Genomic DNA, 138983 nt, shown 5'->3' with positions numbered 1-138983 from the left:
CCTTAATCTTGCAGAAGGAAGACATTGGGTTTCATGAAAAGGCTTGAGATTCTCCTCCTGAAGAGTTTTCATACACATGAGCAAAAATCTCTGCTGTCAGTTTCCTTTTCCCGTTTGTTTCCCACTCCTAGCCTTCTATGGATCAAGGCTAGAAAGTAATTTATTTTCCAGCTTTGAATACCTTAGAGGAATTAAAAATGTGGTGAGAACCATTGTGTACTCTCATGCCTCCCAAAATGGTGGGCTTATGGCAACTGCATCAAAACTTCTCAAGATTAAAACAAAAATTAATGAATTAAAAAAATTAAAGTTCAGATTCTCTCAGATTCTCCAGAAGAACCAAAATTTGACCGTCCTTCAAGAATCAGTAAACAAAGTATCTAAGATAATCCTATATTACTTAGAACATGCACATTTCATCCGCCTATTCCATTAATATTTTATTGAAATTCCCTATAAACCACACACTCTACTAGGTGCTAAAATATGTACTGGTGCAAAACACAGCCAAGGGCTTGGTCCTTGGGAAGTTTAAAGTCTATGAAGAGAGTTCACAATGAACAAATAAGTACAAATGAGAAGCACATTGTAGATGAAGGTTGTTAGGAAAGTGTATACACAGGGGGATTAATATAATCTGTATGTAGAGCTGGGGGTTGCCTGAAGAAGTGAGACTTCAAGGAAAGACAGGAGGACGGAGGAAGAAGTAAGGACTGTAAATAAAATATAGAGATTATAATTAACACTAGATATGTCAGGAAGCAAAGCTAAAGTTAAGATGATCTTTTATCATTTATACAATAAACAAAACCTCTTTTATTAGACTTTGGGCATGAAGTAGTCCATTAAAACATATTTTAATTGAAGTATGACAACTATAAAGATCAGGTTCAACCCTGTATTTCTAAGACCTAACTCAGGTAAAAGAGGGAAAATGCAGTCGACTGATGATAATATGGTATTGATATATTTCTACAACTACCAACTTCTAATTTACTAATATCCTGTATAATGTCAGAATAGTTACAATTATGACAATTTTAAGGATGCTTAATTATGAACTTTGCTCTACCTAAATAGGTTAAGCTTAATTACTTGGCTTTCTAGTATTTCTTTTTTCTTTTTAATAGGTGTTTGTTTATTTTGAAAGAGAGAGAGAAAGAGCGTGGGGGAGGGAGAGAGAGAAAGGGAGACAGAAAAACTAAGCAAGTTCCACACTGCCAGCACAGTACCAACACTGGGCTTTGTCTCATGAACCATGAGATCATGACAAGGGGCTTACCCAACTCAGCCAGCCAGGTGCCCTGGCATTCTAGTATTTCTTATTTTTATTTTTATTTTTATTTCATAATATATATGTGTATACACACACACACACACACACACACACACACACACACACATATATACAGAAAGAGAGAGAGAGAGAGCAAGCAGGGTAGAGGGGCGAAGGGAGAGAAAGAGAGAATCTCTAGCAGGCTCCATGCTCAGCAACAAGCCAGATGCAGGGCTGGATCCCACAACCCTGGGATCATGACCTGAGCCAACATCAAGTGACACGCTCAACCTACTGAGCCACCCAGGCACTCTTCTAGTATTTCTTAATCTGGAAATTAATAAAATGAAAACTAATAAATGGAAAAATTGATAATCTTTTGAGTGGGAAAAAAACTAAAGTACCTGCATAAGCATTAAAGAAAAAAAAAACTGGAATTTATTCTGATCTTTTCAATTGGATCTTTATTGAAATTGGAGAGCTAGCTTTTTATTTATGTTGAATTTAACCCTTTTAAGATTGTACATTTACGTAGCAATTCCTTCTGCAATGAAACCTAACATTTTTAAAATGTATTTCAAACTCTCATCAACATCCAATTTTTATTTATGGTAGTTTATTATTAACATTAAAAGAATCTTATTCAAATAATACAGGGATTTTTTAAAGTAAGCAAATCACAAACACATCTAAATAAATTGTTACAAAGTATTTATACCCATAGAATCACAAGTCAGGTCATGAAATAGAACATTACCAGAACCCCAGGAGAATCTCACAAACCACTCCTCATTACTACCACGTCATCCTGCCCAAAGGTAAGCAATCATCCTGACTTCTATAACATAGATTACTCCTGCCAGTTTTTGAACAGCATATACACTGAAGCATGCAGTATGATAATTGATAAAAAATGAAAATATGACAGATCAAAGCTTGTAGCATTCAGCTAAACTATGCCTAAAGGAAAATCTGTAGCCTTAAAATGCCTTTTTTGAGTTTATTTTTTTTGAGGGAGAGAGAGTGAAAGAGCAAGGGAGAGGAAGTGGGGAGAGGCAGAGAGAGAGAGAGAAGGAGAGAGAGAATCCCAAGCAAGCTCCACAGTCAGTGAAGAGCCGGAGGTGGGGCTCAATCCCACAAACTGTGAGATCATGACCTGAGACCAAATCAAGAGACAGACGCTTAACAGGCTTGAGCTACCCAGGCGCCCAAAAACGCATTTTTAAAAGAGCTAAAAAATCAATGATCTAAGTCTCTGGTTCGACAAGTTGGAAAAATAAGAGCAAATTAAACACACACATGCAAAAATAGAAAAACAAATAATAAAGATAACAGAAATTAGTACAACAGAAAATTAACATACAATAGAAAAAAATCAATAAGGCCAAATTTTTATTTGTACAAAACTCTAATAAAATTGATTAAACTTTGATGAGGATGATTAAAAAAAAATCATTAGTAACCAACATTAGGAATAAAACCAAATAAGGACATCACTACAAATCCTGTAGACATTAAAACCATAAACTAATGTTATGAACTAATTTGTACCACTCTGTTTTCTCATTTATAAATTATGAAAAACAAAATTTTCTGATATGTAAATGAGAATAATCAAAATAGTTATTTTTAATTACTTGATGGATTGAAATATTATAATTGGATTTTTTCTCTTTGACACTAAGGGATAGAATTAAGAATGGTGAAAGGAAACATTACGGAAATATATTTAAGCTCACTCTAAGAATGTAAAGAAATTGATACACTTCATCAAAGAAAGCATGCACATCCAGGTTGAAAAGCCAGAGACAGACAATCAGGTTCAAAACATTTTTGCATTTATGAATCTTTGAGAATATAATGAAAGCTTTAGACCTTCTTTCCAGGTGAAGACACATATGGATTCATACATAGAATTTAACACCAGTAAGCCTCTTCATTGACTCATTAGTTTGGAAGATCTGTGGTAGAAGATTACTGGGTGAAGAAATGAAGTTTTAAGACACATTTCTGCTCTATAAGAATTCACATATTCTAAATAAATGGATACATAGTGTCTAAATGCTCCTCTACATTGTTGAAAAGTCATGTGATAGGAATAATAAGACTATCTTATATCAGCACCTGGCCCATTTAAATTTATTTCCGAATATTCCCAAAGAATAACTGGAATATTTTTTACTAGAAACTACTTATATTCATCTCTTGGTGATCTATCTAATAGCAATACTGTCCAAGATTAAGTAAGCCTTGATTTCTCTGGAATCTCCATGTACAAGGGTAAGACGGAATAAATATAGTTGGTATACACAAACATGTTCCCTTGACCTTTAAAGAAACAATTTAAAAAACCTTCTCAATGTTTATTTTTGAGAGAGAGAGAGGGAGAGAGAGAGAGCATGAGCGGGGGCAGGGGGCAAAGAGAGAGAGGGGGACAGAGAATTGGAAGCAGGCTCTGCGCTGTGAGCACAAAGACTGACATGGGGCTTGAGTCCACGAACTGTGAGATCATGACTTGAGGTGTCTCTAAAGAGACACTTTTAAAACTAGTTTGAAATTATTGTGTCCATTTTAAAAACCTAAAATACAAAGAATAAATTAGCTACAATCTTCTGTATTTTTGGTCATCGTAAAGAAAGGCATAATGTATTTCTACCGTGAAAGCTGCCACAAAGCCAAAATCAAGGTGTATTTACAGAAGATACAATTAAGAAGAAAAAAGTAGGCACTAACTACAGTGATTGACTTATTCATGACTAGGTTAAAAATCTCTAACAGGAATGTTTCCTCCGTGAATATTCCAAGAAAATGGAGGTACACTTTTAAACGATGCGTGTAAGATTCTGTTTACAATAACAAGATGCTGCAAAACTTTGTTCCAAAGATTAGAAATTTCAATTGCAGCATACATGATCTTTTCATCCCTTTGCTGATCTCAGTGTGCAAAGAGTAGAACCCTAAATACACATATCATTTGTTTTCATACATTTAAAGTGTCTGACCTTTACACCACATGAGTTTACAGTTTAATTATATGATGGTACTTGCAGGACTACAAAATAAAATTACTCACTAGTAAAACACACATGCAATATAATGTTGCACACTGTGAAGTATAACCAATATTACACAGTATGACTCCTCAAGCATTTGAGAAACCATTCAACAGAATTATAGCTTTTGTGAGCAGAGATTTTTTTAAGAGCAAATAAGGTCAAAATTTCATTAAGGGGCATGAAACACACCCTGGCATTATTAGTATAGAATACAAATCCTTTAGTGACAGCTCTTAGCAGTTAAAGCAAGCATTTGCATAACATTTTACTTAAAATAAATCAAAATAATAATAGAATTATTTGAGCTTTGCCAAATGATTTCATTACAAATAAGATATCTTGGTGAGGGGCACCTGGGTGGCTCAATCAGTTAAGCATCCAACTTAACCGCTCAGGTCCTGATCTCATGGCTCGTGAGTTCAAGCTCCATGTCAGGCTCTGTGCTGACAGCTCAGAGCCTGGAGCCTGGAGCCTTCTCCAGATTCTGTGTCTCCCTCTCTCTCTGCCCCTCCCCCACTCACCCTCTGTCTCTCCCTCTCTCTCAAGGATAAACATTTAAAAAAGATATCTTGGTGAAAGAGGGATGCTGTGGAAAAGGTCTCAAATTTGTACTTTAATAAAGATTTCACAGTACTTTGGAAATGAGCATACTAGAGAATGAAGGAAATGCATATTTGTTTTGGCTTTTTAATGTGAGAAAGCAAAATTTCCCAGTACCCAGGGCTGAATTAAACCTCTTACATGTTTCTTATGAATCCCTGCATGATCAAATATTCCAAAACTGAATAGCTTGAAACAACAAGCAGGTATTACTTTTCATGTTTCTGGAGTTGACTGAGCTCTTTTTCTGCTCCATACAGTACGCACTAAGGTCACTTTAAGGCTGCCTGTATCCCCAACAGGCAGGGCTGGAAGGTCTGAAAGGCTCTCTCACAATACCTGGGTCTTGGAGTTGACTGCTGCTTAGAGGCCTGTTATCCTCATTGTTGCTAGCTCCCTGTGAGATTGTACCCTGGAGAGCCCCTCCACATGGCCTCCCTTTGTCTGAAAAGCTAGGATCAGCTCACAGCATGGCTACTGAATTCCTCCAGAAACAATTGTGAGAGTAGGCCTCAGTAGGGAGTAGGAAGTACTCTCAAATTTCTGTTTGTATCACTTCTGCTGATGTCTCATTGACCAAAACTCTGATATGCCAAAGCCCAGCATTATTGTGTGAAAGCACTATAAAAGACACAAATCCGGGGGCAGGGGAGCAAATTCACTGCCCTTTCTCAGTATAATACTGCCACACACTTCTTATGTGCACATAAAGTCTCTGAGATCAAATTTCTTATCGCTCTGTGATAAGAAGAAAATATTCTGTTTTCCACATATATCTCAAACAAAAACAATTCCATAAATAAGAAATATTGCAGGTGAAGAGTAAAGAAACCATGTAAAGAAACCATTTAATGGTTTCATTTTTAAAGAAACCACTGTCACTTTTTAATAAATTCAGAAGAGTATATCTAAATTCAACTGGTAAAGTGGATTTTCAAAAGTAACAAAAGCAATTACTATATGTGCATTATGTAGGATCATTTTTCCAGACACTTAGAATTCCATCTTTTCTAAGAGTAGTTCTTAAACAAAAGGAAGGCCTAGATGTACATACATGAAAAACCTCATTCACTCAAAAAGGCTTCTTACTGTTGACTATGAGAATTGCAAATAATAATGATATATATAAAAAATAAAAAGTAAACTAAGCATAGTGACTGAAAACATTTGCATCAACCATCAATTTGTCTAAATGCATTGATAAGCTTAAAAGAGCATTAAATATAATGAGACCAAAAATTAAGAGAAGGAAGAATCCAAGATGCATTACTGAGCACTTTATTTGACTTTTCTCAAAATCATTTGATGAATGAGGTGGACTTCAGCTTTGATTTTTAAGGCCGCAAGGGACATTGAGCACGGTATACAAAGCCTGTGGGTCTACAACCTCATTATAGGAGTGAATTTAAAGATAAACCAAGAATACTACAAACAAAGTTGCTTGTCTCAAATTTTCACACAGAACAGAAAGGGGAAAATATCTTCCTCAAGAATTCTTAACCCCAAAATCTCAAAGAAGCTTTGAAATGAAAACGCATACTATGTGGGGAGTGCAAAAAAACTTCATGTGAATAAATTAATTTAGTAATTAGACTAAATTAGTAAGCTAGACTGGTGTCCCAGGTTCCTGGAAGAAGCAAACCTAATACATTCTAGAGGAACCATTCCTCTTAGAGTTTTGAGAAAATGTGAATTTATCTGTGAAAATCTTAAAAAAAAAAAAGCTAACAAATACTGATTTGAGGCTTTCTGGAAAGAGAAACCTACAAATATGAGCAGGGCAGAGAGGACACAGTCCTCTGTCAAAATATGTCTAGTAATCAACCAAAAAGGACCCCCAAATCCCCCAGAAACCTGAATATAGGAGGAGGAAACAAAAAAATGGAAACAGAGGTCCAAAATTTGACCCAGTTGAAAATCCAAAATATACTAAAAAGATTGATACAACAAAATGATAAAAGGTTGCTTGCTGCTTGGCATTTTGTTTCTACAATATAGTTTCTGAATTAACTTTAACATCTGCTGAAATTACCAATTAGCAAAACATCATGGCCTTAATCATTATGGGGGCTGTAATTATACTTATTCCTGGAGATCCCACTAAATTTAAACAAGGCATCTCTGTCATGTCAGGGGAGTTTCTAAACATAAAATAGAGGATAAATAGGAATGCCTTACCTTAGCCATAGGAACCATTGCCTTGTTTAAATTCCCTGTAGTCATAGTGCCCAATGTTCTAAAGTATCCCATAGTGGTCATGGCTGCTCTAACCCAATGAGCAATAAATTAAAATTAAATTAAGTCTTTGGCACTCACAATTGGCTCGATAAAATGAGACCCTATGGATCTTCTGCCCAGATAACAAGTTTGTACGGTCCAGTATAAATTAAAATGAGTCTTCTAGATCGAAACCTATTGTATAAGACCTATTAGAGAAGGGGTGATTGTCTCCACTGCTTCTCTAATTAACAGCCCAATTTGGCCTGCTTTTAAACCTAGAAAGAATGAATGGCACTTAATAGTGGATTACATAATGTTAATGTTATCATTCCACCAGTTAAGCAGCACCCCATACACTATGTTATTAAAATTACTTACTCTACTCAATTAGCAAGTGGTAAATACTTTGTAGTCATAGATTTGGCTAATATGGTCTGTGTCTATTTCAATAGCCTCTCAGATGCAGTTGCTTTCATCTTCTAGGAGACACAAGGATACATGCTTTCCTGGCTACCCACAGGCTATTTCAGCATCCCCAGGATCATACAAAATCTTTGCAGGTACCATCCTAAAGGCATCTAACTTTCTTCAGGAGTACAGGTATGCCATGACACTGATGACATCCTTCTCCAAGGTGATTCATTTCTTACACTCATTCAGGACATATAAATACTCATAAACAGGTTCATGAACAGGAAACAGTTGTTGTCCCATACTTAGTACAAGGCCCCACCACTTCAGGTAAATTCCTGAAAATTGTTCCATCTCTTATTCTGTCAAAAAACAGCTATTGACTACCTCAGTACCCCTGATGTTTTGTTCGTTTGTGTCTGTGACACTAGGCTCTGTTTACTTGGTCTGCCCGGAGGAGACTGGGATAGACAGGACCAGTGCTTGTGTTGGAGGATTTTCCTGGACATCAAGCATTTCTCTACACAGACTAGAGGAAACATTGGATGTTTCATCCCCTTGGATGAACCCTCCTTCACCCACACTCCTCACAGCGGTGCTGTGCCTGCAAACCAGCAGGGTTAGGAGGGAAACCCTAAGCACAGTGGGGAGCCTTGTGAACCAGGGCTTCAATATCCAGTTCTGCGTTGCTGGTTGGAAAGTGGTGGCTATACCTTTGCACAGACACACTGTCTGGTCCAACCAGGAACTTCTTAAAGTTCCAGAGGACATTGTTTCTTCCCACTGGAGATCAGGTGATGCAGTCAGGGTCAGTCAGGAGCCCCGTGTTCACTGGCCTCAGCGGGGCCTTCTGAAGGAAGGGAAAGATCTGGTGCATCTGTGCACATTTGTCTGGCAGTTATCAGAGACCCTGAAGTTGGGTTCAAACTCACCTGCCTGATGAGACGTACTTGAGAAAATTCAGGATCCCTTTGTTCTTGGTGTTTTCCTGATGCCTGACTGGTTGTATGGGAGCCAAGCAAAATGAGGGCCCAGACCAGAGTGCTACTGCAACTCTTTCATGGCTGTAGTCCCAGACTGTTGTTCCTCAGAGTGAGACCACATTCTCAATGAGCAGCATCTTGCCTCACAGTGAGCCCAGACATATGGGGAACATGTGCAGCTGCAGTGGCAGGGTGTCCTGAGCTGAGCAGACAATAGTGAAGGGAAGTAAAGAAGGAATAGCTTCTAACTAGGATAACCAAAACAAGTCCAAGTCTTTTCTTTGGGTTCTGGAGACAACATACTCCCAGTTTACAAATATTACTTAATACTATGTTACACATAGTCCACTATGAATGGTAACTTCTACAACAAAAGTTTCTAGAATCTGTCCAAACTGCAATACAATAGGCACATCCATTAGTGTACCCTAAAGCCTTCTGCACTCTAGGAGCTTTGCAACCTCCTTTCAATCCTCCTGTAGTCCCTGGTCTACCCATGATGGCCATAAGGTGCACATGGGCTTCCAGTGCAAGAAATTGCCCTCTGTGGCCTCATTGTATATCCATTAAAGTGGCAATTGCTGGCTACACACTGAGTTTTCCTGAAAACAGAGGCTTTACAGGACATGAACCTATGACTTTCCATATGTGGATGATGCTTTGGATGGTGGAAGCAGTGCTCCCACGAGCTCAGCATGATCATTAAAGTCTCCTTCTTATGAGATGGAACCAAATCTGGACTCTTGCTTGTGTCACCTGTGGGGGGCTGGTGGGGAGGGGTATTGTCTTGTTCTTATTCCCTTGTCAAATGCCACAGTGATGGCAGAGGTCATCCCTCTTCTGCTATCCTTAGCTTCCTGACAAGCCCCTTGGTATCCTTTGGATAGCATCTAAGGGAGTTTATATAACGTTCGTAGAGCCACTGTTACACAAGATGGAGTTCTATGGAGAGTTACTGCCTCTTATCCTTTAACTGCATGTTCCAGACTGAGAATGGAACTCAGGAATTAGCAAAACTGGCTAAACTTATTCAGCAATCTTAACATGGGATGCCTTGGCCAACAGTGATCCTCATCAGTACATTTTTACTGACTCCTGGGTCTGGTTAAGTCTAATGGAAGCAACAATTCCTTATTCAAGATTTTCCATTTGGAATAAAGAAATCTGGGTATCTCTTTCTTCACAGATATTCAAAATATAAATTAAGGTTACACATATCTCTGCACATGCTAAAGCCACAGTACAAGGCTTCTCTCAGATAAGGCTTCACTCCTTATCTCCTGTGGAGTTCCAGACAATATTGATAGTGACCAAGGCACGTATTTCTTTTCTCAAAATATATGATGCGGGGCTCTTCAACAAAGAATTCAATAGAACTTTCAACATTCTTACTAGTTTCAGGCTACAGGCCTCATAAAGCACTGTAATGTCTTACTTAAATGAGATCAAATTCAATTAAATGAAACATGGCACATTTTAGTCATCAGTCAAATATCAAGGATAAATTGTAACAAAGAGTCTGACTCCATTTTTGATGCTTCACTGCTCACATCTTTCAAGCCCCTTTCTCTTTTCTCTTTTCTCCTTTTTCCTGCCTGTATCAGGCAGTCTGATAAGAAAGTACGTTTGTTTCTTCCTTTGGAACTGGCAAAAAATTCAAATCACATGAACCCTGGCCAGTACACAAAAACCCTTACCCCAGTCCAAAACTGCAAATAAAAGCCTACTTGGTTTCCCTCACCTGAACTCTCAAGACATTTGGGAACCAGCTTAGGAGCTTTGTCCTACTCTTTCCTCAAAACCTCATTAAATGAGTAACAAACTTTTACACACCCTCTTGACTTATGTGCAGTGTCACCAATATTGACATTTATTTTTTTTTTACTTTCTATAATTTATTATTTTTTTAAATTTACATCCAAGTTAGTTAGCACATGGTGCAATAATAATTTCAGGAGTAGATTCCTTAGTGCCCCTTACCCATTTACCCATCCCCCCTCCTACAATCTCTCCAGCAGCCCTCTGTTTGTTCTTTATATTTAAGAGTCTCTTATGTTTTGTCCCCCTCCCTGTTTTTATATTATTTTTGTTTCCCTTCCTTATGTTCATCTGTATTGTATCTTAAATCATCATATGAGTGAAGTGATATATTTGTCTTTCTCTAATTTCATTTAGCATAATACCCTCTAGTTCCAACCACAGAACTGCAAATGGCAAGATTTCATTCTTTTTGATTGCCGAATAATACTCCATTTTATGCATATACCACATCTTCTTTATCCATTCATCCATTGTTGGACATTTGGGCTCTTTCCATACTTCAGCTATTGTTGATAGTGCTGCTATAAACATGGGGGTGCATGTACTGCTTCGACACAGCATACCTGTATCCCATGGATAAATGCCTACTAGTGTAATTGCTGGGTCGTAGGATAGTTCTATTTTTAGTTTTTTGAGGAACCTCCATACTGGTTTCCAGAGTGGCTGCACCAGCTTGCATTCCCACCAACAGTGCAAAAGAGATCCTCTTTCTCCACATCCTCGCCAACATGTTTTTGCCTGAGTTGTTAATGTTAGCCATTCTGACAGGTGTCAGGTGGTATCTCATTGTGGTTTTGATTTGTGTTTGCCTGATGATGAGTGATGTTGAGCATTTTTTCATGTGTCGGTGGCCATCTGGATGTCTTCTTTGGAGAAGTGTCTATTCATGTCTTTTGCCCATTTCTTCACTGGATTATTTATTTTTTGGGTGTTGAATTTGGTAAGTTCTCTATAGATTTTGGATACCAACCCTTCATCTTATATGTCATTTGCAAATATCTTCTTCCATTTTGTCGGTTGCCTTTTAGTTTTGCAGATTGTTTCCTTTGCTGAGCAGAAGCTTTTTCTTTTGATGAGGTCTTAGTAGTTCATTTTTGCTTTTGTTTCCCTTGCCTCCAGAGAAGTGTTGAGTAAGAAGTTGCTGTGGGCAAGATAAAAGAGGTTTTGCCTGCTTTCTCCTCTAGGATTTTGATGGCTTCCTGTCTTACATTTAGGTCTTTCATCCATTTTGAGTTTATTTTTGTGTATGGTATAAGAAAGTGATCCAGGTTCATTTTTCTGTATGTCACTGTCCAGCTTTCCCAGCACCATTTGCTGAAGAGACTGTCTTTATTCCATTGGATATTTTTTCCTGCTTTGTCAAAGATTAGTTGGCCTTATGTTTGTGGGTCCATTTCTGGGTTCTCTATTCTGTTCCATTGATCTGTCTGTTCTTGTGCCAGTACCATACTGTCCTGATACTACAGCTTTGTAGTATAGCTTGAAGTCTGGAATTGTGATGCCTCTGCTTGGTTTTCCTTTTTAAGATTGTTTGGCTATTCAGTGTCTTTTCTGGTTCCATACAAATTTTAGGATTGTTTGTTCTAACTCTGTGAAATGTTGGTGTTATTTTGATAGGTATTGCATTGAATATGTAGATTGTTTTGGGTAGTATCAACATTTTAACAATATTTGCTCTTCCTATCCAGGAAAATGGAATCTTTTCCCATTTTTTGTGTCCTCTTCAATTTCTTTCATAAGCTTTCTAAGTTTTCAGTGTATAGATTTTTCACCTCTTTGCTTAGATTTATTCCTATGTTATGGTTTTTGGTGCAATTGTAAATGGTATCATTCCTTGATTTCTCTTTCTGTTGCTTCATGATTGGTGTATAGGAATGCAACCGATTTCTGTGCATTGATTTTATATCCTGAAACTGTGCTGAATTCATGGATAAGTTCTAGCAGTTTTTTTGGTGGAATGTTTTGGGTTTTTCATGTAAAGTAATATGTCATCTGTGAAGAGTGAAAGTTTGGCCCCCTTCTGGCCAATTTGGATGCCTTTTATTTCTTTGTGTTATCTGATTGCTAAGGCTAAGACTTCCAATACTATGTTCAATAACAGTGGCAAGAGTGGACATCCCTGTCTTGTTCCTGACCTTAGGGGAAAACTCTCAGTTTTTCCCCATTGAGTATGATATTAGCATTGGGTCTTTCATATATAACTTTCATGATTTTGAGGTATGATCCTTTTATCCCTACTTACTTGAGGGTTTTTACCAAGAAAGAATGCTGTATTTTGTCAAATGCTTTCTCTGCATCTATTGAGAGGATCATGTGGTTCTTGTCCTTTATTTTATTGATGTGATGTATCACATTGATTGTTTTGCAGATACTGAACCAGCCCTGCATCCCAGGTATAAATCCCGCTTGGTCATGGTGAATAATTTTTTAATGTATTGCTGGATCTGGTTGACTTGTATCTTGTTGAGGATTTTTGCATCCATGTTCATCAGGGAAATTGGTCTATAGTTCTCCTTTTTACTGGGGTCTTTGACTGGTTTTGGAATCAACTCTTCATAGAAAGAGTTTGGAAGTTTTCCTTCCATTTCTATTTTTTGAAACAGCTTCAAGAGAATAGGTGTTAATTCTTCTTTAAATGTTTGGTAGAATTTCTTTGGGAAGCCATCTGGCCCTGGACTCTTGTTTTCTGGGAAATTTTTGATTACTAATTCTATTTCTTTATTGGTTGTGAGTCTGTTCAAATTTTCTATTTTTTCTGTTTCAGTTTTGGTAGTTTATATGTTTCTAGGAATTTTTCCATTTCTTCCAGATTGCCCCCTTTATTGGCATATAATTGCTTGTAATGTTCTCTTATTATTGTTTGCATTTCTGCTGTGTTGATTGTGATCTCTCCTCTTTCATTCTTGATTTCATTTATTTGGGTACTTACCTTTTTCTTTTTGATCAAACTGGCTAGGTGTTTATCAATTTTGTTAATTCTTTCAAAGAATCAGCTTCTAGTTTCATTGATCTGTTCTACTGTTTTTGTTGTTGTTATTGTTGTTGTTTTGATAGCATTGATTTCTGCTCTAATCTTTATTATTTCCTGTCTTTTTCCGGCTCTATAAGGTGTAAGGTTAGGTTGTGTATCTGTGACCTTTCTTCCTTCTTTAGGAAGGCCTGGATTGCTATATACTTCCCTCTTATGATGGCCTTTGCTGCGTCCCAGAGGTTTTGGACTGTGCTATTATCATTTTCATTGGCTCGCATGTACTTTTTAATTTCCTCTTTAATTTCTTGGTTAGTCCATTCATTGTTTAGTAGGATGGTCTTTAGTATCCAAGTATTTGTTATCTTTCCACATTTTTTCTTGTGGTTGATTTTGAATTTCATAGCATTGTGGTCTGAAAATATGCACTGTATGATCTCAGTCTTTTTGTACTTGTGAGGGCTGATTTGTGTCCCAGTATGTGATCTATTCTGGACAACATTCCATGTGCACTGGAGAAGAATGTGTATTCTGCTGCTTTAGGATGAAATGTTCTGAATATATCTGTTAAGTCCATCTGGTCCAGGGTGTCATTCAAAGCCATTGTTTCCTTGTTGATTTTCTGTTAGATGATCTGTCCATTGTTGTAAGTGGGGTGTTGAAGTTCCCTACTATTATGGTATTATTATCAATGAGTTTCTTTATGTTTGTGATTAATTGATTTATATATTTGGGGGTCCCACATTTGTAGCATAAATGTTTAGAATTGTTAGATCTTTTTTGTGGATAGACCCCTTAGTTATGATATAATGCCCTTCTTCATCGCTTGTTAAAGTCTTTATTTTAAAGTTTAGATTGTCTGATATAAGTATGGCTGCTCCAGCTTTCTTTTGGTGCCATTATCTTGATAGATGGTTCTCCATCCCCTTACTTTTCAATCTGAAGGTGTCTTTAGGTCTAAAGTGGGTCTCTTGTAAACGGTATATAGATGGATCCTGTTTTCTTATCCATTCTGTTACCCTATGTCTTTTGATCGGAACATTTAGTCCATTGACATTTAGAGTAAGTACTGGAAGACACGAATTTATTGCCATTATGTTGTCTGTAGAGTTGGACTTTCTGGTGGTGATCTCTGGTCCTTTCTACTCTTTGTTGTTTGTGGTCTTTTTTTTTTTTTTTTTTTTGTCTTTTCTCCCCTCAGAGAGCCCCCTTAAAATTTCTTGTAGGGCTCGTTTAGTGGTCATGAACTCCTTTAATTTTGTTTGTCTGGGAAACTTTTTATCTTGCCTTCCATTTTGAATGACAGCCTTGCTGGATAGAGTTGTTGGCTGCATATTTTTCCAATTCAGCACATTGAATTGCCATTCCTTTCTGGCCTGCCAAATTTCTGTGGATAGGTCTGCTGTAAACTTGATCTGCCTTTCCTTGTAGGTGAAGGACTTTTTTTCCCTTGCTGCTTTCATGATTCTCTCTTTGCCTGAGTATTTTGTGAATTTGACTATGATATGCCTTGTTAATGGTCGGTTTTTGTTGAATCTAATGGGAGTCCTCTATGCTTCCTGGATTTTGATGTCTGTCTTTCCCCAGGTTAGCAAAGTTTTCCACTATGATTTGCTCACATAACCCTTCTACCCCTATTTCTCTCTCTTCATCTACTGGGACCCCTATGATTCTGATGTTGTTTCTTTTTATGAGTCACTGATTTCTCTAATTCTTAAATCATGCTCTTTTGCCTTAGTGTCCCTCTTTTTTTCTGCTTCATTATTCTCTATAAGTTTGTCCTCTACATTGCTGATTCACGGCTCTACCTCATCCATCCTTGCCACTGTGGCATCCATTCGAGATTGTAGCTCAGATATAGCATTTTTTATTTCATCCTGACTAGGTTTTACTCCACAGAAAGGGATTCTAATCTGTTTTCACCGCCAGCTAGTATTTTTATTATTGTGATTCTAAATTCTGGTTCAGACATCTTGCTTGTATCTGTGTTAATTAAGTCCCTGGCTGTCATTTCTTCCTGTTCTTTCTTTTTGGGTGAATTCCTTGTGTCATTATTTTGAAGAAAGAAAAGGAATTAATAAGGTAAAAAAATTAAATTTAAAAAATTAAAGACAACACAAAAAATCAAATAAAAGATGCTAGATTTTAGGTGTGTTCTGGTCTGGTGGTTGAAAGGAGCTTGATAGATTAGACAAAAAAGGGAAAGATAAGAAAAGAAAAAAAGGACAATGTTTGAAAATTTGAAATTAAATCAAATTATGGGTGGGAACATCTGTCACATCTCTAATAAGTGACTTGAAATATCATCTAATTTTTGAAAAATCAAATAAAAATTAATTTTAAAATAAGTTAAATTTATTAAAAATAAGTGTTCTATGGACCTGGTACTATTTAAAATAAAAAGAAATATTTATTCTCCAATTTTGGTAAGTTAATTCGATATGTAAAAATTTCTAAACTAACAAAAGAAATTGAGATGAGAAAAAGATCTATTTGTTATAAGGCAAGAAAGGGGAAAAAGATGATAAAAGGAACAATGAAAAGCATACTATACTATGTTAGATATTAAATTATGACTTATTAGGAAAAAATGCAAATTGACTAAATGTTCCCATAAAAATATAAGAATTTTCAAGCTGTATTTTAAAATTCTGCTCTATACTGTCTACAAGTACATTCCAAATATAGGAATACATGCCTGCTCAACATAAAAGGATAAAATAAAAACAAAGGAAATGCCAAATTTAAAAAGCTGATGCAGCAATTAATATCAGATAAGGTAGACCTTAAGACAAAAATTAGTAAAAAGAGAACATTACATGGTAAAAAACTTAAATATTATGCACCCAATAACATAACCTAATAAATGTAAAGCAGAATATTACAAGAAAAACCCTCAATTAAAATGGGAGATATCATTTCAATAAATGATTGCCCAAGCAGCAAAAGTTGAGTGTCCTAGATGCTCTAGAATTTTGACAAGAACTGGCATAATCAGTCTTTTTAAATTTACTCTAAAATATACATAGTGATATAACATCTCATTGTGGTATTTCCTTGTATTTCCCTTTTATATACAGGCATACATCAGAGATATTGCAGGTTCAGTTCCAAAGCACCACAATAAAGTGAATATCACAATAAAACAATAAATCAATAAATGCTTTCATTTCCTAGTACATATAAAAGTTATGTTTACACTATGCTGTCATCTATTAAATGTGCAATAGTATCTTCTCTAAAAAAAAACAATGTATAAATCTTAATTTAAAAATACTTTATTGCTGGGATGCCTGGGTGGGTTGGTTGGTTAAGCGTCCAACTTAGGCTCAGGTTATGATCTCAGGACTCATGAGTTTGAGCCCCATGTTGGTCTCTGTGTTAGCATCATAGTGCCTGGTGCCTGCTTCAGATTCTGTGTCTCCCTCTCTCTTTGCCCCTCCACCACTCACACTGTGTCTCTCCCTGTCTCTCAAAAATAAACATTAAAAAAATGTTTTTAAATATTTTATTGCTAACAAATGCAAAACAGCATCTGATCTTTCAGCAAGGTTTAACTACTGATCACAGATAACCATAACAAATATAATAATATTGAATAAGTTTGAAGTATGGTGAGAATTACTGAACTGCAACACAGAGGCACAAATTGAGCAAATGTCATTGGAAAAGTGGAGCCAATACACTTACTTGATGTAGGGTTGCCACAACCTTCAATTTATAATAATGCAATATCTGTAAAGTGCAATAAAGTAAAGCAAAATAAAACAAAATATTCCTGTCCTCAAAAAATTAGAAATAGAACTACCCTATGACCCAGCAATTGCACTATTAGGTATTTATCCAAAAGATACAAAAGTGCTGATTCAAAGGGGCACATGCACCCCGATGTTTATAGCAGTGCTATCAACTATCACATTGTGAAATAGCCAAATTGTGAAAGAGCACAAATGTCCACCGACTGATGAATGGTTAAAGAAGATGAATGGTTAAAGATACACACACACACACACACACACACACACACACACACACAATGGATTATTACTCAGCCATAAAAAAAAAATGAAATATTGCCATTTGCAACAACACGGATGGAACTAGCAAGTGTTACGCTAAGTGAAATAAGTCAGTCAGAGAAAGACAAATATCATATGATTTCACTCATGTATGGAATTTAAGAAACAAAACAAATGAACATAGGGAAAGGGAGAAAAAATAAGATAAAAACAGAGATGGGGCCAAATAATAAGAGACTCTTAAAGAAAAGAACAAACTGAGGGTTGTTGGAGGGGATGGAAGTGGGGGGATGGGCTAAATCGGTGATGGGCATTAAGGAGGGCACTTGTTGGGCATTATATGTAAGTGGTGAATCACTGGGTTCTATTCCAGAAACCAATACTCCACTCTATGTTAACTAACTTGAATTTAAAAAAATAAGTAAAAATAAATAAAATAAGTATGCATTCAGTAAAAAACAGAAGACAAAAAAAGTATACCTGCTTGTCCTTTGATGAAGTGCCTGTTCAAATCTTTTGCCCACATTTGGCTTTTTTTTTCCTTATGAAGGAGTTTTGAGAGATTATCATAAATTCTAGATGCAGTCCTTCAGGAAATGCATGATTTGTAAATATTTCCTCCCAGTCTATGGCTTTTTTTTTTCGTTCTTAGCAGTGACTTTCAAATTTTCAGATTTCAATTTGGATAAAGCCCAATTTATTAATTTGTTCTTTTATAGATTATGATTTACATTTTTGTTGTCATTCCTAAGAAATCTTGGCCTAAGGCAAAGACAAAAATGTTTTCTCCTATGTTTTCTCTAGAAGTGTTATAAATTTAGTCTTAATGCTATAAACTTGCCCTTAAGTACAGTTTAATGACATCTCACCAAGTAAGATATATTGTTTTTACTTTTATTCAGATCAAAATAATTTCTAATTTCTATTTTTATTTCTTCATTGATCCATTGCTTATTTAGATGTGTGTTTTTCAATTTCAAATACTTGGGAATTTTCCAGAAATCTTTCTATTGAATATTTTAAATTTAATTTCATTGTTGTCAGAAAGCATATTTTGAGTGACTTGAATATGTTAAAAACTTATTGACCCTTGTTTTGTGGTCCAGATTGTGATGTGACTTAATAAGTGTTCTTTGTACAGTTGAAAAGGGTCTGTAGTCTGCTCATGTAGAATGTAATAGTCTAAAGATAAAAATTAGGTCAGTTTAGTTGATAGCTTTGTTCAAATCTTCTCTGTCCTTACTGATTTTCTATCAACTTGCTATATCAATTATTGAGAGAGAAGCACTGATATCTTCAACCACTGCTTTCAACTTGCCTATTTCTTCATTCACCTCTATCAATTTCTGCTTCATGTATTTTGAAGTTCTGTTACATGCATAAGCATTTAGGACTATTACACCTATATTGAAAAATATAAAATAAATGGTAAATATGCCTCTTCATAAATGGGGAGATTCAATATTACACAGATGTTAATTCTCTACATATTGACCCAAGGAATCATTGCTATTCTAATCAGAATTGTATTATGCTTATTTTATGGGATTTTAACTAGCTATTTTGTATATGAAAGACAAATAGCTAAGAATAGTTCAGACACTTTGAAAGTAAAGATAAAAGGATATTCCTCTTTCCATATGCTAAGAATTATGAATTTATTGTAATTAAAATATTGTAGTACTGTTTAGGAATAGAAAATTACCAACAGAACAAAATAAAGAACCAAGAAATCAAGTCATAATTATATACACTTGAGTGAGACGGAATTGTCCCTCTATCAGAGGGAAAGAATGGTTTACTCATTTAATAGTGCTGTGGCAAATCTGCATCAATGAAAAAAAAAATAGGTTGTTTTCCTACCCTACACCATAATGAAAATCAATTTCATATAATTAAAGCCCTAAATAGTAAAAGTAAAAATAAAATTTTGGGAAAACAATATATAAAATCCTTTGGGTAGAGGTGGACCTCTTAAATAAGACATCAAGTTCAATTTGAAAGGAAAGGAATTGATAGATTTAACTAAATTAAAATAAAAACTTCTATTTAAGAAAGTATAAACAGAATGAAAATTAAAACTATTAATATGAGCTGCTAATTGAAAACTCTAACTGACAAAAAATTTTTATACAGAATATGTCATTTTTAAATCATGGAGGGAAAAAAAAAGGAAGGGCATAAAGAAAAAAGACTTGAAGAACATGAAGCAGAAGAAACCTGAACATTCAATAAACATAAACCATGCTCAATCTTATTAAGAATTAGGGAACTAGAAATTAAATCTCCAATGAATTCACATTTCATACCAGAAATATTGGCCAAAGTTAAAAAGTACAACCACTTTAGAAAATAATTTAACATCATTTTATAAAGGCAATATTCCTAAACTGTGATACAGCAATTTCACTTTGTTTTATATCTTAAACAAACTTATACACATATGCCCCAGGCAACTGTTCAAGAATATAATAGCAACATTGTAGTAGCAGAAAATTGTAAACAAACAAAATATCCACTGAAGTAAAATGAATAAATAATTGTTAGGATATTCATATGTTACAAGATTATGTAGCAATTAAAATAATAAGTAAAAAATAATAAATTGCAGCTACATGCAAAAACATAGATAAGTTTTAGAAACACAAGACTGACCAGAAAAAAAAGTCAATTAAAAGCAAATATACAAAGTATGACTAAGTAATAAAAGACATTCAAAAGTAAACATTGTATATTGTATAGGGGTAAAAGTAGAGAATAAAACTAAAGGAAAGGAAGGGTATTGCAAATGCAAAATTCAGAACAGTGGTAGAGGAAAAAGATTAAGATTTGAGAGAACATACAGGAGACTGCCAAGTAAATGGCAAAATAATTTTTCTGGAAACTATTTGATGGGTACATATGTATTGTCTTTTATACATATGTTTTATAAGTATTATTTTATAGACTCAAAATTTAATTTAAATAATTAAAAACACAGAGTTCTTGGGGCAGTCAGGTGGCTCAGTCGGTTAAGCACTCGACTTTGGCTCAGGTCATGATCTCACAGTTCGGTGAGTCTAAGCCCCGCATCGGACTCTGTGCTGACAGCTCAGAGCCTGGAACCTGTTTTAGACTCGGTCTCCCTCTCTCTCTGCACCTCCCTCACTTGCATTCTGTCTCTCCTTCTCAAAAATAAATAACAAAAAATATTTTTAAAAAATCAGTGTTCTTGAAATAAGGGTCCCTGGCTGGCTCAGTTTAGAGCATGTGACTCTTGATCTCGGGGTTGTGGGTTTGAGCCCCACATTGTGTGTAGAGATTACTTGAAAATCAAATCTTAGAAAAAAAATGCCTCAGAGTTCTTGAAATAAAAACAATTGTCATAAAAAGTTTTTTGGCTTGAGGCTTTTAAAAAGAACATGAGAATAGAAGAAAGAAAAGGGTAAACAACCAACAATTTCCTTTGTGAGACCATGGAGTACTGACCCCCTACCTAGCCAAGTAATTATGAAAAGCACTGTCATTTCGATCACTAGGAGCTATTATTGCATCATTTATTTGTGTCTTTGGACAAAACTGTTTTAATTAGCAGTCATCGTTTGAACAAATTGCTTTGTTATTCTATAAGATTTTGCTAGAACATCTCAGGCATAAATGCATACCATGTATAAATATATATCAGGTTTTCTTCTCTGTATTTATACTTCAGGCCTTCAAACAGCTACCACTGCAACATATATGATGCTTTGTGTATGTGTGTGTGTGGACTGTACATTCTCAAGTAAATTAGGCTAATAAGTTACATTCATGGTTAATTATTTTTATTTTTGGTGAAAGAAAACAGAAACGTAGTGCATATTTATTGTATATCAATGGTGAAATTGTATAATAGGACTTTTGCAACATGGTTTCTTATCTATTCGTATGATTAAAAATGAGAACGATTCAGGAAGGGAAGGTCTCCAAAAGTTTCTAAAGATGAAATATTACTGGGCAGACCATCACTGAGGTGAGTGAATAATGCCTGCATAGAAAAAAAGAAAATCCATAATTTATTATGAATATAAACAGAAATATTAAAGACATTAGAGAACCAAACACAATGTTTTAAAAAGTGAATGTATGACCTATGCTCTATGGGAAGAAATCAACTTAATTATGGCTTGTTACAATAGTTCCTTTTTTTGAATGAAGTCCAGCTCTAATTAAAATCTTCTCATTGGATCAGATGGAGTTGCAGATGAGATTAGTTGAAACTGTCTATTGTTCTTATTCATTTTAATGTACTGCATTTCAACAGTCAGGAGATATACAAAAGAAATGCATTTCACTAGCTCTTCAAAGGGGTCTGTTATGATTCTAAATTTAATTAAATTAGATTAGTTGCACATCATTTATATTACTAAAAATCGCCAGCAATTTCTAAGAGATTCCTTCCCCCTCCTGTCCCACCATTGCCCTCATCCATCACACCCAAATTCAAAATGACAATAGCTTTGTTGAACCTTTGTGATTCCTTTTAGTAAACAACAGAATATTTTTAATAAAATAGTCTTACTTTCCTTTCAGCTGTCCAGCAAATATAAATAGGACTCAATCAACAAATCACTTAATATCCATGCTAACAGAGTAGAGAATTCACCAGTTTAAAAATGTCCATTTGCAGTTATGAATTGCAGTGATGAATAATCCTGCATTTCTCTCTAGCTTTTGGGTTTTAAAAAAAATGCACACATTATACTTTGTACATTTCTCTGACTTGCTTCCTATGAATACAGTTGGACAAAATAGATCTAGAAATAATACATTGTACATATATTTCTGTGACTAATGTTTATCCAGCTGCTTCAGAGGCTATTTAAATATTATCTTTCAGCCATAGGACAACACTGTCTGAGGGACCCAATGTGCATCTCTGTGCACATGTTGGCTGAAAAATGCAACATCAGTATTGTTTTTAAGCTGCTAAATTACGGAGCATCTTGTTATGTGGTACTAGGGAACTAAATTCTGATTTTGGTACTTGGTACAATAGAGAGTGGACTTTGAGAAGAATTTTAGTAAATATGTAAAGTGTCTGAAGAATAATTTGTGGAGGTGTGATGACTTTTCTCCCACTCCATGGTTTGTCTTCTCATTCTCTTAAGAATGTCTTTTGCAAAGCACAATTCCAGATTATCAATTATTTCATGACTTCGGTGTTGTGCTAAAAAGTCATCACCATGCCCAAGGTTATCTAGATTTTCTCTTACACTATCTTCTAGGAGTTCTTTAGTTTCATATTTCACATTCAGGTCTATGATCAATTTTGAGTTAATTTTCGTGAAAGGTGTCTGAATTCATTTTCTGTATGTGATGTTGAGTTATTCCAGCACCATTTGTTGAAGAGAATATCTGGTCTCCAATTTGCTGTCGTGTTCCTTTGTCAAAAGCCAGTTGACTATATTTATGTCGGTCAATTGCTTGGCTCTCTATTCTGTTCCATCGATACCTTGTCTATTCTTTCACAAATACCATACTGTCTTTATTAATATAGTTTTATGGTAAATCTTTGTGATAGTGTGATTTATAATAAGAAGTGTATATTTGGTCCTCATCCCCATTCCTGACCCAGAGCTTCTAAAATCTTTAGCATTTCCTAAGTGATAAGAGCAGTAAGGTAGGGAGAACCTGGGTGGCTCAGTCAGTTAAGTGTCTGATTTCAGCCCAGGTCATGATTTCATGGTTCATGGGTTGGATCCCCACGTTGGGCTCTCTGCTGACAGCTTAGAGCCTGGAATCTGCTTTGGATTCGTGTCTCCCTCTCTCTGCCCCTCTCGCACTCATGCTCTGTTTCTCTCAAAAATAAATAAACATTAAAAAAAATTTTAATGAGCAGTAAGGTGAAAGGAATGTTATTCGTAAGAAGTCTCTTTCAACCATACCTGAGTTTACGTTAATGAGATGACTTTTGGAAAGCCCATAAGGATAAGGAGCCGGTTCCCAAGGAACAATACCTGTGATTAGAAGTTTGGGACTTCCAGCCCCAACTCCCAGCTTAGAAAGTGGGAGAGAAGAGGCTGGAGATTGAATTAATCACCAATGGCCAGTGATTTACAGGAATATCTCATTTTATTGGGCTTTGTTTTGTCTCATTGTACAGATACTGCATTTTCCATAAATTAAAGATTTGTGGCAAGTCTATCAGCATCCTCTTTCCAACATTATTTGCTCATTTCATGTCTCTGCGTTACATTTTGGTAATTCTCACAATAGTCCAATTTTTTTCGTTAACATTATATTTGTTATGGTGATTTATGATCAGTGATTATGACTTGCTGAAAGCCCTGGTGATGGTTAACATTTTGTTAGCAAGAAACAATTTTTAAATTATGTACATCTTTAAGACATAAGGCTGCTGCACACTTGATAGACTACAGTATAGTGTAGGGATAACTTTTGTGTGTACTGGGAAACCAAAAAATTCATTTGACTCACTTTATTGAAGTATTCGCTTTACTCAGTGGTCTGTAACCAAACCCTCAATGTCTCTGAGGTGTGCTTGAAAGCAGTGAGGCCTATGTATAAAGCCTCTATAAAAATCCCTGAACCACAGGGTTCAGAGAGCTTCCAAGTTCATGAACATGTGGAGGTACTGAAAGGATAGCATGCCTGACGAGGGCATGGAAGCTTCATGCCCCTGCCCACATCCTGCCCTGTGCATCTTTTCTAGCCACGGTTCCTGAGTTGTATCCTTTTGCAATAAACCAATAATTAGTAAGTAAGCTGTTTCCTGAGTTCCATGAGCCATTCTAGCATATTATCAAACCTGAAAAGGGGGTCATGGGAACCTCCAATTTATAGCTGGTCAATCAGAAGCACAGGTGATAACCTGGATTTGTAATGGGCATCTGAAGTTGAGGGAGGGGGCTGTCTTATGGGACTGAGCACTTAAACAGTGGGATATGATGCTTATTCCAGGTGGACAATGTTAGATTTGAATTGAATTGTAGGACATTCAGTTTGTGTCAGCAAAGAATTGAGATACCCACACATGTGGTATCAGAAGTGCTGATGAGTCGTGAATAGGTAGAAACAGTTTTTCCTTACAGTCATAGAGTTGGATAGTGTCAGTTGTCCAATTTTGCTCTTCCCCTTAAATATTGTGTTGGCTACCTGGATCTTTTGCCTCTCCATATAACATTTAAAATCTACTTGTAGATATCCATGAAAACACCTGCTGGAATTTTGATTGAGATTGTGTTGAGTCTCTACATCAAGTCAGAAAGAGCTAACATCTTTATAATATTGAGTCTTCCTATCCATGAACATCATACATTTCACTTATTTAAGTTCTTCATTGATTTCTTTGATCATGTTTTGTAGTTTTCTGTATATAGATCTTGTACATATTTTGTTAGACTTATACCTATTTCATTTTTGGTGGTGCGAATAGAAATGATATTGCATTTTTAACATTTATTTATTTGTTTTGAGAGAGAGAGAGAGAGAAAGAGAGAGAGAGAGAATCCCAAGCAGGTTCCATGCTGTCAGCACAGAGCCCAACACTGGGCTCGAACCCACAAACCATGAGATCATGGTTAGACACTCAACCAACTGAGCCATGTGGGCACCCCAATGATACTGTATTTTTAATTTCAAGTTCCATTTGTTCATTTTTAGTATATTGGAAAGTAATTGACCTTTGTATGTTACCTTTGTATCCTTCAATCTTGCTATAAATGCTTATTAGTTTTAGTAGTCCTCTAAATCCCGAGTATAATAAACACAAAGAGGTATACACCTAGACATATCATATTTAAACTGCTGAAAAACAAAGACAAAGAAAATATTATATACAAGGGAGCAGCAACATAATTAAAAGCTCATTCTTCCTCAGAAACAAAGGAGACTGGAAGACAGTGGTGTAATTTAAAGTGCTGGGGAAAAAACAGTTAATCAAGAATTCTAGATCAAAACTATTCTAGGCAAAACTGTCGCTACAAATGTAACTAAAATAATGACCATTCCCATATAAACAAAACTGAGAGAATTCATTACTGACAAATTTGATCTAAACCAAAACAAAACAAAGCAAAACTAAAGAAGTCCTTCAGACTGAAAGGAAATTTCAACAGATAATAACTTAAATCAAAAACAAGGAATAATGGGGTGCCTGGGTGGCTCAGTCAGTTAAGCATCTGACTCTTGGTTTCAGCTCAGGTCATGATTTCAGATCAGGTTATGATCTTGCGGTTTGTGAGTCCACGTCCATGTGGGGCTCTGCTCTGACGGTGCGGAGGCTGCTTGGGATTCCCCCTCTCCCTCTCTCTCTGCCCTACCCCCACTCATGCTCTCTCACTCTCTCTCTAATTAAATAAACCTTTTCTTTAAAAAAAGAAACAATAAAAAGCAGGGAAAACCTTAAGTATGTGAGTACATATAAAATAAAGGAAAGAGAAGGAGGGAGACACATGCACACACACACAGTGGGGTCGGGGGGAAAGTGAGGGGTGAGAAACAGAGAGACAGAGACTGAATTTCTCTTTGGTTCTCTTAGTTTCTCAAAGAAATAAATTTTTTTCTGTTCTTTCCCTAGAATTTTAATCCTCTTAAAATGACATTAAAACTAAAAATGTTTGATTGACTTTGACTGCAGTGCCTTATGGAGACTGTCCATGGGTTTCCACATCCTAGACTCCTAAAACTTTCCTGATTGTTGCCTCACTATTTCTTTTAATTCTACGAGCTGCCCAATATTCATCCAAGATATTCTTTTCATGCCTAGGTTAGTCCAAAATTTTGTTTTGTTGCAATTAAAGGCAGTTAGATAATATTTCCTTCTCAAGAAATAACAGTAGTTAGTTTTTCACCATTTATTCATTAACTCATTATATTTATTAAACAGCCACTGTGGTAGTTTCTGGGGTTACATTAGTTTAAAAGATAGATATGTTTCTGACCTCATAGAGCTAACAATTATCCAGATGATCAGAAATTAAACAAATCCTATTTATTTTCAATTAAAAAACATGATACACTCTACCAAAGAAAAATATTATGAGAATAAAAATGGGGTATTTAATTTCATATGGATAGTCAAAGAAGACCTCCCTGATTTTTTAAAAATTGAGATGCAATACAGAATTTTCCAGAGATACAGATTATGGGATATTTAACTAGCTTGTCTTTTAATTGGTTGTATCTGTAAATCATTTTCAAATCCCAGAGACACTCCATGAAGAAACACAGCACACTTTTTTTTCTTCATCTATTGTCTACTCATCAAATGAAAAAACTGTTTATACAAAGCTGATCTCTCTTCAATCCCTAGAGATAGGCTGGGAGCATATTTATATTATGGAAACACTTGATGTTATTGATCTGTGGGTAGTAGCCTAGTTGGAATCTCTCTTTATAAAAGTTTTCTCCTTCTATATCTTACTAATTGTCAGGGAAAAAAATGACATGACTACAGATCTTTAACATGCCATCCATTTAAAAACAAACTGCATGCCTGCAAGCCACAAAAGAAGGTCAAATGAAGAGCCTCAGTGTCAAATTGCCAACATTCTCTACTACTTGAATATTTAGGCCATTATTTTTAATTGCATCTCTAGATACAAAGAGGGTCAGCATGCCATATTTTCAAAGGGATGCTTAAAACTTAAAAGGAAGTACTGTGTGAACCATGAACAATTTACCAAGCCCAAACTTCAAGCATCATATAGCTTTATATAAAACATGTAGTATTTTTAGTTGCAAATACTGTAACATTTGCAAACTAGCAAAATATTACTGATTTTCATACCAGTGTAATACTTTCAGTAGGTGCAGTAGAGATGGACTCTATTGTAAATTGTTTGCAAAATGTTTATTATCTCAGAGACATATGTGATATAAAATACATCAAAGGAAGAATTATATTTATTATGAGAAAAAATATATTTTGTAAATGTAAAGCTTTGTAGCTGCAAAAAATGGCAACTATCCAAGTATAAATATCGGTGCCTTTCACACAAAAATATTGTAGCTGTTTTGGTTTAAAATATTACCCTTTAAAAACATTAAGCAATTGTGCAAATAGATTACAGGTAGGATTTTTTAATCATAACCATGATTAAAGCAAAGCCAGTTCTTATCAAACATTGATGTAATCACCAAAACTTCTATTTAACATTATACTGAAGTCTGGGATATATAAAGATGGAAGAATAATATTTATCTTTATTTATGCTTATATGTGATATGTGATATATATTTTATAATATAAATATATTTATCATAATTCATTTGCATTTAAGAATAATAATTTACAGAAGAACTAAGACAGCCTTTATTTACAGACATGTTAGTGATATATGTAGGAAGCCCAAGAGTGTCTGTAGGTAAATCATTAGAATTAATAAAAAGTTCAGAAAACTCCTAGATACGAGATCAATATACATAAATCAATTGCATTCCATAGATTATGAACAAAACTTTTAAAATATCATTTTAAAAGATATTATTCCAACAACAACAGCATTTTAAAGGTATTTAGGAATAGGGGTGCCTGGGTGGCTGAGTTGGTTAAGCTTTTGACTCTTGGTTTCAGCTCAGGTCATGATCTCATGCTTCATGAGTTCAAGCCCCACATTGGGCTCTGTGCTGACAGTGTGAAGAGTGCTTGGGATTCTGTCTCTCCCTCTCTCTCTGCCCCTCCCATGTTCTCTTTCCCTCAAAATAAATAAATAAACTTAAAAAAATAAATAAAAGTATTTAGGAATAAATATGTGCATGAATTTAAAGGAGAAAATTACAAAACTATTGAAAGCATTAAAGAAAGACTAAATATTTGTAGTGCTACATCATGTTTATATACCAAATGGCTCAATATCATGAAGATATCAAATTAATATATAAACTTAAAACAATTACAATGAAAATCCCAAAGTGATTCTAAAATTTGTATGTAATAGCAAAAGGTCAAACTACTCCTAATGAAAATGAATAAGACGGTGGCTTATTTTACCATAGATATTAAGACTTATCATAAAGCCACAGTAATTACAACTGTGAGGTAGTAACACAGAAATCAACAAATAGTAATGAAACAAAATAAATATTCCAGAACAAAATATATAATGAAATTTAATGTATTACAAAATCAGTGTGGCAAATCAATGGGGGATAAAATGGAGTATTCAACACACGGGGCTGGGGTTATCCACATGGAAAAAATTAGACTTGAATTGCCACTCCATAGAATACACAAAATAAATTCTATGAGTTTAGGATCAGCAGATGAAGAAAATACAACCAAAAATGGACTTTTTACTAGATTCCACAGTGACCGAAAGCCAAGTCCCTAAATATACTCCTATTCTATGTCATCCCTAGTGGTTCTGTTTCCCTGATTGTACCAATCTTTGTAACAAGTCAACTTGGCTAAACTGAACTGTGTTTCCTGGAATTACTTTCTCTGCAGTTTAGTGGTTAAGTTTGGTCACCAGAGAAACTTGCTTGAGATTTGAGAGGAGGAAGAGAGTAGGAGCCATATTTACTCTCAGAAAGTCAAGGTAGGCCAGGCCCTACCATGGCTACTACACATTTTTGCAATTTGGTGGCTGACCTTGTTGGCATAGGCAGTAACAGAATTCCACATATTCTTGAGCTCCAATAAGATATCTTCCTTAAGATTTTCCATATCCTGGATCAGGTGCCATTGTAGCTGTGACAACAGTGGCAGCCAGGTGCAGGGCCTCCTCAGCTGCAAGTTGGTGGCTTGAAAATGGGGAGAGGCTAATGATGCCCAATGAGAAAAAAGGCAGGCTACGGCTTGTTCTGCATAGTTCTGGTTATGCCACCTCTCCAAAGTTCACATCTGTCACTCCTTCCCTACTGGGTACTCTGGGAGGATCAGTAGCAAATGCAGGATCAGTAGGATCAGTACCAAATGTAGAAAACAACAACACAAACAAGACTTTTTACCAGATTTCACAGTGACAGAAGGTCAAGTCTCTAAATAAATTCCTATTCTACATCATTCCTAGTGGTTCTTCTTTCCTGATTGTACCAATACACCACCTCAATGTGAGAGGCAAAATTCTAAAATTTTAGGGGGTGATAAGGGAGATATTTTTGTGACTTCAAAAGAGAAACTTTTAAAAACCTAGACACAATATCATAAAAAATGACAAATTTGATAACACAATCATTTAAAAATTTTTGTTAGTCAGAAAAGATCATTTAAAAATAAAAAGGCAAGTCCCAGACTTGGGACAAAATATTTGCAACACATTTAACTGAGAAAGGATTAGTATCCAGAATATATATATACATATATATACATATGTGTGTGTGTGTGTGTGTATATATATATATATATATATATATATATATATGTATATATATTCTGGATAATGTATATATATATGTGTGTGCCACACATATATATATACATTATCCAGAATATATATACATATATATACACTCTTATGCATCAATCCAATAAAAAATAGGAAAAGGATACAAATGAGGAATTTCCCAAAGGTTTATCTCAAATGGCCAATAAGCCTATTAAAAGATGATTTATCTCAGTGATAGGAAAACGCCAATTAAAAGTATAATAAAATACTTTTCACAACTGTTGTATTGGTAAAAACTAAGAATTCTAACAATATTGAGAGCTGGCAAAGATGTGGATAAAAGCTAACACCTGCATATTGTTGGTAAGAATACAAATCCATAAGACCATCTTGAAGAAAACTTTGGCAATAACTAATAAAGGTGAAGATGTAACTACCCTAATCCAGCAACTTTATTCCTAGATATACACCCTGAATAAACTCTTGCTTGTAAACATAAGTGGACAAATATTTAAAAAAAACAAAAGTGAATTCTCAGCAGGACTATTTATAAAGGCAAAACTAAATTTTCCATTAAAAGGAGTTAGATAGATGTATTGTGATAAATTTACATAATGCTATGCAAGAGTGCAACTGAATGAACCAAAGTTACATAAATCAATAAGGAGGAATCTCATGAACACACTATGAGGTGGATAAAGCTATAGAAGAATACTTAAAGAATGATGTCATCCATATATAAATAAATCCATATAAAACAATAATGAGCTACATGAGGAGACAAGATGGTGGAACAGCATGGAAGTTTTTTGTGTGTTTCACGTCCATGAAATACAGCCAGACCAACACTAAACCATCCTACACAGATAAAAAACTGACTGGAGGATTAACACAATAATCTGCACAACCTAAAGCACAGAATTCAGCAGGTACACGGTGCAGAGAGGTGAATTTGGGGAGCGAGAAGCCACTGAGGGTAGGGAACTGGTGGGGGGGAGAATACAGGAAAAGCACCCCTCCCCAAAAGCAGCTGGAGAGAAAGTGGAAAATTGGAAACAGCCACAGGGACTAAACAAAAAAGGGAGAAAGGAGAAAGGAGAAAGGAGAAAGGAGAAAGGAGAAAGGAGAGGGTTTAAATTCCATTAAGGCTGTAAACAAGGGGAGCGAAGTCTGCAACTCCACAGCTCCATACCTGGTGGTGCCCTGGTGGGAAGGGCGAATCCCCAGGAACAGAGTGGGATCTGGGATGTTCTTGGGCCACACGGGGTAAAGCGGTTCCACTGCTGGAAGGACATTTGGTAGAGACTGTTGAAGCCACCTGGTCCCAGCAGACCCCAGAAAACGGCCACATTCACTGGTGCTGGAACAAGGTCGTTAAGGGTGAAGCCTGATGCCAGATGTGTGTTGTGATTTTCCATAATCCCTGAAACGCTGCTGTTACACTGTCTCGCGAACTTTTTCTGGGGCGGGCTGGCACCTGGCCACAGTCTCAGGGCACTGGCAGCAGCAGGGTCCAGCAAGAGTTCCTGGGTGCAGCCGAGATTCAGCCATTGCTCATTCGGCCATTGCTTGGTGAGACCCTCCTGCAGAGGGGCAGAGCGGGTCAAAGCCGCAGTCCTTCAGAAGTAAGGGGCTGGGAAAAGCAGCCGCATCTGAGACAAAACTCAGGAGAGAGGTACTGTCTGGGGCGTGGTCACAGAGAGTGAAAAAGCAGGGAGTGGATGAAAGCTGAAGACAGAGGATGGGTGCATGATTGCTGATCGGGAGAACAGACTGGGTAGCTGGGGGGGCGCCATTTTCACCATTCCCACGCATGCACATGCGCACCTAGGAGCCCCGCAAAACTTCACCCCAGTAGGCTAGCAGCACCATCTAGTGGAGAGCGGAGCCGTCACACGGAGCCCTGCCCAACTGGGCCAACTTTGCTGTTGAAGAACACAAGTCTCACCGCCTATTTAGCTTATGGACCATAAAACACTACCTAGACTGACATAGGGGAAAATGAAGTAATTCCAGTCCTACTTGAATCTGTTAGTAGGTTCATCTATTCATATTTCTTTCCTTCTTTTCTTTTTCTTTTTCTCTTTTATGCTTCTTTTCTTTTTCTTGAATATAGAGAGAAAAAATTCATTTTTATTTTCAATTTTTATTAACAATATTTTTCTTTAACTTTTATTACTATATTTTTTTACTTTTGTTTAAATTTTTTCAAATTCTATTTTGCTTCCATCATTTTATTTTAGTCTACTTCAGTGTATTCACCTTTTCAAATTTTCAAACAATTTCCTTTTTATTTCATTATATTTTTTCTCTTTTTTGTTTCTTTTCTTTTTCTTGAATGCAGAAAGAGAAAAACTTCATTTTTATTTGCAATTTCTACTAAAATATTTTTATTTAAATTTTTTACTATATTTTTGCTTTTATGTAAATTTTTTCAAATTCTATTTTACTTCCATCATTTTATTTTAGTTTACTACAGGGTATTCACTTTTTCAAATTTTCAAACGATTTCCTTTGTTTTCTTTTCTTTTTTTCTCTTTTTCTTTTCTTTTTTCTTGAATATAGAAAAAGAAAAAGTTCATATTTATTTTTAATTTTTATTAAAAATATTTTTCTTTAATTTTTTTCTACTATATTCTTTACTTTTGTGTATATTTTTTCAAATTCCATTTTACCCTGTCATCTCATTTTAATCTACTTCAGTGTATTCATTTTTTCAAATTCTCAGATTATTTGCTTCCCCCCCCTTTTTTTCTCTAATCTGTCAAACCACTTTCAACACCCAACCAAAACACACCTAGGATCTAGCATCATCTATTCGATTTGTATGTGTGTATGTGTGTGTGTGTGTGTGTGTGTTTAATTCTTAATTTAAAAATTTTAATTTTAACTTTTTTTAATTTCAATTTTTCTACCTCATTAATTGCTTTTCTCCCTTCAAAATGACAAAACAAAGGAATTCACCCCAAAAGAAAGAGCATAAAGAAACGACAGCCAGGGATTTAACCAACACAGATACAAGCAAGATGTCTGAACCAGAATTTAGAATCACAATAATAAGAATACTAGCTGGAGTCGAAAATAGATTAGAATCCCTTTCTGCAGAGATAAAAGAAGTAAAAAGTAGCCAGAATGAAATTTAAAATGTTATAACTCAGCTGCAATCACGGATGGATGCAGTGGCGGCAAGGATGGATGAGGCAGAACAGAGAACAAGCGATAGAGAGGACAAACTTATAGAGAATAATGAAGCAGGATAAAAGAGGGAGATTAAGGCAAAACAGCACGATTTAAGAACTAGAGAAATCAGTGGCTCATTAAAAAGAACAACATCAGAATCACAGGGGTCCCAAAGGAGGAAGAGAGAGAAACAGGGGTAGAAGGGTTATGTGAGCAAATCATAGCGGAAAACTTTCCTAACCTGGGGAAAGACACAGACATCAAAATCCAGGAAGCACAGAGGACCCCCATTAGATTCAATAAAAACCGACCATCAACAACATATATCATAGTCAAATTCACAAAATACTCAGGCAAGGAGAGAATCATGAAAGCAGCAAAGGGAAAAAAAGTCCCTAAGCTACAAGGGAAGACAGATCAGGTTTGCCGCAGACCTATCCACAGAAACTTGGCAGGTCAGAAAGGAGGGGCAGGATATACTCAGTGTGCTGAATCAGAAAAATATGCAGCCAAGATTTCTTTATCCAGCACACTGTCATTCAAATAGAAGGAGAGATAAAAAGTTTCCCAGACAAACACAAATTAAAGGAGTCTGTGACCACTAAACCAGCCCTGCAAGAAATCTTAAGGGGGACTTTCTGAGGGGAGAAAAGATGAAAAAAAAAAAAATATATATATATATACACCAAAAGCAACAAAGATTAGAAAGGACCAGAGAACACCACCAGAAACGCCAACTCTACAAGCATCATAATGGCAATAAATTCATATCTTTTAGTACTCACTCTAAACGTCAATGGACTCAATGCTCCAATCAAAAGACATAGGGAAACAGAATGGATAAGAAAACAAGATCCATCTATCTGCTGTTTACAAGAGACCCACTTTAGACCTAAAGACACCTTGAGATTGAAAATAAGGGTATGGAGAACCATCTATCTTGCTAATGGTCAAGAAAAGAAAGCCGGAGTAGCCATACTTATATCAGACAATTTAGACTTTAAAATAAAGACTGTATCAAGAGATGCAGAAGGGCATTATATCATAATCAAGGGGTCTATCCACCAAGAAGAACTAACAATTGTAAATATTTATGTGCCAAATGTGGAAGCACAAAATATATAAATCAATTAATCACAAACATAAAGAAACTCATCAATAGTAATGCCATAATAGTAGGAGACTTCAACACCCCACTCACAGCAATGGACAGATCACCTAATCAAATCATCAACAAGGAAACAATGGCTTTGAATGACACACTGAGCCAGATGGACTTAACAGATATATTCAGAACATTTCATCCTAAAGCAGCAGAATATATGTTTTTCTCCAGTGCACATGGAACGTTCTCCAGAATAGACCATATACTGGGACACAAATCAGCCCTAAATAAGTACAAAAAGATTGAGACCATACTGTGCATATTTTCAGACCACAACATTATGAAACTCGAAATCAACCACAAGAAAAAATTTGGAAAGGTAACAATGTATAGGATAGACAATGTAAGAGAAATCAAGGAATCAGTCCCATTTACAGTTGCACAAAAAAACATAAAATACCTAGGAATAAGTCTAAGCAAAGAGGTGAAAAATCTCTGCACTGAAAACTTAGCTTATGAAAGAAATTGAAGAAGACACAAAAAAATGGAAAAAAGATTCCATGCTCCTGGATAAGAACAACAAATATTGTTAAAATGTCGATACTACCCAAAACAACCTACATATTCAATGCAATCCCTATCAAAGTAACACCAACATTCTTCTCAGAACTAGAAAAAATAATCCTAAAATTTTTATGGAACCAGAAAAAAACCCGAATAACCAAAGCGATCTTGAAAAAGAAAACCAAAGCAGGAGGGATCACAATCCCAGACTTCAAGCTATACTACAAAGCTGTAATCATCAAGACATTATGGTATTGGCACAACAACAGACACTCAGATCAATGGAACAGAATAGAGAACCCAGAAATGGACCCACAAATGTATGGCCAACTAATCTTTGACAAAGCAGGAAAGAATATCCAATGGAATAAAGACAGTCTCTTCAGCAAGTGGTGCTGGGAAAACTGGAAGCGACATGCAGAAGAATGAACCTGGACCACTTTCTTACACCATACACAAAGATAAACTCAAAATGGATGAAAGACCTAAATGTAAGACAGGAAGCCATCAAAATCCTCCAGGGGAAAGCAGGCAAAAACCTCTTTGATCTTGCCCGCAACAATTTCTTACTCAACTCAACTCCCTTCTGGTGGCAAGGGAAACAAAAGCAAAAATGAACTACTGGGACCTCATCAAAATAAAAAAAAATTCTACACAGTGAAGGAAACAATCAGCAAAACTAAAACGCAACTGACAGAATGGGAGAAGATATTTGCAAATGACGTATCAGATAAAGGGTTAGTATCCAAAATCTACAAAGAACTTATCAAACTCAACACCCAAAAAACAAATTATCCAGTGAAGAAATGGGCAAAAGACATGAATAGACACTTCTCCAAAGAAGACATTCAGATGGCCAACCAACACATGAAAAAATGCTCAACATCACTCAGCATCAGGGAAATACAAATCAAAACCACAATGAGATACCAGCTGACACCTGTCAGAATGGCTAACATGAACAACTCAGGCAACAACAGATGTTGGCAAGGATGCGGAGAAAGAGGATCTCTTTTGCATTGTTGGTGGGAACGCAAGCTGGTGCAGCCACTCTGGAAACCAGTATGGAGGTTCCTCAAAAAACTAAAAATGGAACTACCCTATGACCCAGCAATTGCACTACTAGGCATTTACCCACAGGATACGGGTGTGCTGTTTCAAAGGGACACATGCACCCCCATATTTATAGCAGCACTATCAACAATAGCCAAAGTATGGAAAGAGCCCAAATGTCCATCGATGGATGAATGGATAAAGAAAATGTGGTACATATATACAATGGAGTATTACTCAGCAAACAAAAAGAATGAAATCTTGCCATTTGCAACTATGTGGATAGAACTGAAGGGTATTCTGCTAGGTGAAATTAGTCAGAGAAAGGCAAAAATCATAAGAGACAAAACAGATGAACATAAGGGAAGTGAAACAAAAATAATATAAAAACAGGGAGGGGGACAAAACAGAAGAGACTCATAAATATGGAGAACAAACTGAGGGTTATGGGAGGGGTTGTGGGAAGGGGGATGGGCTAAACGGGTAAGGGGCACTAAGCAATCTACTCCTGAAATCATTTTTGCACTATATGCTAACTAATTTGGATGTAAATTTTAAAAAAATAATAATATATTTACAATGTATTTAAGGAGATATAAGGTTAAAAAATGTAAATGCATCGGAATGATAAACACCTTATTCAGGATAGTGATCATCTTGGTGGGGGAAGAGGTAGGTCATAAAGAAGATGGAGAATCTGATCAGGAAAGACTAGACAGCAAGTTTCAAATCTGTAGGAGCACTGCAGAAGCTGAAGATAGAGTCCCTAGGCAGAAGATCCATAAAAGACTCTCACCATAAAAGACACACATCATAGGAATGGCCAACTAATAAAGCCACTGCTTCTGCCACAACCAAGGACCAGCCAAATCAAAAAGCTACACCCATGGCTGCCAGCTCCAGAACCTCACTGCCAGAAACACATGTAAAATACACTTGTGGGTATTTCCAGTACTGCATCAGGGAATACACCACAGATCTTCACTCCAGAACCATGAAGCCTTGCCACAATCTGCTCCAGCAAATGGGTAATCTGATGCCTACCTCTTTCCCCACATAATTCAATTCTAAATCAAAGTTTCACATAGATGCTTTCAGTTGGTGTAGACTAAATCCATACATCTGTTCCCCGGCTAAAAGAAAAACTACAAAATATAGGGCTTATTCTTTTCTTCTTTAGAAAAATGAGGATGATAGTGAGGAACACTTAGGAAGAGTGGGTATTGAAAATGTGTAAGCAGACTACAATAACAAATTCCATTAAAGTGAGAGGCAGGGAAATTTCAACTTTGCACCTGTATCCTACACTGTTTGCATGTTTTGTTTCTTGTGGTTTGTTTGTTTGCTTGTTTTCTTTTGTTTTTACCATGAGCATATGTTTTTGGGTTTTTTTGTTTTTGTTTTTGTTTAAATAATGTCACAGAAATGACAGGTTGCCTTTCAATATGTAGCTGAACATCTTCCCCATTAACGGAAAGAGAACCCAAGCAATAAAATATGTGCAGAACTTCTATGTGCAAATTCCAAAAAGTCTCCTTAAAGAAAAAAAATTGGGGGCTCTTCTTGTCTTTTTCTTCTTATTTCCTGGAATGTAAATATAATAACTGACTTGATCAGCCACTTTAAATCATAATCAACGTGTTAACGATGTTAAAACAGCAAAAAAGAACCTAGATCTCTACTGAAAATGGAAGCTAAGCTTTTGTTATGTAAACACATGTACGTGAGAGAAAAATAAAGGTCTGTCTTATTTAAGCCATTTTTTGGGCTCAGATTGGGGGTGGGAGGTCAGGTCTTCATTACTTGAAGGCTAACCCTATCCTAACCAATATGGAAAGTAGTATCATTATTTTTAAATCTCCTTAAAAACTAACCTTGAAGACAACTAAATAGACAAATATCTGAAGTCTTGGGATTATGAGTCTTGCCCTTTTATAAATCCATACAGCAAAATGCCATGGGAATTTGCTTAATCTTTTGGATAACTTGATCAGAATATGAGCCTCACATCTCTCCAAATAGTGAGTGACGTTATCTTCTTTCTAACCTATCAAGTTTTTCAATACTTTTCTTACAAATTCTATTCCAAAATTGAATCCATAATTTAAAAGACCCTGTCTAATGTTAACTATGGTGCACAGATCAGCTTTAACTCTTAATTTTACTTCCCTCTTAATACAGTTACAAGTTAATTTTCATAATTATAGTTTAGCTCTCGTTATATTTGATTAATTAAATATTCAGTACCTAATTAGTTAATTAAAAATTATTGCAAACCTTCCCTATACTAGGTACTAGGTTAGGTGCTGCAGATACAATGATGAATATGATAGTCCAGTCTACCAAAGGAGCTCAAGGTTTAATGGGGAGGAAATGGGCAGAGAAACCTTTACCATTCATTGTAATAAGTACTACAACACACTATTATTAATGGCACTAAAGTCCTAATTGGAAGGTTATATCCTAGTAAAAGCTGATTAAGCTGTAGTCCTCTCATTCTTACTTCTAGCTCCTTTAAAAAATTCTTGTAGTTATGCCTATCTCACCATATTATAACTATATAGTCTGGTATCGTTTTTGATGAAAAATTTATAGTCAGTATTTTAAAAATATCAAACTTATGAGTTCCATTTATACCTTTGAAGGACAGCAACTTTTCCCTAAATTTTTAATCACCTGAAAACTTTTCCCTAATACTCAGGTAAAATAATGTAAAAGCATACATTGGTAAGTTTCAAACATTACCCATTTTCTACTCATTGACTGCATTTAAAGCATGTTCTCTAGATTGGCTAAAACTAATTGCCTTCTCTTTACAATCACCTCATCAATAGTGAACTCACATTTTACAAGAATGCTTTCTAAGCCATTAATCTTTAGTTTGTGAGTAAAAATATGATATGAGGTAGGATCAAATCTTCCTGAAAACTAGATATTTTACATGTATTGTTTCTTCTTTATTTACGATAATTATCACTTCAAAATAACTCTGCATCTGAAAATTAATGGTCTGAGTATTAGGTTATAGTATGGGGGGTGAAGGTATCTTATTTTTTTAAGTAATCTCTACACCCAACATGGGGCTCGAACTCATGACCCCAAGATCAAGAGTCACATGCTCTACCGACTGAGGCACCCAGGTGCCCCAAGCTTAACCTACTGGTTTAATGCAGTATACAGTTAATGATCACATAACAATGGGAATTCATTATGAGAATTAGCACAGTATTGAGGAAGCTGAGGCATTTCAGTAAGACTTAGTGTGTAAGCACAGTCATGCTTGACCATAAGCACAGCCATATATCTCTTATTCAATAAGCCAGTAAGCTGCATTATATTTTTAAAGGCCAGATACTTGGGGGCAAAACAAATGGCTAGCATGAAAGGTCTAAGCCAGCAGATAAAATCACATAATGAAAAAAGTTTAAGGAAAGAAGTGGAACGTGAATTGTGTGGCTATCAATAAAAGCATAATATTGACATACTACTTCTTTGGGAGGCAGTGGGGAGATTTCAGGAGGAGTGGTAGGCTGAGACAGCCTGGATCTCATGAGACACAAAGCAGCTGCATGCTAAATGCATCAGAGTTGATGAAGTATACCCTCTGGTAACCTAACAAACAATGAATTACAATCATCTAACGGAGGTTAAAAATAAGGAATCAAACCAAGGTCTCCTTCTTTCCCATTGAGCCTAATGCTGGCGGCATTCTGCAAAAAGAAAGGACTACACTGTTTAACTTTAAATTCTCAAAAATATTCTATTACAGTAGGTCTTACATATTTGTATGACTTTAAATATCATTAAAACAAATATATATAATTGATATATATATACATATGTGTGTGTATATATACATTGTGTGTGTGTGTGTGTGTGTATGTTTAAAACAGTCACCAGATGTGTTAAGAGTTTAAACACCAAGCAGTGTTATCCAACAAAAAAAATATAAGATACTGTCAGTAATTCTCTTCCTGCTAAATACACTCAGAAGATTTTGGATGGGGCATTTCTGTTACTAGTCAACAGAGCTTAGAAAACTAACCTGAACATTTACTACATATATTATTTAAGTAGTTGGGTCTACTTACAACATGCATTCATTCATCATGCATCCATTGAGTTACTGTGTCACATACTACGTTATGTTCTGTGGAGGAGCAAAGTTGTGATATACGAGTCCTATGCTAATACACAAAGACCATAGTGTAGAATATGATAAATGCCTTTAGACAAATAGAGTGAAAGTGCTGTGGTGATCCCAATGATGAGGAAGAAAGAATAACATTTATTCATTCACTCAGCAAATATTTTAAGGACTCTTCTAGGCATTAGGGATAGATTGGTAAACAAGATAGACAGTGACCAAGCCCTTCTGTGCTTTTACAAATGTTAACACACTTTGTCTTCGTGAGAACTCAGAGAGGCAAGTATCCTTCTAAGAGGGTGACTGGTTTAGTGTTTGGAGCATAAATAATGGTCTCCCAGTAGTGTTGAAAGCACATGGCTTAGAATAGCAAGGAAATTCAGTCTCTTTACTCCCATCCTCCCTAGAACAAAGCCCAAAGTGCTAACACATATCAAAGGACCAGTCCTATTTGTTTTCACTTTTTGGCTGGGGATAGAATTTAAAAGCTCCAGATCAAGGAGGGAGTTATCTAAGGTTGATAACAGATGTTCTTGCACAGGACTATTCTTGCACAACACTGCAGCCTCACGATGGCTGAGGCAACCAGGAATGGGTTAAACAATGGTTTATATTGAAAACAAGAACCAAACGAAAAGCAGTAAAACAACCTCCCAGACAGATCCCGAATATCTGAATACTGCTATACAATGAAATGTTTCAGTTCTGAATGCTAACACGGTGGTACTGGAATTATCAAAATTGACTCAATTATGTGCACCATACTTGATTTTTTAAGGCAGAAAAGACTATTAGATTTTAGGAATATTTTCAGCAAGCAGAATTCAATCAAAATTTATTTTCTGGCTAGCCCAGAGAAGTAAGTTAATTACAATATCTAATTCCATGATCATTCTGAGTAAACCCAGTCGCACTTTATAAATTTAAGAGTGTTAATATTGTTAATAATATTATATTTTCCCCAATCCCTCTAATCCCTTCAGATTTAGAATGATGTCTTCCTTACAACATCTCTTTAGGGACACAAATATTAATGATTAATATTTGGTATTATCTCTGATTACCACAGTATGTTATTCTCATTTTAAAGATGAAAAAACTAAGGATCCACGAGTGACAATATCTGAAGCCACAATTCAAATACAGCTAATAAAAAATCCTTTTGTATACTAATAGTTCTCAACTAAAGCTATGTCTCAGAAACATTTATGGACTTTTCCAAATACAAATACTTGGTACCATGCTGAGGACTGTGAATCAGTTTCTGTAATGGAATCTCCAATTTTATTTTCTAAAATGTCTACTGGTAAATCCGATCTAGTTTAATAGAATAAAACCTGGCAAATAGCAAATCGAAAGTAAGTTGTTTCTGTATCTGAATAAAATGGGAGCTAAAAAATAATGGGGAGAGTTAAAGAGGAACATTTGTTTTACTGAGCCTGAAAGAAATAGAGAGGAGAATAGTGCTCATGGTCTGCATAACTGGGCTTTAGAGTGTGATGAACACAACTTTCTCTGATGCCAGTCCTTCCAAGGTGAATGTGATAAGATTACTTGTCCCTTCTAAGGAAGAGCAAGAGGACCAGAAGGAAATGCCATCATCATAATTCCAACTTCTTATTTCTTCCATTGATAGATTAAGGGCCAAGGCCTACGTCAATGCATCAGTAGCCCTCATGCTGCCACACCCTGTGCCTATGTCCTGGCTAGACAGACATAGCAGATTGATTGTTGCAGCCAAGTATATATGTACCCTAATAATTCTTCCTGAATCCTACCAATCAGACTTGGCACAGAAGAAGAAATTTATTTGAACTTCTAGATCATTCATTCATTCATCCATTTACTCATTTATTAAGCAAACACTGAATGCCCACTATTGTGGGCATGCTTTTAACCACTAAACTCACTCTGACTCCTTTGAGGGCAAGTTTATAAACAACTGTCTAAAACCTTGAGACAATCCTACAGAGAAGCTTCTCATATTCATGAAGTAGGAATAATATTGTTTTGTCAGTAAATGAGAATAAGGAAGGGAGGGAGACAAACAGGGAGGGAAGAAAATGAATATAAGGAAGTTGAGGTCAGAAGCTCATTACAAAGACCACTGGAAGTGCACTCTTCCACACCCCTCCATTCATATTTCAGCCTTATCAGTTGCAACCATATTAAGAAATTATCAACATGTTCCCACTACTGATCTGAAAAATCTGATTCTAACAAGAGATTTGGTATCTTCTCCAACCCACTCCCTATTCAGGCTTCTTCCACTCATCAGCTATGCCATCCCCAGGTGGGTCTCAGGACCCTTTTATTGGTTAGTTCATTTGTTGGTTTGCTTGGTTGATTGGGAAATTTAGCTCTTCTCTCAGTTAAGTTAGACTGAAATCAGTATTTGGTGGTCTCCAGTGGTCCAAGAAGGCCACAGTTAAAGTGAACTCTGCCATAGTTGATGTCAGCAGAAATTAACATATTTAACTAGACCCTGTCTATGTCTGTCAGTAAAGTTGTTTGCTTGTCTTTAGTCAGATAAGAGTTCTGAGCAAAGGTTCCAGGAAGAAGAGCGGTAAGAATAGTGTAAAGGGTAGTAAGAAGAAAGGAAGATCGGTATGTTCCCTTTTAGTGCTGTGCACCCTGCATAGCAAAGCAAATAATAATCAAACTTAAGACAAGGACTTAAAAAGCTGCCTTTAGATTTGTTGTCAGTGGTGAGAATTAAACTAATTTTCTTTTGTCAAAAGTGAAAATATGTTTATGCCAAAAAATTTCACCATGAAAAGAGATAAAAGGAAGTTGTATCCTTGTATTATTATGAGAGAAAACATGTTTTCACTCAACTCTTTGCATAACACAAAATTAAAATGGGGGGGGTTGCTTGCTTAGAGTGTTGAACATAGTGCCTAGAACATTGTGGATGCTCAGTAAATATTTGCAGAATAAATGAATAAAAGAAACATCGTAAGAAATTATAGCAGAGAATTTTCAAGAATTCATTTATTGTAACTTCAAACAAACCGAAAGAAAAAAAAATGTGATCTTTGGGAAAAAAACACTTATCTGAAACATGAAATCTTTGCAAATAGTATATTTATTTCAGTTCTTTAATGAAACTAATTTGTAATGTGAGTGGCAGAAAGGATGAAACTTTTCCACCCTGGATATAAATGAGAAAACATCTTTACTTAATTCCATTTGTTTATCTCAGAAGGTCTTCTGCCTTTACTTACTAAATAGTCCCTTTTTTTTCAAAACACCATAGAGAAACTCACTGAGCCTTAATCAACTATTTGAAGAGTAGCTATTCTCTTCTATTCTGGCTCTATAATTACCAATTATATATTTTTTTTTCTCAAGAAGAAACACTTCTGGACTTATTTTGATTGATTTTATCAGGCAGCTCTCTTGCATCTTTAAGTAGCATCTTTTATAAAAGAGCTTCAGTTTTGCCTAGTTTATGCTAAGAATAACATTTGTAGTTTTACTTATTAATAGATTCAAATGTCTCATTCGTGTTGGAAAACAAAGCCATAATTTAAAAAATGAGGAAAATATTAATTAATTCTGCTTTTGTGCAGTTTGAAAACCAGATCAGTTAAACCACATTTCCAAGAAAACTGAATGTTATTCAGGGACTATTAGAGCCAAGCTCGTCTCTGCTGGCTTACTTTAGTTTTCCACATTATAAACAACAAATATTTGCAGGTTCTTCCTCAGTAAATCCTGTTTTCCTCCTTATCATGTGCATGATAAAACAAGAAAAATATGGCATTGATTTATTTCCTCAATTTTAAGGAAAGATGAAAAATCTACCCTGTGAAGGGAGGCAGAATGTGATTCTTCAGTGCTATACTCAGTTGTGGCATTTTTGTGGAGTAACTAGAGTTCCTGGAGCCCACCCAAGAAAGGGGCAGTGGGGCAGGGCAGCGGGTGTGGAGTGGACACAAGCATGAAGCAAGACTTCCAAGTATTCCCCCCAAGTGTGGCATATCTAAGGCAGGTTTGGAGAGGTAGCTGGTACTTCTCTTCAGCTACAAATACATTTGAATCAAAGAATAATCTTGGATAGACAGTATGCCCATCAGTTGCACAGCCCTTCCTAAATGATGCTGGATAGTTGGAGCACTGATGACCATGTCAAGGTAGTTCCTACCTAGACACTACAGCCTTTACTAGGTGGCCACTTGGGTTCCTCAACTGTTATAAAACTTCTTAAACCTGGTATCTTAGAAATGGTTGAATCACAGATCTAAAGCAGGAGTTTCTCAACCATGAGGATACATGATAAAATCTTGTGGGAAATGGTTTTCCAAACTACACATACCTGCGTGGTGCCAGGTCTACTCGCTCCAGATTCTGAGGCAGCTCCCTTGGGCACAGATAAGAGCCAAATACAGAGAATGAACAAGGGGAGACAGTGGGGAGGTAACTGAGTGACACTGATTTTACTCCCTCTCTGTTAATAATTATATTTGCTTGTTAGCATTAGACTTCCCTTTGGTCCATGTCCTCTGAGAGCAGACTCTTAGCATCTTGTCTCTGTGGTACACTATGTTAGGTCACATGGCTACCGAGTTAGTATCCTCACATGTAATACTTGATGTTCTGAGTGGCTTTCCCCAGCTATAGGACCACAGGTTAACAGTTTCACAGGCCACATCTTCTTTTGGTCTTTCTGAATTGAACACCTGATCTCACAGTGGTGACCTCATCCTTACTATTTCCTCTTTCCAATGTGATATGTCTCCAGGATGGCATCAATCGCCACAAAACTCCATGAAATACCCATTCCTAGAGCTCCCCCGTTTCCCCCTATATTTTTTGCCACACATTCTCTGCATCCTCTTCATCCCACTGCCGCTAATTGTTCCTTACATATGGTATTTTCCAGGCTTCTATTCTTAACCACTTTCAATATTAATTCTTCATCTGCCACATCTCTTAAGTGTTCCTAATCCAAGTTACTCAACTTCCTGCTGTTTTTCCCACCCACTTTACCAGACAATCAAACAACATACTCCAACATATGAAAACTTTCCAGATCAAACTCATTCTTCTTATTTTTCCTTATTCCAGTCCTTTTACCTGCATCCCTCACTAAATTGTCATATCATTGTCTACCTAAAGAGTCACAGAAGTACCATTAGATCCTGTCTTATTCACTCCTCAGGTTTAATGCCACAGGGTCCTATTAATATTACCACCTACATCTCCCTCACTCTTCACTGTCAAGTCTCTGTCATAGATTAGCATCTTCTCCTGGATGAAACCATTGAGCTCCTCCACCCTTTGCCTCTCTGTCTCTGGATGACATCTGTCTCTCTGGCTGGGTGTATTTATTACTTCTCTAGTCCAGGTCTTTTTGATGAGGTTTTCTGGCATAACTGCTTGGGTAATAATCCTATCAGTCTTATCACCTAGCACCCTCCCTCCCACGGAGCCTTATGCTCCCCTAGGGAGAAGTGGTGTGAACAGAGTACGGCCTCATGCTCCATCAGAATGACTGCTCCTTTGCCACATTTAGCCCTGCTATTGAACCTACCCCTCAGCTTACACTTATGAGTTGTTTCTGCCAAGGATCCTGGTGATTTTCCTGCATTCATACTCTTGGAGAGTGCTCCCCCTTCTCTGAGCCATCCTTTCTCCCTCTCACCCGCTTACTGGGTCTGTCAGCTGTATCTGTAATAAACTCTTAATTGTGGATGAGTTTATGGGCTTTCTTATGAGGCTCCTGAGACCTAGACAAATCAGGGAATGTGGCTGGACATCTGTTTGTGTCCCTGAGCATGCTATCACAGTTAAGGAGACAGCCTGCCCAGAGTGGTTGGAGGACTTCCAGGAGGGTGTTTCCTAATTCCACTTGCTGGCACACCAGGGAGATACCTCCAGTCCAGACCAGACACACACTGTTACACACAATTGCTTTAAAGCTCCAGGACAACAAAAAGGAAGTTGATTGAGAAATCTGATTTCACAAGTCATATTTGACTCATCTGTAGTTTGTGGCCCCCCTCTGCTTTTTCTAGACTGCTTCTCCATGTCAGAGAACTTCTCCCAGCCCTGCCTAACACCCCAGGATTCTGCAGTGGCCCCCAAGCACAGTAAGCCTCATTAAAATTCAGGCCCAAGACTAAGAAAAACCCAGAGAGAAATAGAAATTCCTTCTCCAATTGTTCTGAGGAATGCCTTTCCTAAATGAGGAACACCTGAAACACTCACTCTCTTGAGGGGATAAAGGGCCCACGGAGGTGTAAACTAATCCAAAGGACAAACAGTATTAGAATCCAGAACAACACAAGAAAAGCCTAACATCTGTCCAAGACATTAACACACCCGTAACAGAAACACAGTTTCTTTTCCAAAAGTGCCCACTGGCTGTTGGATAAAGTCCAAACTCCTGAGCGAGGCAGAAAAGACCTTCCCCAACTGGCAATAACCAGATGTTCTAGTCTCATATTCTGCCTCCCCACCTGACCCTCTCCAACCTTCACTCACCCGCCACTTCATCATGCTACCCCACCACCCTTCCCCAAGCAGGCCATGCTCCCTGACTCGCTGCCCCGCCTTCCATACTTGAAGAGGCCTGTCATGTTCTCTCTGCAATAGGAAAATACACATCGTTTCTTCTTTCCAACTTCTCTCAGCAAGCTTTTCTCTTTGTTTTCTGGACTTCCACGACTTCTTCAAGGAGTTTCGAGTAGTCTCTATTAAACTATGTTTTAATTTTTTTCTATGCACTACTAGTTCTCCCTGGTATAGAGCTAATATCAATAAGTGCTTTATGAATTAATGGTTGAATCTTTCTGGGGTTTTCCCCACCAGATTCCAATGTTCCCTTTGATGTTGACTCTCAGGCCCAGAAAGTTACTGATTCTTCTGTCCTGATTGTTTGAGACTTGATGAACAGCCTGGCAAAAGTGTGTTCATCCTCACCCACGGCAGACATCACACATCAATTACAACATGCATTTCCCTGAACCAAGGGTTGTAGTCTGGGTTCTCTGCAATCAGACACTGACACAGATGGAGTGTGGGTACAGGACAGTGATCAGGGACCAACACTGTGGAAGGTGGGGGGGGGGGGAGGAGGAAACAGGATCAGGCAGAGGGAAAAATGGAATGTGATGCAGGCCTGATAAACCCTCAGACAAAGCTCTTGCAATCTCTGGAGCATACACCCATCAGAGTTGTTCTGCTGTGGGCCAAAAATGGCTGGATCTTCACATCTTCACCATGATTAATCACTGGATGCAGGCCACCTTGGCAGGGGCATGACCTTGATTGAAATGATTCTCTGGGCACCTGAGTGGCTCTGCTGGTTAAGCGTCCAACTTTGGCTCAGGTCATGATCTCGAGGTTCGTGAGTCCGGGCCCTGAGTCCTCGGGCTCTGTGCTGACAGCTCAGAGCCTAGAGCCTGCCTCGCATTCTGTGTCTCCCTCTCTCTCTCTGCCCCTCCCCTGCTTGCACTCTGTCTCGCCTGTGCGGGCGCGTTCTCTCTCTCAAAAATAAATAATAAACATTAAAAAAATAATTAAAAAAATAGAAATGATTCTCTGCAGCTGAGGCGGACCCTGAAGCACTTAAATGATGGAGGACATCTGCTGACTGCTCTCCCAACAGCTGGGGCAAAAAGTCCTTCCTTGAAGAGTGATCTGAATGGCACATGTCAAGCCTACCAAACCCAGCAGTGGCAGTGGTCCTCTCTGCATGGCACTCTGAATAGATCAGTTGGTGAGCACTGGCAGGTAAGATGAAATTATTATGCTGTTCCCCACACATGCTCAAAATTTTAGACCCCAATCTCTGAGGTATTTCCTGTTTGAACTTTCAAAAACGTATCCCTTTTCCAGAGTTTCTGAACTAGGGACAAAATGTCTGTATTTAAAATTCAAAAGCGCTATTAACATTGAAACAGCTAATATGCCAACAAAACAGCACTTTCAGCGGCTTTAAAATTTTTAATTAAGTCTTTTCCATCAGGCAGAGACTGAGACAGCTCCTTCTTTGCTCTTTCCAGGAGATTTCAGGAGAAATTAGCCCTCATTTTCTAATGTGGTTCTAGTCTTCCTTTGCTCACTCTGTCCCTCTCCCTCCTCCCTGAGCTGATTTCCCCTCCCCCCGACCCCTCCCCTATCTTGCCCTCTCTCAGGCCTTAAGGCCTCCTTCCCTCTTCCTCTGATTTCTCCTCTTTCTTTTCTTCTCTCTTCCTCTGAACTTTTGGTCAAAATTAATTAAACTTGACCCTTGTAGGGTTGATGTCCTTATCCATATCTTTGTCCTAGAAAACATTCTGCAAAAATAGTTCCAGACTATGATTACAGGGAAATTACAGGAAATTACAGGGAAAATTTGGAGAAAAATGAAATAATGAAAGGAAAGCCTGATTTTGCCCTTCATTTTACTTGGATTTCAGACTAGAAAATATATTCCACAGTCTGAAATACCACAAGCATGTCAAATAGCTGTAGGTACCACGGGATATGTTATAAACTGTCCTTGACAAATGATAACCAGTTTCATCCTGGTCAGTGATGAGTTTCCATTAATGGGCTTCTTTATCCTTCTAAAGGGAATTAGGGAGTTTGGTGAGTGCATTTATCTGAACAAGTACAGATGTGTGTAACCTAATAGTGCTTTGCTGTAGTTGTCACAGTGAACTCCCAGTTTAAATATCAGTATCCACTGAAATGGAGTTGAAAATACTTGTAGTCCTGAATCACACTTTAAAAACTTCTGGGTTTGTGGTTGCATTTAACTCTGATTCATCAGGTAGCAAGCCATTTCTTCTTGCTCCATGATAGCGGAGGACACAGTCCAGCCTTCTGTTGGTTCTTATCTGTATGAAATACTACATTTTGAAATATTACATTTAATTTTACTGCACAATATTGCCTTTAAGAATTTTCTTATAGCATCAAATGGTAATATTTTTGGCGTGAGTAAATTATGTGTGCCTGGGTAGATGATTAAATATACATATTTCCCCAAGTACCTGACCTTCTAAGAGGGCAGGTCTCAAAGAAAGCATTTGGGTTTTGCTTATTAGAGATGAAGGATAAAATGAAAATGGAAGAAAAAATGGTCAGGTGGAAATGTCGCATGGCCAAGCACAGAGTCAAAGTAAGGAAATGTGCTTTACCCATGATGAGGCATGTTATCAGAAATGAAGAACAGGGGCTGAATATTCAAACTACCACAAGCACTCTTACTTTAGGACTCTAAAATGTCTAATGTAATCATGGTGCCAGGCTCAAGGTTGTTTATGTTCTATATAAAGTCCAAGTGCAATTTCTCTTAATCCAGAGACCTATGAACTTAAAAAAAAAAAAAAAAAGTTAGGGAGCCTGGGTGGCTTGGTTGATTGTCTGACTTCAGCTCAGGTCATGGTCTCATGGTTTGTGGGTTCGAACCCTGCATCAGGCTCTCTGCTATCAGTGTGGAGCCCACTTCAGATCCTCTGTCCTGCTCTCTCTTTGCCCCTTCCCTACTTGTGCTCTCTCTCTCAAAAATAAAAATTAAAAAAATAAAGACAATAAAAGAGTACAGTAGGCCAATTAGAAAAAAAAAAAAAGTAACCCTGAACCTCCTCCCCTCCGTCCCACCCAGTGTACCCAGTATACAAATGGTAGAACAGGCTAATCACACAGCGGCCGTTGCTCCAATAGCAATTCTGAAAATCCAACTGATCAAATGCTGCCAACCCACCATACTTTGGGACAGGGAATATCTGTTGATCCACCTGATGCTTCAGAAGTGCATCTCTAGTTGGTTATTACCCAGACTTTGGTTGCATCTGCTATGAGCTACACCACTATCCATCATCCTCATTGTCCACTCCTGATGAAGCCTTTGGAAAATATGTTCTCTTTTGATTGCTGGGCCGTCTTCACAGCCTGCTTCTTGATTGTAGAAATTTGAAGGCCTAAAGTCCTTTTCAAATCCCCAACAGCCTCTGTTTCTTTTAGTTCAAACTGGTTCTTTCTTCAGAACTTTAAGGATTATCTATAAATTTGAAGTGAGTCAACTCCACTGGTCAAAGCTGCACTCATGACTCCTTTTTAGACCTGCCTCTTTATGTAATCAGATTCTTTGGGCCCATCAGGCTTCCATGAGACTACAAGTTTATGCTTTCTAGAAGGGTCTTCACATAGGTTTGACTCGGCTTCCTCAGTTTAGCCTATGTTACCAGGTGATACACATTTAATCTTTGCCTTGGAACTCCATCTTAATTTGAGGATCTCTTGCTGACTCTAGAAGCTGAAGATAAGAAAACAGTTTATTTTCCAAGTTATTTACATTCTACAGAATATATTTATGTTCTACCTTAAAATTTTTAGACTAAAAATTAGATTAATGTGTTTTTTATTATGAATGTAATATATACTTATAAAACAGCTTAATATCATTGAACACTATAAAAATCAGAAAATTAAAGTTTGGTTGCAATGGAATAGAACATAGAAATAGACTACGATATATATGGGAGATCATATATCATACAAATATAATTACAAATGAGAAAGAAAGGAAATCATACAAATATAATTACAAATGAGAAAGAAAGGAAAACTCAAAAGTGGTGCTGAGACAATTGGCCATCCAGATGGAATAAAGTTAGATCATTATCTTGTACTTATCTACAAATAAATGTTATATTGCATTTAAAGCTAAATATAAAAAAACAAAGCGTTAAATGCAATATAACACTTATATTTAGATAAAAACATGTAGACAAATATGTTAATAATATCAGGGGAAGAAAGAATTTTTTTAAAATAAGACACAGAAAATGGGGCACCTGGGTGGCTCATCTCAGATTTGGGAGTTCGAGCCCCACATCAGGCTCTGCACTGACCATGAGGAACCTGCTTGGGATTCTCTCTCTTTCCCGCTCTCTCTCTGCTTGTGTCTCTCTCTCACTCTCTCTGTCCCAAAATAAATAAACTTAAAAAAAAAAACACAGAAAATGATAAAAGATAAAGGAAAGGATAAATTTAAGTACATTAAAATTAACTTCTGTATGTCAAGAGGCATAAACACAATGGAAATATAAGCCACAACTGGGAGAATATGTTTGCAATGAAAATAACCATCAAAGAATTATTATCTAGAATATAGAAAGGACAGGGGTGTCTGGGTGGCTCAGTTAAGTGCCCGACTTCAGCTCAGGTCATGGTCTCATGGTTCATGAGTTCGAGCCCCACATCAGGCTCTGTGCTGACAGCTCAGGGCCTGGAGCCTACTTCAGGTTCTGTCTCTCTCTCTCTCTCTCTCTCTCTCTCTCTCTCTCTGCCTCTCCCCCACTCATGCACACTCTCTCTCTCTCAGAAATAAACATTAAAAAAATTAGTTATACAATATATGAAGAACAAATACTACTCAAAAGTAAAAGATAATAGAAAAGTGAGCAAAAGATAGAAGTAGGGAGTTTATAGAAGAAAGCCACTTGAGTGACCAATAATCATGAAAAGATTCTCGATATTACTATTAATTAAGAGAATGCAAATTAAAGCAATTCTTAGATACTCCTTGGCAGTTATCACCTTGCAAATATTGTTTTAAACTGATAATCTCAAGAATTGATTAAGATGTGAGAGCCGTAAAACACTTATAGTGACTGATGTTTAATCAAGTGTCAGATTTATTCACCAAGACCCACAACAGTTCCACATATAGGCATATGTCCTTGATGGACTCTCATAAGTGGGCACAAGGAGACATACATAACGGATTTTGTGGCAGGAAGTGATAGCCCTTCACCAAACCTATATCCTCCTTTTCCTGGCCATACAGTTAGACTACATTTTCTAACCTCATTATCATTAGTTGTGGCCCCGTTACTGAATTCTAGCAAGAGGTGAGTAGAATTAATGTGCAATACATCCAGATCTGTCCCATAAAAAACAGCCAAATAATAATCCTCATGCTTTTTCTTCTTCCACTGGCTTGAAGCAAACAAGCTGAGACTTTGAAAGCCATAAGATAAAAAAGAGTGGACTCTTAAGATGGAAGAACCTGGGCCATTCTCCTTGGAGGAGGACCTTCACCAATCAAGAATGTGCATTTTGGTCTGTCTGGGAGCTAGGAATAAAGTCCTATGATGTTTGAGCCATCATATATTTGGGGATTTGTAATTAGAGCACCTAAGTTTGCCTTAACTAATATAGATGCTTACTGCAGCATCGTTAGTAATTAACATTGGAAAAGCTCATCAGTATGGAATTTGGTAAATTGTGGGATATTCATTGGATGTAATACTATTCAAGAGTTAAAATTATTGTACTTAATCTATGTGTATCAATATAGTTAGGCCTAAAAAATGTTAGAATTAATTTTTTTAAATTTTTTTTGCATTTATTTATTTTTGAGAGAGAGAGAGAGACAGAGAGAGAGAGAGAGAGAGAGACAGCACGAGCAGGGGAGGGACAGAGAGAGAAGGAGACACAGAATCTGAAGCAGGCTCCAGGCTCTGAGCTATCAGCACAGAGCCCGACGCGGGGCTCGAACCCACAAATTGCAAGATCATGACCTGAGCCGAAGTCAGATACTCAACCAACTGAGCCACCCAGGCGCCCCTTTAAATATATATAAATATATGTAAATATATATATATATATACACACAGTTTTAAATCCTGTATGCACATTTGGCAAAACATCAGATGTGTTTGAGAAATCATGTAATCTCTCAGCCTCAGTTCCTGCATCTATATTGTTTTATCCAATCTGAGATATCACTGATTATAACATGTATTATTATGTTATTTACCAATAAAAAAAACACTACAAATTAAACTATTAAGAAATACTTTCTTATCACTTTGAAATCCTACTTAATACTTATGAGGAGACCTCAGACTTAATTATATACAAGTTAATCACTTATTATATGCCTATGTAAAAAGGAAAATTTAAGCTAACTAAATTGGTTAGAGCCCTAAAATACCTTCACTTACAGACTCCAATTCTTTGGAATCACTTTTTGACTCTGAGTTATTTGATGTCCATTTTTCCCTTCACTATAACATCTTGTATGCCATTAAAATTATTGTTGATATAGCAGTTCAAAGAAAAAAAAAATGCTCAGAGAACTAAAGGCTTTATCACTGGGCTTTTAAATAGGCTTTGCAATTATGCAGAACTAGTTTGCTTTTGAAACTCAAGAAACAGTGTTAAACATTTTTGATACATCCCCTCTTCTACCTTTCCCTTGAAACCCGTTAAAGATTTTAAAAAGTGTTCTATAGTATCTCTGAGGTTTTCTTCTAAGCTGCTGACACTCATTCTGTAAATTTTGATTCTCAATATACTGACATTTACAAATGTACAAGTAACAACTGTATCCTAACTGCTGTCTGGTTGGCAGTAGCATTTCCACATGGAAAATCCTCAGGAAATTTATACATGTTTCTGAATCAAAAATCTTGTCACAAAAATCAATAGAGAAAACAGGAAAAATATTATAATTTTCCTGTGAAAATTAAAGCTTAACAATCAATGGAGAGACATTACTAATCAATCATTCTTGCTTGCAGTTGTTGCTATGTTGTATGTGAATTTATAGCCGTTTCTGCAGCTAATAGTGAAAAAAATCTTGCAAATAAAATAACTATTAAGTTTATAAACATTGTATAGTCACAAAAATTTGATGAGCAGTATTCCATGAATTAACAAATTTGAGTCCTTAAAGCAGCAATTTTGACTATGACTCTGTATAGTACTGTTTTCCCTGCTGGGAAACTCAAATGTTATGTTATTCTAATACTTCCCAGCAATGTTCACTGGCATTTTGTAGTGTTTGGATATCTGGTATCAGTACACTTCTTTGTAAATATTTTAACAAAAGAGATACAAAAAAGGAAGCTGAGAATATTGTTGTGGAATACTACGAAATGAAATTGGAAACGGATCTAAGATATGAAATAGCAAAAGCAATATTGATATCAACATCAAAATCAAGGAAAATTGAAAAAATAGTACTCCTTCATTTTTGTGGTTGTTAATATGAAGCAGCATGTACCTTAACAAACTTGAAGAAGTTGAGGTTGCTTCGAATACACTCTTAATTCAATCAAATCAACAGCAACTCATCAACTGATATGGATTTGATTGAAATGGAAGAAATGTTTTTAACATCTGGAATATTTGTTACAAAACAAAGATCAAGATTGTCAGATGGGTCAATTCATGTTTTATATTTAAAATTTTCATTTTAAGAATAAGAACTTTTAAATATTAAATGGTTAGCAAACTCTTTCTTTAAATAACTTTTATTTAACTTCATAAATGTGTCTTATTATGATGTTTATATCAGGCAGATTTATGGGTTATCCACAAACTGTGCATTTTCTCACTGTTTTTAAATAGTAAACCTCTGAAATTCTCAGTATAACCCTATCATAGAAAAACAATCCACTGTTTGTTACCATGGTCACTCATTATTTAAAACACATAAATAGTGTGTTGTGAAAAATGCAGAATAACATAGTTCAGGGAATTCCTGAAAATTCTCTTAAATTCTGATTTTTCATTAATGAATCCCAAGCATGAATACTTAATAGAAATTTGGAAACATTAGCCAACAGCAATAATGAGATACTTTTGATTGTAGGATGCATTTCAATTTCAGTGATGTTAAAATGTGGAAAAAAATGTGGGTCTTAGAATCAAGGAAATGCAGTATTAAATGAAGACATCATATTAAAAGATAATCTCTCTCACTACCTTTGTAGGTCTGAAATATGCAGTGAGTTTATGGTTTAGAATATTCCAGGAAGTAGAGCACACTAATAATTGACTAGAATGTTAATTAGTCATGTCTCCTTTTTCTTCCACTTCCTCTGGTTTTATCTTAATAGATAGATTTTCTGTTTTGTTTTGTTTTTAGATTTCTATCCTCTCCTCTACTTTAAGTAAATTGTAACCAAATCTTAATTTTCTGATTTTCATAGTGTTAAATGATACTGGTTTGAACTGTTTTATAAGTATATACTACCATTATGAGAAAAACATATTGATCTAATTTTAATAAAAATATTTTATTGTAGAATGTAAAGATATTCTGTAGAATGTAAATAATTTCCAAAAATATACTTTCTCATTTTAATTTTTCCTCAAAATGGCAGATAGTATAAAACCAACCATCCAAAAAGTACTTTTTGTCTGCTTACTTTTAAAAAAAAACATTTTTAATGTTTTTTATTTTTGAGAGAGAGAGAGAGAGAGAAACAGAGTGTGAGCTGGAGAGGGGCAGAGAGAGAGGGAAACACAGAATCTGAAACAGGCTCCAGGCTCTGAGCTATCAACACAGAGCCTGACACAGGGCTCGAACTCATGAAACCACAAGATCATGACCTGAGCCAAAGTCAGGTGCTTAACCGACTGAGCTACCAAGGTACCCCTTGTCTGCTTACTTTTTAAAATATGATGGTAACATTACAGCTAAAAAAAAAGGTAAGGGATAACAGGCATAATGCTTAGTTGTTTGATAACCACAAAGTCTATACTGTCCTTCCCGAAACGTCCTCAGTAGTAGCATTCTCAGAGACGAGATTTTTCTCAAGTATTTTCTGAGGGCTGAGCAGTAGTGAGCTTTGGGATCACTCCAGGTTGTAATAGTATTTCAAAAACTTCTTGTTACTTTAGAGTTTTTGTTCATCCCGTTTTACTTTTCACTGTAATCTCAACCTTACAAATAAGGAAACCTAGACTTATGTGGGCAGAAGCAAAGTATGAATACACTTGACTGGAGAGTCTTGAATATGTTCATGTCTCTATGCTTCACTTTTCATGAGGGAACCAAAATCCACAAATGGCTTTGCTGATACCAGAAGGTTGATTTTAGTAGTTGCTGATCCCAGAATTTTAATCCCAGACCTGTCTTTCACTCTTCTTTGCAGTTCTAGAACAAGTCACTTATGCTCATTTGTCCCTCCTTTAAGAAGGCAGAGAGCTACAGCTCAGAGGAGTTACGGGAAATTTCCTGGCTAATACCTGCAAAGTGCTGTGGTGATTAGAGGGATTGTCAAATTGACAATTACTATTATAGAGACCAGCACAGTTAAGGGGTCTAACTGGAAGATTGGCAGGCTGCAAAATTTTAGGCTGGTTGCAAGAGTTATTATTAGAGAATGGCTGCTTTCGAAAATGTATATTTAAATATTAACAACATTTGAGGAGCAAATACTCCCAGAGATAAACATATGCTTTGAATCCACAATTACTTATGCATCTTCCCTGTGCCTCCTCTATGTCTGTATTTTTAAAATTCTGTAGGTGAAGGACTGAGGTTCAGTCTCAAGGTCACTGAAGCGGCTGTGATTTTATTAGTATGCTCATTGAATGTGCTATAGAAATGTAATTTAAGGCATTAATATGTACACACTAAATAAAACCACACAGGCTGTGGGAAAGTTATTTATGATGCTGGAATTTTACCAGTTATGGAAATAAATAATATAATGTGTGTATCTCTGGAAACAATGTAAACTTAGCTTACTCAACAGCAGCGGTAAGAGAAATCTAAACAATTCTGTAACTCTATGAGGAGGGTAATTTCACTGATGACAGCTTTCCATAATTTTACTCTTCTAGATAGCAAATAATTTTCCTTATTCTTTATTTTATTACTATTTTGAATTGCACTCCTTGTTGGAGTTTCACCTTTTACTAATAATTCTTCGGGAAATGTATTTTCACTGTTTTTCATATGGCAGGTACTGCTGGCAGTACCTAGTTGAAACCAACAGAATTACAACTCTCTTCAATATCCCTACATGACATGGGTAATATTTCAGTTTAATCCAGGGGCATGAATTGAGCCAGGAACAACCATTTCAATTTCTACTGCAGTTTGTTTAGGCTTAACATGGACTAGCTACCATACCCTCTCTCGGTGAACCATATTAAATTGCTTACAGAGACCTGCTCAGAAAGCAAAAGGCATGGCTTTACTATTCTCATGACATGCTTTTGCCTAATAATCATGAAAGCTATAAAAAGAAATCCACTACAAATGCCCCCCAAAACTCCTTACTGCTGCCCAATAACCAAGTTCCAGCAAGAGAGTTAAACAGCTATTAAGATTACTTCACTTTTATATAACATTATGTTTCGAACATTATTCCTTAAAAACCAGAAGATCTTATCTGTAATAATGGACCAGTCCTGTTTCCCCATATCTTTGTTCATAACAATATGACTGCGCTACATACTTACCGGGTGAAAGACTGAAATGTGAGATGATTTATCTATATTTTCAACAGTTCTGGAACTAAGGGATTGGTGTTCAAATGACTGACTGAAGTTAAAGGAACTGTTTATAGCTATCAAAGAAAATAGTTTGGGTACCACATGTAAAGGTCTTAAGCAAAACAGGGACATGTACTTTATAAACCCTATTTATTTCCCCTTAAACTCTCTGAATGCACTTGTTTGTATCAAAAACCCACCTCTGTTGGGGTGCCTGGGTGGCTCAGTCGAAAAAGCATAGGACTCTTGATTTCAGCTCAGGTCATGATCTCATGGAGCCCCTTACAGAGCCCTGCATCGAGTTCTGTGCTGGATGTGCAGTGTGCTTAAAATTCTCTTTCCCTCTACTTCTGCCCTTCTTCTCTGTCTCTTTAAAAAAAATAAGTTATTATAAAAACCCACCACTGTTAAGGATATTCTCAATGAACTGCAATAATAGATTTTGCTGAGACTAGCACATAGTAGGAACATAGTAAATGCTGGTCAAGTGAATGAATGAAGGCATACAGTTATGACTCGTTCTTTTTAGCTGAATATAAATACACGGCACCACACCTAAAGATGATTAAAGAATTTTATAGATTCTCCTGATTAAAAAAAGAAATGAGGCTTCAAAGTGCTTTATGGTAAATGATCAGAATAGTTTCTACATCTATTGCTCAATAACCCTGCCTTGTTTTCTCTACTCATCACACCCCTGCAGTGTGATGAGTAGAAAAAGACCAAGTGAACCCAAAACAGGGGTGACTAGAATTTTAGTCCTGGTTTTTCCACTAATTAGCTTTGGGCACTGGACAAAAAGACTTCAAAAATCTGTGCACTAGGCCTCCTATGCATAATGAGCAACTATGAGTTATTTGATGTCATAACCTATTCTAACATGCTGTGGAGCTATGTTGGCAGCACGATTTGCTAACTTCAACAATACAGGAAAAGGTATTTTGATTACTTATAACTTCTTTCATATCAGCTTAGAACTACCAATTAACACTTAATAAACACCCGTGACTAGATTGAGGAATTAAACTTGAACTCATTTGCTGAGCAGATAGTTGTACTATCTATGACACAGTACCGGGTACTCCTTTTGCTTAATATTTAAAAACGCCTATTACTATATCTTCCTGAATTTTCATCTTCCTCGTGACACGCCATTGCTTGGTCATGTGTACAGAATGTGGAAAAAGAAAATTTGCCCTGTTTCTGTCCCTGATGACATAACCGTGGAACAAGCAAGATGAGAAAATCCTTGGTTGTAACTCACTAATGCTGTACAACATTGAAAAATTATACTATTTGTTATATTGAAATGTGTATTGGTTTCGAGGAGTCAAAGTTTTCTGAAATTATTGAGGCCGACCTATCTTCACTCCTCTGAATTTCCCATTTTGTGGCACAGATCAATGCACCGAAGCTTCATGATTCCCTGAAGGGCTTTTAGTACATTGGTAGAGCCACTTCTTTATACTCAAAACCTCTTGGGGAAAAACTACTAGATGTATCATCTGCTTAGTTGTGCTCCTTTCCCTTCTTAAACTACTGATCTCTGCTCCCATTTCTGCTTTAGCAGGAATATCTTTTAAACTCATGTCTTCTTCATTTCTGTTATTCTAATAATAGCCAAAGATACTCCTTACGTCTTTTGTACCTAACGGACTGACAGATCTTTAAGCCCGTATTAAATTTATCCTAAAACCCTTTCTTATAACTCTATGTAATCAGTTTTCAAGACACTGCCCTAATTTCTATAAATACAAAACAAAACAAAAACAAAAACAAAAATCCCCACATTACCTACGTAACATGAAAATTAAGTGTGATTTTGGATTTATGCTTTGGTTGGGTTTTAATTTGGCAGGAGGATACGTGATAGTATTAAAAGCAGATTTTGCTTTCTATTTCATGGATATTACTATTTAAATAAGTTTATATTTCCCATTAATTTTCAACTAAAGTTACTGCGACCTGGGAGTTCTGTTCAAATCAACGGATTTTATTGAGCTCTTACTAAATGCAAAGTAGTGACATAGGCACTCATGAAGAATTGGCCAGAACTTTGTTTTCTAGATGCTTTTAGAGTAGTAAGAATGATATGCCAAGTTCACTCACAAGTTGACTAGAGTCAAGTAAGGGTCAGAAGAGAGGTAGAAATATTAAATTCAAAGGAGAGGCAGAACATCTAGGTAAGAGCATCAAGAAAGATGACTTTTGAAGTGGGCATTGAAAAATGGAAAGGACTTTAACAAATGAAGATGAATCATCATTTAAAATTATCTAGAAGGAAGAAATACACTAAACAAAAGCACCCAAGCTGAAATATCTGAGCCATGGTGGGAGAATAAGCAGACGATCTGATTGGACTATATGTAAGTTTTATCTAGGCAAGTAATGAGAACTGAAATCAAAAGCTACATTGGGCCAGATAATCTTTTTTTAAATGATCTAAATGCTACTGTGTGATGTGGTATCATTTTGTTATATATTGACCCAGGTTTATACATAAAAATTTCACCAAATCCATAGTAACTAGAACCAATGTTAGATATAATGTTTGTAATTTCCTAGGTAATATTCCCTCTTATGTAATTCTATAAAAACAAACATGTTGATCACCAAGAATAGAACTTTTGCACAATTAATAATAAGGATCTCACCAGGATTTGGAACCAGGTTTTAGGATCTTAAAGTCATTTTTTTTAAGTGTATTTATTTATTTTGAGAGAGAGAAAGTGCACATGAACAGGGGAGGGGTAGAGAGAGGGAAAGGGAGAGAGAGTCCGAAGCAGTTCCACACTGTAAGCCCAGAGCTCAATGCGGAGCTTAAACTCCCGAACCACAGGATCATGGCCTAACCCAAAATCAAGAGTTTGGACGCTTAACTGACTGAGCCACCCAGGTGCCCCAGGACCTTAAAGTCATGTTAAACAAAGCTAAAAGTGATACAGCAGATTCTAGATTAAATTAACCATGAAGCATTAAATCTGCAGATTATGTCCACACCATCATGAAACCCTACTAGAATGATTATAAAGGAAGAAAAAAAATGTATAAAATCAAAATAACAAAGTGAATAAGGGAAAAAAGAACAGCCAGTAAGAAATGCCAACAATATTTCAGAACACGAGAAACAGCTGTATGGCTAATAACCGAATATGATTTGAGGTTTTTTATGGTTTCTTAAGTGACTGGTAGAGGAAAGAAGTAAAGGTGGGCTATAGAAAATCAAAATAAGCAAACTGATTCATGCTATTTTCATCATGTCTTAGGAATTAAAGATGCCAGGTGTCTCTGAAGGTAGGAAAGTAAGGATTAGGGCAAGTAGGAGGGCCCCAGACCTCTTCCCTTAGGCCCACAGCCAGACGAGTACCTCTCTCCAGCAAAATAAGTTACTAAGATTCTATAATCTATCTATCTATCTATCTATCTATCTATCTATCTATCTATCTATCTATCACAGGCTGAATTGTATCCCCTCAAAACTCATGTGTTGAAGTTCTAATCCCTAGTACCTCAGAATGTGTCTATATTTAGAGGCCTTTAAAAAAGTAATTAAGGAAAAGTAGGCTGAATGGGTAGGCCAAGATGTCTAATCCAGTATGACATGTGTCCTTATAAGAAGATGAAATTAAGACACACAGAGAAAAGACTATGTGACATAGCAAGAGAGAGCCATCTGGAAGCCAAGAAGAGAAGCTTCAGAAGAAATTAAGCCTGCCAATGCCTTGACTTTGGGCTTCTGGCCTCCAGAAATATGAGAAAATACATTTCTGTTGTTAAGCCCCTCGGTCTGTGGTGTTTGGTATGGCAGGTCAAGAAAAATAATACATTATCTGTTTGTCTGCCTATCTATTTTTCTATATATCTATTTATCTGGTTTATGATATTTCCTAAGAAGGAATATAAAGCAGGGTAATTGAGAATAACTGTTTTGCCATAGAAGTGTGTTTGAGAGAAGGGTCTTTTTATTTAGCACGATCAGGGATAACCTCTGCTAGGAAATGACATTTAAGGTAAGATCTGAAGGGTGAGGAGAAGCCAGTCATGCAAATATTTGAAGGAGCATCTTTCAGGCAAAAGGAGGTTTAAACAGAAAAATCCTCAGGTATAAAGGAGCAGGCAGACTGGGGACTAATCAGCCTGGCTAGAGTACAGTAAGCAAGGAGGGTGGTAGAAGGAGGTAGGTATGCGGATATAAGCAAGGATCACAAGATAATTTTACGCTTAAGATAAAATTTGCACTTCTTCCTAAGTACAGTGGGTCTAAATGTTGGTCTGTAAACTATGAAAAATATCAAATTTTATTTACTTTTCTAAGTCTGCTTAAATTCATCTCCCAGTCCTCATCCTACTATACTGGCTGGAACTGCACCTCATTGGTTATTACTTCTACTCTCACACCCACCCAAAGTGCTCTGTAAAGGTTCAAGGGTCTTGGGCAACACCAATGTCTCAGGAATCCTCCTCCAGTAAGGGGCCATTAGTCAGCAGGAATTCATGCTCGATACACATCATCTCAGTCCTCAAGGTCTCTTGGGATCTGAAGGCTCACTGCTATCTTGCTGGACTTGGTGTGTATGAAAATTTAGTGCTGCTGGAGGATCTTGTGCCTTAGGTCTAGGCTTTAGCAGTGGCCGTGGTTCCATCCCCTCTGAGGTTATACCCCTTCTGATGTCACTGTCGTAAGCACTGAGCAATACCCTGCTACCAACAGGACCTACAAAGGCCATCCTTTCACTGAACTGAGAGAGGAACAAAGCCCTGCCCTTGCCTTTACCCTCTCCCTTCTAAAGTCTCATAAAAGCATTCCTTTTTCTATCCTAATCTGTATAAGAAGTTTAGGCTTTCATAAAGGATAGAAAGAGCTGGTGCCTTCAAGCAACTTCTAGTCTAGAACCTGCAAATGACTCCGAAGATATGAAATATAAAGAGCCCAGCTATCCAGCAATATTTACAGTAGCCAAGACAAGGAAACAAACTTAGTGTCCATTGGTAGATGAATGAATAAAGAAGTTGTGGTATGTATATGTATATACACAGATACAATGGAATATTATTCAGCCATAAAAAATGAGGATATTGTGCCATTTGTGATGACATGGATGGACCTTGAGGGCTTTGTGCTAAGTGAAATAAGTCAGAGAAATACAAATACTATATGATCCCACTTACATGTAGAATCTAAAAAACAAAACAATACAGGAAAAAAAAACCCAAATTCATAGAAAGAGAAATCAGATTTTTCGTAACCAGAGGTTGTGGGGTGGGGGGAGGGGAAACTGGCAGAAGGTGGCCAAAAGGTACAAGCTTCCAGTTACAAGACAAATAAGTACTAGAGACGCAATGTGCAGCATGATGGGTATAGCTACCACCATAGTTTGATTTATAGGGAAGTCATTCAGAGAATAAATCCTAAGAGTTCTCATCACAAGGAGAAAATAACTTTTTTCCCCCATTTCTTTTTATTGTGTCTATATGAGATGATGAATGTTAACTAAACTTATTGTGGTAAGCAGCTCACAATAGATGTAAGTCACACCTTTATGTTATACACCTGAAATTCATGCAGTGACATATGTCAATTATATCTCAATAAAACTGAAAAGTAAATAAAGGAGAGAGGGAAATAACTACATTAAAAAAAAAGAGCCTGGCTATCAATTGTAAATGAAGGAAGAAGTTGAAGAATATCCAAAGTCACAAATGAATATCTCAATTATTTTGCCTTACTAGCTTCAGTGAATTTTTGTTACTTGCAAACAATAACAACACTTACCTAATGAAAACATCAGGTGTTCTCCTGAAAGCTTACAGTGTTTATAAAATTTACTACTTTGGCTTAGAATCTATAGTCCCCTCTTTCTCTCCATTCCTTCTATTCTGTATGTGTTGGTTTTCTGGGTAATAAATGGTTTGGCCTGTCTAGCTGTTTTAGCACGGTACTCGGCTGATTTATTTATTCCCCTATCTTTTCTCCTGGAAATTGATGGCTATTGGCACTGACTAAATCAGGCCATCCTGACTTTTCTTCCCAAAGAATTTAGACTTTGGCTAAGTATGCTTTCAAAAAAAAAAAAAAAAAAAGGAACACACGCACCATACAAAACCAAGAACTTCAAACCACTGAAGAGTTAACAAGATAAAACACTTTAAGAGAAATCCTGTTCTAATTTGGAAATGTATCCCCAATGAAATATGCTGTATGCTTCTTTCAGTAATCTCAAATCAGTCTTCATGCAGAGTTTACAGAGGACATATTCTCCAGACTGTCCTGGAGGTGGGAAAAGCTTTTATTTTAAGGCTAAAAAAGATGGATTTTCTAAATTGTCATAGGTTGAGGTTATAGCAGCTGCATTCGGCATGGTCCCCATGCAGGTTATTCTTCTAATTATGCTGCTGACAGTTTCCCAAGTGGATTAAAATCCACACTCAGAGTTCTCTTATCTATAACCTTTCATCCCCATGACTCCCTGCTCCACAAATGCTTCTCCTAATGCCTAGTTCTAAGTCTGGGGACTTCTTAGACAGGTACTTGCACAATAAAAGAAAAAGGCGATTGTAGTCTTTCTCTGATCTTTAATGTCTAATTTCTACATACATATTAAACACAGAAAAATGAAAAAGTAATCTATTTTATAATACAAATGTTATCTGATCCTTCATTCAGCTTTTAGAAAGTGATAAACCTTTGATGATTCTATATGGGGCAACTTACTTTAAAAAGAAAAAAGAAAAAGGCTTTGCTCTACAGTAGTGCCTCGTTTGAATGGTGTAAAACAAGGCCAAAATAGCCCAGAGTAGATAATTACCCACATAACTGAAGCTTACTTCTTAATAAGTCAAATCTTTAACTTTTTTTTTTTTTTGGTTCAAAATCTTTTAGGAGGTATATGGCTTCCTTAATCAGAAGCTGCTGAAAACAATTCAGTATTCCTTTATTCAGGATAATTATTCACAACATCCAGACCATGAAGGGAATATAGTCTCATTCATTTTGGCTCTCCATCTTCCTTCCTTACTGTTTCTCCATCAAATTCAGGCTTACTTGTGAAGACATATGTATTTTTGTATTATTTCTATTCTCCTCCTCCCTGTATAATGCTCTCAGTTTTGAGGACCTGCTGAGGGTAGGGAAATCAGATACACAGGTCTGTTAAGAACTCTCTAATCAATGTGGCCAGAGGTCAAGAATAAAGTTTCTTGACTTTTCAGGACTTATTTAAGAATGGGTCTTCCTTTAATCAGGCATGGCCATTGTTCTGAAAAGTTACATTCATCAAAGTCAGTTATGGTAGGGTTTTCTAGCACCTAAAATGAACGTGAGTTTTTAAAGTAAATTAAGTTCTCTGGATTTAGGATGACAAATTGGAATCTGGAAGTTTCCTCTTGAGAAAAAGAGGTGAGAGGCCTTAAGAAAATCCTCATTCCCAGGGCACCTGGGTGGTTCAGTCAGTTAAGCATCTGATTTTGGCTCAGGTCATGATCTTAACGGTTCATGAGTTCTGGCCCGACGTCGGGCTATGTGCTAACAGCTTGAAACCTGGAGCCTGCTTTAGATTCTGTGTCTCCCTCTCTCTCTGCCCCTCCCCTGCTTGTGCTCTGTCTCTCTCAAAAATAAATAAACATTTAAAAAAGAAAATCCTCATTCCCTAAATTCATCTAAAAAATAAATTATTTTCTCTTAGAAAAAAAATAGAGGGAAAGAAATCAATTCCAAGGAGTTCAGTTGTGTAGGAATAGAGAAATATTAGAGAGAGAATATAGGCCCTAGGCAGAGGTTGAAGTTTCTTCCCTGACCTTCCCTAGGCTCTAGGGTTATTTATTTATTTATTTGCAAATTCTTTTTTTTTTTAATTTATTTTTTCTTTCTACATTTTAAAATTTAAATCCAAGTTAGTTAACATATAGTGCAATAATGACTTCAGGAGTAGAATTTAGTTATATTTACATATAACACCCAGTGCTCATCCCAACAAGTGCCCTCCTTAATGCCCATCGCCCATTTAGCACATCCTCCTACCCAACACCCCTCCAGCAACCCTCAGCTTGTTCTCTGTATTTAAGAGTCTCTTATGGTTTGCCTCCCTCTCTGTTTTTATCTTATTTTTCCTTCCCTTTCCCTATGTTTATCTGTTTTGTTTCTTAAATTCCACATTGAGTGAAATCATATTATATTTATCTTTCTCTTTTTTCACTTAGCATAGTAAATTCTAATTCCATCCACGTTGTTGCAAATGGCAAGATTTCATTCTTTTTGATCACTGAGTAATATTCCAGTGTGTGTGTGTGTGTGTGTGTGTGTGTGTGTGTGTGTATGTATGTATATATACACACCACATCTTCTTTATCCGCTCATCAGTCAATGGACATTTGGGCTCTTTCCATAATTTGGCTATTGTTGACTGCTATAAACATTGGGGTGCATATGCCCCTTTGAATCAGCACTTTTATATCCTTTGGATACATACCTAATAGTGCAATTGCTAAGTCATTGAGTAGCTCTATTTTTAATTTTTTTAGGAACCTCCATACTGTTTTCCACAGTGGCTGCACCAGTTTGCATTCCCACCAGCAGTGCAAAAGTGTTCTCCTTTCTTAGCATCCTCACCAACATCTGTTGTTTCCTGAGTTGTTCATTTTAGCTATTCTGACATGTGTGAGGTGGTACCTCATTGTTATTTTGATTCTAGGGACCTTTAAAGATTGGGGTAAGGAAGAAAGAGAGGAGAAAGAAAGCTGCAAGGAGAAATAAAGCTACTTTATTTTTTTCTTTCAGACTGATGGGTTCCCATTCTGTTATTAATAATGGCCTTTCTAAATTCCAGTAAACTTTCCATCCAATAAATGTGCCATATAGATTGTTACCATAAACTTAATGATAAGGATATATGTCTATGTATACTGAACACTGAAATTCCTCATAGGTATACAGTCTAGAAGGGACACTAGTTCTTTAAAAAGCAAATAAAACAAAACACAAGCACATATCCTTGGTCCAGTTTTCTACCCAATGCAGCAGGAAAGAACAAGTGAAAAAACATAAGAAACACCATTTTATAGATTTCAAAGTCCTTGGGGTTTTGTGTGTGTGTGTGTGTGTGTGTGTGTGTTTTTCCCCCACTCTCCTCATTTCTCTAGGAAAAAAAAAAAACAAACAAACAGCCTCTGTTGCTCTGTCAGTCCCTCTTTTATGTGCTACAGAACACCTGGTGGCCAATTGCTAGGTGGAGGATAATTAGCCCCTCAATTATCACCAGTTTATTTTCACCTGTTCCACTAGCATTTCTCTAGAACTTGAAGCTTGTCTAATTAGTCTTTTCTGACCCATTCCCCACTGTCAGACTCAAGAAATAGCCCTTCTACTAAGTAATTAACCCATGGTAGGCCAATCCTTGTTTTTGTTTCAACTCCTGTTGGAATCATTAGAATCAAATGAACAAAGAAACATCATGGGACAGAGTAATAAGGAACTAAAAAGTTGCATCTTCCTTCTCCCTTCACCAGCTTCCAAATCCAAATTATAGAAATCTTAAGCACAGTGACATTTAGTCAGACACATATGTGCTTGCTGTTGAATGTCTTGAAAGAGCAAAATAGCACTGCCAGAATTATCAAGTTCAGTTCTCCGAAATGCCATAGGAAATATGGTGTTTATTTTATACCTAAAAGGTGAAAGAGATCAAAAAAGAATCCAAATTTTAAAATGCAGGCCAAAATCTCAACTTGTAAAACCTTTTCAGGATACTGTAATTGAATCTAGCAATTTCTTCTTTGCATTATTTTGATGATCTATGGATAATTTTTCCCAACTATTTATACACATGCACAGAAATTCTTATTTTGTTTCATCACACAAGTCTATAGCAAAGTCCAGCAAAGATTTCTATAAAGCTAAGGAACATCTCATTTTTACTCATTCATTCAACAAGTATTATTGAGTGCCTACTTTAGAGTGGACATATTAAGTCCCAGGGACACAAAAATAATGGAAGGTCTTTACATTCTTGAAGCTGAAAGCCTAATGTACCTCTAAATATCATCTACTTTAAAAAAAATAATGAAGCCACACACACATACTTAAAAATTGACAGAAAACGTTCTAATTCATTCTGCCATTTTCCATTTCTTATTCCCAATAGTATCCCAAGATCCTTTGAGGAACCACTTCTCCTCTGCCACACAGATTGGTTTAGGGCTGGGCATATGATCAAAAGTGAACCAATGAGGGGCACCTCGGTGACCCAGTCAGATGAGCATCAGCCTCTTGATTTCAGCCCAGGTCATGATCCCAGGATTGTGGGATCGAACCCCATATTGGGTTCTGCACTGAGCATGCAACCTGCTTATGATTCCGTCTCTCCTTATGTCCCTCTCCCCTGCTTGCATGCATTCTCTTTCTCTCTCTCTCTCTCTCTCAAATTAAAAATAGATAAATAAATAAAATAAAGTGAACCAATGAGAGCCAGGCTCAAGACATTTGTTCCACTGTTGAAAGTCTCTTTGTCTCACTGAAAATCGGAAGATGTGAGTAGATGTTGCCTTCTTGTACCCATTTGAGAATGAAACTGAAACAAAAGTAAAGAACACAGCTATAAAATAAGGAAAAAGAACCCCTGGTAACCTCATTTAAACTCTGTTGAAATAAATAAACAAACAAACAAACTCTGTTGAATCCATTTTCCAAGATAGACCTTATCCTGTTGTTTATGTTTTATGAGCCAGTAAGTATTCTCTCTACCTGAACTATTGGGGTTTGGGCTTAGGTCAGTTGTGTCCAAAAGTGTTCTCATTGATACAGATATCTCTCTGATATCACAAACAACAGCTTAAAGTTTAAGGTAGTTATATTTTCTTTTAAGCAATTAAAGAAGGACCTGCAACTTATCTATTTGTGAACTTTTATCATTCAGATAGGAAGGTATATATTTTTCTATCCATAAATGTATTTTATACTCACTTCTCACCCATAAATACTTCCAGTTTCTTTCTGGACTACAAATTTGCTTGTGTGAATCATATTCTATAAGGTGTGTTGCCAAGAAGTCATATCCTTTATTCTTTTTTTAAATAAATTTTATTGTTTATTTTCAAGAGAGAGACAGAGTGTGAGCGGGGGAGGGGCAGAGAGAGAGGGAAACACAGAATCTGAAACACGCTCCAGGCTCTGAGGTGTCAGCATAGAGTCCGACCTGGGGCTTGAACTCACAGACCAGGAGATCATGACCTGAGCTGAAGTCGGATGCTTAACCGACAGACACTCAGGCACCGCTGTATCCTTTACTCTGATACTGCACCACATGCCCTGTGGTTTTTAACACAGCAGCAATTATTCTGTCAAGTAGAATAATTTTAGATTTACCTCTATGTCTTCCATTCATTCCACAAATACTTACTCAACAGGACCTATGTAATGGTATTGGTAGTCCAAAGATAAACAGTAAGGGTTACTGTTTTTCAAGGATGTTCCAGGCTCTTCAGGAGAGCATCAAGTGATATACAGGGATGACAGTATCGCGTGACAATTGCTCTGTAGGTTTCAGTCTCTCAGGTGCTAAATCCAACAAGACGGCACTCTCTTCATCACTTCTCACATCCAACATATCGGCAAGTCTTCTTGGTACTGCCGCCCAGATCTTTCCCAGGCCTGACTATTTCTTATAACTTCGTTCCTAAAACCCTAGTCCAAGCCACCATTACTTCTCACCTGTACTACTGCAGTAGGCTCCAAACTAGTCTCCCTGCCTCAACACTTACAACCTCACAATCCCCAGTCTATTCTCCACACAACAGCCAAAATGATCTTCCGAAAGCACAAATCAAATCAATCCATTTTGCTGCTTAAAACACCACAATGTCTTTTCATTGCCTTTAGAAAAAGAAAAATCTAAACACCTTGCCACATGACAGGCCCTACATGACCTGACTCTTACCTACCTCTTCAACATCACTCCTGCCATGTTCTCCCTTATCCAACTCCCCCCGGCAACACTAACCTTCATTTAATACTTCCAATGCCAAACCCGTTCCCATCTCGGGGCCTTTCAACTTGATACTCTTATGCCTATAATACTGTTCCTATCTCATTGTTAGGTCCCACTTCTGGCAATCCTTTCCTGATCATCTTGGCTGAAATAATTGCCCTTCTACTACTACTACTACTCTGCCAAATCCTTTTCCCATTACCATCCTTTATTTTCTTTACAGCACTCTTCACTATTTCAATTCAGATTGTTTATCTGCTTATACAATAATCATTGGCCTTTCTCTGCGTGCCACTAAAATGTAACTTCCAAGAAGTTAGGGACTATGTTTTATTTATTGCTTGCTCAGCACCAGGAAGTCCTGGCACATGGTAGGCATTCAGTACCAATTTACTGAGGGAGTGAATACAAGACTACGGATGAGTTATATCTAACTCAAACTTGGAAACCAGAGAAATAGGAAAGGAAGTTAAGGAAGATAACATTTTGCAAAAATGGGGGAACTACCAAATGAATAAAGTATAGAATATATGAGTTAATGGGAAATATGAAGGAAATACAATAACTTGAGAAATTAGTTCACACGTGCTTTCTGTAATATTCTATGAAGCAAACTGGCCACAGGACCACAGAGCAGAGGAATGACAAATACGAATAAATTAAATTGTAGGAGTATTTTAAATTGCTATCTCTAGGGTTGTTGTGAGGTTTGTGCTTATTTAACATTGTTATTCATGACCTGGAAAAAACATGTGTATCATAGTAATGGAAATGTAGATAATCCTAAATTGGGTTTTATTGCAAATATCAGTAAGCACCCAATTCTCAAGTAATACCAATAACCTCAAAAACCTAAATTGATTTGAACTCTTTTTAAAATACAAATATTTGCAGGGGCACCTGAGTGGCTCAGTCGTGTATGCGTCCGACTTTGGCTCAGGTCATGATCTCATGGCTCTTGGGTTCGATCCCCATGTCGGGTTCTGTGGTGACAGCTCAGAGCCTGGAGCCTGCTTCAGATTCTGTGTCTCCCTCTCACTCTGCCCCTCCCCCGCTCACATTCTGTCTCTCTCAATAATAAATAAACATTAAAATATATATATATACACAAAAAAATACAAATATTTGCATAAGATACAGTTGAATCTAGTCATTCTTCACATAGGAGAAAGCTGAAGAAGTTAAATGGACCCAGGGTAGATACCAGGCAGAAAATTGGATACCACTTGATCATTCAAAAGAATTTTGATTTGTTTGTTGTTTGTTTGTTTAAGTTTTCATTTATTGAGTGTCTAGTTGGTGCAAGGAACTCTAGATATATTTCATTTTCTCTTCAGTGTAACTCCTAATGGGCCTGTCCTCTCCATGTTACAAGTAAGAAAATTGATGGAAGTGAAATTGACGGTTCAAACGTTGACTCACCTATTCCCAAAGTTCTTTTTCATCATCAACATTTTCCTATTGTAAGCTCTGAGACACAGAGTATTGTACAGAACTGATCAGAAAATACCATTCTACTTCACTTACTACTTGACAACACATCCAGTAAAAGCTACTAGGAAATAAACAAAAATAAGGAAACCTTAAAAATAGCTCCTCAATGAAAAATGAAACCAAAAGAATATACAAATAAACATATTTTTAGGGCCATCACTAAAAAAACAATAGCATGAAAAAAATTTTTTTAACTATTGGCCAAGAAGAGAATATTTATAAACTGAAATTAAATTAAGATTAATTTATACCAAACAGCAATGAAAAACATTGCTTGCTAACCAACTAGTAAGGGACGTCTTCCATCCACTGCGGCATTTAGAAGCAGATGGATGAGCAATTGAATGAATGAATGAGTGAAGGAGTGAAGGAGTGAATGAATGAGTGGATAAATTAACAAAGATACTTTAACCTATATTGTTGAAACAATCTTGAGCTGGCAGAATAGGAGCGCCAAGGAAAAACTCAGAGATGAACTTAGGATCATTATTTTTTTTTTCTTTCTGTGCCAAGAATTTTGTGTTTCTCAAGTAATTCTGTGTTACCTTTCAACAAAGTAAATGAGATTTTAATTGGTTCCCTTCCTTGAAATAGTAGATAGGCCTGGGTACCACTATCAGAGGGAAGCCCTTCACCAGTATTTTATGTGAACTGGGGCGTAATGTCTATAGTATTTTCAGCCTTCACATTTTTAATTTTTGTCAGGCAGTACTGTAACAAGATCCCCTAAGTCAATGTGCTACCAGAGGGGGGGAAATGAAATAAAGAAAGCATCCATATAAAGTAAACAAGTTAGAAAGGCTCATTTTTCATTTGTTAACTAGCCTCCACACGGCTGTTGGCTGTGACAACAAATGATTTAATGAGTCCAATTTAAAATAGTCTTGTCTGTATAAGATAGATGTCTTGGAAAATACTTTTTAAAATCTCACAGCTATAGCAAAGGCTGCTTCAACATACCCTGAGAAAAATCTGCACTGCAGTTCTACTTTTTTTTTTCTTTTTTTCTAAATTCTTTGATAGGCCAGATATCAAGCTAGCAACAGCAAGGAATATTCCTATTGTACCTGTGAACATTTCCTAATAGTAACTTTTAACAAGATGTTTCAGAAATACCAGCTTAAAAAACCATAAAATTTTATCGCCTGTGTGGAAAAGTGATTAGTCAACAAGAGCCTTTCTGAACTATGTGTTTGTCTTCTCTTCAGTTACTTAAATGACCCATTAGAAAGACGCTTTGTCAGAAGAGGATAATGATAAGGAACGTGATGTGTGCACTGCACAGTGACGGGAGGGGACTCATCTCTGGGGTGGGCACTCTCTAGGTTGTGGCGTTTGATTTTAGAAAGCTTGTAAATGTATTTAAGTGGAAGAGATGAGACCTTCCCGAATCTATTCCCCAAGTTCACAAATACATGTCTCCTTCCTCATGGACATTTCTTAGGTTTTAAGAGTAGAGCAGGTAAGAAGTGTTATATCTGAATTCACATGGTGCTTCCCTTCATGTAAAGAACAATTGCATCTTTTTGATCATCCTTTGGCAACAGATAAAACACATTATATAGCTTCTGAGAGGGTCAGGTAGATCCAATTTTGTTGAATGACCTGCCTCGGCTCAGATCTAAGTACCTTGTTTTGTTCTTGGGACATGAAGAGTCCAAATTTGATTAGTCTAAATGTGTATCTTTACTTTTTTTGAATGTCTAGATGGGGTGATTATCCAGAATTAACCTTCAAAAATGAGATTGCCTACAGTCACCTCTGTAATAATATTCCAATTTGCTAAAAATGTTTTAAGATTTCGTGAACAAGAGGCTTGAGCACCAGTGCTGAAGGGTATGCGCACTGAATAAAAGGCTAGAAGCCCAGAGAGCAGATGTGCTTCAGAGGCAGCCTCACGATAAAATTATTCAAGAAGTCAAAGAAATGAGAAAAAGCAATGTCAAAATATTTTCACATTAAAAAAGTAATTAACATATACTGCATAAATTAAAGACATGTAGACAAACAGACCTAGCCATAATACAAATACCTTTCCAAGCCAAGTTTTCGTTTAGATAAATATAGTTCGTGCAAGTAGAAAAATGTAAACCGCTTCTCAAAGCCATACATACATGTGTGTCTTCCCTGACTTTCATAGCATTCTCAAGGAAACCGGCAGAGGAGGGAGTGGGTGGAACAATGCTAACGAGAAGACTTGAGTAAATTGCCAACTGTCTAGGCTGCGAGGTATTCACCTTGCCATGCTGAGCATTTGTTGTGGTCCAAATCTCAGGCTAGCACTGGAGCAGGCTATTCTTTGTAGGGAACTAGTAGAAAACAAATTTTAAAATGTCAAATGCTGCATGCTATTTTCACACTCCACACTTGTTTCTTCAGTCTTGGATGATTTGAAAAAAAAAAAAAGAAAAAAAAAGGAATTAAATTTACTGTGAAAAATAAACGTTTTTGTTTGGAGAGCTGCAATAATCTCCACAATCTGATGATATATATGATGCACAGCCCCCAAAACTTTTTTGGTCATGTTTGAGATGGAAATGCAATTGGGCATCTAACCTTGAATTATTTGCATTCATTTATTGTAATACATATATATCATTAATAACTGATATCTTCTAAGTTTTTGTCTGACATCTTTGATCATTCCAAATAATATTGTTTTGACTTTTACTTTGTCTCCTTTAGATGCAACCTCCCCCTTTTTTTTAAATTTATTTATTTATTTTGAGGGAGAGAGAGAGAACAAGAGGAGGAGGAACAGATACAGAAGGAGAGAGAGAATCCTAAGCAGGCTCTGCACTGTCAGTGTGAAGCCCAATGCAGGGCTCAATCTCATGAACCGTGAGATCATGACCTGAGCCTAAATCAAGAGTTGGACACTTAACCGACAGCTACCCAGGTGCCCCTGAAACCCCCCTTCTAATCTCATTCTGCTCTTCTGTCTTCTCCTCTTTAATTTCTTGTTTTATTTAGTTATGTTCTTAAATTTTCTCATAGCATAAATCTCTTGTGATTTCAGAATTTCATCTGTTCCTTAGGTATTTGTTTCTTCAAAGCTGGGTTTTGTCTTTTGCATTGTAAATTAAAAAAAAAAAAAAGTTTTTAAAGGTCGCTTACTTAGATAGGTGTGCCAAGCCACTTTTTTCCATTTATTCATCCTTGAGCAGTTTTATCCCAATTCTCTAATTTTCTTTTCTTTTCTATAGTATAAATAAATTTCTGATTCCCTTTTTTAATATCAGTTTGTTTACTCTTTGAGGTGTTATAGTGTTTATGTTCCATGCACATTTTCTGGACCTGACAACATGGCAGAAAGGGTAAGGTAAAGAGATCAAAATTGGCATAAACTAATCGGCAGTCTCTTCTATAATCCAGGGTTTCTATTCTTCTTGAATTTGTTAAATACCCTATAATGGAGCTAAATTCCTCTAATTGTGCGAAAATATGCCACTCCCAAGGGGATAATCTCAGACTTCAAGTTGGTCCTTAAAATCAGTATTAGGATTGCTTCTCTCCAATAACCATTCAGTTTTTCATAATAGAACTCCTACTCATAAGGTGTGCTCACCGCTTATCAGAATAAAAACTACATATTTGTATCTCCCTTGCAGTTGAGTGTAGTCACCAATTTCTGGCTGATAGGATGCAAGTAAAGTGTGTAAAAGCTTTCAGGGACCTTCCATAAGAGACAGCATGCTTGTACTTTTCTCCATCCCACTGCTTGGAATGTGAGTGTCATCTTCTTTTACATGGTCAAAAACAACACGTAGTGGATCACAAAACAAGCCTCCGGTTGCCCAGAGTTGACAGCAGCATAACCCAGCCCAGGGTCACCTACTCAGACATTTATGTAAGAAGGAACTGCATGTATATCTTAATTAGGTACTATGTTCAGTTTTCTGTCATTTGTAACCTAATTTTGACCTAAAAAATGCAACTTCTTTCAGAGAAAATCAGCACTTGTTCATTTCTATGGTTTCATACTGTCAACCAGTTTGAGAAAGAAAAACATAAGTATATACTCCTAATTTTATTCTCTCTAGATTTAGAAGAACTAATGAGAATTCTCAGAATTCTGTTAACATTCCCAAATGTCTTCTTGGTGATGGGGACAGGACTGTTCCACTCCAGAATATTCTGTTTCCTTCTATAGCTGCTGCCTTTCTGAAATGTTTGATATTATACTATTTCCCTTTTCTTGTTGGTAGTTGGTAGAGACTTTTTTTTAGCTGAGTTTTTTGATAATTATATATCAGAGATTCTATGCTATAGCTCCATTCTAGACTTTTTCCAAAGCCTAAGATTCCATTTTCCTAGCTTTTTTGGGGACTTGATTACCTTCTATCTAGGCCTAGAGCAATTTAGTAGGTAAACACATCTTATGAAGATGGGAATCAGAGAATAAGATCCCTGTGATGGTTCACTATATTTATCAACTTGACTGGGCCATGGGTTCCCAGATACTTGGTCAAACATTATTTTGAGTGTGTCTGTGAGAGTGTTTTTAGATGAGATATACATTTGAATCTGTATACTGAATAAAACAGATTGCCCTCCCTAGAAGAGGTGAGCCTGACCTAATTAGTTGAAGAGTTGAATATAACAAAAAGGCTGACCTTCCTTTGAGTAGGAAGAAACTCCTCCTGACTGACTGTCTTCAAGCTGTAATATCTGTTTTTTCCTGCCTCCAAACTCAAATTGAAACATTGGCTCTTTCTGGGCCTCAAATCTGCTGGCATTTGGACTAGAAGTGCACCATTGGCTCTCCTGAGTCTCCAGTTTGCCAACTGCATATCTTGGGATTTCTCAGCCTTCATACTGCATGAGCCAATTTCTTATTATATATATATATTTTATATATATATATGTATATATATACACACACATATATATGTATATATATATAAAATATATGTATATGTATATATATTGTATATATATTTGTATATATATTTATATATTTACATATATTATATATGTATATATATATATACACATACATATATATGTATATATATAAATATATGTACATATATATATAAAAAGAACCATGACTAATACAGTCCCCAAATACTTTTCTCTTCAAAAAAAAAAAAAAAGAGGATTGCAATGAATAAGTGAATATGATCTCTAGGGAAGTTCTTGCTATTGATAGACATATCTTGGGACTTACGAACAAAATTTATTACAGTATCTTACATGATGAGGTCACAGCTGAGCCAAGGCTCACAGTCAGACATAACTGTCGTATGGAGTTAGATGGCATCCTACACATTATTTGTATTCACTGATTTACATGGGGGTTGATTCACAACATGGTGAGAGTAATTCAGATTTATATACACAGACATATTTTTTTTTGGGAGAGGGAGAAAGTAATGTTGCCAGATGGCACAGAAATATGGCAAAGCCCCTGAGAAAGAATTCATACCAAGGGAAAAAGGAATCTAGAATGGCAATTTCACAACAGGGTTTGAGGATTCGATGAGGTGGCAGATAATAAAATTTCACCCTAATCTGGCTGCCCCAGTGGCTATATACACTCCAAGGAGACAAAGAATCATCAGTGTGAAAAGAGAGGGGATCTCTCCCTAAGTAGCTTAACATTTCAGAACCAAACCCTAATAACCTTGTATATGAATATTTTGCCTTCATAGGAGACTGCTAAATTTAATAGTGCCATGAAGATTCAGAGCATCAGAACTGGAATGAATCAGCAGGGCCCTTTGTGACTATAGTAGAAATGAAAATGAAATGGCATAATAGACACATATACTAATTTATAAAATTATATAAAAAACTCTTTTGGATTTCCAAAAATATTTGTGTGATGGTGGAACTTTGAAAGGCACTGACACTCCTACATCAGCTTAGAAAGGAAAAGCCTAAGTATTGATATAATTGACCTCATTCATACCTATAGATTGGTGAGATTTTGGAATGTTTGGGTGATAATGTGCTTCTTCCAGTGGTGTCCTAGACAGAAAGCCTATAAATAACATAAGTTTGTTGTTCTAATCTAGACTGAACAACTTTTTCTTTAGCAGAAGACTATGGGGGACTAAGATCCAAGAGGAATTTTTACTTCATGTCTCTGTGTAGTTGATTATACTCTTATAAATAAAATTGTAATTAAAATGGAACACATTTTCAGGATTTAAGGAGCCTTCCCCTAAATTTAACTTCTGTCATGCAGAGCTATATCCCAAGCCTTTTCAGAAATTGATGGGCACATAGTAAAAGCCTTTGAGAAAACTCTTCGCTCTTTTTTCTCATCTGAGTCCACCGCCTTCTGCCTGCCATTGGCAATGTCCTTGTTAATCTTACTTTCTAATGTTATGGCGCACAATAGTAGAAAATGAGGGGGATTTGAGTTTCTCAAAGTAAAGATGCATTTCCTCCTTCAGTATTTAAGTCTAAAAGTGCCTAATTTGTCCCAGTTTTGCTGGTTGACACTGGTCATTCAATAAATATTTTTTGGCACTTATGTACTTAGCACTAGGCTAGCTTCTGGGAACTCTGGTAAACTACACAGACCCAGTCCCCATTTTTATGGAGTTTACTGGTAAAAATACACATATGAATAGGACCACAGACAACTACAATACAAGGTGCAAGAGAAGCCACATTATGTTATGTTGTGTTGTTATGTCGTTGTTATGTTATGTTATGTTATGTTATGTTATGTTATGATGTTATGTCATGTCATGTTATAATATGTAATATAGAATGGAACAGAATGATATAGTACAGAAGTTAAGAACACAGGCCCTGAAGCCAAACTGCTCTTGTTTCAAACTTCAACTCTGCTATTTGCTTATTATCTTCTTAGTTTATTGTATGAATAGATACAATAAGCATAAAAACATTCATTAGGTGCTGAATAATTCTTAGCTATCATCATTAGCTCTTTACTTTCTCTGACATTGTCTATTTTTATGTTGCTATTATATACATGTTCTCTGTCCCATACACTGTTGTAATTATTATTATTGTTGTTGTTTATAACAATGACCACTACCACCCTGAAATATCTTCTAGCAGCACACATTAATTTTTGTGGGATTTTATGTTAAGCTTCTTTTTATAGTTCTAGGGCAGAGAGATTCTCTGCAAATGTTACTCACAGGAAATCTATTGCCTTATAATCTGAAGAGGCAAAGTGTTGTTGTTGATCTTGTTCCTTCTAAAAGTTAGTCAACTGTAATCATTATCCATCTACCCAGTCACAGTCCCTTCTCTCCCTGTTTTCCTACCAGGGGTCTGCTCTGCCCTCAGAGAGGCTCAGTGACAGACTCTTTGCTACTCTTAATAAGTTCAGTGATAGTATTGCCGGAAGGGTAACTGTCATTAGTGTCTCATCAAACTTGATGGGCATTATCTGATCTTTGAACTTGTGTGTCTACAAAATCAACAAACTGAAATTACTCAGAGATGACCCATCAGAGCCATCCTTAACAATGATATCTTTTCTACATAACACTAAGATCTTGCTTTTTGTATTTCCTTAATTTAAAATAAAATTAATGCTCTTATTTCAACTTCTGCTAGTGCATATCCCTGATGTGAAAAATCAACCAAGAAAAAACGATCGTGTTGTCTGTCTCTTACTGTTTGGCAGTTTTAGTATTCCCTAGCAGAAATCCTGGTGGGAAAAGAAACTGCCTTGCTTTATCTATAATTTATCAACATGGAAACATTGTGGTTCTAATCATAAAATTGGAGAGGTCAGTCTTATCTCCACAACTGTGCTCTGAAGAATTTCTAATAGGAGGAAATGTGTTTCCTAAGAATAAACTTGTAATTACTAAAAGCTGATGAGGGGAGAAGTTATGCAGATATAGAACATTCTCTGAAGATAAATGTATAATCTATAGAATTGGGGGGAGTGATTTTAGGGAATAAGCAGAGTAAAGAGGGAGGTAGCAGTCCCAAAATGTCTACATAGGAGAAAATTAGGAGCAGCAAATAGGTTAGAAGGGGAAGCTATAGTTGTATAGCAGGGACATGACTTCACCTGAATGAATTTAATGTGCAATGTTAGAGATGCCTTGGGGAGATTATGGGCATAAATAAATCCTCATAAATACCTGTTCGATAGCCAGCAGGAGGAGTGAAAAGGTCGTGAAAGTATATACATAATCTACACCAGGATATGATAAATATTAAGTAACTAGGACGGAGCAGTTGATAAAGTCAACACATAGAGAACACAGCCCTTGCCTATACTGGATCACTCTACCTTGGATAGGTGGCCGTTACCTCCAAAGTTACAAAATGTTAAAACTAACTAGAAGGATTGGTATTCACTCCACCCTCTATTCTCATGCTGCACTTATTCTTGGGCCGTGCTCTTTAAGAACATTCACATTAAAGCAACAGTTCAGCAAATATTTCCTGAGCATATCTGCATGTGCCTATATCACAAAAAGCCCCATTCGTGCAGTACTTGGTCTATAGTACTTGGCTTATTATTCACCTATGTCTTCTTATCTAGCTTGCAATCTTTACAAAAGCCCATCTGTATATCAGTATCTTTGGTAACAATAATGCTACCAACACCAATTCATCACTTATTTTCTGCCAGGTACTGTACATTTAACCTTCTTAACAACCTATGAAGTACTTATTTTTTCACTTATTCATACAGTTCTATTTTCAGAGCACCCAATTGGGTTGAGTACTGTGCCAGCCACTAGAACTAGATTAGCAAACAACACACACTCTGGCCCACCTTGATGAAGCTTATTTTCTGGTAGAGGAAATCAGCTATAAACAAGCAAACAATGGGACCCCTCCCCCCAAAAAAGCTAATAAGGTAATTATAACAAATAATGTATTGTTTTTGACAAATAAGTCAGAGAGAATGAGTACATGATGAGGGAGATGCAGAACAGAGGGTTACTTTAGATAAGGTGGGCAGTAAAGACTTTTGTGAAGAGGTGAATTTGAATAAACATGGCAATGTGCCTGCCGTATGGCACCGCAAAGGACTCAAGTGGAAAGGTGCTTGGATTTTTTGAAAAATAGAAAACAGACCACTGTAAAGTAAGCAAATGAGAGGTTAGAATGAGTTTATATGGGTAGATAGGAGTCAGATCATGCAGGTCTGGGCTTTAGGCCATTTTTTAAAATTTGAATTTTATTCTGCGAACAATGGAAGGCACTAGCATGTTTATCTCCATTTAATCAAGTGACAATTGAAGAAACTCAGGCTTAGTGATAGTAATTAATTTGTTTAGGGTCACCCAAATAGTAAGCAATGGAGCTGGGATGTGAATCCTGATCAGTCTGATGCCAGGTGTTAGTTTTTGATGCTAATTCCTGATAGAGTGCCCAGTACACAGTACACCAGCCGTCATCATCAACATCATCATCACCACCACAGTCACCACTGTTATTATTTTACAGATGAGGAAGTAAAAAGCTTTAGATTCTCGGGAACTTACCTAATGTCAGTCAATAAGTGGAAGGTGTAGCACTTAAACCCAGCTTCTCTAATTCCAGAACCAAGGCGCTCAACCCCAGCACCTATACACTTTCTAGTAGACTATAAGCATTCAGTTGTTTCCTGAGAAACGAATAAACTATAAGTATACAGCACTGTAGTTGGCTCTGAGGGAAACTAAAAACTAAGAGAGCCTATCTTCAAAGTGCTTAAAAATGGGATGAAGTTGGATTACATTTGATTAGTCAAATGTACAAATAACCATACAAGTCAGAATTTTCTTTTCTTTTCTCTTTTCTTTTCTCTTCTTTTTTCTTTTCTTTTCTTTTCTTTTCTCTTTTCTTTTCTTTTCTTTTCTTTTCTTTTCTTTTCTTTTCTTTTCTTTTCCTTTCTTTCTTCTTTCCTTTATTTAAGCAAATATGCATTTGCTTCCTGCTATGTCTCCGGCCCTATCCAAGCCCAAGAGAACAAAGGCTTGTTAAAAGTGGTAATATAGTAACTTAAAAGTGGGATACATTATCCATCACCTTTGTTTTGGTGAATCAAAAAGACTTCATGGAAGGTCTCTAAAAAAGAATACAATTTTGACAGATGAAAATGTGAAGACAGTACAGAGCATTCCAGACCATGATAATAGTGTAAAGGGAGCCACAGAAGTGGAAGAGTTGAAGAGTGGTTCACAGACTAGTCAGTGGTTCAAGTGATTGGAAAAGAAAATTCATGTGGCAAAAGACAGGAAAAAAATCATGGAAAGGAAGTGTGTGGCTATATTTTGAAGAAATATATTGTATAGTAGGCATAACAGTTCTGCATAGAACATTGTTTGATAAACTTAATTGAACTCTGAACAAGGAGTAAAAGAATAGAGAGTTCAGGGGCACCTGGTGACTCAGCTGGTTGAACATCCAACTCCTGATTTCAGCTCAGGTCATGATCCCAGTGTCATGGGGTTGGCCCCACATTGGGCTCTGCATTGAGTTTGGAGCCTGCTTAAGATTCTCTCTCTCTCTCTCTCTCTCTCTCTCTCTCTCTCTCTCTTTCTCTGTCTCTCTCCCTTCCTCCCTCCCTGCCCCTCTCCACCCTTGTGTGCTTTCTCTCTCTCAAAAAAATTTTTTTTAATTTAAAAATTAAAAAAAGAAACAGTTCAGATAACTGATAAGTTCTATATTTTCAAGAATATAAAACTTGAAAAGTGACCAACACCCATTCTCAAGATCCCTTCTATTGTTTTACATTAGTTCCATGAGAGAAGGAAAGATGCTGTCTTGTTCCCTGCATGAATAAGACAACATCTAGAAGAGTGCCTTCCACATGGAGGTACTCATTAAGAATTTGTTAAATAAATTAGTGAATGTGTTTATATGGATCTCTGTCACAAAATTCACATTTTTTTGTTAGAAATGATATTTCAAACCTCTCACCCAGTGACTTGCAAGAGGGCAGTATCACCCACAAGAGGTGTTTTCAAAATTGTGGAGTGTTTCTGGTTATCATAATGCACAGGCGACACTAATGGTAATTAATGGTATTTAATGGTATTTAACTTCACTTGCAATGTTTTGTTGTTGTTGTTGTTCATTGAGTGGAGACAAAAAATGCACAGGACAATCTTGTGTAATGTAGTATTGACCCACATCCCACAGGACTTCTGAATGTCATATCAAATATTCATGTAGGTAAAACACCCACTTATAATTATGAGGTTTATACCGAGCCCCTTTCTACAAATAGATACAAATAATTTGTACACAGTTTATGACAACCTGAGGGAGCATGGCAATGAACCCTTCTCCAGGTAAGCATCTGATAAGGACCCAGCTCTTGCTGAATCCTTTATTACAGCCTTATGAGGCACCTAACCCGGGGATCAACTATGCCATGTCCACATTCCTGACCCACAAAAACTAAGTGATAATAAATATGTGTTGTTGGAAGCCACTAAGTTTGTGGTCATCTGTTATGCAGCAATGGGAAACTAATACAGATAGGTTAAGTAATTTGCCCCAATTTATAAACTAGTCATTAATGGGCACAAATAATCAAACACAGTTCTGTGTCCAATGCCAATGCTTTTTCAATTATCAGAAACTATTTAAGAAGCCCTTGATAAAACAACATGACTGAAGACAGGTGGTCTACAAGGTGGCCCCTGAAGCCCTCACGCATCCACGATCAATACCTGGAACAGAACGGGGGTTAGCGTGACGCAGCATACATCGCTGTGGCGCTCCACACAGATGAGCACAGATCAGTTCATTTCAATTTAGCTCCACAGACACTTACTGAACATCCATAGTCACATAGTCTATGCGAGTGTGGTTGTGCAGTCACTTAACTACACCCCATTCCACTCACATTTTTCCAGCTTTCCAGCTTAGTGACAACAATCTGGAAGCACTTTATCAAATCTTTTGCTGAGTTCAAGACAAGATATATGTACACATTTCCCTGATCTATAGCTCTGCAGCCCATGTCCCCTGTGGATTCCAAGAGTCTGCAAAGATTTTCACATGTGAGATCCTAATTATTTGTTATACCGAGTACAGCCACAATACAAGGAACTTAGCAGGATTATCTCAACTGCAAAGTTAGGTCCACTTGGCTAATTTCATGGTCCTGTTTTTCTTTCTCTCAGTTATTTGTCCTGCTTTCTGAAACTCTGATGGAGACATTTTTAATAGCAATATAGGTTTTATAATTAACCATCACCATGCTATTTCTGCTTACGTGTTTTTTTTTTAAACCTGATTAAGAAAATTACAATTTTCCAGAGTTCTCTGGGATGAGCCTGGAGCAATGTATAAACCAACAGTTTTTTTTTTTTTTTAACTTTTGCCTGGAGGGCAAGAGTCCACTAACCTGAAAGCAATGGTCACTGGTAAGAACAGAGCATTAGACAAAATATAACATTCAGAATCATTGCATGCTTCCAAGTAGCATTAGTTGAACCTTAAATAGAGCAAGTCTCCAGTGAACCATAGAGTATGTCATGTCTGTGTAACATGGTTATATAATCTAAGAAATATTTAAAGCATATTCATACATGAAATCTGATGTCTTATACACAGAAGCTACTAGTAGTTATAACTGTATTTATTCTGATTAGACATGTTTCCATTAAAAGGCAATATGAGAAATAACATGAATGTATAATTTAATACCGGGCCAGAACAGATGTGAATGTGGGAGGTTATAAATTTGGCAAAGATAAAAAAAAATACATAGAAAGTATCTACCAAATATATACTAAATCAAAACTTTACTTGCAATGTTTTGTTGTTGTTGTTGTTGTTCATCCATGTGCTTCAAACACTTAGAACAGTGCCTGGCACATAGTAAGTGTTCAAAAAATTCACCAACAAAAATGGTGATGGCGGCTGAGGAGATGTAGGCATTTTGAGAGGAGCATACGCTGCTGAGGAAAATCGTCCAAGTGGAAAACTCAGGAAGGCATATAAACCTTCCACTTTCTCACTCTGTGCCAGAGGAGGCTGCCCAGAGAAAAGGAGGGAGCAGTATCTGTGGAGCCAGAAGACGAATCTAAAATAGTTAACCCTGGGGTTGGCACATAATTACGTCTTGATCATATTAGTTGTCATTTTGTTGTTATTGTTGGTGGGAGTAGTTTGAGGACAGGTCACTCCTTGGGAGGGGGTGGGGGTAGGGGGGACTGCTTTCCTAATATAGGCTCTGGACAAGAAAGAGACTTTTGTCAGTCCAGGCTGCAGTAACAAGATACCATAGACCAGGTTCTTGAACAACACAAATATATTTCCCACAGTTTTGAGAGGCTGAGAAGTCCAAGACCAGAATGCCAGCAGATCAAGTATCTAGTAAATGCCACTTACTGGTTTGCAGATAGCTGCCTTCTCACTATACCCTCTCATAGCAAAGAGTAGACAGAGGAAGCAAGCTTTCTCCCGTCTCTTCTTACGGGGCACCAATCCCATTGTGAGGGTTCTACGTTCATGACTTAATTACTTCCCAAAGGCCCCATTTCCAAATATCATCACATTGAGGATTCCAATTTCAACATATGAATATGGTGAAACACAAACATTCACTCCATAACTGGGCTAGTCATGTGCCCTCCCTATATGCTCCCAGTGTCGTGTATTTTGAAGCAATTATATCCCAATTCTAAAAAGGTCCCAGGGTAGCCCCCAGACTGCTGGCTGGTTTCCAGTGTTCTCTCCAATGCCTGAGGGAATATGGAGGAAAGGCTCTCTTTCCTCTGAGGATGAAGGAGGTTTATTATAACTGTGTGGTCATTCTGGCACCCAAGGAGAGAATTCATATGAAGGGGATAGCTATGTTGTGAAGAACTCAAGAATCAAAATTTATTTTGACTCAGACTCAGAAATTTATAAATTACATACTCACCACCCATCCTCATCTCAGAGGCTTCAACAGAGTAGGAGAAGTCAGTGTCCTGCAGCTCAGTTTGAAATGAAGAATTCCATAAATATGGTACTTCATTTAAGAACAATTCTTCCTCCAAATCTTTTCTCACTGCCCTCTTATCATGCCTTTCTCTTTGGTTCATGTTTCTCCTAGAGTTCCACCTTGCTGAATTTTCACCTATCCTGCATTCTGGTGTTTGTATGTATTGTTTGTCTTTCACTTACTTAACATATATTGAGCTCCATGGTGTATTTGATCCTCACAACTGAATAAGGAGATAAATTACTATCCTCATTTGCAGAAGAAAAAGACAAAGCTGAGTTGCTCAAGTTTGCATAGACATTAGGTGATAGAGCCACAAACCCAATCTGATTCCAGAAGCCAAGCTTTCAGCACAGAGGGTTGCTGCAAATCACTACAATGGATAGTTGGATCAGTGCCTCTCCTCTCCTTCAGCACCAGCAAAGAGGTCCATGTAAAGCAAACAACTTCCGCCTCTTCCCTGTTCCTTTGGTTTCCTCAGCACCGCCATACAAGCAAGGTCAGAGACAGGTTTTCCAAGCTTCGAACTTACATAACTTGGGGAGCCCTCTTGAAAAAAACTAATACAAAATTATAGATACATTATTAAGCATGAAGTTTAGTATGTAATCTTATTGTAAATAAGAAATCACAATAAATTTAAAAAATTTAAAAGACTGGCAAATACCACAAAGTCCATAAATATTAACACACATCATTGATCACCTGCCTGACACACCTCTGTAGTAATGGATTTCATTTATGTTTTTTGGCTGCATATTTTTTATCACTTCTTTGTATAATGAAAAATTTTAAATTAGTGTTTCCTCAGGAGAGAATAGGGAGATAATTCAGTATTTCCTCCAGCATGACTGATTGCATTGTTTTTAATGCTAGACAAATTCTTTTGGCTTCATCTATGAAAAAGAATCTTTTGAAAACTGTCAATGAAAGTGGTCATGTTATTTAAGTTTTTAGGATTATTGTAAAATTTGGAAATATTCTATCCAGTTTATTTTCCCTATGAGCTGTAGGATTTCAAAGCATTTCTACTTTTCTTTGAATCCACAGATCATTTCCCAGTTACTGTTGATGTAATGGAGTATTATAAATGCTGTCTTTTTCATGATTACCAGTATTTCATCTCAAACATCTTTCCCAGTATGTTCACATAGTTTATCCTTCTTCATTAATTGGATATCAAACAATGAAAGAACCTATTCAGTACTTTTATTTGAACTTTATCTCTTCCTCTTACTGAATTTTGGTGCCACCTGACAAATTGTTACTATATGCTTCTCAATGTCAGAATAATTTCTATTAATGTCATCACTCAACTTCACTGCATTTGAGTCAGGTTCTATTACCTTGTATCTGTATTTTCTCTCAATTCTTAAATAAAACTTAAAGATGATAAAATATGATACTTTTTATATAGTTCCCAATCAGGAAGCTATAATTTCCCATTTGTTTCATTGAAACATTCCAAAATATCTTCAGAAGAGCAGTTAAAATGGCACAATTAAGTTCCTCAACTTTTTCAACAAACTTTTTACATGCTCTAACTCTTAGAAAAAAATTCTTCAGATCCTTAAGATATCATATCTATCACATAAGGCTCAAGCAACTTTGTAATAGAATGATCTTCCTGAGATTCTTTTTTTATTAAAATTTTTTAATGCTTATTTATTTTTGAGAGAGAGAGAGGCGTGAACAGAGAAGGGGCAGAGAGAGAGAGAGACACAGAATCTGAAGCAGGCTCCAGGCTCCGGGCTGTCAGCATAGAACCCGATGCAGGGCTCAAACTCACGAACCCACAAGATCATGACCTGAGCTGAAGTCAGACGGTTAAACGACTGAGCCACCCAGGCATCCCTACAATGAGATTTTTTCATGAAACTCTAAGTTGCATGTGTGTTTAAAATACCCTATTATGTAAAATACTCTTATCTATGAGATGAATCTCAAAACAAAGCTGTTGCAAAATACTAGGGTAGTCAACAATTTCAGTTACTGTCACAGCAGCTTTTTCTCTGACAAGATTAAAGAAATGAGCTGGCATGGCACATATTCTGCTTACTTATTAAAGTTTTTAAAGAGTGTTTGCAGCCCTTTGTCCCCACCTTTCCTAACAGCTGCATTGTCATACAATTTATCGCTAATGTTTTTCAGCAGTTAGTTACCATTTTCCAGAACTCACTTCATTTTTTTTTTAAAGCCACAACATCTAGTTGGCTTTCAGTGAGCAAAAAAGTTAGAAAACACTCATCAGGTTTTTGTTGTTGTTAAAACGGTAAGGCCTAATAATTACTAATCAATCAGTGTCTTGTATCCAGTTTAGAAGCTAGAAAGATGAATTAATATTTGGTGTCCTTTTCTTCAATTTTGTTTACCATTTCATTTTTTACATGTTTTCCCATTATTACAGTTAATTCTTTTTAAACTGTTCCAGATATGTCACTCTTACTTTTTTTTAATCTTAACATATCCCAACTGTTCACGTAAAAATGGATCAAATTGAACAGTTTGAAAGAAGCCAGCCTTTATTGTGAACTCTGAAGGGCAAATGTCTTTCACTTAAAAATTTAATAATCCTAATTACTTTCGTTAAGCTCTTTAAAATAATACTGAATGTTCTTTCTTTCTTATCTGTTATTCAAGACATTAGTGTAGAGGCATTTGTAATTGATTTACTTTTTCTAATTCAAGTACGTAAATATAGATTTCTTGTGCTCTATGGAGTCTTTGTGACTTTCAAGGGTTCTCATTATACACATCTGGTCTGGAAACTCGTCTGTTGTAAGTAATGACTGTCTTGTTAAAAATGGCTTAAACAAAACAATAGATGCAAGTTTTTAGTTTGGGAATAGATAAGCCACAATCTACAGTAGTTTGATCATTTTAGCTTATTTTCAGAATATCTGTCTGAGTCACATTCTTTCTATTTCATTTTCTGTTTGATTCTCTGTGAAGTTATTGGAAACAATTAAAAAATACACACACATGTTTGGTTAAACAGTATTAAAAGAAATTATCTCTTAGTGAAACAGACCATAATGAGAGATCGCAATACTTACTGAACCTCAGGGACTTCATCAATATAAAGCTGCTGCTAACCTTTGTTTTAGTTTTTAGTCTTGTTCCCTACCCTCAGATTTATGCCTGTCTCCTAAATCACCCCCTTCCTTTTCTAGGTTCACCTATTAACTCTCCACCCACTTCTACCATCTGGTAAAGGAGGAATCTTCCTTCTCCTGTACAGAATCTATAAAGGAGAAATCAAAAAAGAAGCTTTAGTCTACAGGTCTCACAAAACACTGCAGTGCATGTGTGAACTCTCTAAGAAGTAGGATCTTCTTTGCAATCTTACCGCTTAGTGGAGAAGGAATGTCTGTTGGAACAAAGCTACACATAACCCAAGGAAAAATGTTCATTCTCAGTGACAGTACAGTCTGAATCCTTAAAGAAGTCTGCCTATCTTCCATTGAATTATGCAAATTAAATCATTAGGTGGAGCTGAGCATACTCCTCTTAATAGCTTTCTCTCTTAAAAAAGAAAAAAAATGCTTTGTGATTACAGTTCTGGACTTTGTGAAATTTTTAGCCATGGGGCTCTTACTTTCCAAGAGAGGAGGAGCTATAATTTTATTTAATTCTCACAACTATTCAATTTTTTACTCTTAAGCCTTTCATTTGTGGAAACTAAGGCTTAAGGAAGAAATACAAATTTCACATGGCCACACAGCTTGTAAGTGGCAGAGCAAGGAATCAAATTCAAAACTATCTGACTTTAAATCTTCTATTCTTATCCAATGATGTATGGAAGACACCTGGTGCTAGCTCACAAAAGCCAATTATTAAGCTCTTAGGGCTTATTTGAATTAGTTGTTAAACATAGCCATTAGTAAAAATCAAATTATGTTAATTTACAATTAAATGAATTATTTGAAAACAAAGGTGATAAGTAGTCAAAACATATTACTTCCTCATTATTTAACTGTACTTGACTATTATCAGTGCTCTTGAGTTTATGTATGTCTTTCTATATCTGCATGGCAAAACCCTATGTAATGGTGGCGACTGCACATCTTTTTCCAAGTCCATGTTCAATGATGTCATGTTTGTAACTTGAAGGTGGTTGTGAGGGAAATAGTTACATCATGAAAATTCGTAGCACCTCCTCCCTGACCAGGGCTGGTTTTTTAAATATTTACCTTTACACTATTTCTCATAACTGTTATACTATCCTACCCTCAAACAGTGATCATTTCTCTCTATGAAAGACGCAATCCATGTGTCAGAGAATTGGTCTCATCACTACCATGTAATCCTCCACCCTTTGACCTATAGATGTCACATGGGCTAGGTAGGGTAGGTGAGTAAATGTTCTACTTCCTACAGTAATGGGAAAAGAATAAAGTCCACTCTCCTCAGAGTTCCAGATGCCCAACACATTAAATATATATCACTTACTTAACAAGTATCAGTGAAGTAATAGACTATTGTCCCTCTTAAATGAACTTTCTGAGCAAGGAAGGAATTTAATATTTAGAAAACAAAATTAAAAATTACAAAAGGCAGAACTTCTTGTTAAGACTACAGACAGCAAAACAGATATATTGAAGGATTTTAAAATTAACTCTGCCTGCAGAAAATTCAGATATTAAGAATAACTAGCAGAATTTGGCCGAAAGAGCCTTTGATTCCCCTCTTCCCACCAATTATTATTTTGAATCTAATCACAAAAGCCAAAAGGAGCCAAAACCTTTACCCTCAATTCCCACTTGAACTTAACACAATTTATTTTGCATGAAGTCACATGCTTTGTATGCCCAGTGAAATAAAAGCTAAATTATCTTCCTCTGTTAATGCTATACAGTACTGTTATTCAAAGATATTTATGAAACTATTATATATTTTCAGATCTTGGCATATATGAAGCACCGCAACAGCCAAGTATTTAGTAATATATTCTAAGTTTTCCTCTAAATCACAAGTTTTCAGAAAACCATAGGTAAATACGAAAAGCAAAAGATAATATAAAATTAGAAAATTGCTACATTAAGAATGAATCTTTGACACAGTTCCTTACTCTCCAATAAAGAGCAGCTATAAAGCATAGAATAACAACCCTGAAACTGAAAGTTTAGCTAAGGCTGTTTTTTAAATTGGCCTTTTTGGATGACAGGTCCAATTCTAGAAATTTCATAGAACCATAAAATTAGGAATACTGTCAAGAGGAATCATTTAGTTTACCTCATTAGGCGAGAGTACATCCATACCAGCATTTCCCAAAGTTCCACAAGATGGCAACAGATATTACATGAAAAAAGGGATTAGTCCAATAAGCTTGAAAAGGCTTGAAAAAAAAAATTTTTTTAAACCCGCTTTAAGCAGAGACCCTCTCTAGGTTCTGGGAGCCACTTTCTCCCATTGACCCTTCAGGTCTTAGGAAGGTAAATGTGCTGTAGCTGGTAGCTGCGGGATATTGTGCTACCTTTGCTGATGTTCCTAAACCTGTCCAAACCTTCATAATGTCACTAAACTCTTCTAAAATTACTCATTTAAGTGTATTAACTATTTCCTGCCAGGCCCCTGCCTGATAAACACCATCTCCACCATTGCCTCACACTCTTCTCTATTTTGGCTTAAAATCATCTGAGGCCATGAAAGTGAGGCTATTCACACTGACTGGGATCATTTAAAGGCTACACAAGATCTCAGGGCTTCAACCCTTCTGGAAGATAAACAAGCACTTTGGTGACTGCTGTCAGTGGGTAAGCCTCACCAGCAGGAACAAAGAGAACTTTTAGCAGCTGTTCAATCCAGGCACTGTATGCCATTCATTGGAATGGAGACTGGATGACATCCAGAAATAGCCCCAGTCCCTGACATCTCCCAGGAAAAAGCCACAGAAAGTTCTGGCTTGGACAGAGTTTGGGGATCTCTTGATCCCAGTTCACATGGCCCCCTTTTCTTTCCTTTCCCATTGCATTACCATCCCCTGTCTAGTCTAGAGATGGGAAAATAATATAACTGTCCAATTTTTTTCTGTTTTACAACACGGATTTTTGAACTTAAAATCAAAAATTGCTTCTTGGATTCTCTTATTTTTATCATTTCAGGACTGATGGGGAAGTTCCCGAAATACAGGAGAAGAAATGCAATAAAGCATAAAGTGGAAGGAAACCTATCAAGATATCCCCAAATGCATTTTCTTGCCGCATAAATTTTGATAAGTTCTAGTTCAGAATGGTGGAGCCAGTGCATACGTACTTCCCGTCCTCCCAAAGTCCTCTTAAAATAATGCTATAAAACTATAAAAGGAATAAATTTATGAAGGCAACGAGAATATAATGGCAAGCTAAAGATTTTAACACATACCTTCAAAACCAAAGGCAAGTAAAATCAAATCAATAAAGAAATTATAATTGAGGGATCCAGAACTCAGGATATGCACAGGAGAAAGGTGCAATAGAGATAGGAGCTCTTCTCATAAGAAATCAAAACCTCTCCCTGAATTGATAGGTAGAGAGACCAAGAGGAAGAGAAGAAAAGCTACTAGAAAGAAAGGCAAACTGGCTATCGCTGAGATATGCTTCAGGCAGGCCTGAAGCCTAACCTGCCAGTAGGGCAGCAAGCCTCAAATTTATCTTTAATCTCTCTAGTCTTGCAATAGCACTGAGGAATGCTTTGGGAGTGTTACCAATTACAGTAATTTCAAATGTTTGGCAGACAGGCACATAGCACAAATCTCTTGAGAGAGCAGGCATAAGGGACCAAGAAGGTATAAAACCACTGTATGTCAAGCTTAGTGCCCTGAAGAGTCATCACCCAGATCAAGTAGTATTACCAGTAGTCGGGCAACTTCACAGGGATTTAAGAGCAAGAGGATCGTCTCAACCAACCGATAGCATTGCTGTGTTTGCTGCACCGTATAGTCAGTTTGTGTGCAGTAGCTATGCCTTTTATATACTTAAAGGAACTTGTATACTGTGCCTTGTGCGCGAACAATGTTCTTCCAATTACAACACCATTCTATCTTGACTAACTGCAGAGTGGTATCAGGAGTGGGATACCCATGTGCACACACACACATGCACACCCCTCAAAGCAAAAAGTAAACATATAATAAACAACGAATGTCAAATCCCACTCAGAGGAAGTATAATGGTTATAAATACAAGCTCTAGCCCCCAGCTGCCTTTGTATAATATTATCTCTGGCCCTTACAAGATATGTGATATTAACCTTTTATACCTCAGTTTTCTCATCTCCAAAATGGGGACAATATTTCAACTCTCGATACACTTAAAGATCCTATGAGATTTCAGTGAGTTAAACCATGTAAAATCCCATGTACCTATAACATAGAAAGTATTTTAAATTATCATTTTATTACAGCTAGTTTAAAACAGGAGTCATTAAACATTTTCTATAAAAGACCAGATATTAAATATTTTAGGTTTTACAGGCCGAACATGATCCTTGTGTGTGTGTTTGTGTGTGCACGTGTGCATGTGTGTGTAACTCTTTAAAAATGTAATAACCATGTTTAGCTCACAAGCCATACAAAAGTAGGCTGCAGGCCATATCTGGCCCAACTGTCTGCAATTTGCCAGCTCCTGTTTTAAAAGATTCTTTCACCTTCTGTTAAAAGAAGGAATATCCACCCCTTTTCTATTTAAAAATGTCAGCCTTTCATTGAGATTCAAAAATCACCTATTAAAAAAATGAATGAAAAGATAAAAGAAGGGGTACCTGGGTGGCTCAATCGGTTAAGCATCGTCGTAGGCTTAGGTCATGATCTCGCAGTTCATGGGTTCGAGCCCCACGTCGGGCTCTGTGCTGACAGCTCAGAGGCTGGAGCCTGCTTCAGATCCTGTGTTCCCAGTCTGTCTCTCTGCCCCTCCCCCTCTCATGTTCTGTCCCTCTCTCTCTCAAGAATAGACACTGAAAAAAAAAATTCAAAAAATTCAAAAAAAGATAAAATTATTTCCCTCAGATTTGTAGAGTTAGAGAAAACAAGCACATTGCTAGACTCCTCCTTATCTCAGTTGGGCCCAGTCCAAGAGAATCATCTTTTCTAAATACAATTATGTCTATGAGAATAAATTATCCTCTTTTGATGACTTATGTTAACATTACAATTCAGTATTGTTAGGAATCATGTATCATCCTGTGAATGAGCTTATAGATGTCAATTTCAGGAGGGGTTATCAAATGGATAATACTGAGCACAGGGATAATATACAAGGCAATTTAAAAATGGATCATATTAAGAAATTATCAATAAGTCTAGTATTAAGAACATGGGAGAAGAATGAGCAGGGAGCGGCCACATGTTGAATACTGGTATGACACAACACAAGTTGCCCCAGAACCCTGAAAGTAAGGTCCACAGTGTTTTGCGAAAGTGACCTTGAATGAACTTGTAGGACCATATAGGGCCCTCAAATGGCAACATCTCTCCTAAATGAGTTCTGATGCTAATTGGACATGCAAAATGAGGAGATCAACCTGAAAGTGTTTAATTTCCTGAGAATCTCTGTGGTGGTGAAGCATTTAGAATAAATCACAGAATCTTAAGAACAAATTTCTAATCAAAACCAAAAGCAAGAAGCCCAATGCCTGGTCAGCCTGTCAAGATTTTAGGAAAGCCATATTCTACACTTGTGGATCTTTTAAAGCTAAATTTATCAACTTACCAGAATAAGGACATTGGGGTTTTATCTTGGAAGGATTATTCAATTAATACAAATTACCAATTTGGAACATGTATGTATATGTGTGCATGGCCCCACGGTGTGTACATATGTTTATGTATATATACATGTATATGTATATATGTATGTATGTATTGGAAAGGATATTTGAATTGAAACTTCTGGTGATTAAAATTTGATAAACTCTGTTTTTATTTTATGTGAAAATAAAATGATTAGGAATGGGCCAAAATTTTCTGGAATTATTAGTAAAAGAATTATAGAATATTTAAATATAATTTAAGCATAATATTGAATATGAAATTCGTTAGAATACAATATGCTGTTGTCTATTTTGAATTGAGTCCTGTGAAACCATGTAGTATTACCTGCAGAAATTTTTCCACTTGAATTTTTCAGATTTGAAAACATTCTGCAGATTCTTGGCATTCATTTAGATATGAAATCTGACATTCTTTAATTGAAAAATTCGACTCATACAATAGTATTGAGCTAATAGTACTTGTATATATTCATTGAAATTCACTACCTCAGCTGAGATAAAAAAAATATATACACATATTGACTAAAGTACTCATGAAAATAAGAAGTTAAAGGCTAGTTTTAGGTAAAATTTCAAATTCCACATGAAATACTAGATGTCTTCTGCCTATATATTCTTTATAATTTTTCAGGAAATGGGGTAGAATTTCTTTTACTTCTCATATTATTTTTCCTCTAAAATGATGATAAGAGGCCTGCTTTAAGTAGCCAATTCTAGGGTGCTTAAGGCATGGGATATAAATACAATAAGAAAAGACTTCTAAATACAAGACAAAATGTGCTTTTTTTGGCAATAAGTTACATTAAAACTACTGGAGAAAGAAAAATTAGATTTAAAAGTCTCATATTAGGGCTAAAACGGAACTTGGTTAAATTCAAAATCCTCATAAAATTATTATCTTTTCCTTAAAAAGAAATTATATTCTCTGCTCTGTAACTCAAGTGGCTTCATCAATGTGCTGCATCCCCCAACCCTCATACAAAATACTAAAATCTTTACTTCTAGCCCCTAGATTTGATCTTTATTGCTAATTTTTTTTCACAAAAAGAGCTAGAGTTCCCTGGGGTGTGTGGCTGATTACATTTTAAAAGTTGTAGAAACAAGAATGAGACTGAAGCATCTTATTGAATCTAGAAAGCAAGAACTTTTATTTTTGTTTTTGTGCCTTCCTGTATCATTTAGGTATTTATTACTGTGTCTGTACAAGTGTAAAGTTCTAAATAAGTAAATAAAAGTATTGCTTACAATATTTCAGGTCCACATTATGTAATAATAAGGTAGAAATAGGCCATTGGATGCACCATGGCTTCTATCAAACCTGCAGTAAGAAACTTATCTGATAGGAAACACCATGGCAAATACTACCAGTGCATGGCCTGTGGAGTGAACATTCTCTTTATGCAAATGTCCATCATCCACTCATCTAGTTGTTTTTTGGCCTACTCCTGATGATCAAAGAAGTGGAGGGCCTCCTTTCCGTTCTTCTCAGCTCTATAAGCTTCCTGCTCCTTGGACACCCACAGACAGTTTTGCAGTCTCTGGTATATCTTCAGTTATGTTATTGCTTCTCTTAGATGCTCTTAAAGCTCACACGCACAATACCCATAGTTTTGCCCACTAGGAAAATAAAAAACTTTTAGAGTTGTCATTTCCATTGGTGAGTCAGTAAGGCAGTTTATTGGTTTTGTTTTGTTTCATTTTAAGTCATGATCTGTGGCATTCACCTCTTTCTGAGATGTATTTCCACCATACTGATTTCAAGCTACTAAGAGCTTAACATCTTGCTCACAAAATTCCTAAATACTTGACAAGCATACCTCATGTATGTGAGCTGTCTCTAACATACTACTGTCCCTGCCTTTATTCATTTTGCCTTATCTCAGCTTTTCTCTGTGGTTTTGCCTTCAAAAAAAGAAAAGAAAAAAGTCACATCTGGTTACGTTGGGAAACATTATTTCCTATAAATTCACAGATCCCACCCTCTTTGCTTCTCCCTAAATTCTATTGTCCTTGTCCACACCCAGAGTTGGTAGTAGAGACCGGGTATTTCCTACTTATTTACAAAACTTGTACTCATGATGTATGCAAGTATTGATGGAAAGGTAAAGAAAGGGAAGGGAAAGGAAGGGGAAAGAAGAAAAAGGAAAGAGAGAAAGAGATAAAAGAAGGAAAGAGTATCATTCTCCCCTATCTTTTACAAACTTATTACTTGCCTTGTGTTACATTCTTTTTTTTTTTAATGTTTTATTCGTTTATTTTTGAGAGACAGAGAAACAGAGCATGAGGAGAGGCAGAGAGAGAAGAGGACAGAATCTGAATCCAGGCTCCAAATTGTGAGCATAGAGTCTGATGCAGGGCTCGAACCCATGGACCTCGAGATCATGACCTGAGCTGAAGTTAGATGATTTACCGACTCAGCCACCCAGGCACCCCATGTTACAGTCATTCTTGCACACAAATTATCACTTTCCCAAATAAAAAAATACCTCAAGGACTTAACCTGTATCTCATTCATTTCTGTACCTCCTATGGCACCCAGCTCAATGGCTAGCTCACGATGAGATTTCATAATTGTTGAAAAAAAAAGGAATGAATGAGTAAAATAATTCACAAATAAAAATCATTAAAAAAGAAACTCTCGTTTCAATAACAAATTGCATAAATAAGTAGTCAACATTCTGACTTCCAAATTTCCAAATTGTTTGCCATCAATTCTCCACCCATGTCAAGTTGGTATTGCCATCATCAACATACTCTTACTGTAGACCTATTGCCTTTGCATCTTCCTTCGGTAATGGGGAACACATACCTGATTGCCTTATTCTGTTTAAGGTAATGTTTTTGTGCTTCACTGAGGTAATCACTCTTTACTGATAATAGGCCAACTATTTGTTGGAAGACTAGTGCTCAGTGTTAGTTTTTTTTCTTTCAGATAAAGAGGGCAGCCCTCCCCACCCCATCCCCACCCCCCCGTCATGTGCAGCAAGACATGACTATCAGAATGAATTAAAATTAGGTTTTATCTATTACTCTTATCATCAAGGTACCATTGAGCGTTGTCTACTCATGACGATATCAGTTAGTTAAGTGCAGGTAGTTCCGGTACTGAACTCTTTAAAATACTGTGCACGTTTAACTCAACTTAGAAATTTTAAAATTGTTAAATAAAAATGAACTATTCTTTCAAAATAGGAAAAGAAGACTAGTATACCTTCTTCATTATTGTTCACTTGTTTAAAGTGGCAGGTATGAATCTTAATTGGATGAACAAGTAACATCACATTTCACTGTTGTCTGTAAATCATCTAATTTCTATTCTGAGTACCCAGTCCTACTGAGCTGGTGAGAGATTCAACCCCAATTATTTCCAGGCTTTCTCCCATACCCAGGTTTGCACTGAGGTTCTAAGGTCTCCAGGACCAGGTATTAGAACGTTAATCACTAAATATCTGTCCACATTGGTAACAGCTAGATTTTTCTACAACCACATGACCTTATCAAGTATACCACTGTGTCTTTTCCATGGCATGCACAGGGCAGGGGACTCTTTAACAGGGCTATGATTCTAATCTACCTGGTTTATCACTTGGAGATTTCCTCTGAAGTCCTACTATACCCTCGGGTGCTTCCAGGGAGGAAGTGAACATCCCCTCTGTTCAAGGACTGGCAGATCTCCCCCAGATCCAGAGAAAACTCTTTTTTCCTTGGAGAACTTTCTGTCTCTCCTGGTTTCACACAGCGATCCCAATTTCCTCTGTTTTCAAATTCTATTATCCTCGGTGGGCAAATAGAAGCCAAGAAACCCTGCCAAAAACCTTTTATGTGGCAAGAAAGTATGGAACTGGTTATCTGATTGGATGGAGGACAGAGAAGGGGAAAAATTCAAGGAGAAAAACAAACTTCTCAAAATTTCAATAAATAGATCAAAAAATTTTTTAAAAATCCACACTGGCCAAATACCTATTAAACATTTTCCTTCTGCTTAGGAATATCTATATTTAGGGATTTCACTGTTTCAAAGAAGATGACCAAATTTCCTACCCTCCATTCTCTCTCTCAGAATGCTAGTTTAGTTATATTTCTGTCCTTCCTATCTACTTGCTCTTTTCCCAACAACGATAACATTCTTCTGAAGTAAAGTAGGCAACTGCCTAAGCAATATAGTTTAAGGGGTATTAGGAAGGTCCATTCCCATTTGAGGATGCTTATTGCTCTGTTACTGATGAGCAACTACTGGTGCTGCCATTAGAAAACCCAATGCTTCAGATTAAGGCATAGCTACTGGGTGCTTGAAAATAGTCCATAGGTTTAACTAGTAATTTAGCACATAATTGCTGACAACTGATATATGCCAGACACTGCTGAACGCCAAGATATACCATAATAGAAAAGCAAATATGGTTTCTCTGTCATGGAGTTTACAGTCTACTCATGACCAGAGACATGAGAAACCATTTCTAAATGATTATTAATTACAACTATAAGCACTATGAAAGGAAAATGCAGGTATCTGTGAAAGTATGTAAACGAGGAACTTTCCTGATGAAGCAGCATTTAGGCAAAAACTTAAAAAGGAAGTGACGAGAAGAATACTCTCAACTACAGCACACAGCATGTCTGGAGCAAATAAGCAAAATGTTGTTTAGATTTTTTTTTTTTTTAAACTGAAAAAAGACTCTAACAGTTGAATCCTAGAGGTAGGAGAGGGTACCTCCAAGAGAGTCCAGAAGGTGAGCAGGGGCTACACTATGTAGGGCTGTGAAAATTGTAACAAAGCTTTTGGTCTTTATCCAAAAAACCCCTGAAGTGTTTTACTCAGAGCAATGAATGATCAGGCTGCTATTTAAGAATTCTGGCTGCCGTGCAGAGAATGAATGGGAGGGAGGCAAAGATTGAATACGTAAAACATTATGCCATTATCAGCTATTAGTATCCTAGTCTCTCAAATTCTTTCCAGGTAGCTGTTGATATAGGAGTGTGACAGTTAAAGCCCTAAGACTGAGTCCCTCATCTAGCCACATGCTTACCAAACTCTACCTTCCCTTTCCCTGTCTCCTCCCTTTTTCTCTTGCCTTTTTCTTTTATAACAAAGTCTCTGCCTGTTATGTCAGCTCCATCTCCCAGATCCCTGTTTTAATCAGGGAAGTTTGTAAACTCTCACACCCTGCCTATTTAAGCCTCATCTCTCTTACCACTCGTGCCCTATGACCACGGACTGGAGTCCTGCCCCTGAACTCCAGTCTAGGGCGTGGAGCTTTGTTATCTGCCAACAGATTCACCTCAGAATACCTTCTGTAGCAGTGCCGGTTACCCTACTTCATGCTTTAAGACACTCCCTAAACTCTATGTCTCGCTATCCCTACTGACTCCTTCTTCATTAGATCTACTTTCATTTCTTACTTCAATTATCCCAACATCTCCCTCTATCAGTCTTGCTTCCCACCAGTGCCTTGGCTCACACTTTCTAAGACAAAGATGTGGCTGTGTCATCTCCCTCCCTACGGTCCTTCAATGGTTTCACATTTCTTACAAACTGCAAACTCCTCACCTGTTGTATCAGGCCCTTCAGAACTGGACTCTACTTACATTTTCAGTTCTGTCTCACACACTCCCCCCTTTGGACTTTATGCTCCAGTCACCCTTAACTTGTTTAAGAGCTGGATTAGGAGCTGGACCAGCTGGGGTGCTCACCCAACTGGATCATATTAAAAATATTGGGCTTACTAACTTGGTCCCCCAAGTTTTGTTTAACTGGTGAAATTGACACTGCTGTCGTTCTTGGAAAAAGGAATCAGCATTCCCAAAAGTAAATAAAAATATTCTCCTTGTCCCCCAGACATATTGACTTAATAAGTATTTCTGCAAAACATAGAGTAACAGTTGAAAGTTGGCAGTAAGTTAAATTTCTAACACCAAATAATATGTGACAAGGTGATATTTATCAGGGATGAGCAATTTATTTTATTATCTAAATTCTACATTTTTAGTAACACCTCCCAAAAAGTTCTGCAGTCCAAAACACACACCAACCAAAGAAAAGAGAATGGGGAACATTTCACTGAATAATCCCACAATATTGACTCTACTTTGACCCAGCTGAAGTGAATAACTAAGTGAATGTGTTTTGCATATAATTTTTTGTAATAGAAAAATCAATTTCTTCCTGGCCTCAAGAAATAAATATCGAACAAATAGTTTTTAAATATCCATTTTAAGGGGTGACAAGATGTTGGCCTGCCTAACAGGCTCTGATTCTCAGCACTCTGCTACAAGTCCCTGTGTTTAACTCTCTCTGCAACAAGCCTCATTCCCTCAAGCTATTACCTACACAGCTTAAATAGCATTTCTTTAAGGGGGCGTTCCATGAATCACAGCCTGAGATAGGTCTCTATACTTTCTATCTTCCCACAGTTATCACTTTATTGTGTACCTATTCTTCTAGACCTTGAACTACTGAAGGACATTCTTTGTTTTGTTAGCTTACATATCCCAAACACCTAGACCAGTGCCTAAAATATAGAAGACCCTCAATAAATATTAGATGAATACATGAATGAATAAATACATGAGTACAAGAGTACTCTATGGTACAGTTCCCTGATTCCTTGCCTGAACTGCCCTTGTCATTTATCACCATGGTGTCCAGTTACCATATTCTGCTCGAAGCTGTGTCTATGAACTGAATTAATGACTGATCTAGAATTAACTACAGCTGCTACCACACATATACCCAGGCACATGACAGTTTTCAACAATGGGTATAGAAAAAGTAAATGCTAAGAAACCAAACACCATGAATTGTCTTCATAATTTTGTTTCTGACCAAAGCTCCTCACATATCTCCCCAGTTTTCATAGGGAACTCCCCAGACATCAGGAAAATAGTTTAGTTAATGAAGTCTCAGCTCTACAACTCCCAAAGGACTGTGGATTGGGTAGCTCCAGTGAATTCAAAGCTACAGACAATATCAGGCTGAGATAGCTGCCTAAGAAATTATTGATGGAGTATGGAATAAGTACAGTTTTCTCCTGGCTGACATAATCACTCCAGAGTTGCAATAAGCTTGCTTACTATATTCCAGGACACTGTGTTGTCTTTTGCAAAAATTATTTAATTTAGAAAACATGAAATCCTTATAAGGTAGATGCAACTATATTATACCCATTCTATTTATGAGAAAGGTGAGGCCCAGGAAAGTTAAACAAATTGTCCAAGATCACCTAGTTAGGGAATGGCAAAGCCAGAATTCCAAATGGATCTAACAATTCCAGTAAACAAGCTGGTTTCAACAATCAAAATGAGTTAATAAGAAAATATAATTATTTATTTTGGGTTCTTTTCAACTAGCCCTTGCATGCTCTAATTTGGTGTAAATAACATTTCTTTAAACAGAAAAATATTGTCTTATTCTGTTTACATCTAAAATTCATTAAGAGGGGCGCTTGGCTGGCTCAGTTGGTGGAGTATTCAACTCTTAATCTTGGGTCGTGAGTTCCAGCCCCACATTGGACATAGAGCTTACTTTAAAAAATAAATTAATTAAATTAAATTAAAATGACTAGGAAGCATTCAGAAAAAAAAGTCTAAGCACATGACTGAATTCATTCTATAAAGTATATGAAAAAGAATCACTGAAAGATCTTTCCATTATTTTAGAAATAAATACATTTAAAATTTTCCAAATTATTATTATTCATAATGGTTTTGTTAATGAATTGGTAATACTATGGTTAGGGATAAAGAGCTCATGAACTGTGGAAGATTCCACGGGGAGAGAGGTCAGCATATTGGTTGAAGGGGAAAATAAATTTAGAAGATGCTGGCAATAATACTGACTAGTGGAAAGAAGTATTATGGTGGCCATGGGAAGGCAGAAGAGATACTGACCCCAAGAAAGGTTAAATAGGGTTACCTTTCTTCCTTGAGACCACTGGGAAAAATGTGGGGCACATGAGTTTAGGGAGGGCTAAGTTTGAAATCTAGTCTATGCTGACATACAACCTGTGCCATGAGAAACAAAGCCAGTGAAAGTAAGGTTGATAAAGCTAATATTTATTGAGCGTTTAGTATATGCCAGGGTCTATACTAGGCTCTTTACATGGTTCTCTACATATTTAAAAGGGAGAGAGTTCAAAATAAATGAAAGACACAGTTTTGAGTATCAAAGATGCTTTCACCTAAATTACAGAGAAAAAATATTGTTAAAAATAATTTAGACCTTTACCACCAATAAATTTGTGTGGACTTACTGTATTTCCAATATTTCATGAGAGGTTATGAGAAGCTAAAATAAAAAAGGATACTCTGACATCAGAAGCAATTAAATCTGATGAACATAAAACATAGTAATAGTTCAGTAAAAGGATAAACTTGTGTGGTTTTTAGGACCAAATGGGCCAGGCAGGACTTGATCTGTATCTTAGAAGTATAAGAATCAGATGGATGATGGCAAAGGGGAGACCTTTAGACCAAAGGCATCACATGAGCAAAACAACACAGAGGAAGTTCAATGTGACTTACTACAAGCTGTAAAATTTGCCTAATTGGGATTTAGGGTGACATTTGGGGAGAAATGAAAAAGAATTAGACCTATAAACTGAAATATTATTATGGCAAGGCCTAAAACACTTTAATGGATTAAAATCTAAGGAACACGAACTCCAGATAATCTTTGCAATCTCTCTGTCACTCTATCTCACCTAAATCCCACCCAGACACTGACCTCATAGCTTTCTATCTATATTCACTGCTAGCTCCCAATAGCTTCATGTCCAAGGCTGTTTAACAACCCCAACTAGGACTGACACAGGTGCAGAGGCAGTTCCCCCTCTCTTTGTGGATGAAAAGTGATGCCCTGAAGGAGACGTCTTCCATAATAACAGCATCCCCTCATACTATAGCACACCCCATGCTTGTAGCAGCTTGCCTTGACCTCAGGGCCTGCCTCCTAGAGGAATTTGTGGACTCCACTCTGTAGAGTCCATACACATGAATGTGAACTGTGGGTTTCATCAGCCTAAGATGTAAGATGTAACCTGGTAAGCACAGCTCACCCATAAATCCAGCCCATGGCTGTCATGATCTCCACAGAGAGTCTCTGTAAATAGAGTATTCTGTACAAGCAAAGCAGTTTTCTCTCTCACATTTAGTGGTGGGATGAAGGACATGTTTTCCAAAGATAGAATAATGTGAACTTGAAAGGCTGGACTCCACTATAACTTGGCACCCTTCCTGCCATAACAGCAAGCCACCTCTGTCAAATGTGCTGAGTTGCACATCAACAGTAGTAATTATGTGGGAAATGGTGTTCCTTGAAGCCACTGTAGGCTGTCATAGTAAAAGATAACTGAAAACCTGAGCACTGTTAGATGGTGAATTTGTCACTCTAAGTAGGACAATGCCTAATGGTGATAAAGAAAATGAAGCAAATACCTGACATTAAATCTCTTTTATGATATTTTCATAGAAATTGGAGGAACACCTACATAATCCTAAGCCTCAGAAAGGAACATGAAGAGAAAAATATAGTCCTTAGTGACATGGACTTTTATACTTGGGTGAGATGTTCAGGATCATTAATAACAACTTCCTTTCCAGGTGAAGAAATTAAGACTTAGATAAGTTACGAGATTTGACCCAAGCTCATACGGCATTCAGAAGCAGAGCACAGCTTTTTGGATGATGTCCCAAATAGCTCACCTTTTTCCAATAACGCCATGCTAAAACAATAAAGATTTTTAGTCCACAAAACAGTAGGACATATATTATTATGTTTGATCTTTACTGAAACCCTATGAGAGTAGTGTAATTATCCCTTTTACACAGATCCAAAACCCAAGGCTCAGGAAAATCAGCTGACCTGTCCGAAGAGCTCATGGAAAAGGTGGGGATCATACCAGCACCCTTTGCCCAAGATACTGAGTCAGAACATGCTGTCTGTCTAGCAGACGGAATTCCATAGACATCTCCTCTCTATGTCTTCATTGAACCTATGCAAGAGACCGTACCTATTAAAGGAGGCAGTTTTTCATCATTTTATTCAACAAGCTGGTACTGAGTACCGTCTACATATCAGGCAATGGTCTACGTCACAGAGATATAGCAGTAAGAATATTGGACAAGGTCACCACTTTCATGGAGATAGATACTATACCAAAAGCATATGGGGGGATGGAAATAAGTTCTATAAAAGAAAAATGAAGTATGATAAGAATATAGAGAGGGGCACCTGGGTGGCTCAGTCGGGTAAGCATCCAACTTTGGCTCAGGTCGTGATCTCATAGCTCATGAGTTCAAGCCCCCCATGGGGCACTGTGCTGACAGCTCAGAGCCTGAAGCCTGCTTCGGATTCTGTGTCTCCCTCTCTCTTTGCCCCTCCCCCACTCATGCTCTGTCTCTCTCTCTCTCAAAAATAAATAAACATTAAAAAAAAAAAAAGAATTTAGACAGTGATTACCAGTCACCCAGTGGCCCTATTCCAACCTGAGCAAATCAGCAGCACACAGATCTTCTTTTTTTTAAGTTTTTCTTTAAATTCCAGTTAGTTAACATACAGATTAATATTAGTTTCAGGCATACAACTTAGTGATTCAACACTTCCATTGAACACCCAGTGCTCTTCACAACAAGTGCACTCCTTAATCACTATCACCTATTTCATCCATCCCCCTGCTTACCTCCCTTCTAGTAGACATCAGTATATAGTTCAGATTGTATATACAATGATCTGTAAGCAATAGTAACAAATCCAACTTTATAGATCCTTAGTAGTCCACAGCTATATTCAGTGTTCTGGGGAAAAAAAAAATAAAAGCATAAGTTGAATATTTACTAAAGACTCTAGAGGCTATTTTTTTAAAACTTTTAAGACAGATTAAAACAACTCTGTGGAAGCACAGACTAGACTGAATTTTAAATCCTGAGTGACAGATATACATGTCATAAAAATGGGGGCTCCAATCATTACTTAATAAATACAATTTGCCTAGTAGAAAGAAAATGAATCCTTCCAAAAAATTAGAAATTATACAAAGCAGTCCTTGTCCATGATAAGGCTGTAATTCACCATTCATCTTAGGACAAAGCAGAGGGAATTTTTGCCCTGGTATCTCTCAGAGACAAGTTTTGCCTTCTCAGCATTAGGGCAGACTGCTCCAGAAAGACTCTAGGCATGTCCTAATTGCCGTTTGTATGTTGGCTCTGGGTAAACCTGAGTAATCACTAAAATATGTATCCTTTATCACCTTCTAAAGCCTTTCCAATCCACATGAGTGCCCCTCCTGTCCCAATATTTCAAGTACCCCATGGGGTTCTGGCTACCCACAACCCACAACTGTGGTAACCTTCCTGAGGCTATTCTCTTCATTCGCAAGAGCTTCCTTAGAGAAACAACAATTAAACACCACAGAAGGTTCTTTACATATGTTGTATTATTTACTCCTCAAAACAACCTGATGAAGCAAACACAGCTATTTCCATTTTGCATATGAAGAAACTGATGTTTATGGAGATTAAGTATCATGCCTGTGGTCACACACAGTCTCTTTCTCCTAATGTAACATACTAAGTGACCAGCTAATCTAGTAGGTGAATGGGTAAGATCTATATTTTTACCATATTTCAATATCTTAAAGACAATAATAGAATTATGTATGAACATTGCAAAGAACTTCATTGTTTACAAATTCCTTGCACATTCAGTATCACAGTGATGAGTCAACAAGGTAAAGAAAACATGAGTCTTCATCATCCTCAAAAAAAAAAAATAGGTTTCTTTGTAGCTGTAAAATCCTTAAAAATTTAGAGTTTATAATTTTTAAACTTTGGTTAGTGTCAAAAATAATGGAAGTGTCAGTTTGTGTGCTTGGGATTATTTTCCTGAGAATATTGCTATGTTTATCCTTCCCCTAAAATTAGAAACTCAGGCTCTGACAAGCTTGTTTATGGTTAAATAATGAAAAAAATAGTTTGTGTTTAAAATACACAATAGGTTACAATACTACCCAAAGCTATCTATACATTCAATGCAATCCCAATCAAAATTGCACCAACATTCTTCTCGAAGCTAGAACAAGCAATCCTAAAATTCATATGGAATCACAAAAGGTCCCGAATAGCCAAAGTAATTTTGAAGAAGACCAAAGCAGGAGGCATCACAATCCCAGACTTTAGCCTCTACTACAAAGCTGTAATCATCAAGACAGCATGGTATTGGCATGGTATTCCATTGGCATAGACCAATGGAATAGAATAGAAACCCCAGAACTAGACCCACAAAAGTAGGGCCAACTAATCTTTGACAAAGCAGGAAAGAATATCCAATGGAAAAAAGACAGTCTCTTTAACAAATGGTGCTGGGAGAACTGGACAGCAACATGCAGAAGATTGAAACTAGACCACTTTCTCACACCATTCACAAAAATAAACTCAAAATGGATAAAGGACCTGAATGTGAGACAGGAAACCATCAAAACCCTAGAGGAGAAAGCAGGAAAAGACCTCTCTGACCTCAGCCGCAGCAATTTCTTACTTGACACATCCCCAAAGGCAAGGGAATTAAAAGCAAAAATGAACTATTGGGACTTCATGAAGATAAAAAGCTTCTGCACAGCAAAGGAAACAATCAACAAAACGAAAAGGCAACCAACGGAATGGGAAAAGATATTTGCAAGTGACATATCGGACAAAGGGCTAGTATCCAAAATCTATAAAGAGCTCACCAAACTCCACACCCAAAAAACAAATAATCCAGTGAAGAAATGGGCAGAAGACATGAATAGACACTTTTCTAAAGAAGACATCCAGATGGCCAACAGGCACTTGAAAAGATGCTCGACGTCAGTCCTCATCAGGGAAATACAAATCAAAACCACACTCAGATATCACCTCACGCCAGTCAGAGTGGCCAAAATGAACAAATCAGGAGACTATAGATGCTGGAGGATGAGGAGAAATGGGAATCCTCTTACACTGTTGGTGGGAATGCAAACTGGTGCAGCCACTCTGGAAAACAGTGTGGAGGTTCCTCAAAAAATTAAAAATAGACCTACCCTATGACCCAGCAGTAGCACTGCTACGAATTTACCCAAGGAATACAGGAGTACTGATGCATAGGGGCACTTGTACCCCAATGTTATAGCAGCACTTTCAACAATAGCCAAATTATGGAAAGAGCCTAAATGTCCATCAATTGATGAATGGATATAGAATTGTGGTTTATATACACAATGGAGTACTACATGGCAATGAGAAAGAATGAAATATGGCCCTTTGTAGCAACGTGGATGGAAGTGGAGAGTGTGATGCTAAGTGAAATAAGCCATACAGAGAAAAACAGATACCATATGTTTTCACTCTTACATGGATCCTGAGAAACTTAACAGAAACCCATGGGGGAGGGGAAAGAGAAAAAAAAAGAGGTTAGAGTGGGAGAGACCCAAAGCATAAGAGACTCTTAAAAACTGAGAACAAACTGAGGGTTGATGGGGGATGGGAGGGAGGGGAGGATAGGTGATGGGCACTGAGGAGGGCATCTTTTGGAATGAGCACTGGGTGTTGTATGGAAACCAATTTGACAATAAATTTCATATATTAAAAAAATAAAAATAAAAAATAAAATAAAATACACAATAGGTTAGAGATAATTAGAAACTGGTCAACATTATCTAGCTTATGAAATGTTTTGATTTCTAGTATTGTCAAATCTTATCTCCCTAGATAGGTTAACAATCGTTCAGCTAATGCGGTTTTAGAACTCATTTAATCCTCACAACAACTAGAAGATGAGAATTATGATCTTAATTTTACAAATGAGGACACTTGGGCTCCAAGAAGTAAACCGAATTCCGAGGGGACAGAATCATCATTTGGACTTAGGTGTATCTTTCCCAAGGTTTGTTCTCCTAAACAGTCCAAGGCTTTTTATGTGCCTTCTTCTTCCTACCAAAGCCCAAGCCTTACACATAATCTGACTTTATATGTCTCCAAGCAGTGCTGGGGGTATCCAAGTCTAGACACAGACCAGTTTCTGTCACAGATGAACAACAATACCAGACATTCAGCAAAAGGCACTCACAGAAGAGATGAATACTTAGACCATCACTTTGACAATCCAAAAACATTTTAAATATTAAGTGTATTCTGATGCGCAGATGAATCATACTCTTGGCTTCATATTAAATTTAAATATCTTATCTTTGCATGATTTGTTCCAAAATTAATATGCTGATGATTCACAATCTTTTATAATATCACCTCTGGCCTACCATTTTTCACCACTGTATTATAATAGAAATGGTCTCTCTGGGTTAAATCATGCAAGTGTGGAGGAAGGTTGTTATGGTCTGCATAAATAGCACTCAGTTATTTTTGAAGAATTATTTTTCTCCATCTGTTCAAATCTATGTTTGTTACTCTCAAAGAGGTAACATTACCTACCAGAATTCCTGCCTTTAAGGGACTTACTTAGTTCCTTCCCTGACCCTTTATTAAATGATCTGGATCTGTTTTACTGCTTTAACAAGTTTTGTCTGACTGTTGTTTTAGTCACCCAAAAAATTATAAACGAAGATTTTTTTAAATACTGTACAGATTGCACATGGGGAGGCTGGCAGTCTTCCACACAGTGTTCATTCTCTGCAGCACAAATTGTCACCACAATAGAGAGCCTAAAACAAAAGCCAAATGCTGCATGAGGAGTGCTTTTCCTCCTGAAAAAATTCCAACATTGGGGAGCATACTTTCCTATGGATGCACACATATAATTTCCATTATTGTTAATGGGAGCTATACATGCATAACACCCATTACTGCTAATGGGAGCTAAGTGCACACACAAGGGTAGAATACAGTGAAATCTGTCTTAGAAAATCACCCAAGAGACTAGCAAAAATCAGTTGCCTGGTAGAGAATGGTTTTAAATTAAAAGCAGAACAGAACTGAACTTGAAACCACAGGGGAACTATTTAAACTTCAGGGAGCAGTGGGAATTGGCTTCTCTCTCTCTTGCTCTATTCCAGTATCTTGTTTTCTTCATCCATGTTCTTGATGAGAGCCAATGACCTTGTGATCTCCTAAAGAGATGATCTGAAAATGAATTTCACACCTCCATTGATTCAAATGGTAGACTTGGGAATCTTTTGGTGGGGGAAAGAATACAGCTTCTAGATGATTACATCACAGCACATGCAAAATACAAGTCACATGGTATCTTTAATGATAGTTAATGAACCAGGATGAAAACAGTAAAGCAATATTATTATGGCAATTTATATCGATCATTCATTAAACATCAAAAACATCTGTTCTACTATAATGCTATTGTAAAAGTCAATGAAAGATAAACCAGAAAGTGATTTCCATCTACCCAAGTGGCCTACCACATTGCAGGGCTTTGGAAACAGACTATTCCTATGGTATCTTAAAATCAAAGGATTTTGTCCTAGTCTAGTCTCTTCATTTTGCAGATAAGGAAATTGCAGAAGAAGCAAGTGTTTTTCCCAAGGTCACAGAGTACTAAAGGCAGATCTTAGACCCAGAATTCAGAATTTTCCTGACTCCAGATCCAGTGGTTTTAATATTCAGTAGCCTAAAGATTCCCAAAAACTTTCATCTCTTTTGGTTTTGCATTCATCTCTGGGGACCAAATGCACAGATGGGTAGATGAGTTGCAAACCCCAAAAGGGATGATTGGGAGCTCTGGAGAGATGGGGACTAAATGTTCTGCATGTTACTCAAGTGACTGTATGCTCCAGTTATTTCCAAAAATAGTTTCAAATACAACTCTCAACAAGTGCTTTATTTTAAAGAGGGAGAAACAAAATAGGCAGAAGAAGTGGAAGGTTCATTACTTCATGTTTAGAAAAGAAGAATGGGAATATTGTGCTTAGAATGACTTCTGTTCAATCTCCCACTTCCTAGCTATTCTTCTAAGACTGTAATTACAGAGCATCAGCAGTAAAGTCATTCTCACATCATCTGTGTCCCATACGAGACACATATAATTTTTGTTATTCTTCCTACACAGATGTTCCCAGTTGGCCTTGTTTTGACCTGATTCTCCCACAAATGGGCAAGAGCGGATAGAAAACAACATTGGGAACTGCTTGCAAGAGCTGTCAATTTATAAAGACACATAACTTCTCTCCTGCTCTCTCCCAATGAGGGTGTTCTCTGCTGCCTTGGCTGCCAGTCCCCTGCCCCTCACAGTTTGCATATTAGGCGTAAGAAAATCAACTGCCCAGTGTAAGACCCAGAAATGATTGAATTTCCATTCCAACCCAGATATTCTACATACCCTGGTTTATGATTTTACAATGAATATAATCTTTTCTGTATACTTCTTTCAGATCGAGAGCCCTGCTGATCTAAGCCACTAAAGAGGGGCAGCTTGATCAGGGGGGTCTTCCCACAGCTGGCCAGTGTCAGTCTAGTGATAAATTTCAAGCAGAAGGGATAAAAAAGAGGCAGAAGAGGATGAAAGAAAAAGGAAGGGCAGGCAAAGAATGTGAACTGGAGAGTGGAGGGAGGAAGGAAAAGATGGGGCAGGAAGACAAAGGATAAAGAGAAAGAAAGGAGAATAGAAGAAAGGGAAAGCAGAGAGCAAGGCACCATAGTGTTTGAGATGGCCCTGCATGAAGCTGGTGGGCGGCAGTGAAAACAGCAAAGATTTTGGAGCCTGAAATGACTGGGTTTTACTCTCAGCTTGGCCTTTATTCTACATGTGATGTTGAACAATCTAAGTAAACATGCTGTTTCTCAGCTTCCCCATCTGTCAGAGAAGGACAAAAGGCTGCCCATCCTATTTTGCAGGGTTGTTGTATGATGAAATAATGTATGAAAATGCTTCATAAACCATAAAGAGCTGTGATACAGGAATCCTATGATTCTGACTGTTTAATAAAACAGATGATCAGAGAAAAAAGTCATACTAAAGGGACCACCTTTGTCCAAGTATGAGAATATATCTTGATGGTCTTTGAATATCAGCCTAACTTTCTCTGAGCACCTTCACCCCTACTCTGTCTTTGACAAAAGCAACCAAATGGAGACTGAAAACTTGATGCAAAAAAAAAAAAATCAGTCCACCCTACCATGCTAATGGCATGCAATTTGACAGAACTCTTTCAAAAGTCATATGGAAGGAAAGATCCTCAACTAAAACTAAGGGTCTTGGATATGAATAGAAGCTTTTATGATGACTCTACAAGAAACCAATTTCAGTTCTACGGAGACATGATTACAGGCAGGGACATACAAAGGGCCATGACTCAACCCAGTAGTTGATGCAGAGAACCAAAAAGCTGTTCTAAAGGTACATAATTCTCACTGACTTCCTTCAGATCTTTGCAGAAAAAGAAGAAAGGCCTTAATTCATTCTCTGGAATCCTGAAATGATATGTTTTTGTTATATTTGTGACCTATATTACAAACTAAATTTTATTGAAATTCTTTTGTGTACACGATATATTTTCATTGTGTATTCATTTTCTTTTCCCTCCAGCTAACTGTAATCTCTTTGAGGGCAATAACTGTGTCTTTTTTTTTTGTTGCTATTAATCTCTGGGTCCTCACATAGTACAAGGCATATAAGGAGTTCAATAAATATTTCCTTAATTTTTACATATGTATTTATTTACCTACCTTCAATAGATTGCAAAATCATGTAGACATAAACCAACTTATATATGCATAAACCTGCACATAGCTTACATATTAAAAGAGTTGTATAATTGATTGGTTGTATAATTAATTGATCTGAGTATAAAAAAATGTCCACAAAGCCAACTACAAAGAATAATTTATGCTAAACAAGCACAAATTCAGGCCAAACAGTTCTAGAACATCTAATAATCATGTTCCTAAAATTCATCTTATAACTCTTCAAAAAGGCAAAGAAACAGTGGTTTGGTCTTTACACACATATTTGGGGATAATATCTTGTGAAGAAATGTTGAGATAATTGTCTTGTTTCTAAGAAACATTGTTTCTTGCGATTCTGTTTAATGGTTTACTTTCCATAATTTGAAGTTGACATTTTTCCTTTCATTAATATTAACACTGCATAAACTATGTGACTGCTATTTATTAACCTATTTTAGAGAAATTAAAAATAAACATTCTCTTCTTGTAGGAAGACAGCACTATTGCTTCGCTCTTAGCTTAACATGGTTTAGTGAAAGCACTACTAGTTAAAAATCAAAAAACTTGGATTTGGGTCCCAGCTTTAATGTTTTGTTCACATGTAACTTGACAAGTTGTTAATTTTGCTAATCTTGCTGACCCTCCACTTCTTATCTGTAAAATGGTGGAGGGAGAGGTTGCAAGAATCTAATCAAATATCTGATGTGACTGTTTTCCACCACAAAATACCACAAAAAGGTTCATTAGTAATGGTTATTAGCAAAGATACTATTTGCATATACTTACTGGAAAGTTAGGAATTCAGCATCCAATATTTCTAATGCTTATAAAAATTATGCATTTTAGGTGTTTTTATTCCCCATTCAATAGATGAGGAAAATGAGGTTTAAGGAAATTAGTTAAGTAACTTGTCCAGGATCAAACAGTGATAAAAGGGAGGAACCAGCGAGCTATTCACAGAAATTTGCAGTCAATTTGCTTACATTTGTGCCCCGCCCTTATTCTTTCCCTTATCAATATGGTCTCTAATAAAGTTCATTTTTCTAACTTTGGTGAGGGCCATCTGGCGATAATCTGCATTGATTTGTGCCTCATCTTTTAAGGTTTATCTACATTCTTCCCTCATGTGATACATAGTATTTACATAATGTTGCTGTTCATCTCATCTACTTTCCATTTACTGGACATTGGGAAGGACACATACAGATACTAGCAATATGGAAAGTGACAAGAGGTTAGTAATGCTCAGATCCATGAGGGAAATTTCCCAAGTATTTTGGTTAGACACTGTCATAAAATGACAAAAGGCCACAATAAGAAGATAAAATTACTGGATGCTACTTCTAAGGACAAACATTTCCAGGTTGAGAATGAATGTCACATTTACAAGTTCACTTTCCCCAGATCTTTTGATAATGTTCCTATCATTTGTCATGGGATGTGACTTAGTATGGTGTGGGGAAATAAGCTGAAGTGTAAAAGATAAAGAAATAAGTTAGCTGGGTAAGGAGTTTTAGTGTACATAAATCTCTATTCAAAGTTGCTTCTTCAAAAAGGGTCTTTACAATAAAGAAATCTGATAGATACAAATATCAACAATGGGACAAATCGGCATAATATAGCTCCTTATATAATATACCTTGAAGGATGCACCATCTATGTAATATTAACTAATTGTGAAGAAATATTTAGGCAAATCTAAATTGAATATCACTCTATGGAACAACTGGACTTGGCACTTCGAAAATAGGAATTCCGTAAAAGACCAAAAAGGGTGGGGGTGAGGGGTGCAGGGGAAATAATTAAAGAATACTAAAGAGACAAGCAGCAAAATTCAGTGTATTTTTTATTAGATCTCAAATTTTTTAAAGAAAAGGATAATTTGAGACTATTGGGGAAATTTGAAGGTGGATTGTATATTAGAGATACTATAACAATATTAAATATTTGGAGTATCATAATTATGTGGTGCTTTGCTGTTATTAAGTGAAAATTATTGTACTTGGGAAATACATGGTAAAGTATTTTAGGGTGAGCTATCTGGAGATCTGCAACTAGCTTTCAAATAGCTGAGTTAAAAATATATACATCTGACCCGTGAACAACACTGGGGTTAGGGACACTGATCCACCTACCACCCCATGCATTCATATAGAAATCCATACATAGGGGCACCTGGGAGGCTCAGTTGGTTGAGTATCTGATGTCAGCTCAGGCCATGAACTCGCAGGTTGTGAATTTGAGCCCCACGTCAGGCTTGCTGCTGGCAGCACAGAGCCCGCTTTGGATCCTCTATCCCCTTCTCTCTCTGTCCTTCCCCCACTCGTTCTCTCTCTCTCTCTCTCTCTCTCTCTCTCCTTCTTTTTCTCTCTCTCAAAAATAACCATTAAAAAAAAGAAATCCATATACAACTTGTGACTATATAAAACTGAACTACTAACAGCCTGCTGTTGACGAGAAGCCTTACTAAGAAAATAAACAGTTAACACATATTTTGTATGTTGTATATATACTACATTCTTACAAAAAGCAAGCTAGAGAATGTATATACACACACACACACACACACACGCACATATATATGTGCAAACATACAAACAGGCACACCAGGTGGCTCAGTTTGTTAAACAACCAACTCTTTATATCAGCTCAAGTCATGATCCCAGGGTTGTGGGATTGAGCCCCATGTCGGGCTCTGCACTGACAGCATGGAGCCTGCTTGGGATTCTCTCTTTCCCTCTCTCTCTCTACCCCCGCTCATTCTCTATCTATGTCTCTCAAAATAAAGAAATAAAGTTAAAAAAAAAAAGCCTTCCAAACAAATATATGTGTGTGTCTCACACACACACACACACAAATGGATATGTATAAAATGATCCAATTTTACAAAAATTGTATATACACACATTTGCACACAAAGAAAACAAACAATAGAAATCCTTGGAAACAGTGGTGGTCAAATGAATCAGGCTGTAAAGTTAGTTGTCAATATACATAAAGGCATCTCATTCCTTTGCTTTTGATTATGCTTTATAAAAATTCTAAACAGATGAGTCAGAAGTAGCAGGATCATAACCTGTTGTAGGTCAGGTTCTTCAGGAAACAGATTTGGAGATGAGGTATAGGGTGCAGGATGTTTATGGTGGTATGTCACGGATTAACACCCATAGAACACAGGAGAAGGAAGCCAGGCTGTGGACCCAAAGACAGCTTCAGCCAATGCCACAGAGAACTCTGGAGTTAAAATGACCCATGGGAGCTGTCACATGCTGTGTTGAAATGGCAATCACTAAATATCCTTACCCCAATCAGTCTTTGGGTATTGCCTGCTTTGGGAAGCATGTAACCTTGGGCATCGGGCTCTCTACGGCCGAAGCAGTACCTGCAGGGGCAGAGCCCTGAAGTTCGCCTGCAAAAAGTATTCCCAGCAGCTTGGTGACAAGCTCTTCCTTGTAAGAGGAGAGATGGCACATCTCTATGTTCATCACACAATTTACCTTCTTTTGCTTCACCAGTTATATATTTGCTTTTTTAAAATTTGGTTTAGGGGCACCTGGGTGGCTCAGTCAGTTAAGCAACCAACTCTTGATTTTCATTCAGTTCATAATCCCATTGTGGTCAGATCAAGCCCCACATGGGGCTTGAGAGTCTCTCCATCTGTTTTCCTCTGCCCCTCCTCTGCTTGTCCATGCACACGTGTGCACACACACACACACACACACACACATTCTCTCTCTCAAAAAAAAATTAAAATTAAAATTAAATAAAATTTGGTTTAGTTGGATTTGGGATTCTAATTTCAACCACTCAGTAACAAAATCTGTATAGGTTTATATGAGCTCCACCCTCTTCATTCATTCCCCCGTTATTGCAACAGGCTGTACATTTATTCTTAAGTTCTAATAATATCTCCTAGTCTTTCTTAGGGCCTGCTTTGAACTGAAGTCTGTCTCCCCAAAATTCATATGTTGAAGCCCTAACCCCCCAATGTGACTGTATTTGGAGATAGAGACTTAAGGAGGTAATTAAGATTAAATGAGGTCATAAAAGTGAGACCCTAACCCAAAAGGACTGGTGGACTTATAGAAAAAGAGACAGGTCTCTCTCTCTCTCTCTCTCTCTCTCTCTCTCTCTCTCTCTCTCCCTCTCCCTCTCTTTCTCAGAACATTCAAAGGAAAGTCCAAGTAAGGACAAAGCTGTCATCTACAAGCCAGGAAAAAAAAGCTCTCACCAGAAACCAAACCCTTCCAGAAACTTGATTGTGGACTTTCCAGCCTTCAGAACTATGTGAAAATAAATTTCTGTTGTTTAAGACATGTTTTCTGTGGTATGTATGTGTGTGTGTGTGTGTGTGTGTGTGTGTGTAAATGACAGTCCAAGCAGAATACAGGGCCAAAATTGAAGGTCAGATCTAAAATCTACCAAGGAATTAGGCTGTGTAATTTATAGTTCTTTGATTGGCATAGTTTAATGCATGGCACCATTGAATTCCAATAATAAGAATCTGTGCTATATAGAAGACATATCATGTTCCTCCTCCTCTCTCTTTCTCTGTCCCTAAGTACTCCCATAACTGTCCTACTTGTACTTTACATTTAGTTATTGTTTAATTTTGCATTCTTTTCTATTTAAGTAAATCATTGAAAATATCTTATGGAAAAAATGTTTGCCTTTGAATTGGGTTTAATTTGTTTTATGTTGCTTGTTTTTGTGATCCTGGTGTCATCATGAACACTATAAAGTTCTCTAGGATTCTATGAGCCAGAGTGGTCCATTTTCCTTTACCCAACCCTGGGTCTAAGGAAACTAAGAAAGGGTTTTGGTAGTAGTAATAATTCTCTCGGCCAGGCTGCTTTGCTTCATTATTATTTTTTTTTTCAGAAGGAAAAAAATGGCATGGAAGAAAAAAAAAATCTATCCATGCTCACTTTTGTTTTTTTGTCTTTCTTTCTTTTCTTTTCTTTTCTTTTTTTACCACAACTGAAAAAGGGCTAGCCAAAGTGTGGACATGGACAAGACATATCTTTTATGTTCTGTTCAGTGAATACCAATTGTCTTTTATGGGATCACATCCATGGTTTGGGGTTTATTATCATTGGGCCTTAAGGAGAAGAGCTAACCAGCCCAAGAGAGTAAATTTGGGAGATGTCATTAATTGAAGGGTATAAAGCAAAAGCATGTCCGAATGTAAGTTAATGTATTACATCCCTAGGCAGAAATCAGAATATGTGCTTTTTCAGATGTAACATTTTAATTGGCCTACCTGATAGAAGGTTACATAAAATGTACACTAAACCTCATTATTACTCAATTGTCAAATACCCTCCGTGAAACCTGACTAAAACTAGTAGTTAGTGGGTACAACACGGAATTATGAGAGACCTAAAAGTTCTCTTTAGCAACAGTATTTGCAGCACAGAATTGTAAATGGCCCCATTAGACAAACTATACTCTTACTACTTTATCCAAGAGTTTAAGTACAGAAATGAGTATCTGAAAATTTCTTTTCCATATAATAATCCATATCAAATGCCCTCCTGGAAATTATCTGTGATAGTAAATTTCTAATAAAACACCACTGTTGAATGAAGCCTAAACACCTGGCACAAAAACAAAATACTACATGATATTTGAATATCTTTCTGGCATAAAATGATTTCAGAAACAAGAGATTATCTTCCCTTACCCATCCCCCTCCAAAAAAAAAAGACCAATACCATAAAACAATCATGTAAAGAATCATCCCATTCATAACAAAGATAGGTGTACAAAGATGAATGTCATAGAATATCAGAAGCTATTAAAACTCCTCAAAATAAAGATGATATTCAAATGAAGATGAACTCAAAATTTGCCATGATTATATTTCTTGATTCTCTTCCATGTTATGGTAAATGAGCTGCCCATATTTCTTCTTTATTTCTTCAAGTTAATTATTTGCTAACTGGTGGTTCCAACCATCTATGCCTCTCTACAATCAGTAAAGAGAAAAACCATAGCAATTGTCACTGTGCTAGTGAAATGCCTTACATCAACAACTATTTATTGAGACTCTACTTTGCACCAAGTCCTCTAGGGATAACCCAGTGAAAAAGACAACTCTTGTCCTTAACAAACTCATTGTCTAGTGTGGTAGAGCACAGAAACAAGTAATGCCAATAGAGTGTAGTAAAAATTAAAATGATGGAAATCCAAGATGCAGTGGAAAAATATAAAAGGTATATCTGACTGAGTCTTGAAGGAAAGGTCAAGTTACAAGTTCATAGAGGAGCAACTAAATTAAAACCTGAAATGGAGGAAAGAACAGGTTTTAAAAAGGTAAAAGCTATAGCAAGTGCAAGGACTATGAGGTAGGACCAGGTGTAGCAAATCTGTGGAAATTCAATTGACTCCCACCTTAGTTTTCAAGATGAGATGGTAAGCATTGATGAGAAATAAATCGAGAGAGGTAAGCTTACAAGATAATGGAAAACTTGCAAGCTGCTTTACAGACTCTGAGCTTTATTTTAAAGGCAATGTGGAGCACGAAAAGATTTTAAACTGGGAAGTCATGTTGGCATTTGGAAAAATCATTCTGGCTGAGATACAAAGAACAGATTGGATTGAGGTACAACTGGAGGCCAAATGGCTGGTTATAAAAAGACTATTGCAACAACCCAGTGGCAGTAGGATGAAAAAAAAGAGATGAATTTGAGAAATATTTAGGTGGTAGTTTTGACAGGTCTTCGTGATTGTCTAATGTGGAAAATGAGGAAAAATGACAAATCAGAGAATGAAGTTTCTATTATAAGAAATTGGATACATTGGGTAAGAAAACGATGAGAGGGAAGGGGAATGGAATCATGGAGGATTGGCTTTAAAACGGGATTTGCTTTTCTACTTTCACTGAAAGATACAAGAACAAAGAATAACTAGTTGACTGCAGGAAGTCTGTCGGTGAGGTGGCAGAACTTTGAAGTGGAGTCTCTTTTTTTTTTTTATGAAGTCAGAGGCAGAGTCATCTGCTGAAAGGAAGAGACAGGAAATATGGATGTTTGAAGAGAGTGGAAACATTTTGAAAAGTTGGTGTTCAGAATGGAAGAAAAAGTGAAGAGGCATCCATAGAGGAAATTTTAGGTGGTATTGATCCATTTGAATTTGTAGATCATGAAATTAATTGGTATCAATAGCAATTAAATAGCATTAACTTTCAGAATTGTGTGATGAATATTTTTTCTTAGTAATGCTCAGCATCTTGGATAAGGAGAAGAGGCAAAAAAAAAAAAAAAAAAAAAGAAAGAAAGAAAGAGAAAAAAAGAAAAGAAAGAAAAAAGAAAAATTAGATTGATCAAAAATTGAAGATTTTCCAGATGGCTGAGACATAAGAAAACAGGACAAGGGATTTGAGATCACAGCCCTCTTCCCTCTGCCCCCAAAATGCTTGAAGTAATAGACAATAGGATTTAAGCTAGGGACAGAAGTGAGCATGGGAGGGAGCTGACAGAGGAAAAGTAAAAGGATCAACGGATTAGCAGTGCTAGGAATTTGGGCAAATCTAATGATGATAACAGAGGAAGAGACAAAGACAGGAAGAGATGGAAAGATGTGGTCAGAGATTAGAGTGTTTTAAATTAATATTTCAGAATTGAGGCAGTGAATGACAGCAGGTGCTGCCAAGCTCTAGAGTGAGGAAATGAAGGTAAAGTTCCCCGAAGTTGAGAGAGGCTGAAACGGATATACTATCTTTGAGTATATTGAAGTTATTCGGGAAGGTGGAGAGAAAGACTAAAAAGCCAATGTTGATTTCTTCAAGGAATGAGGGGAAGTAACTGTTAGTCAGGTGATGACGCTGACAGTTTGGGGTAAAGGATGGAGTGAGCCTCAGTGAACAGATTTTGTCTGAAAGTGAGAGTAATGTTCTGGAATAAAAATTGAGAAGTGAAAACTATCTATGCACCAGAAACCCTGAGGCATGTAAGGGACAGGATGTAGAGGGCAGTGGCCTTCTTTTCTGTGACTACCTCTCAATCCCCTTCTCTACAATTCTAAAGAGGACTGCTCTCTGTGGATTCATTCAAATTTAATCACCATTTTGAATTGAGCTTATTGTATTTATATTCATGGATAACACATCCTTTTCTCTCTCTCTTTTCAAGACTAGCTGGATTTCCATGGCAAGAATATTTGGGACCCTACATCACAGCTGTTGCACATCAATCTTTCATGAACCCTAACAAAAAAAAAGTGCATGTGCCAGCAGAAGGTAAGGACCACACTGGGTTTTCCCATCCAGGGATGGTCACCCTGATGTGTAATCAATCAACAGGAAAGGTGTGCCTTTTGCAAAGAAACTCTACGAGGTCACTTTCCTAGGTGTGATCAATCTCCCCCATGCTGATCATGTTACAGTGATTACCACTCCACTCTAACAGCTTCTTCTCGAGGGAGAAACAAAACTGTGTCTGTGAATGTTTAGTATGGTTGTCTTGTCAGGTTAAATTACCTTGTAACATAACTCACAAATTCACCTCATAAGTAAAAAGCAATTGGAGATTTTTAAAACACCATCAAAAAGCATTCTTTTGGGGGGTAGAATTATGTTGTGCAATTACAAATGAACCATGCCTATGACCCTCATCATCAGCAAGAGACTCAGAATTTCTTTAGTTCAGCACATAAGGAGAAAAAAAAATCCCCCATGTTCATGGCCTGGAACGTTCTTGGTAGGCCCAGAAAGTAATATTTGTTGTTATGACCTTTGAAAGAGCAAGAAGGAAAACTGGAATTTAATGAGCATCTAATACATGTTGGGCTAATGCTTTATGCATGTTGTGTTACCTCCTCTGGGAAGCCTTCCTTGACCACCTTCAAAATCAGCATATGATGGTTAATTTTTATGTGTCAACTTGACTGTGCCAAAGGATGCCTAGATTTTTGATAAACATTATACTGAGTGTGTCTGTCACAATATTTTTGGGTAAGATTAACAGATATATTGGGAGACTGATGAAGCACCTTGCCCTCCCAAATGTGGGTGGGCCCCATCCAAACTGGTGAAGGCATGAATAGAATGAAAAGGCTGAATAGGGGAGAATTCATTCTCTCTGCCTGTTTTTGAGCTGAGCTGGAACATCTGTCTTATCCTGCCTTCAGACTCAGACTCAGACTCAGACTACAACTTATACTGTTGGCTCTCCTGCTTCTCAGGCCTTTGAACTCAGAGTGGAACTATACTGTCAGCTCTTTTCCAGCTTACTGGCTACAGGTCTTGAACTTCTTATCCTCCACAATCAGATGAGTCAATTCCTTATAATAATAAATCTTATAATAGTTATTGTAAATATTATATATAATATTTAATATAACTAATATATAAATATTACAATGTTCATTATAATAAGTCTTATAACAAATAGGGTAACATATATCCTATTGGTTTTGTTTCTCTGGAGCACCCTAATACACAAGGTTAGGATCCCATTATCTGTGGTCTTTATCCGTCCTGTGCCATATAGTTACAATCTCCTTTGTCTTACTGTATACCAGCTGTTTTTGCTTCTAGACTATAGCTATTTAAGTATTACTTATTTCAATATTGTGAGTATCCAGAATAGTACAGAATAGGTGTTCAATGAATGGGATTAATTAAGTGAAGAATACTCACTACTATTATTTTTCTTAGGAAACTAAAATTCAGGGTCATCAGATAATTTACACAAAGCTACACAGCTAGTCAGTGGCAGAGTTGAGATTTGAACCTGGGAATGTCTAACTTCAAAATCTTCTCAGATTTTTTTTATACTGCCTTTTGTGTTTCCCCTTTCAAACCAGAATTCCTGAATAATTCAAATATCCTTTGAGAATTACTCCCATTAGAATATTAGAAAGGCAGTGCGTGGGATTAAAGAACTTCCACTATGGAAATAGACTGTCTGACTTTGAATTCTAGATCCTCTGCTTACTTAGCAACACTTAACAAATTACCTAGCCTTTCTGTGCCTCAATTTCCTTATCCATTAAATAGGAATAACACATAATATTACCTATGTATATCAGTACCCCATTGCCACAATAATGCTGCCTAAGGAACCACTCTTAAACTTAGTAGCTTAGAGAAAAATCATTCTTACAGATCTGCATATAGGCTGGGGTCTAGCTGATCTGTGCTGGGCTTAGCTTGAAGGTAAGAGTGGTTCTTTATTTCTCTTTCATCAACGGGAGCAGCTCTGCTTTTGACTGTAAGTCTCTGCATCAACAGGGGCAGCTATGCCTGGGGCATCCTTCCTCCTTGCCACACAAGCTTCTCTTATGGCAATGGCAGAGGTGCAGGAGGAAGAATACACTGGTCCACATATAAATGGGCAAACTAAGGTTACATGGCCAAGCTAAGGAGGGGAGGAATAGGTTTCTCCCACGATGAGGCCATGGCAAAGACGTGAAGAAGCAGACAGGGAGGAGACAAGAATCAGGACAAAATTTCAGCCTACCATCCTACTTCTGAGGGTTGTCATAAAGATGTAATAAATTAATATATGTATCATACATAGAAGAGACCCTGGCATATGTAAAGAGCTGAAGAAATGTTCTGAATGTTCTGTCTATATATTAAAAATGAGGTAGCTCTGTCATTAACTAGCTGTGAGATTATGCAAAGTCACAAGGCTTCCCTGGGTCTTTTCTTTTTTTTTTTTTTCTTTAAACCTACCACTTGAGCTTATAATAGCTGCCTCACTTTCTTCATTGTGTTCCTAAAAGGATCAAATAACATATGGTAGCTGATCATGTTTCAAAAAAGAATAAAACATCCTAGGAATGCAAAGTATAATACGTGGCTAATTCTAGATAACCATTTGGTTAAGGTCAGTAAATCCCTCCAATTTTAAGTGATAGGAAGCAATAGTTCTTATTTTATAGATGAGGTAAATGCTTCAAGGAACTAAAGTACTTCTTTTCTGGCCATAAATCCAAATCTTGGCTGAAAAGGGATAGAATTAATGTTTCCTAACTTCCAGATGTTAGCTGGGTCAGAAACTGAACACTGATGCTAAAGTTTATCATCTTGCAACATGAGGTGGTTCACATTCAAATTCTAGAGGTTTGGAGGGGTGGGGGGAGGAAATCTCCAAGCAGTTATGTAGTCTTCTCCACTTATTCAGCTAATAAATCCCTAGGAGCTAGGGATACAAGGATAAAAAGTCCCAGTGCCTGTCCTTAGAGACTTAACAGCTAAGGACTAAGAGACATGAGAACCACCATGGATCTCTGAGTACAAACTAATTATCCTGGTTTCATCAGATGTCCACAGGCCATATTCTGTCCTCTGTCTACCCCCACTGATGGGTAGAAGAAGAGGAAATAAGATAATTATCATGGAAATCATATCCAGAGAGAATGGGGTGGGCTGAAGGTGGCAGGAGAAGGGGTTTCTGAGGAGGGAATGAAGACAAGTTCTGAGACCACATGTACACTTGATTCTAAATCCAGGGCCAAAGCTCTGGAGTACTGAAAGCACTTCCTCCTTTGTGCATACTATTTAGAGGCACAAGTAACTGATTGCTCAAGCACTTTCTTGACAGTTCTTTCTCCATAAGCCTTGGAGTCATGACAGAATCCACAGGAATGATGGAGACCGCTGAGGCAGAGCTGAAAAGAGCCCCCATTAACAGCCCAGAGGGCAAATAGGCACAAACACGGTGTTACAATACAATGCAGAGAGTACTTTCTATACAGTGTGAACACCAGAAGAGAGTGCCCTAATCAGATGCTTCATAGAGGGCAGTGTGTCTTCTGAGATTTAACAATGAATAGGAGTTGGCCAAGCAGACTAGCAGATCTAAGGCATCTCAAACAGAGGTAACAGGTGTAAAGGCACAGCACATGAGAAAATAGAAGCTGTGTGAGAAAGGATTGCCATAACTTGTTTATGGACAGTATCTGCATACAATGTAGAAAGCAATTCAAGGGTCCTGTTAGCCCTCTCACTAGAGCCTAGGATCTGGAGCACTTATTAGTGTAAGAATAGAGAGCTAGACCCACAAAAAATAATGATAATACCACTTAATACATGCTAAAGTGAAAATATATACAAAAGGTGGTAGCATAGAGAAAAGAGGCCTTGAAGTATGCCTGGGGAATCAGAAATGCTCCTTCCGTCTCTCAGCACTGTTGCTGACTTTTCCATCACAGCACATTCCTCTTAACTCATACAAACCTTTCTTTCCATGAGCCTGACACTACCTTCCATTTAGCTTTCCCTCCCCCTGTTATTCTACCACATTAAATACCTCTGAAACCCATTTCCTATGGACAGGTATCAAGGTCTTTCCCATGGGACTCATAGAACTTGGAAACCAGGGAGTTTGACTAGATATCAGGAAGGAAATCACCTTAATAGATCCACTATTTATTCTTTCCATACATAGTTGTGTATTGATCACATGATCTGTGTCAGGTATTAAGCTAGGAATTGGGGACACAGCAGTAGCATAAAGAACTTTTCAAGCTCTATGGGGTATACATTACAACATCTCAGTATCTCAGCTCTACTCCTCTAATCCAGCTAAAGACTCAGATAAAAGAGGTATGATTGAAAAAAAAATCCAGAGTTAAGAACAGTGGGGGTTATTAGGAGGTTAGGAGAGAAAAGTACACCTCCTGGAGAACCACCATTTAGAATGTATTTCCAGATAACGGGGCCAATGAGGTGTAATCATGTGGATTAGGATATTTGCATTGTCTTTCTCTCCTCATTTTCTCTGTTCCCACTCCTCATCTCTTGATTTGTTTTCCCCTAATCCCTGTTCAAGAAAGTAAGAAGTGAATTAAGACCTGTGCTTTCTTCCACATTTTATTGTAAAATAGCATTGTTTACATTCTTATCCCTGGTGTTTTATCTTGGGAAGCAGAGTCTGCAGTTTACCTTTTGGTAGCTAATTCTTTGTATCTGTTTAGTTTCTGAATTTATCATATTAATCATCAAAAGAGCTTTAGCTGATTGCTAGGAAATGTGGTTGTAATCCATTTCAGGTCCCAAGCATACCACACCTCGCAATATATGCCCATAAAGTGGAACCATTTATGACTCCATTACATTTGGTCTTTACATACAAATAGAGTCACATCTTATGCATATTTAAGTTGCACTTACTTAACTTCAGTCCCAACAGAGAAAGACAGAGAGAAGTTAACCAGTGCAGGTAATTCCACTTACAATTCCACTCAAGGAGCACATGCCCTAAATTAATTGTGAAAACAGGAGTTATGTTCTTTTCTCAGTCTCAGGTCTCATGTGCTTCTCAAAGAATGAATGTGATTCCAATGTTTAAAGACAGCATGTTTTCATACAACATCACCCCCCAAATGCAAGCCAACCACTTCATCTGCTCAACTGCAGAGACAGCTCTTTCCAATGCTTAACATAAACCTGGGAGTTGGATCTATTGAGAAACTGTATGCCAGTGTACAAAATGACATCGTCCTAATGTATTTCCAAAGGAAATCCTTCTTTCTGTAACATTTGCCTTATATTCTGTGTTAACCTCAGTCTAAAATATTATTTCATGCTACTGCCAAAGTAAGATTGATCCAAGATCTTTGAACCATGTATCTCTGACCTCTTGTAGCAGATGCTATTAGTGTCCTCCCATAAGCTCTCTGCATTCACCATTTCTGTATACACCTTCCAAACACCACTGTCAGCAGCTGCAAATAACTGAGAGCTTTCTCTGGCTACTAAGGCCTGTTCTTTACATGCATGCAGCAGGCCAGAAGTGTATGGATATTAATAAGCCCTAGAAGCAGCCTATAACCAATGACTGACAAGAGTATACAAGGGAGACCTAACTCTGAAGTGCCCATTTCAGCGTTTCCCAGAGATGACCAACTAGATTAAGGTAGAGTTGCTCAGAGGAGTAACTGGCTTAATGAATGAAGCAATTTATTGGCTGTCTCTCATTCCCTGTCCTTTCCCACTCTTATATACGTGTTTCCTGGAATCCCTCCTGAGAAACTAATTGCCCTTGGAGCCTCAGAGTCTACTTCTGAAGGAACCCAAACCGTGACACCCCAAATCCTTGCCCTCACCTTTAGACTCTAAAAAATAATCATAATGAATATGGGTGAAGAATGTCCAATTTCTGAAGACACATCGCATGCCATCTTATACATGCTGCTTCAGCTGGTCTCTATTCCAGTGAATACAGCCTGAAATGTGTTTCTTATATGGATCTCACTCCTACACACCTCCAATCATCAGTTCTTTGGGAACATGATCCTAGTTTTACATAATCTTTGCAACATTCCCAACCTCTATGCCTAGAAAAATAGGTACATGTGAGAGTGTTTGGTACAAAATTTGATCTGAACCAAATGAACCAATTCTAATTTAATACTTGATACCATTTACTCACAAGAAGAAAAAAAGGCAACCTACTGAATGGGAGAAGATATTTGCAAATGGTATATCTGATAAGGAGTTAATATCCAAAATATATAAAAAACTTACACAACTCAACACCAAAACCAAACAATCCAATTAAAAAATGAGCAGAGGACCTATATAAACATTTTTCCAAAGAAGACATACAGATGACTAACAGACACATGACAAGATGGTGAACATCACTCATCACCAGGGAAATGCAAATTAAAACCACAATGAGATATTACTTTATACCTATCAGAATGGCCAAAATAAAAAACACAAGAAATAACAAGTGTTGGTGAGGAGATGGATAAAAAGGAACCCTCATGCACAGTTGGTAGGAATACAAATTGGTACAGTCACTGTGGAAAACAGTATGGAGGTTTTTTCAAAAAATTAAAAATAGAATTAGCATATGATTCACTAATTCAAAAAGATATATGCACCCCTATGTTCACTGCAGCATCATTTACAACAGTCAAGATACAGAAGCAACCCAAGTGCCCATCTATAGATGAATGGATAAAGAGGTGGTGTGTGTGTATGTGTGTGTGTGTGTATACATATATATATATAATGGAATATTACTCAGCCATAAGAAAAGAATGAAATCTTGCCATTTGTAACAACATGGATGGAGCTAGTGAATATAATGCTAAGTGAAATAAATCAGTCAGAGGAAGATAAATACCATATGATTTCAGTACTATGTGGAATTTAAGAAACAAAACCAACCAACCAACCAACAAAGAAAAAAGGAGACAAACAAAAAAATAGACTCTTAAATACAGAGAAAAAACTGGTGATTACCAGAGGGCAGGTGAGTGGGATGATGGGTGAAATACACAAAAGAGATTAAGAGTGCACGTATCTTGATGAGCACTAAGAAATGTATAGAATTGTTGAATCATTATACTGTACACCTGACACTAATATAGCACTGTTAATTACACTTGAAGATTCTTTTTTTTTATTTTTTAAAAAGAAAATTCTGGAGCTTCCTTAGCTATATCTCTGTGCTTAGGGAGATACTTGGACCTTTCAGCAAGAGCATTACTGTCTATGCTGACTCTTTATACCAAAGTTTATCCCTTGGTATTGAGTTTGAATAACTGTTGATAGAATTCACCTGTATGAACTAAATTATTTTAAGTTAATACTTGTGACTTCCATTGGGGCTGGGGACCTTCAAATATTGTTCATATACTCACATAAACCAAATAGATAAATTAGTAAACCTCTATATTAAATGAAGAAAATAGTTTCTGTTATTCCTAAATAGGACAAATCCATGATTGCATAAAATTTCACTCTCAAAAAGACAGGTATTTTCATGGTTACCTTCCTGGAATAAAACTTGAGACTAAAAGGTTGAGGCAGAAATACAGAGGAAATATATTACATTTTAGGGCAAGCAGAAATATAATACTCTCCTATAATGCTGTTAAATGTTGCCTGAGAGTCTGTGTATTTTTATTGTAAAGGAAAAAGATTAAAGAAGTGTATTTCTCAACAGTGCTTTTGACCACGTTTCCCCTTGAGTTGTATTTGAAGGCAAATTTTCTAGTGGAAGTTTAAGATTTTAAGATGTGTACATGTTCATTTCGAAATGTTGTAGCGAATTGAGGTGAAACAGTATTTGCTGCCTCTCTTTATGGTTCTTAACAAATATTTCATTAACGGGACACCCAATTGGGAGTCTCTAAAATCTGTATATTATATTTTATAAGAGCTATCTCCTTTTGTCCCTGATGGGGTGGGAAAGCTCTTCCCTTACCCCTCCTCCGTGCTGAAATATTTTCTATGCCAACTGACGTGGAGTGTTCTTGGCAGCCTCAGGACCCCAAATGACTGACTCTGGAATACATTGTATTTTTCCAGCAGTGACACTGGGCCTCTAGCTTGTTCCCTGGCTGGGGTCTGAGAGCAGTCCACACACAGGGATGCCTTAGGCTGAGACAGAGTCGGCTTGTTGAGTTTGTACCTCTAAACGTTATTTATCACAGATTCTCTATGGATGACCAGCAATTGTTCATTTTCATTTAAAAAAATGAAATAAAATCATCTGCTCTGTGTATTTCAGGAAAATAATAAAAACACTAAAGTCTGACCACATTGATTTTATGTAGACTCTAAATCTTTTTTTCTAAAAAGGAATTATTTCATGGTCAGATTAATATGATGCAAAAAATAATCTGTAATACTCATACTCAGTGGAGACATAACCTGTCTCATTGAAATTACAGAAAATAATTTCTAAATCATGGTAAATCATATGATTATATGCATAGAAAACACTGAAAAGGCCTTTCTCTATTCTCTAATGTTTCACCCATGCAGGATTGGATCTCATTTCTTTGAGAACAACCCTTTGGTGCTTATTACTGTGCTGTCTTTGAGAGCCAGATCTCCTGACTTCTGTTATAATGAGCCCTAAAGAGAGAGAGAGACACACACACACAAAGGATTTTAATGGGAGGATATCTTGTTGTTAGAACAATAAAGCTAAAACAGCCCTAGAATGATAAATTATTTTAAGTTTCATCATTTTCAGAACAACATTTGAAGAATATGCCAACATCTTAAAACACAGTTCTTTCTTTCTGCTTATAATGCCAAGCAGAAGTCTTCAGATATTGTGAAAGCACATTCACATTTCATTACCACAGCTGCCCAGGCAGCTGTATAGAAACCTATCAGTTGTTGATGTTTTTGAAGCACTGACAGGCAGTCTGCAGGGAAAATCAAGTAAAAAGAGCTAACCCTGAATTAAAAGGTATGCAGATCACTCTCATTTTTATGATGAATAAAATTCAAATAAAATTCAAACAAAAGTACCAATAAGACACACACACACACACACACACACACACACACACACACACACACACACACACTCACACACATGTTTTTCAGTGAATACTAGCAAAAGTACAGTAAAACTCTCTGAGACTAGTTTGGTACACTGGCAAAAATAAATAGACTGGCCCTGGAGATTATACAACAGCAGCATGGCACCAGAATATTTGTTTCTCTGACTGGCAAAGAGTCAGTTGAACCCTAAATTTGCAGTTTCCTCATGGGATTATGGTCCATTAGATCCTATTATTTTTTAAATATAATTTATTGTCAAATTAGCTTCCATACAACACCAGGGGCTCATCCCAACAAGTGCCCTCCTCAATGCCCATCACCCACTTTCCCCTCTCCCCACACCCCATCAACCCTCAGTTTGTTCTCTGTATTTAAGAGTCTCGTATGGTTTGCCTCCCTCCCTCTCTGTAATTTTTTTCCCCTTCCCCTCCCCCATGGTCTTCTGTTAAGTTTCTCAAGATCCACATATGAGTGAAAACATATGGTATCTGTCTTTCTCTGGCTGACTCACTTCACTTAGCATAATACCCTCCAGTTCCATCCACGTTGTTGCAAATGGCAGGATTTCATTCTTCCTCATTGCCAAGTAGTATTCCATTGTATCTATAAATGGCATCTTCTTTACCCATTCATTTTAATTAACTTCATAGTCAATATCCATCAGTGAGATGGCATTTGGTGTAATGATCAAAGTCTAGTTATTAAAACCAAAATACATGGCCTCAAGTAAAAAAAGATTAGATTTCTAGGATACTCATGGGGGAAAAAAATACTCCCTCTCCAATATTGTGCCCCATTTCTTGGGTCTCCAACTTCAAAGAAAATGCCTTACTCACATGGCAGAAAGGAGTGAGGTCAAATGGCAACTGATTGATAAAACAAGCTAAAGTATCAAGAGTAATGAACCAAGATTGATGAATAGGCTAAAATAATTCATCTTAGAAAGAGATAAATGAAAATCTTAGTAAAGAAAACCTATGCTTTAAATGTTTAAACCTATAAATTAAATCTGTGAAAAGAGTAAATCTACATAAGATGAGTGAATTCATATGCAAACTTTGACTTTTGTTTCCAAACACCTTTACACCAACAGAGAGTAAGAACTGCTATGCCCAGTCTCTGAAGAAATGCACTCTCATAACTATCTCCCCATGCCCTACTCCCAATGCCCTTTTTTCCTCTACATACAGAAACAGGGAGTGTTGAATATACACCAAAGGTATTATTTAGAATGTTTGTGACTTAATCCAAATGAAAAGCTATTGGAGTATTAAAGCACATTTTCTTTCCAAGAATGTGAATAATTCCGGCTCAAATAAATCCAGGGAATGCATAATGATTTTTGTCACTGATCATGACACCAAGTAGTCTATGAATTGAGAAACTGGGTAATTGTTATTTCCTAGAATAACAATTTCCTAGTCCATACTCCTACTGTTCCACTTGTTCTCTGGAGAGGACTATCTCTCCAATGATTTGGATTAAGTGTATGATAGGGTTTTGTGTTCTGGTACACAAAACTGAAATATGGTCTTCAATCTCACACATAGTGATTGCATATGGCAGATTAATGTCAAAGATGCTTTGAACAACCTAGGTTCATCATCAGAATTTTCTTCCAGTACTGAGTTATGACCTAATGTGTTTCCCTGCAGTGTCCCAAAGAGATGAGAAAAAATGGTTGGAAATATTATATAGTGCTCATAAAAGAGGTGTTCTTTCCCATCATTCAGGAAAAAGCAAGGAAAAGATTTGCTAAACCATCATCTCCAGATAGCAGTCTATTGTGTGACCACTGAAACTCACCTAAATTATTTTAAAGTAGTTCATACTTTGAATGTCATGTTAACATATTGATATGATCAGATATACATATTAGCAAGGCCTCAAACCACTTACTCACTTTGTATGTAGTCATCACATAGAGTGACCTAAGAGTTTTGTGGGTAAGAACAGAATATAAGTGATGCCACAGTTATGGTTTTGATTTCTATATGAACCATATAGCTCAGTTTTCTCACAGGACCAAAGACTATATTCATTATAGTGACAAATTTCATGCTGTTGATGTCAAGATGAACCAATGTAGGTGGCTTAGTATAGGCTCAATATGTGGTTCCTTCATCTGGTTGTGCCTCAAATTTGCTGTTATTTTTATTTTTCCTTTTCTGTTCTTTAGTCCATCTACTCTTCTGAATTTTAATCTCTGAGATGACTCTAAAACAGACATTTATGAACACTTGAGAAATGTTGGACTAGACTGATCCTCAACTAGGTGGGGGAAAATCCCAAATTCTACAGTGTAGTAAGTCAGTGAAGCTATCTTCAGACCCCATGTGCTGCCCCATCAAATAATGATGCTTTCTGTTCCTAGGTTAGTAACACAGCTCCTGGGAGAATTTTCAAGCAAGAAATAGCTCATTGTTAAGAAATCATTAAGACCCTCCCTAACTAAGCTAAGTGGCCCTTATCTGCACCCTGAGCATAATTCTATCATTAAATTTGTTAAAATGCATTATGATATTCTGTTAATGTTTCTGATTCTTCAATGATCTTCCAAAATCCTTGAGAATAAGGATATTTTTAAATTTTATTTGGGGTCTACCACAGAATTTTGTACATGTTCTCTAGATGGATATATAATAGATATATAGATAATAGATAGATAGATAGATACACAGATAGATGATAGATTTGTTGTTTTTATTCTAAAACAAGCTAGAATACTGAAATAAGATTCATGTTCACACGCTAGCTTTTCTACCTCAAGCAAAACTTCTTTGGTCATCAGTTTCTGAAGGTGATGTGCTAAAGGATTTCTCTTACTTTTTCCAGGTTTATTCCCTTGGGTACTATATATTTACATATAATGAATTGATAAAGGCTGGACGAGTAAGACTCTATTCTTAAGGAAACAAGGATGTCTTGACTTGTTAATCCATTTGTTTGATACAAGGTCTGATCTACTTCAGCCACAGAACTGACCAATTTCCTAGGAAACTTGTGTTCCATATGCCAGGAATCTCAAATACTTGTGTCAACTTTAGAATCTGTTGGAAGCATGAATTATACATATTATCTTTCCACTTAATGTTGATCAACCATCCATTTGGTTTTATTGGTGTGCCTCTTACCAGAAGTGTTCCAAAGGATCTGGAATCTTAATATTGAGAAGAAAAAAAGGGCAATTCAAAAAACCTTGCCAAAAACTTTATGGCTGAAATTATATCCTAATGAGATTTTTAAAAACCCTTCAGTGTCCCTTTCTGATTTTAAGCAGATGCAACCTAAAATTGCTCAAATATTTACATTTATGTCAATGACTTTAATCCATTTTGTCACTTAATTGTATAAAGCTATCTTCTACAAAATAGTATACTGGTATTTTGAAATAAATTGATTTTTAAAAATGGACATGGATAAAAAAGCTACAGATGGGGTTTTTATATACAGTTGTTTGCTCGGTAGACGGAATATTGAATCCTTCACCCATTAAATGTATCCTCACCACAGATTTGCTGCACCTGCTATTTTACATCTCAGTATATTTCATACTGAATATTTATGGTCCTTTCAAAATAATATGGAGACAGATTGAACAGTCAGAAACAGCCCAATGCTGACATCTACTGGATACACAAAAGGATGCATTTGACTATCAAAAAAAAAAAAATCCCTATATTTTACTTTTAAAGTAGAAAGTAAAAGTATAATAAACAAACAAAAAAAACTTATTTTGCTTTACTTAATAAAAATATCACTGGTTCTCTCTAAATTCATGTTCATATTCTAAATTAAAATACCACTTTATTTCAAAATGGCCAATATTGGGAGGTTGACACTATTGGACTCAGAGACCTAAGAAGAAGGGGGAAGAAACTGTGATGTTCTGAAGGGGGATGAGCTCAGGAATAATGCTTTTCAGCCACTGATAATGTCCCTCAATCCCTAATTTACCTTTTCAGTAAATGGTGCTTTCCCTGTGTGTAAACAGGAAAGGTAGCTCCAACTCTCTCCTCTTTGGTCTTAAAGAATTGTGTGAATCCTGCTCTGTTCTTTTCCACACCAGTGTGGCTTCTTTGGCAGATTTTTCTTGGCATCTATGAGCCTATTATGAATTATATCTTTCTTTTGCCAAGATATATTCAATTGCTAGATAAGTTGTTACAATGGGGAGTCACACACCCTTGGGCTCAATTTCTGACTCAGTGTTTTATATATGTATCTGAGTCAATTGGGGGAATTTATTAAAATGCAAATAAATTATTGCACTATTATCAAAAGAATTGATGGCAGTATATGTAAAACACACAGCCTTGTCTGAAAAGTAGATGTTAAGTAGTAGTTATTGTTATTATTTTCACTAACCTTATAGAATATATCCCAAACTGAGATGCCACTATAATGTGAAATCCTTGAAGACAGGGGCCATGGCTTATTAGTATTTGTATCCACTGCACCTGATATAGAACAAACACAAATAGGTTCAATAAATATTTGTTAATCTGATCTCTATTTCTGAAATGAGTGGTATTAGGAGTTTGCCTTGCATTCCACAAAGATTGCACAGGACTAAAACATGTGGCTATACACTTAGTTAAAAATATCGCAAACAGGGAACAGTAATAAATTGGGAGAGAGGATAACCAGAAAACCACTGTCAATTTCCTGAGCTAATACCATGAGAACCCGCTGTCTCTATCATACTGCAGGAGGGTTTAAACTCGTGGTATTTTGATGTATCATTATCCTAGCCAATTGCATAGCAAGAGGGTTGGTGCAGGGAAGCTTCTACCATACTGGAGCAGAGAAACTGGTATCCAGGCACAGAACTGCCCGCTAGAAGACATAACACATTTACAGTTCATGATCTTTGCCCTGCATGGTTTCCTATTCACAGTTTTTCCTGCCAGTAATCACTGACTGTCTCCCATTTCAGCCCTGATATGTGTTCTAGACACTAAAATTTATAAGTTTTATACCTGCAAAAATTTGTAAAACTGAGCCTTAAAAATAAAATTAAGACCCTTTGGGGCGCCTGGGTGGCTCAATCGGTTAAGCATCTGACTCTTGATTTTGGCTCAGGTCATGATCTCACAGTTTGTGAGATTGAGCCCCTTGTCGGTCTCTGTGCCAACAGCTTGGAGCCTACTTAGGACTGTCTCTCTCCCTCTCTCTCTGCCCCTCCCCATGTATGTGCTCTCTCTTCCTCTCTCAAAATAAAAAAGAAAACATTAAAAAAGGGTTTTTTTTTGATAAAGTTAAGAACCTCAGAATTAGGGCTGTTTCTCCAAATCACATAATCAAAACACACATATCAAGACCCAGTGATAAGAAGAATTTGATGGAGAAGGATCATCAAGGAGAGGCACCCTGTCACATGCCATGTATTACAAGCTTGCAATTTAATTGCATCATAGGGGCTAATAATTAACATATTATAAATCCAGCTACATGAAAAATATGGGTTCTTTATTTTTTATGACTGACCTTATCTTGCTCTCAAGTCCCCCATTTTACTGGGCAGTGGGAAAATTTAAGCTTCTCATGTTAAATAACTCAGTCATGTTTACATTAAATGACCTGACTAACCTAATCTCCTGTGGTACTTGCAAAATCATTCAAGGGTTCTTCCATCTTGCTTTCTCCAAGCCAACATTGCCTCTGGATATAAATAATATCACAAAATCTTAAATGTCCTAATGGCAGAGGGAATAAAGATCCCTAAATCACAGAGCTGTCTCTTGTTCCTTCCTCTAGAACATTGTTGGCCTCCTTAAAAATGTTCCTTGACCCTTATGGTTATATATATCCCTCTGGTGTATGCTACTGAAATTCATGGCTGGTGAATCTTGGTTATTTTCTTAGCATGATTGGTAAATCTCCATGCCCACTCTGATGACTTGGCCCATGCTGGCTTCCATTCATAGTTCAGATTATCTAAAATCTCAGTTACATTCTCCATTTGGCCCCTGCCCAAAGCAGGCCTTCTGGCTCTCTACTCTTAGCTATCTCTGCGTCATCTCCTCTGACTATACAAGGACATTCTGCATCTTTCCTATATGGGAGCTAAGGGAAACTTCTGGTAGCAGAGTTCTCTCTTCATAAACGTATCATACCATCATTATCTTCAGCCCAGCATCCATACAAACACCAGTGCTAATGTTGGTGATTCTGTTAGCTCATAGAAACTCAAAGAGGAAGTGGGCACAGGCTCTTCTTATTTCCAGTTCTTCCTCTACATTTTGTGTTTATATACTTTGTCCCCACCTTTCAAGGATGACCTGGGTGAGGCAGGTGGGGCACATACATAGAAATGAATAACATCTGGGGATGCCTGTGGCTACTTGGCTACGTGTCTGACTCTTGATTTCAGTTCAAGTTATAACCTCATGGTTCGTGAGTTTGAGCCCCATGTAAGGCTCTGTGCTGATGGCACAGAGTCTGCTTGGGATTGTCTCTCTCCCTCTTTCTCTCTGCCCCTCCCCTGCTCGTGTTCTCACGCTCTCTCTCAAAAATAAACATTTAAAAAGATAAATTATTAATATCCGATCTATTCCCTCTCATCTTCCATCTATCCCTCTGTCTCCCATTCCTGTCTGGCAGACACTTTCTCTATATCATAACATACATTTCTAATTTCTTTCCTAAGGTCTTAAAACTAAAAGTCTATAGTCGAAGAAGCCATGGTATTGAGGAGGAAGAACACATAGGGAAGCATTTTCAAATGATAACACCCATTACCTGAGGAAAACCTTTTCTCTCAGAGGCAGTTAAGATGGTTACTTTGATTTTAGTCATTAGATGAAAATTTGTCTACATAGTCCTGGAAAGAATGTGATAACTTAAAAAGGACATAAGGATTAAGGCTTAACTGTTTGAAAATTCCACCCAGCTTGTACCCCTATTCAGAAAGAAAGGGCTAAGGAGAGAATCTAGTAATTCTTCAAGAAAAAGTTCCTTTACTAAGATTTCTTCTTTGTCAAGAGCTTAAATTGAGCACACCTATATTCACACTTTTCTTTCCCAATACCATAATTTAAAGTTGTCAGATGTCCTGGAGTTCAAATTCCTGTACCTTCTCAAATGGACCAAGACAATGATTAATTAATTCTAGATCCTACCTTTCAGTAAGTCTGAGGTTGTTCATACTGGACTACCTACTCAGAATTAGATTGAAAATTCAGTGGGGCAAAGGGCATACAAGTAAAAGACATTAGGTAGGGAAAGCAGGACTTACATGAGAACTTCCACAATGGATGAACCAAAGGGAGAAAGGAAAAGCCCTGTTCATGATTGGCAGCCTTTTGCCTTTTGCTCCTCATCTTCATGGTCAAAATATGTCCATCACTTAGAAACAACACAGTCAACACTGAGCCAAGAGAAGAGGGACTTCCACATGTCATAGTCAAAGGTCAGGTCAGGTTAGTGCAGCAATAATCCATTATTTAGCACTAGGGACTCTCAGAGTGAGCACTGTTAAGCCATGAAATCTCTGCCTAGTGTAAATGCACATAATGCACTAAATGTTAACATTTACTCCAACCTCTTTCAGGAGAGTTGAGAAGTCCTTTTCAGCTGACAATGTTTTTACTCCACCAGCTTTTATTTTATTTATTTATTTTAACATTTATTTATTTTTGAGACAGAGAGAGAGCATGAACAGGGGAGGGTCAGAGAGAGAGGGAGACACAGAATCCTAAACAGGCTCCAGGCTCTGAGCTGTCAGTGCAGAGCTCAACGCGGGGCTCGAACCCAGGGACCATGAGATCATGACCTGAGCCGAAGTCGGAAGCTTAACCGACTGAGCCACCCAGGCGCCCCTCCACCAGCTTTTAAACAGGCATCTATAAGTGAGATATAAAGTAGCACAAAATAAAAAATGTTTTACCCAGAATATCAACCACATCCAACTATATTCTGCCATTAGAGTTTTACTCTTTGCTCAGAAGTTTGCTCGGAAGTTTGCTCAGAAGTTTGAATGGCAGTGTTAGAAGAACATGAAAAAGTGACATCAGCAAGATGGCGGCATAGGAATTTCCAAGCCTTGTCCCGTCACAGAAACATCAACAACAACTATCCATGAATGAAAATATCTTCACAAGCACTAAGGATTCCAGGTGAGAACTTACAGAAGCTGAGTAGAACACAAAATAAGAAAAGATGCCTTAAAGACAATGGGAAAGACAGGGGCACCTGTGTGGCTCAGTCGGTTAAGCGTCCGACTTCTGCTCAGGTCATGATCTCACGGTTCGTGGGTTCAAGCCCCGCGTTGGGCTCTGTGCTGACAGCTCAGAGCCTGGAGCTTGCTTCGAATTCTGTGTGTGTGTGTCTCTCTCTCTCTGCCCCTCCCCTGCTCATGCTCTGTCTCTCTCTGTCTCAAAAATAAAACATTAAAAAAAAAAAAAAGACAATAGGAAAGACAGTTTCACATTACCCCTGTCACTCTTCTCCCAAGTCTGGTTAGCCTAGTGCAGAGAGAGATACCCTCTTTGTAGGGGAAACAGAGTGAAATGAGTACCCCACTTCACCATAGATCCTAGTACCAGGCCCACCCCAGCACCAGGCTGGCCCCACCGACCCATTAGCCAAGGCCCCCAGTGGTCCCTGGCACCTGGCTGGCCCCCACAGATTCAGGATCAGGGCCCACCAGAACAGACCCAGGTCTCAGGCCCACTCAGTCACCAGGTCTGCCCTATGGATGTAGGCACCAGGCTGCCCACTTGCTGACACAGGTACCAGGTCTATCTGCCCAAGGACATTAGTGGCAAGTCTGCCCATGGACATCACAAGACAGCCCACCCAGAATCTCTGGACAGGCTGACTAGTAAATGACATTCCCTTTGTTTCCCAGAAACAAGACTGTTTTCGTTATGTTAGAGGAATGGTGAGAAATACATGAAGCAAGGCAGGCAAGGAGGAAATGAGAAGCTGAGATTAGAGAAGAAACAGTTCTAGATCCAAAATTTGTTTTGTTGGCAACATGAAGGATTTGGGGGTTTACTTTAAGAGGGGAAACCATCTTATTTAGAGCAGAGCAATAATATGATTTTGAATTCTGTTTTTAAAGGGTCACTCTGGCTAATGTGTTGAGAACAGACAATGGGGGAAGGGAAAAAACAGAAGCTAGGAAAATAATTTATAAGCTATTGAAATGATCCAGGCAAGAAATAGTCCAGGGCACTAATTGTGGAGTTGGTGAGAAGTTATCAAATTCTGGATATGTTTTAAAAGCAGAGCTGACAAGAGTTGCTAATGTCAAGTGTGAGAGGAAGAGAAGAATCAAAGATAAGGCCGAGGTTTTGACCTATACGACAGGAAGTTTAGAGTTGTCATTTACTGAGATGAGTTAGATTATAGTGGAAACTGATTTTAGAAATTGGGGAGTGATGTTTTAGGCATGTTATATTTGAGATGCCTCTAGGATATTCAAGTAAAGATGTTACATAGGCAGCTAGACACAGTTGGTCGGGCAATAGGAGGGTGGGTTAGAAATATTAACTGAAGAGTCATCAGCTTAGAAGCTATTTAAAGCCAGGAGACCAGCTGACATTACAAACAGAGTGATGGAACATAAACAAGAGGACAAAGAAGTAAAATGTGAAACACTAACAACAGCCTTATGAATTAATTATTGTCCCAATTTTACTGTTGAGGAAACAGAGGCTTAGGCATGGTAAATAGCCTAACAAGATCATATAAGCTTCAGAGACAAATAAGGAACAAGGACTGCCCAAAGCTATTGTACTACAATGTAGATGGTGGTGAAAGATCTGAAATCTGGCAATGAAAGTAGCAACCCCAGCAATACATTCCCAAATGACTCTCTAGGTCACTGTATCCCAAATGCCTTTAAACACACCAAATGCTTCCTGGAGAATTTGTAAAAATTAGAGTTTGAGTCCCCACTTCCTAAGCTTTCTCATTTGGTCGATCTAAAGACGAATCCATGAAAGATTTTTTTAAAGTTACCTAAAATGATTTCACAGCCAGGTTTGAGACAATTCATTTGAAAGATATCAGACAAAAAAAAGTGTAAATCAAAGGGGGAAATTAAATCTGCACATCTCCCCAAAGCCTCACGTAGAGACACCATCAACTCAGAGCTGAGTAAGTGGACAGAGCTGAGGAAAAGGCTGAGCTGGCTCCAACTCCACACCAGTCCAAGAATAGAAGGAATGTAGTTTCTCAAAAAAACATAATTTATGGATTATTCACATAGAAGAAGATCCTTCTGCTAATGCTACCTAAAATCAAATTACCTTTTCTATTGCCACAGGTGCCAACTATTGAGCCTATTGCCAGTAGTTCCCAGCCTGCAATGCACCTAGAAATAATCAGAGTTCTTTTATAAAATATACATTCCTAAGCTCAACCCAGACCTAATGATACAGAATCTCAGAGATCTAGGAATCTGTCTTTTTGCAAGTTTCCTAGAAGATACTTAAGTACCCAGTCAGTATCAGTTTCTAAAGCCATATATTAAAACCACTGTTGTAGAGAATTCGATTCCACAGGTCTTTTTCATGTGTCCTTATGTTAAGCTGTAAATCCCTCGTTGAATGGTGCACATATGCTTTAAGTCTTTTTGGACATAAATACAGACTTATCATTACATGGTTCAGGATGATAGCCACTAGGAATTTGTGGCCACTAAGTCCTTGAACTGTAGCTAGTCCAAACTGGTATGTGCTGTAAGTGTAAAACACACACTTCAAAACTCAGTAGAAAAAAAGAAGTGTTAATAACCTCTTTAATAGCTTTATATCTATTAAATGTTGAAATAATATTTTACATATACTGGATTAAACAAATGTTATTAAAGTTATTTTCACCTGTTTCTTTTTACTTTTTTCTATGCACTTCCTAAAATGCTAAAATTATATATTTTAATTATTACTTGCATTATTTATTATTGGATAACACTGATTATCATGTATCCCTATTGATTTTCTCATTGTTTGTTAATCACACTACCTTCTGAATTCCCACA

General features: G+C 36.9%; 1 long non-coding RNA gene across 10 annotated transcripts; it reads right to left on the bottom strand.

Moving 5' to 3' along the window:
- Nucleotides 1–17354: 17354 nt before the first annotated feature.
- On the bottom strand, nt 17355–89440 carry LOC113599310 (uncharacterized). 10 transcript variants are annotated; one of them, XR_008294966.1, is made up of 6 exons: nt 87384–87982; nt 79883–80004; nt 72548–72813; nt 44036–49969; nt 28930–29207; nt 17355–21360 (listed from the first exon to the last, which is right to left on the bottom strand). It is a non-coding gene; the product is annotated as an uncharacterized LOC113599310 (long non-coding RNA). The 10 variants fall into 10 exon arrangements; XR_008294961.1 differs by lacking the exon at nt 17355–21360 and having other exon boundaries at nt 24922–29207; nt 87384–87981; XR_008294965.1 differs by lacking the exons at nt 17355–21360; nt 28930–29207 and adding an exon at nt 84265–84887 and having other exon boundaries at nt 34514–49969; nt 87384–89439.
- Between the last annotated feature and the right edge of the window lie 49543 nt (nt 89441–138983).

Source organism: Acinonyx jubatus, chromosome C1, assembly GCF_027475565.1.
Source record: "Acinonyx jubatus isolate Ajub_Pintada_27869175 chromosome C1, VMU_Ajub_asm_v1.0, whole genome shotgun sequence".
NCBI lineage: Eukaryota > Metazoa > Chordata > Mammalia > Carnivora > Felidae > Acinonyx > Acinonyx jubatus.
The sequence above is the reverse complement of the archived record's forward strand: the minus strand, read 5'-3'. Positions and strand labels throughout refer to the sequence as shown.